The 120,105-nt window shown below is 34.7% G+C and overlaps 14 protein-coding genes and 1 pseudogene across 22 annotated transcripts; 7 read left to right on the forward strand and 8 right to left on the reverse strand.

The window, feature by feature from the left end:
* The first annotated feature begins 8,939 nt into the window (after positions 1–8,939).
* LOC118344708 (disease resistance protein RPV1-like) lies at positions 8,940–9,470 on the forward strand. Its single transcript, XM_035685828.1, has one exon. The coding sequence runs from the start codon at positions 8,940–8,942 to the stop codon at positions 9,468–9,470; it is 531 nt and encodes a 176-aa protein (XP_035541721.1).
* Positions 9,471–9,882: 412 nt separating this feature from the next.
* Positions 9,883–13,414, forward strand: LOC118344709 (TMV resistance protein N-like). The gene is made up of 4 exons (XM_035685829.1): positions 9,883–10,893; positions 11,492–11,767; positions 11,850–12,737; positions 12,833–13,414. The coding sequence occupies exons 1-4, from the start codon at positions 9,883–9,885 to the stop codon at positions 13,412–13,414; spliced, it is 2,757 nt and encodes a 918-aa protein (XP_035541722.1).
* A 591-nt stretch (positions 13,415–14,005) lies between these two features.
* On the forward strand, positions 14,006–15,874 carry LOC108993141 (signal recognition particle receptor subunit alpha homolog). Of its 2 annotated transcripts, none has more exons than XM_018967921.2 (5): positions 14,006–14,104; positions 14,849–14,933; positions 15,043–15,138; positions 15,258–15,413; positions 15,665–15,874. In XM_018967921.2, the coding sequence occupies exons 1-5, from the start codon at positions 14,094–14,096 to the stop codon at positions 15,842–15,844; spliced, it is 528 nt and encodes a 175-aa protein (XP_018823466.1). In that variant the 5' UTR covers positions 14,006–14,093; the 3' UTR covers positions 15,845–15,874. The 2 variants fall into 2 exon arrangements, with proteins under 2 accessions (XP_018823466.1, XP_035541630.1); XM_035685737.1 differs by having other exon boundaries at positions 15,043–15,131; positions 15,251–15,413.
* A 392-nt stretch (positions 15,875–16,266) lies between these two features.
* Positions 16,267–17,164, reverse strand: LOC108993091 (early nodulin-like protein 1). Its single transcript, XM_018967854.2, has 2 exons — positions 16,917–17,164; positions 16,267–16,787 (listed from the first exon to the last, which is right to left on the reverse strand). The coding sequence occupies exons 1-2, from the start codon at positions 17,095–17,097 to the stop codon at positions 16,441–16,443; spliced, it is 528 nt and encodes a 175-aa protein (XP_018823399.1). The 5' UTR covers positions 17,098–17,164; the 3' UTR covers positions 16,267–16,440.
* Positions 17,165–18,756: 1,592 nt separating this feature from the next.
* On the forward strand, positions 18,757–23,896 carry LOC108993221 (APO protein 2, chloroplastic). The gene is made up of 3 exons (XM_018968055.2): positions 18,757–19,114; positions 19,655–20,007; positions 22,859–23,896. The coding sequence occupies exons 1-3, from the start codon at positions 18,935–18,937 to the stop codon at positions 23,688–23,690; spliced, it is 1,365 nt and encodes a 454-aa protein (XP_018823600.1). The 5' UTR covers positions 18,757–18,934; the 3' UTR covers positions 23,691–23,896.
* Positions 23,897–25,745: 1,849 nt separating this feature from the next.
* On the forward strand, positions 25,746–29,713 carry LOC108993239 (1-acyl-sn-glycerol-3-phosphate acyltransferase BAT2, chloroplastic-like). 2 transcript variants are annotated; one of them, XM_018968085.2, is made up of 8 exons: positions 25,746–25,912; positions 25,995–26,038; positions 26,485–26,557; positions 27,133–27,318; positions 27,412–27,815; positions 27,991–28,092; positions 28,550–28,850; positions 29,382–29,713. In XM_018968085.2, the coding sequence occupies exons 1-7, from the start codon at positions 25,867–25,869 to the stop codon at positions 28,760–28,762; spliced, it is 1,068 nt and encodes a 355-aa protein (XP_018823630.1). In that variant the 5' UTR covers positions 25,746–25,866; the 3' UTR covers positions 28,763–28,850; positions 29,382–29,713. The 2 variants fall into 2 exon arrangements, with proteins under 2 accessions (XP_018823630.1, XP_018823631.1); XM_018968086.2 differs by having other exon boundaries at positions 25,747–25,912; positions 29,398–29,713.
* A 1,243-nt stretch (positions 29,714–30,956) lies between these two features.
* LOC108993172 (probable cyclic nucleotide-gated ion channel 5) lies at positions 30,957–45,748 on the forward strand. The gene is made up of 8 exons (XM_035685735.1): positions 30,957–31,175; positions 36,782–36,864; positions 37,838–38,420; positions 39,538–39,750; positions 41,982–42,259; positions 43,566–43,677; positions 44,147–44,383; positions 44,826–45,748. The coding sequence occupies exons 2-8, from the start codon at positions 36,809–36,811 to the stop codon at positions 45,525–45,527; spliced, it is 2,181 nt and encodes a 726-aa protein (XP_035541628.1). The 5' UTR covers positions 30,957–31,175; positions 36,782–36,808; the 3' UTR covers positions 45,528–45,748.
* A 780-nt stretch (positions 45,749–46,528) lies between these two features.
* LOC108993212 (transmembrane 9 superfamily member 8-like) lies at positions 46,529–50,535 on the reverse strand. Its single transcript, XM_018968043.2, has 7 exons — positions 50,299–50,535; positions 49,053–49,217; positions 48,847–48,956; positions 48,629–48,737; positions 48,413–48,525; positions 48,119–48,272; positions 46,529–48,022 (listed from the first exon to the last, which is right to left on the reverse strand). Exons 1-7 carry the CDS (start codon positions 50,410–50,412, stop codon positions 46,865–46,867), a joined length of 1,923 nt encoding a protein of 640 aa, XP_018823588.1. The 5' UTR covers positions 50,413–50,535; the 3' UTR covers positions 46,529–46,864.
* A 3,718-nt stretch (positions 50,536–54,253) lies between these two features.
* LOC108993171 lies at positions 54,254–57,919 on the reverse strand. Its single transcript, XM_018967966.2, has 7 exons — positions 57,564–57,919; positions 57,191–57,232; positions 56,245–56,327; positions 56,049–56,150; positions 55,729–55,943; positions 54,885–54,979; positions 54,254–54,812 (listed from the first exon to the last, which is right to left on the reverse strand). The coding sequence occupies exons 1-7, from the start codon at positions 57,703–57,705 to the stop codon at positions 54,559–54,561; spliced, it is 933 nt and encodes a 310-aa protein (XP_018823511.1). The 5' UTR covers positions 57,706–57,919; the 3' UTR covers positions 54,254–54,558.
* A 979-nt stretch (positions 57,920–58,898) lies between these two features.
* Positions 58,899–63,653, reverse strand: LOC108993170 (leucine aminopeptidase 1-like). The gene is made up of 10 exons (XM_018967964.2): positions 63,343–63,653; positions 62,459–62,873; positions 62,159–62,353; positions 61,716–61,941; positions 61,468–61,594; positions 61,266–61,361; positions 60,672–60,749; positions 60,228–60,288; positions 59,694–59,881; positions 58,899–59,371 (listed from the first exon to the last, which is right to left on the reverse strand). The coding sequence occupies exons 1-10, from the start codon at positions 63,559–63,561 to the stop codon at positions 59,243–59,245; spliced, it is 1,734 nt and encodes a 577-aa protein (XP_018823509.1). The 5' UTR covers positions 63,562–63,653; the 3' UTR covers positions 58,899–59,242.
* A 4,133-nt stretch (positions 63,654–67,786) lies between these two features.
* LOC118344733 lies at positions 67,787–71,342 on the reverse strand. 5 transcript variants are annotated; one of them, XM_035686069.1, is made up of 5 exons: positions 71,259–71,342; positions 70,836–71,136; positions 70,592–70,714; positions 70,219–70,260; positions 67,787–68,178 (listed from the first exon to the last, which is right to left on the reverse strand). In XM_035686069.1, exons 2-5 carry the CDS (start codon positions 70,837–70,839, stop codon positions 68,054–68,056), a joined length of 294 nt encoding a protein of 97 aa, XP_035541962.1. In that variant the 5' UTR covers positions 70,840–71,136; positions 71,259–71,342; the 3' UTR covers positions 67,787–68,053. The 5 variants fall into 5 exon arrangements, 4 of the variants coding, with proteins under 4 accessions (XP_035541962.1, XP_035541963.1, XP_035541961.1 ...); XM_035686070.1 differs by having other exon boundaries at positions 70,831–71,136; XM_035686068.1 differs by having other exon boundaries at positions 70,592–71,136.
* Positions 71,343–71,975: 633 nt separating this feature from the next.
* Positions 71,976–76,631, reverse strand: LOC108993225 (annotated as a pseudogene). The gene is made up of 10 exons (XR_001996478.2): positions 76,399–76,631; positions 75,526–75,940; positions 75,227–75,421; positions 74,784–75,009; positions 74,548–74,674; positions 74,346–74,441; positions 73,760–73,837; positions 73,316–73,376; positions 72,772–72,959; positions 71,976–72,448 (listed from the first exon to the last, which is right to left on the reverse strand). The product of XR_001996478.2 is annotated as a leucine aminopeptidase 1-like (transcript).
* Positions 76,632–81,881: 5,250 nt separating this feature from the next.
* LOC108993216 (probable GMP synthase [glutamine-hydrolyzing]) lies at positions 81,882–86,378 on the forward strand. The gene is made up of 5 exons (XM_018968050.2): positions 81,882–83,368; positions 84,512–84,569; positions 84,686–84,769; positions 84,925–85,066; positions 85,717–86,378. The coding sequence occupies exons 1-5, from the start codon at positions 82,876–82,878 to the stop codon at positions 86,083–86,085; spliced, it is 1,146 nt and encodes a 381-aa protein (XP_018823595.1). The 5' UTR covers positions 81,882–82,875; the 3' UTR covers positions 86,086–86,378.
* A 2,639-nt stretch (positions 86,379–89,017) lies between these two features.
* Positions 89,018–95,636, reverse strand: LOC108993215 (probable WRKY transcription factor 32). Of its 2 annotated transcripts, none has more exons than XM_018968049.2 (5): positions 95,241–95,636; positions 95,057–95,106; positions 90,583–91,280; positions 90,330–90,488; positions 89,018–89,667 (listed from the first exon to the last, which is right to left on the reverse strand). In XM_018968049.2, exons 1-5 carry the CDS (start codon positions 95,524–95,526, stop codon positions 89,310–89,312), a joined length of 1,551 nt encoding a protein of 516 aa, XP_018823594.1. In that variant the 5' UTR covers positions 95,527–95,636; the 3' UTR covers positions 89,018–89,309. The 2 variants fall into 2 exon arrangements, with proteins under 2 accessions (XP_018823594.1, XP_018823593.1); XM_018968048.2 differs by having other exon boundaries at positions 95,235–95,636.
* A 4,520-nt stretch (positions 95,637–100,156) lies between these two features.
* Positions 100,157–110,548, reverse strand: LOC108993107 (disease resistance protein RPV1-like). The gene is made up of 13 exons (XM_018967870.2): positions 110,000–110,548; positions 106,449–107,562; positions 105,397–105,684; positions 104,316–105,293; positions 103,640–104,200; positions 103,049–103,096; positions 101,920–102,151; positions 101,785–101,832; positions 101,243–101,643; positions 101,093–101,150; positions 100,817–100,936; positions 100,542–100,713; positions 100,157–100,379 (listed from the first exon to the last, which is right to left on the reverse strand). Exons 1-5 carry the CDS (start codon positions 110,491–110,493, stop codon positions 103,721–103,723), a joined length of 3,354 nt encoding a protein of 1,117 aa, XP_018823415.1. The 5' UTR covers positions 110,494–110,548; the 3' UTR covers positions 100,157–100,379; positions 100,542–100,713; positions 100,817–100,936; positions 101,093–101,150; positions 101,243–101,643; positions 101,785–101,832; positions 101,920–102,151; positions 103,049–103,096; positions 103,640–103,720.
* Between the last annotated feature and the right edge of the window lie 9,557 nt (positions 110,549–120,105).

A 120,105-nucleotide genomic window follows, 5' to 3' on the forward strand; every position in this document is an offset into this window, starting at 1 on the left:
GTACACATAGTAATCATCATAAATAGCAGGCTTCCTTATTCTAGAGGATCTTCTTAATTCTACAGTTTCATCCATATTATGTGGATGTTGAACCATAGATTCAAAGTTGGTATGTTCCTCATAAGGTGGTAGTGGTTCTTGAATTGATTGAGTTTCAAAGGTATCAGATTGATTTCCTTGAATGACAATCATGTCATTTTCATTCACGGATGTAATATCTGAATTCCGTGTTTCCTCCCACTCTATCTTTCGAGGAACATTACTCCCACTTATTCCAAAACCCTCAATAAATTTTACATTTATGGATTCTACAATTCTGGGTGTATGTGAAGGACAATAAAACCTGTAGCCCTTATAATTTTTTGCATAGCCAATGAAATAACCACTGACTGTCCTCGGATCCAATTTCTTTAGTTGTGGATTATAGACCCTAACTTCAACTTGACAACACCATATGCACATATACCTGAAACTAGGTTTCCATCCTTTCTATAATTCAAATGGTGTTTTGGAAACAACCTTAGATGGAACTCTATTTAAGATATACATTGCAGTTTTTAAAGCCTCACTCCACAAAGATAAAGGAAGATTACAATTATTGAGCATACTTCATACCATATCCATAAGGGTACGGTTTCGCCTTTCAGTAACAACATTTTGGTGAGGTGAACCTGGCATTGTATACTGAGCAATAATGCCTTCTTCCTTGAGAAGATTTGAAAATGGATCCGGTCGTTGCCCTAGCTCCTATATCTACCATAATATTCTCCACTCCTGTCAAATCTTACGATCTTTATTTTTATTTCTAATTGTTTTTCTACTTCCTTTTTATATATTCTGAAAGCATCTAGTTTTTCAGATTTATAAAAAAGGAGATAAAGATACATAAATCATGAATAATCATCGATAAATGAGATAAAATATCTCTGGGTACTAAATGGTCCACAAATGTCAATGTATATGATTCCAAGAATTTCCTCACTCTTCTTGGCACCTTTATTGGTTTTGTTGGTTTGTTTACTCTTTATGCAATCCACACAAATACCAAAATAAGAAAAATCTAAAGTTTTTAAAACTCCATTATTAACTAATCTTTTAATTCTCTCTATGGAGATATGTCCCAATCTCCTATGCCATAATATAGAGGATGACTTATCAATAATATTATGTTTAGTGCCAACTTTATCATGCATAGTTAATAGACTATTTTCTAAACAGAATCTAAATTTAATTTATACAAACCATTAATCAAGGTCCTAGAGCCTACAAATGTGGAGTTTTTAAATACAGAAACATTTGAATTCACAAAATTAAATTCAAATTCCAAAGGTACTAATCTAGATATAGAGACCAAGTTTCTAGAAAATGAAGATACATAAAATTTGTTTTCAAGATCCAAAATATAACCATTATTTAAAATAAGTCTAAAAGTTCCTACAGCCTCGACATGCGAACGCATCCCATTTCCTGAGTAGATGTCTTGTTCACTTCCAATTGGTTTTCATAGGTTGAGAAACCCTTGTATGATATTGACAATATGAATTGAGGTACCTGAATCAATTCACCATGTATTATGATGAGAGTCTACAAAATTGGACTCATAGCACACAAGAGAATTGAGATTACCTTTCTTCTCAAGCCATGATTTATACTTTATGCAACCTTTTTTTTTTTTTTTTGTGCCCTTTTTTCTTGCAAAAGAAGCATGTATCATTGTCTCCATAGCGTTTAAATGGTGCTTTTCCATCATTCTTCCACTTATTAATACTGACACTTTTGCCTTTCTTCCATTGTCCCTTCCTTTGAGTAACAAAATGAGCACTCTCAATATTTTCATGTTTTAATCTCTCTTCTTCTTGTACACACATGGTTAAAATTTCATTAACGGACCATTTTTCCTTACGTGTTGTAAGAAATCTTAAATGGTTCATATTCTGTAGGAAGAGAGTTGAGTATGAAATGGACAATGAATGAATCTAAGATCTCAATATCTAAAGACTTTAGTTGGGTTGCAATATCCCTCATTTCCATTATGTGCTCACTCACGCTTCTGGATTTGCCATGCTTCATAACTGATAATTTGTTCATTAGGGTGCTAGCCAAGGCCTTATCAGAACTAACAAATTGCTCTTCAATAGCCTTTATGTAGTCCTTGACTTTATCACACTCTGGGATTGAACCTCTAATACTCTTACTCACATGTGACTTAATGAGCATTAGACTTAATCAGTTAGACCGCTCCCACCTTTCATAGGTATTCTTATCTACCAATGAACTTGATTCACTAGTGGGTATAGGTGGTTCATCCACATGAAGTGCCAAGTCCAAGTTCATGCACCCTAATGTTAAAAGAACCTTTTCTTTCCGGTCCAAAAAATTATCTCTATTCAGAATTGGAATATTAGAAGATTCAGTATTTAAAAAAGAAGTCATAGTAGCTACAATAACATAACCAAGAACATATATCACTCCTTTGAATCAAACAATAACTATAGTTTGAATCATCCAATGTCTAATTCAAAAAACAAATCTAAATCTCCATGTGGGTAAAGATTGCAATATGCATAAAATTTGCTTGTATTTTTCTTTATAATAAGACTAGTGTTGTACAAATATTTAAGAAAAAGAGATCCCACACCTATGGGTATAGGAAATCTCCTTTACCTAATATCATTTTCACTATCTTATTCCAATTAAATCAACATTTTTTCTTAATAATTACCTCCTATAGGGCCAAGTAATTACCATAATGATTTAGTTGCAATATAAAATGCCATTATAACAACATAAAATCAAATATATTAAAATATTATTGTATCTTAAGATGCTATGGCTATTCTTAATATACAATAATATTTATACTCTAATATGGCATTTTTATTTAATTAATAAATTCACTATAACGTATTTATTTATGATGATATTACAGAAACTAATAATCAAACATCAAGATAATTCAAAATATATATTACTAGTTTCTGTACACAAATCTAATTATGAGTCTTTGATTTGTGTAAAGTAACCAAACAAATTAATAACCATAATTTTGCTGACCTAATGGTTAGACAAACATATATATTAATTAATACAATTAAATAGGACGTTTTATGCATTGTCCTTTTCACCAAATGTTTTATTATTTTATACAAACAAAAAATCAAATCACCTTTTCACTAACTGAGACTCAATCATCCAGTGGTCAAGCATCCATACGTACGTGTCATTTGGTTTAAGGGATTCAATCGAATCAAATCCCTACCCCACAGCCACAGGACCAAAAGATGCAAGCCAGAAAAATCATATCTTTTCAATTAAAAACCACTGTAAATGCCTCAAGAGGCGTGATTTGAAAAGGCACTAAAATGGTTTAAGGCACCGCTTCATGCAACCGCCGTGAGTCGGCATGCAAGCAGATGAAAAATTCATCCCTAACCTTCATCCAGAAACGAAAAAATTCTCGTTTTCTTGCAGGAAAAAAAAATTCCGTGAAAAATCTAACAAAATAACATATAAGATGTTGAACGTAAATCTCGTTTCATCAACAATTTCACATGGATTTTTTATTTACAAAGTCAAAAACATTTCAGATCTCTCTGAAAATAAAAATAAATTGATATAAATAATGATGAATAAAACATGTCCGGGTAAAAAAAAATGATAAACTGTAACAAATAACAACAACCCACATATTGATATCAACACAGATCATGTCCAGACATGTGTTTCAACAAACAATCCATGTAACAATCGAAATCTATACTAAACAACGTGGCACAAGAGTTGGCTCTGATACCACTATTGTAAGATTTGAAAGAAAATCTAATAATAAAGAATCGTTAGAATACTAACCTTTGGCCATCGTTAATCAAGTATTTGTAAGAGCCGATTGTTTCTGAATTGTGAACCTTCACAGATTTCCATATGAAGAGTATTGGGTAGAGATTTTCAGCTTATCTTTCTTTATGTTAATAAAAAATTGTGACGGATAGAGAATCACAAGCCTTTATATATAGATAGGCCAAGACCCTTATCCACGATTTTCTAAGTGTTGCTTCCTTCCATCGAAGAATGTAACTGTTGGTTTTATTAAATGAGTAGTATCTTTATTTTTAATTACTCATAATTTTTAATATAAATATAAAACTAATAAAATAAATAAATATATATAATATATTTGAAATGGTGTGGTATGGTAAGACACCTTTAAGTCTCCCACGAGGAGACTTGTTCTTTCAGATTAAGCTCGTGCTAAAGATTTGAAAATGATGAAGAGGTAAAGGAAATAGAGCAGGTTTTTAAAAGACAGAAGGAAAGAATTGCTCGTATGTAGTATGTCATACTGCAAGGCATTGTTTCACTAATCTGATTGGTAGTTATAGTAACTATCTTTGCACAAAAAATTAGAATTAGAACAAATGCAATCTGCCATACCAGACATCATGAACACAATTCAGCAAATTGATGGGACCTATAAGTGAATCACATGTCATCTATAAGTCATAGAGATTAGAGTATTTGTTGTTTGTTTGATTTTGTTAGAAATCACATGTCATCTATAAGTGAAGTTCTATACAACATAATGGTAAGGACTGAAATTTATCAACTGGACAAGTGCCTGAGGACTTCTAGAGGGCTTTGGTTTGAGTGCCAGACACAGCATTGAGAAAGTAACTCAAAGGCAAAGTCAGAGCAAGTTTGGACAAATATAATATTTGACCATGTCATGAGTACTATATATCATTTTGTAATTCTCTCTCTTTCCCTTCTTCCGAGGTGGGTTTTGGAGAAAATTGAATATTTGACCATGTCATGAGTACTATATATCATTTTGTTTCTCTTTAAAAATGACTTTTGACTCTCGAAGTCATGAATATTTGACCACTTAGTTTGAGACATTCTAAAACTAAAAATCAACATTGATCTCTTTAGACTTTCTTTTCTTTAGAAAGAAAAAAACTTAGCGCAAAATGTATAAACAAAATTATGATTCTAGAAAGAAGTAAAATATGAAGCACTTTATGCTCTGATTTTGTTGGCGTATTATGCATTGTCTTACTAGGGAACAAACGAAATTCAAGGCATATTTGTAGAGTTGCCGGAACAAGACTTGATAAATTTGAATCCTAAAGCCTTTTTGAAGATGACAAACCTCAAGATATTTATAAATCGTAATGCACGTTTTTCAAGAAAGCTTAATTATCTCTCAAATGAGTTACGAGTATTTGACCGGCACGCCTATCCTAGTCCATCTTTCCGGCGAAACTTTCATGGAAAGAAACTCATTGTTTTAAAAATGAGTGAAAGCTTGCTCAAAGAATTGGGAGACGGAGTGAAGATACAGTTATTTCTTTCTACAAACTCTCTATGTATATATGTTGTAAACTTTCTACAAGCTAACATATTTTTCTTTCTTTTGTTTTTTTTTATACAGAGTTTTCAGAATTTGAAAGCTGTGAGATTCTCTGAATGTAAATTCCTAACGAAAATTCCCGATGTGTCGGGGCTCCAGAGTTTAGAGAGATTGGAAATTTTTTCTTGCGCAAACTTGGTTGAGGTACATCAATCTATTGGGTTCCTTGATAAACTCGTTGGACTGACAATTGCCTTTTCCCGAAATTTTACTATTTTGCCAAGATCCTCAAGTTGAGATCTCTAAAAACGCTTAGTTTTTCTTATTGCAAAAGGCTATAAAAATTCCTTGAAATTGAGAGTGAGATGAAATGTTTAAGATCTGTTCAAATTAATGGCACTGCTATAAAAGAACTGTCTCTATCTATTGGGAATCTCACTGGACTTGAATATTTAGATTTATGTGAGTGCTACAAATTAAGGCATATCCCTAATAGCATTCTTCAGCTGCAACATCTCAGATATCTCAATCTAGGTTTTATTCAGACAAAAGAAAAAATCGCTTACCCTTAGGGGTGTAAATTCAAATCGAAAAATCGGAAAACTGGACCGGACCGAACTGGACCGGTTTTACCGGTTTTGAACCGGTCCGGTCCGGAACCGGTTTTTAAAATGTAAAAACCGGCCGGTTCCGGTCCAGTTCCGGTATTTTTTGGACCGGACCGGACCGGTTGATTAAAAAAAATATATTTTTATATATAATTTTTATACAAAATATTTTATATATAATGTATAATTATAAATTTTTATGTGAAATTTTTATATATAATATATATAATTATATATATTCATATATGAAATAATTTCTTATTATAATTTATAAATTATTATATAAAATGTTAATATTAAATCACTAAAAGTTTATAACTAATACTAATATATAACTTATAACTATACTAATAGCCTAATATTAATACTATTACATAGTCTAATATATTAATAAAACTATAAAACAATTTTTTTTAAATCAAAATTTTTTTTTATAAACAAATTTTTAATGACAAATTGTGAAACTTACATTTTTAAAAAACTGAAAAACTGGACCGGACAGGACCGGAAACTGGTAAAACCGAAAGTACCGGTTTAAGAAGGTAATCGGTGCATAATCGGTTTTGAAAAATACAAAACCGGCACATACCGGTTCGGTCCTAGATTTTATCCAAAACCGGACCGGACCAGACCGGTTACACCCCTACTTACCCTCCTCCCTTGCAGAATTGATCTCGTCACCTCCTCCAATGAATTCAGTGTTTCAAAAATTGCAAAAGTTGAATCTTCACCGAATATCTCTATCAAAAATAGATTTGGTTCTGTTAATTGCCTGCTATTATGTGTTGGAAAATTTAGATACATCAGTAATCAATGTCGTTATACTTGCTGAGTGGATCAGAGGATTTGTTCAATTACGGGATCTTACTTTGAATTATTACAAGCAACTTAAAGAAATCTCAAAACTTCCTCCAAATATAGAAGAGGTAGACGCTAGTACTGGATGCATGTCATTGGAGAGTTTTCCTGAAGTATCAAAGAAATTTGAATCCAAAACAAGTAGTTTACGTAGGTTAAACTCGATTTGAGGTCTCTCATTCTGTCTACCTTTGTCTACTAAAAATCATGATGCTTGTTCAACAGGAAAATCCAGAGACCCATCCATGCTGTACCCTTATATTTATGGGAAGCTAAAGACTCCAAAAGGTTATGTAAGTGTGATAAATGTTGATTTGCTCTATTCAAATGAGATTAAAGGAATGATTAATTGTAATGATTAATTTAAAAAAACTGTAATGATGAGCTTGAAAATATTTGTATGTAAGTAATGTTTAGGAAGGAAATGAGATGAGATGAGATATAATTATTAAAGGAATCGAGTGCTACGCGCATGTTGTTGAGCTCAAACCCTCCCAAGGGCAATCTAGTAAAATTCTTATCAGGATCTGCTATAATGGTGTATATCAATATTGATCTATGTATACGTAAGGTATTTCAATGGGCTCAGGTAATGTATTGTTGAATTACCACGAACAAACAAATTAATATGCTAATTAATTATATATACCTCTGATTATTTACGCACAAGGTAGACATTATTTAACATATTGTATGCTTAGTCAATTAGAAATTAACACCAAGCAATAATGGTTAATTATTAAAACAGTACTCTGCGTGCACACATACGTACATACACATATATACGTATGTATACACGTACATACGTTATCCAAATATCAACAAGATCCATCTAATTTAACATATACATATGTAATTCCATTAGTGATTAATCGATCTATAGTAATATTTTGGTTGAGGTTTTTGTGTTTTGGCATTGAGTTGCTAAATTCGGTATCATCATGTCCAGCTTGTACCCATACATGATAGGGGAGTTTGATCTGGGACCGTTCATCGGTTTGCCTTGTGAAAATTCTCTCTCTCTTTCCCGTCTCCCGTGGTGGAATTTTGGAGAAAGTTGAATATTTGACCATGTCATCATGAGTAGTATATATAATTTTATTTCTCTCTTTGAAAATGACTTTTGAAGATGTATTTGACTCTACAAGTCACGATGGAGGCTTTTTTGGGAAGAAAGGAGAGGGTGGCCGGTTGTACGTGGGAAACAGCAAAGAATATGAATATTATGAACAAGATTATAACAGAGTTGTATTTTATTTTATAGATCAGTAAAAGTAATGGAAGGATACAATCTCGAAGGATTTGCAATATTATATAGAGCTGATCAAGCTCGTGCTGAAGATTTGAAAATGATGAAGAGGTAAAGGAAATCGAGCAGGTTTTGAAAAGAAAGAAGGAAAGATCAATTGCTCGTATGTAGTATGTCATAGTACTGCAAGGCATTGTTTCTCTAATCTGATTGGTAGTTATAGTAACTATCTTTGCACAAAAAATTAGAATTAGAACAAACGCAATCTGCCATACCAGACATCATGAACACAATTCAGCAAATTGATGGGACCTATAAGTGAATCACATGTCATCTATAAGTCATAGAGATTAGAGTATTTGTTGTTTGTTTGATTTTGTTATAAATCACATGTCATCTATAAGTGAAGTTCTACACCACATTATGGTAAGGACTGAAATTTATCAACTGGACAAGTGCCTGAAGACTTCTAGAGGGATTTGAGTTTGAGTGCTAGACACAGCATTGAGAAAGTAAGTCAAAGGCAGAGCAAGTTGAATATTTGACCATGTCATGATGAGTACTATATATCATTTTGTTTCTCTTTAAAAATAACTTTTGACTCTCAAAGTCATGAATATTTGACCATGTCATCTATGGGTGTTATTTATATATGTTCCTTCGAAGCTGCCAAAAGCTAAGGATCATTTGTGTTATTTATTATTTGTCTCCATCAAATGTTCCTCAAAGAAGATGCCAAGAAACCCCTCATATCTCAATGGGCGTTTAATATTCAACTTTTACGTAATATATTAAATGATGCAACGCGGCTTCTAACTCAATTTAAGCAGAGTTGTTTTATGATAATCAGTCATAGATAAACAGTACTTCTCTGATGGCCTTTCAAGGTGCTTCTACCTCTTCCCTTTCTTCCTTCACTCGTTGGTGGACTTATGATGTATTCTTGAGTTTTAGGGGTGAAGATACTCGTCAAAATTTCACTGCCCATCTCCTTCAAGCATTGGATCGAAAGAAAATAAACACATACATAGATTACAAGCTTCGAAGAGGGGAGGAAATCTCAGAAGAACTTCTCAAAGCTATTGAGAGCTCAAGGATCTCAATTGTCGTCCTCTCAAAAAACTATGCATCATCCACATGGTGTTTGGATGAGTTGATGAAGATCCTAGAGTGTAGAAAAACGAAGCAACAAAAAGTACTACCGGTGTTTTACGGTGTAAATCCAATAGAAGTGCGACATCAGAGAGAGAGTTTCGGAAAAGCATTGGCTAAACTTAAAGAGAGGTTCAAGGATGAGTCAAAGGTGGAGAGGTGGAAAGCAACCCTAACAGAAGTGGCCGGTTTGTCTGGATTCACTTTAGGAGATAGGTATACTACTTCTACTCCCTTGTATGCCTTCATTTAAAAACAAAAATATGATCATAATACATCTTTATAACACAAGTGTATGTATGTGTGTATATCAAAATTTAGGAACTCAACATTAAATTAGAAGCTCCCTGCTTCTTAACAAGGCAAACCGAATTCGAGAATGGAAGCAAAAAAGTTCATTAAATAGATCATTGCCATTTGCTACGTATAGGATATCAAAATTTAGGAACTCATCATTAAATCATAACTCATTTTATTTTGTTTCTTTATTGTGAAAGCTCAAGATGATCAGAGCTTTTCTTTTCTTTCTTTTTTTTTTTTTCTTTTTTATTTTTTATTTTTGCATTTGTAGGACCGAACCAGAATTTATTCAAGAAATTGTTCAAGACGTTTCTAAAGTAGTAAAGCCTAAATATTTATATGACGTTGCCAAGCATCCAGTCGGAATGGAGTCTAGAGTACGTGACATCCATGATATACTTCTACGTGTGGGAGTGAATGATACACGCATTCTAGGGATCTATGGAACTGGAGGAATTGGTAAGACAAATCTGTCTAAAGAAATCTACAACACATTTACTGACCAGTTTGAAAATTGTTGCTTTCTTGCAAACGTGAGAGAAACTTCAAAGAGTGAGTATGGTTTAATTCAATTGCAATTTACACTTCTTTGCGAGATCCTCGGTGACTGGAGTTTGAAGGTTAGAAATGAAGATGAAGGAATGGGTCTCATAAAAAAAATGCTTTGGAGTAAAAGGGTTCTTTTAGTTCTTGACGACTTGGATCAATCAGTCAAAGTTGAAACCCTACTTGGAGGATGTGATTGGTTTGGTTTAGGAAGTTTAATCATTATAACAACTAGGGATGAAAATTTATTAACTAGTAATAATGTTCATTTACGATATAAGGTGGAGGAATTGGATCGTGACGAAGCTCTTCAACTTTTTTGTTGGAATGCCTTCAAAAATAAAAATCCTAGCCATGATTTTGTAGAAATCACAAAAAATGTACTCCATTACGTTGGGGGCCTTCCGTTGGCCTTAACGGTGCTAGGCTCGGATCTATATAGTAGGGACATTCATTATTGGATAAGTGCTTTAGAAAAGTACAAAAAAATTCCTCCCAAAGATATTCTTAAAAAGCTTAGAATAAGTTATGATGGCTTGGATGAAAGTGAGAAGAGTATTTTCTTGGATATTGCATGTTTCTTTACAGGTGAGGAAGAAGAATATGTTACTAAAGTACTTGATGGTTGTGGTTTCTTTCCTAATTGTGGTATGAAAGTTCTTGTGGATAAGTCTCTCATTACCATTAGTGAGTGGGGCAGATTAATCATGCATGACTTACTCAAAGATATGGGTAGAGAAATTGTTCGTCAAGAATCACCCGAAGAACCTGAGAAACGTAGTAGGTTGTGGTTTCATGAAGACGTTCGTCATGTACTTGAAGAAACTAAGGTAAGAGTTGCATAAAAAAAACACATTTCATCTTTTGATTGTAAAATTGGATTGAGATTACATATGCATGCACCCATTTATCTGTATTAGTACATCTACCACGTATTAATCTCATAATAGGTATTTTGTTTATGAATAGAATGCCTTAAATGAGGAGGGAAAAAAAAACTTTTGGTTACATTGAGACAATTTTTTTTTTTTTAGCATCCTGCTTTTTTCTTATATAAAAGATAAAATTGGTAGGTAAAAGTGAAAGCAAACAAGGACATTTTGTGTTGAATCACTTAGGCTCAACTTGTTTTCGTTTTCTAATATTATTTTTGTTTTGAGATTTGAATAAATTAAATTGTTTATTTTATTTTGTGTATGAATTTGAAAAAATTATAATGATGAGATGAGATAAGATGAAAAGTTTTGTGAAAGTGATCAAGGCCTTAGTTTGAGACAATCTAAAAATAAAAATCAAACATTAAGTTTAAAAAAAAATAGAAAAGGAAAGTACAAGCGCAATGTATATATATAAACAAAATTATGATTTTAGCAAGTGGTAAAATATGAAGAATGTTATGTTCTGATTTTGTTTGCATTGTCTTACTAGGGAACAAACAAGATTCAAGGCATATTGATAGAGTTTCCAAAACAAGACTGGATAGATTTGAATCCTGAGACTTTCTCGGCGATGAAAAGGCTCAGGATATTTATAAATCGCAATGCACGTTTTTCAAGAGAGCCTAATTATCTCTCCAACGAATTAAGAATACTTGATTGGCGTAGTTATCCTGGTTATTCTTTCCCGCAAAACTTTAATGGAGAGAAACTCGTCGTTTTAAAAATGTATGAAAGCTTGTTCAAAGAATTGGGAGACGGATTGAAGGTATAATTATTTCTTTCTTTTATATCCTGTAAGGTTCTACAAGTTAAGCTATTTTCCTTTGTTTTGTTTTATTTCTTTGCAGAGTTTCCAGAATTTGAAAATTATGAGATTCTCTAAATGTAAATTCCTAACAAAGATTCCTGATATGTCAGGACTCCATACTCTAGAGGATTTGAACATTGAGTATTGCAATAACTTAGTTGAGGTACATCAATCTATTGGCTTCCTTGATAAACTCGTCAACTTGTCAATTGTCAATTGCCATAGCCTTACTAGATTTCCAAAATCACTCAAGTTGAGATCTCTAAAACACCTTCGTCTTTCTTGTTGCGGAAGGCTGGAGAAGTTTCCTGAAATTGACAGTGAAATGAAACGTTTGACATTTGTTTCACTAGAGGACATGACTGCTATAGAAGAATTGCCTTCATCTATTGGGAATCTTACTAGCCTTGAGTATTTAGTTATAAACGGATGCTACAAATTAAGCTGGCATCTCCTTAACAGCATTTCTCAGTTGCAACATCTATGTGGGCTTAGTTTCAGTTGCTGGTCACATGAAACGCAAAGTCCCTTTATACCCTCCTCAATATATATAGCGTTTCCGGACCTGGAATCTTTGTCTCTTTCCACACGGACACTATCAAAAATAGATCATTTTAGTCTGTCAATTGGTCGCTATTCCACATTGAAAACTTTAAATATATGTGAAAGCAATAATGTTATCCTTCCTAAGTGGCTCAAAAGATTTGTTGGATTACGGGAGCTTGAGTTGTCATATTGCGAACAACTTAAGGAAATCTCAGAACTTCCTCCAAATATAGAAATCCTAGACGCTCGTGGATGCAGGTCATTGGAGATTTTTCCTGAGGTATCAAAGAAGTTTGAATTCAATACAAGCAGCTTACGTAACCTACGTTTGGTTAACTTGAGTGGATGCCATAACATGGTTGTAAATCCAATACGGTTTGAGGTATCTCTCTCTCTCTCTCTCCCCCTCTCTCCCTCGTAGTACTGTGTACCTTAATTGTCTACTACAAATTATGATGCTGCTAGCTTGTTCAACAGGAAAATCTAGAGGACCAGGATGCAGATTGTAGCCTTACATTTTCGGGAAATAAGATTCCAGATTGGGACTACCATTGCAAGCTAGAGATTCCAAATAGTTATGTATGTGATGGGATAAATGTTAATTTGGTGTATTCAGATGAGATTAAAGGATTCATCGCATGTGCTGCTGTTCAGTCCGATCCCTCCCAAGGGTTTTCCATCACTAATCCTATGCATGTCAAGATATACTATAATGGTGTATATCAGTATGACAAGTATATAACATGTTTTACATGGGACTCTGATGATTTATTGTTGTATTACCACAAACTAGATCATGTAGAGCATTTCAAATCAGTGGGAGGAATTCTGCAACTTAAGTTTCAAATCAGAGGTAGAGTTCTAATTAGAAGTTTTGGAATTCGTGTGGTACGCAAGCAGAAGGAGACCAATACATTGCAAGATGTTACAAGTTGGAGTCCCTGTGTTAACATCCAGCCTTCTTCAGAAACAAGAATTATTGAATTATATCCAGAAAGCAACGAGGAGAATCCAAATGTAGTTTTGGAACTTGGGGCTCCGTTTAGTAGAGAAGCATGAAGAGAATGCAAGAGTGCTCCGTTGGGCGTCGTGCTGACGATTTTGATGAAACTTTTAGGCAACTTAAAAAGGAAGATGAAGCTCGTGCTGAAGATTTGAAGAGATCATTAAAGAAGGTAGTGGGCAAGCCTCTGAATAATAGTAAGAAGCAAGGGCAGATGCAAAATGCTAGATTTGAAGGAGTAAGTAACAAAAAGAGTGAAAGTACTTCCCCCAATGATGGTGGGGATGGTGATAATACGAAAGGCCACAACTTGGAGAATGGGCACTCCAATGGTAACTATGTTCATAATGAAGATTCTAAGGTGAATGGTGGTGTTAACGGTATAGGAAATGGGAGCTCCGACGCTGGGGCTTTTGATGTAAATAAGCTTCAGAAGCTTAGAGCTAAAGGTGGGAAGAAAGCCGAAACCCTTGTTAGCAAGGGCTCTAAGGCAGAGCCAAAGAAAAAGATAACAAAGAAGAATAGAGTTTGGGAAGATTCACCTCCTCAGGCAAAATCGGATTTCACAGATGATGTGGGTGAGAATGGGAACAATATAGAGGTTGTTGCAGCAGATCATGGTGAAAGTATGATGGACAAGGAAGATATTTTTAGCAGTGAAATCGAGGCTGAAGAAGATGAGGATGTGGGGAAGGACAGCAAGCCTGAAACTAAGAAGTAGGGGTGGTTTCGACAATGTTCCTAAGGTTAGTTTATTAATTTCAATCCTTTGGTTATTGTGTGTGCATGTATGACTTAATTTAAAGCATACGCGTAATTTTATTTTTATGACTTTCATTCACTATCTGCAATCTTAGTAGTTTTAGGTATAGTTAGTTGAAGGATATTGCTTGAGTTTTTCAACATTGTCTTTCTTGAAAAGAATATTTTTCTTTTATAAGTACCATTCTTGAAAAAAATTTGATACTGAGTTCTTGATCTCAATCCCGGTGATTGTTGTTTCAACAATTCAATATAATGTTTTGGGCCATAATTTAGTTTTTACATCGTTACTTCCTTTAAAATCTACTTATTTTTCAATTTAGACAATGCCATTAAACGGTAAATGAAGTTTAAGTGCCTAAGTTTCCCTTGAGCAGTTCAACCTTCCCCCCTTCCTTCTTACAATTATGTTATAAAAGAAATAAATAAATAAATTATCTAATGGAATTATTAATTAATGGGAGAAATCATTGTTTTCTTTTTAGTGATTTATTTATCTATTTTTCAAAAGCCCGGCTTGTACAAGTAGGCTTCCTTGAAGTTTATCTTGTTGATGGCTGAAATTTCATATTTGTTTTTGTATTTTGGAAGAACCCATGAATCAACTGTAAACTTCAGGCTTTTAGCATTAAAATGGGCTGTCGCCTTACCATTTCATTTTTTGGTTGAAATCTGTCTTGACATTATCAGATACTTGCTTCATTAATTATTCACTTTTGTATGTTCAGTATTGCGGGCAAAGCAAATCTGGAGAAGTCGGACCTGGAACCAGCTTTGAAAGCTCTCAAGGATAGGCTTATGAAGAAGAATGTGGTATGTTTGCCTTTTCACTTCAGTGATCTACTATGTTTCATATTTGCTTTATCTGTAATCTCAAATAGACTCAGCCTGCTACTTAGAGCTCCTTGTTATTACATCACAGGCCGAGGAGATAACTGAGAAACTCTCTGAATCAGTGGCAGCGAGTCTTGAAGGGAAAAAGTTGGCTTCGTTTACAAGGATATCTTCAACCGTGCAGGTTTGTGAATCCATCTCCCCCCCCCCCTTTCTATTTGTTTTTTATCTCAACTGCTTCGTTTCTCATCATTTGATTCTTTGAGATAAGACTAAGACCCTGGCACGAAACAATGACTGCAGATAGCAATGGAAGAAGCTCTTGTTCATATTTTAACTCCTAGGCGCTCTATTGACATATTGAGGGATGTGCATGCTACCAGGGAACAAAAGGAAGCCTTATATGTTGTTGTTTTTATCAGTGTTGATGGAGTTGGGAAATCTACTAATCTAGCCAAGGTATGCCATCTCTTTTTTATTTTTCTACTTTTTTTTTAACATAAATGGAACAGTGAGACTTCCCCAAATAACATTAAAAAAATATTTAATGTTAAGATTTAATAATATTAAAAAGATTTAATATAGCTAGCCCCTACTTCTGTATCGTAGAGGATGCATGCGCGTGTGTATTTGCATACATTGGTCCTGTGTGCACACTTAATATATTCTATGAATTGAGTGTAGAGTTTCCTTAAAAAATCACTTTGCAGGTTGCCTACTGGCTTCTGCAGCACGAGATCAATGTCATGATGGCTGCTTGTGACACATTCCGATCTGGAGCGGTTGAGCAACTGCGGACTCATGCGCGAAGGCTCCAGGTAGAACATTTGATTTTACAGCCTATTACCAGGCTATCTGGCTTCTTTACTCAGAGAGGGTTTGTTTGTTGAATAAAATATGTAAGTAATACAAGCTGGACCCATTTCTCTGAATTGTCACCTTTTTCTCTTGTAAGATGATGGGACTCTTCTAGATCTAGAGTCCCATCATCTAACTAGTTTTAAATTGCACACGTTTTTTACAAGCAAAATACTTTTAATCACAAATAGATTACATAAAAGTAAACTCATAAACTGATGTGATTTTAATGCGGTACATCATATTGTAAAGTTATTTTTATTATAAAGTAGATATAAAGAATTTCATAAAGTCACATTAGTTTATGAATTTACTTTGTATAATTGTTTTTTTATATGTAACAGTTCTGTTTTTACAAAAAAATAAACAAATCTTTGACTCACGTGAAAAAATATATTTTTTAATAGTAGATTCTATTTTTATTTTTTTTATAAAGTAGGGCATAAAGATGATCTTACCACATCATTAAAATCTCAATTTATTATTGTAACCTCAAAAGAATATTACAAAAATCATAGAAATAACAAAACAAATGGTTCCTTCTGTAAATCACTTTACTTCCAACGAATTGAATCAATCCCACTGATTACCATAACTACTACTACAAACATATATCCTCATTTCCTCCTCAGAACAACACCAACATTCCCACAACCCCCAAAACCACCAAACCACCCCTCAGCCTCATACCATCACTTGTTGGAGCCACCGCAGGGCCTTCCGATTCCACCGGAGAAGGTGCTGGTGATACATCGGAGAATCGACGCCGCACTGACAACACTACGGTGGCCAATTTTTGGCCCTTCTCGCAGTGGCCTTCAACTCCACTGATAAAATAGAATGGCCCTGATCTATCAAGCTTCACCTTGGAGCTCCCATCTTTGTATATTGCTATAGGACTCGAAGTACTGCAACTCTCGTAGTCTTTTTCGCTCACCTGAAGCACAGAGTCCTTGCTTGGATCATAGTTCCAAACTGTAAAGCAAAATAAGCAACACAAAACCCTGATGAGAATAAAATTTCATGAAACGAATTAACCAGAGCAGACCCGGATGAAGGAAATATGAGAAAATGGAGATTTCAAGCAAAGGGATAGAGTAGTACCCAGTGAGTCTCCGATTTGAAAACGTGAGCCTTCGGCCCATTTGTTAAGGGATTCTGAGTCTGAGGCTGGGATTATCCAAGCATTGGTCTTGCCTCCAACCAAGAATTCTCTAGCTTCTGTGAAGGAGAGGAAGAGAGATATGAGCAGCAGTGAATATAGCAGAGCTCTGTTTGAAGCCATGGCAGACACCGTTACAATTCTCAGAGAGAGAGAGAGGTGAGGAAATGGAGGCCTTTGTGGGCTGTTTATAGTGGCAGTGGGGAGAAAACTAGCCGTTATGGGAGGTTCTGAAACTGAAAGTAAGTGCAAAGATTGGTTTCGACTTGGAATCCCTGCCTACCTTTTTCTGAGCCTACCTATCATTTTTAACGTTCCAGTTCTGGCGTGGGCCTATTTTCTGACCCCCAAGATTTATCTCTCCTTCATTACCTCAAACAGGAGGGAAAAATATTTGTGCATCTTATTGATGTTTCTGAAATTTGAAACATAGAGTGGTGTGTTCGAGAAATAATATTTGTAATTATAACGTTTGCATTTAAAAAAAAAAAATAGTAAATATGATATACATTTGTAAAAATTAACTTTTTAACGGTAAAAGCGGCGGCACTTACACAATCTATAAATGTATTTAGTATTATTCTGTCTTCAAACTTCAATTGTCTTTGTGTAAATCAATACTATTGCGGTCTTATTATAAAAAGAGAAATACTTTAACTATAAATGAATTATAAAAAAAATCTACAAACTTGACTTATTGCAATATTTCAATTTGGTTTTTCAATCAAATCATGGTGAATGTGCTCTTTATGTTGAATAAATTCTGCGGGAAACCACATGACTATTTCAGTTTGGTTTCGAAAAATGAAAACTTGTTCGATTTCTTTATTCATTCCCTAAGAGGAATTGGATGAAGTGAATAGTGATGCAAAGCTTGCCAAAAGCACCAATATCTAACAATCTATAATTTCCATATGGTTTCTTGTACTTTGTTTCACCTCCAAAAGCCATTGGCTACTTAAAATTAATTACTGTTATTGAAGACACACTTAAGTTTTTATGGCATTTTACTGCTCATCCCACTCCCGCACGGCCACATACTTACTTTAAGAAGATAAGTATCGTAGTTATAAAGATATTTTATAAAAATAAATATGTAAACTAACATGACTTTATATAATACGTTAAATTTATTTTATAATAAAAATAATTTTATAATTTAATAGATCACATTAAGCTAAATCAGTTTATTATTAAAGTATTTATCCTTTTAATAACCTAGAGCAATCCCAAAAGCAATATGTGAGAGCAAACTTTCAATAATTAATTTTAAAATAATTATAAATATATTATTATTTTTAATCAAACTTATTTATTGGGAGTGGTATCGCCTCTTTTGGGCCCAAGCAAAAGATAGGGCTGTCCAGACTCCAGACTCAAGGCTGTTTAGAAATGAGTTCGACGAAGTGGCTCAAGGCTGATCATTACCAGGCTCAATAGGATGTGTGGATTTTATAAAATCGAAAATATATATCAAATTATTTATTTTTAATTACATATTATTCTCTTAATTGTTATTATTTAACCATTCTTTATGTGATATGAAATCATTAAATGATGAATAATAAGTAATAAATTATTTTTTAATTATTTAATATCATATTGGAGGAGAATGGATGATAAAATGATAATAAAAAATTTATAAAAAAATTTAAAATATATATTGATGTTAATCCAATAAAAAAAAAAAATCTGAACTGTCTTAGAAAGAATAAATAAATAAATCAACTAATATTAAATATTTAATAAATATTTACTTTATCTATCCATCCATCCGAGCCCACGTTATCCCGTCTCAGCCTGTTCTCTCGTCCTAATTTTTGAGTATTTTTCTCCAAATCAGTTTTCCCAAATTCGTTGATCATTTTCAGCACATAATTCAATTACTACTCTTCCAAGGTGTTGTTCTACTCTGAAGAGTTTCTTTGAGCGGCATAGAGCTTTTCTTCTGGTTTGAGGGATGATGGACTGTGCTTCTTCTAATCCCTTTTCGCATGGTCCCATCGCATTTTGGCGAGGTAAAGGAATCCTTCCAACACCCAGAGTAGACCCATTTAAGGTTTCCTTCCAGAGGAATCATCCCGAACTCCTGAAGCATGACCGACACTCAGACGGTCTCGCTTCACTCCATTCTTTCCAGGTATGCCCCCTCTCTGAAATCCCACAGCTCAAGTTTGTTGGGTATGCATTTGAGCGGAAATATGGGAAATATGTTTGAGTTTCATGAAATTAAGATAGTGTATTGATATATTGTTATTGGTGAGACTGCTTGTATCTTGGAATAAATTCTATTGAGTGAATAACAATGTGGGTGTTTGGCAAACCGCATAACTAGTTCAGTTAGATTTTTGAACCAATCGAAAAATGCAAACTTGTTCAATTTCGAATTTGTAGGCTGACACTGGGCTTCTATTTGAATCAATCGAAGGAAAGTTCCTGATATATTCAGGGTCTACAATAACAATGACTGATTTTCTGTTGAAAGCTTGTAACAAAAATTTTTTGATTATTGGTGTGTTTCTTGAGTAACCAGAATCAAACGTTGAAGTGTCTCCAATTAATGTAACTCAGCTTGAAAATCTAGCCCGTGTGAAACTCTCTTTGATTCTAATAAATGTAGTTCTGAGGAACTTCCTATCTAGTGTTTATTCTTCATCTCTCCACTTTCATTCTTTTGCAGCGTAGTAGCAGTAAAATCATAGTACCATTAAATTCTACAAATCCAGCACTGAGGTTGCACCAATCATATGCATTGGTCATCACAAGTGAACTTCCTCAAAATGCTGATTTTCCTCGCTACTATTCAAGGAAGGAGAAAAAGCCTTTTCCAACACCCGTATTGGAGCTGAGGCGGGCTGCCAGGGAGAGATTTAAAAACAGTAAAGGCCGGCCTAAAAAACCAGTCCCACCTCCAAAGAATGGGCTAGTTGTGAAGAGCCTTGTACCACTTGCTTATGACGTGTTCAATGCAAGGATAACATTGATTAACAATCTCAAGAAACTCTTAAAGGTTGTGCGTGTGCATGCTTGCAGGTAATCCATTCATTGATTCCTCCTGATTATCCTTTGCTAATAACAAAATTCGAGTCATGGGAGCTTATGGAAAAAAAAAAGTGAGATCAATATTTGTTAAAGCAGGGAAAGTCAAATTCATGGGGCGCTGCATATCATTTGTAATTTTGTCAAACTAACCTGTTGCATGCATACATAATTAATATCTATCCTGCATGATAATTGTGTACATGGTGATGCAACAACATATTGATAAAAGTCCCTCTTAGCTATGTGAGACAAACTTAGGTATCTTTGCTTGGTTTTTAAATTGACTGTCATTGCATGAGATTACTTGATATGAGCAATTCTTCTAATTGTTGTTTACCGGGGAACATATTACTCTACGTGAGCAACAATTATACTGTTATCTAAGCAACCTAGCAAAAGTATTGTTTGTCAGAGCATTGGTGGAACTCAAACTTATTGTTTAAAGGCTAGAATACATTTTGATTCCTGTGAGTTTGAATTTGTTGTCAATTTGGTCCATGAAGTTTTAACTTTCATGGTATCATTGATGAAAGTTTGGCTTATTATTGATGTAGTCCTTCCATCCATCCTCGTTAATCATAGTTGTTAGTTGTCAAATGATTTTACTAATGAGCATAACGATATTCTTTTGTTGAGCCTTTTTTTTTCAAGAGATAATTTCATTGAAGAAAAAGAAAACAAATCAAGGTAGTTGACAATAAGGACAGGGATATGCCAGAGATATTTTCTTTAAGGCTCAGCAGATTTGGATTGAGCTTTGATTACTTGCCTTTATGAGGACTACAGAGGCAAAAGTATGGCCCCGCAAGATAAAAACTATTGGTTATAGAGTATGAATTGGTATTGCACCTGTAGAAAATTTGGTATATGTGGGCATTGTGTTGTTTCTAATTTGTGTGATTTTGATGTGGGGATGTTCAAACTTTAGAATTTTTTTTTTTGATAAATAAGAAACTTTATTGATCAAATGAAACTAGGCGAAACCCATGTACAAGGAAGTATACAAAAGAGACCTAATTACATTCTAGAAAGCTGAAAAGAAAACAAAAACTCATGAACATTCCCTACCTTTAGTACAATAGCAGAAAACTACTGAACCAAAGTAGACGCAAAAAAATTCCAGATTTCCTCCACAACTCACTCCTTGTTGTTGAAGCACCTCTCATTCTTTTCCATCCATAAACACCACATTAAGCACAAAGGAATCATCCTCCATGCCGCTGCCAGTTGAGAACTATTATGATGTCTATTCCAACATGCTAGAAGCTCCACCACACTCTTTGGCATGACCCAACTCAACCCAGCTCTACTAAAAATGCCAACCCATAACTCCCTGGTCACCTCACAATGTGAAGTAGATGATCAATCGATTCACCGTTTTTCTTACTCATGAAACACCACTCTATTACAATCATCCCACGTTTCCTTAAATTATCAACCGTCAAAATCTTCCCTAGAGCAGCTGTCCAAGTAAAAAAAAAAACTTTAGTCGGCACAGAAAGCCTCCAAATACTCTTCCAGGGAAACGAGATATGTTGTTAATCTGTCAACACCTTATAAAATGATTTAACAGAAAACTTGTTGCTCCCCGTATGTTTCCACAGCATTCGATCCCTTCCATTTCCTCCTATTTTCAGGGAATATAAAAAGCTGAAAAAACCTGCTATCTCATCAATTTCCAAATCTTGTGCATTTCTGGTAAAAATCACATTCCAATGCACAGTCCCATTAGCACGATACAACACCTCTGAGACAGCAGCCTGCTGATTTCCAACCAAGCTGAAGACATCTGGAAAAACAGTATGAAGAGCTCTCTCACCACACCATTCATCAAACCAGAAACGTATTCTTGCACCCTCTCCAATCTCGAACTTAAGATGTTTTTAAAAAAATGTTCCACCCCTTACCAATAAATTTCCAAAGGCTCACACCATAAGTCCCCCTACCCTCCTTGGAACACCAACCCCCCCAATCACTTCCATACTTTCGATCAACAACCTCTCTCCATAACGAATCCCCTTCCAATTGATATCTCCACAACCACTGCTCACCCTTTGCAACTCAAACTTTAGAAATTGAATCCCTTTACCCAATATCCACAGTATCCACCATGACTGGGAAACATTGCATTCTACACAATCAAATCTGGCTTGCATTTCTAGTGGAACACACTATTCACTCGTCAACAAGGTGCAGTTTTAGATAAGCAGCAACTTCACTACTATGGAATGGAATCCAATCCCAACTTTTATCTCTTGGTCATTCGTCATGATCAGAACCTCTGCTTTTGTGAACCTCACATGAGGGGCTAGTAATTTCCTCTCTTCAAGGATGTTTGAACCATGGCGGGACTTTTATTGAACAAGTTACAAACTGCAGAAATATCTGTCTGGTGGTATAGTATTTTATTATTCTAGTTGGATGAAATGGGGCATAATAGTTGGGTCTTTTTGATCAAAGCATGCAACTGCTTGGTTCTTGAGTTGGATTTTTGTAAATCTTTTAGAGTTCCAAGTGAAGAAAATGGAATTGAAATAACATTTAACACTAGGTTGATGACTCTGATCTTGATGGAGTACACAAATCGATCAAGTGGCTTACTACTAATGTTGATCCTTGCCAGAGTCTTTTGGTTGCGGTGTTGGTGACTCCACTGGGAACATTTGGCCTGAAACAAGCTCTTTCTCTGTGTTTTTGTTTTTTTTCTTTTTTTTGGGGGGGGGGGGGATAAATGGAAGTATCAAATTAACAGACTAAAACTAAAAACAAGCCAAAATTTATATGGACCTAAATCTGTCTTGGTGAATAAATTTTGTGACTTCTGTCTTGAATGCTTTTGCAGCTGCTGCAATGAAATTCATGTGGGACACGTTGGGCATCCATTCAGATCTTGTAGGGGGCAAAATGCTAACGTCCGCAAGGGCCTTCATGCATGGACAAATGCAACTGTGGACGACATAGTCTTATCATTGGAAGCCTACCACCTCTATGATCGCCTAGGAAAGCGTATTCCTCATGAGGAGAGATTCTCAATTCCTCGAATTCCAGCAGTAGTTGAACTCTGCATCCAAGCTGGTGTCAATCTTCATGAGTTTCCAACAAAACGGAGAAGAAAGCCTGTCATTCGCATTGGGAAAAAGGAATTTGTTGATGCAGATGAAAGTGAACTACCGGATCCTGTTCCAGAAGTTCCTGAGGAACCATTATTAACCGAAATACCAGATTCAGAGATAGTAGCCCCATCTGATGAAGATGATGTAGCTTGGCTTGGAGAGGAAACACTAAAAGCTTGGGAAAAGATGAGGAGAGGTGCGAAGAGGCTCATGAAGATGTACCCTGTAAGGGTTTGTGGATATTGCCCGGAGGTGCATGTGGGTGCTAGTGGACACAAGGCACAGAACTGTGGGTCACACAAGCACCAGCAGCGGAATGGGCAGCATGGTTGGCAGTCGGCAGTGCTAGATGATTTGATACCACCTAGATATGTGTGGCATGTTCCTGATGTAAATGGACTGCCATTGCAACGGGAGCTCAGGAACTTCTATGGTCAAGCACCTGCGGTAGTCGAGATATGCATACAGGCCGGTGCTGTTGTGCCGGATGAGTACAAATCAACAATGAGGCTGGATGTAGGGATCCCCTCGAATGTTAAAGAAGCAGAAATGGTCATTTAACGTGATTGTATTTCTTACTTCTTCTCCCCCCGTTTCCTCTAAATCATTTTTTTCAAACGCAATGTAAAGTATTTGTAGAATAGTCGAGTTGAATACAGTACGAAAATGCGGAAACTTCCGTCTGATTTTGATCAGTAATAAGGGTTGTATGAAATTGTCGTTTCATCTCGATTAGGAGATTCTAAAATTATGGAGGCTTAGCTCAATCATCACATATCTTTTGAAGTTCATCATAGTTGGATAATGATATAAGCTTGGAACTAAATGGTTGTTGGTGATCCATCTCAATATTCAATCTTGAACCCGGTTGGCCCAATCGGTGAAGATCTTGGTCTTGGGATATCACTCCCTTCAAGGTTTAAGGTTCAACATTTTATGAGTGCAAACAATTTTTTGGGGCCACACCCCCTAGTGAAAAGCCAATGATTTAACCAGTTTTGTACAGAGAAACTTTTAAGGGTGCGATGCACGAGATCAAGATTTATCCTACAAGGGTAGGTCCAAAGGGCCTTGCCTTGGTGAGGTTTCTGACATTAAAAAAAAAAAAAATTCAATCTTGCCTTTGTTTGTAATCCAAGTTTTTACCATCCTTAAAATGTGTGAGGTGCTAATGAGAACAATACTGGATAGAAAATATATATATTTTTTAGAGTAATGATATACACACAACACATTTTCACAATACATTTCACAATAATGTTATAAAATGATGGTATTTTTATAAAATGATATTAATTTTATAAGATGTTTTACAAAAATATCATTTATATAAAATATAATTGTGTAAAGTGTTATGAAAAATATTGTGCGTAAATCATTTTCCATTTTTTTTATTATCAAGAAAGGGTATCTTGTTTCTTCTATCTCTGTGGGTTCTTTATCAAAGTTTGGAATCACAGCATCAATCAATGATAATGAAAATCTTGGTACAAAAAATTATTCTCACACATATTGCAGATGGATAGGCTATCATTTTCCATCTTATGATAAATATGTGAATGTTTTATACCAGAACAAAGCAAACTTAGTGAATGTCGTCACTTTTTCCTGCCTTGAAAACGTGGTTCCGAGGAAATCAAGTCATGCTGCAGAGCGATTCTATCGCCATATGGAAAGTAATACAAAACAATTGACACCACTTCACTCGTATTCATTACACTTCAAAATCAAGGGAATTTCACTGTAGCTACCATAATCATAGATGTCTCGAATCAAAATCTTTTGTTGAATCGCAACCATGTCGATACAGTACAGTAGTGCGTGAAACGTGAAATGATATTTGTAGTTTAAGGTTTGGATTTAGAGATAAGTTGAGATGGGTTGAGATGATTTGTAAATAATAGAATAAAAGTTAAATTATTTATTATATTTTGTGTGAAAATTTAAAAAAGTTGTTTTGAGATTTGAAAAAGTTGAATTGTATATTATATTTTGTGTAAGAATTTGAGAAAATTATAATGATGAATTGAGGTGGGTTAAGATGGATTACGAATACAAACGAAGCCGCCTGCGTTTGAATGTTGAGCTCAGATAAATTGGATTGAATTTTTTATGAATAATAGTAAGTTAAGTAGTTGTAAGAATAATGTGGAGCCTATCTAAACTGAGTTTGAAATGTATTTGAATGTTAAGATGAGTTTAATACTTTTTATAAAAAATTAAAAAAGGTTATAAATCTCACATATAAAAATGTTTTAAGTTGAAAAAGGTTGTAGATTTCATATTTAAAAAAATTTTAAATTATGAAGAGTTTAATAATTTAAAAGTTAAATATTTAAATATTAAATTCAATTTAAAATTATATTAAACTCGGATAAGCTCAGCTAGCTAAATTTAACAACCAAATTCATTAAGACGTGCAAAATTCACGTCATTTTTTTTTTTTTTTTAAACATGCGACCGTTGTACTGGGGGAGTTTTTCGAGCATGAATGGTAAATGGAAGTTCAATTTTCTGACTTTAAATAATTCTATAATTTGGATTTCCAGATATAGACATACGAAATGTCGAAGCTACGGACAAGTGGGTATTTTCGTGCTACCGTTTATGTAAACGGTGTATGAACAGCACCTTGGAATTTGCAGTCCCAATTCACCGTTAACACCACACCCGTCCCGTCACCTTCGTTCGTACTACCTTATTTGTTAAGCGGGCCACAGAGAGAGGGATTTCATCGATGGAAGTCGCTTCCGACCCACCACGCACCATACTCCATCATTTTGGTCTGTTCGCTTTTTCTTTATCCGAACTATGCGTTTGTCTTTTTCAGTTTCTGAATTGCTCGCTCTTCATACAAATTTTCAGGTTTTAAGGAATCGAGATCTTTCGCGGCATCGTCATTTTTTCCAGTAATTACTTATCTATTCACTGTGTATTTTATTTATTTTCCCCGTGTTTGTTTCCTGAGAAAACGAACTTGGGGTAGTCTTACCTGGTTTGACTGTTTCTTATCAACCAAGCAAAATACTGCATGTTTTTTTAATAGGAGAACACTTTCGATTCTTATAGGTTTTGGTTGAGAACGTTGTTCTAGAATAAATATCAGGAAAATGATTTTTCCCCATAAAATATCGTTTTAGGATCGTAAAATTAGATCAATATCCTAGTCCTATCACTTAGCTGACCTAAATCATTATTCCTGCATTTTGCGATTCCAATTTGAATGATCTTCCTACGCAGCATATGTTATCCTGAATTTCATGTTCATAAATGTTTATTTTGTGTTTAGCGATATTGAGAAAAGCAATTTTTTTTATACTGGTTCTATTTACATAAATTTGGTTCCATGATTCAGTCATGCAGTTATAAAGGACTTTACACCGTATGCCCTCCACATAAACATGCAATTTCGATAAATTCTACGAACTGTAAGTAAATCTATCTCTAGCATTTAATCATACCATAGAACGTAGATAGTCTTCATGCCCAAATAAATGAGCAATGACATGCTGCATTTCCAGTTGATATTCGTTTAACAATAATTTGTTTTAGCCTTTCTCCGTTTCTGGCGTAAAAGGACCTACCTTCTTCTCATTTTTTTTATTTGCTTGATCACAGACAGTATCATTTATTTCATAGGGATGAGTTTTTAGACTTCCTAATCGTTCCCCTTGCAAGCTATGCTTTATCATCACAGCAGAGTAAAATGTACATTTTGATGCTTATCTTCTTGTGTTGATTCCCTGCTTGCTGCAATTTATGGGTGGTGGAGAGAAGCTGTTATGTTCTGACCTTTGTAACAAATTCTTGAAAAACAGAGTCCCCTTTGTTTTTTGGCTTAAGTATGAACCGCACAAAGTCTTTTCTGAGACTATAGATATAATCTTCATTGTTTTGTGGAACATGTATTGTGATATTCAGTATTTCCTTCTATGAAGTCTGATGTCATTTAGGGAAACATAATTTTTCCAATCTTTTTGATTGTGAGCCTTCTCTTTTGCAGCTGCTCAAAGTAGCTATTTATCTGTTCCAAGGAAGTATGTCAGTTTGTCGCGGCACTATTTTAAGCCAAAGGAGGATTTAAATAGACCGTATTATGATAATAGATTGCATAACGGAAATAGATACGTAGTTGTGAGATCTGAACTTGCTGGAACTGGGAACTATGATGCCGAGTACCCATTATCAGGTTTCTCCTTAAATCATTTTCTGATATTAACCATGTTTATATATTTAAGCTTATGAGCCTAATCTTTTCCCTTTTAACATCTTCAAAGTGCAGAACATAAGTTGGGCTCAAAAATTAGAGGAATATGCTTTTATGCTGTCACTGCTTTCAATGCCATCTTTCTGTTTGTGCTGATGCTGGTGGCACATCCATTTGTTCTCTTGTTTGATCGATACCGAAGAAGATTTCATCATTTCATTGCCAAAACTTGGGCAACTTTCACTGTCACTCCATTTCTTAAAATCGAGTATGAGGGATTGGAGAATCTGCCTCCTGATATTCCTGCTATATATATATCCAACCACCAGAGCTTTCTAGACATCTATACTCTTTTCACTCTGGGCAGAAGCTTCAAGTTCATCAGCAAGACTTCAATATTCCTCTATCCCATTATTGGTTGGGCCATGTTTCTGATGGGTACCATTCCTTTGAAGCGCATGGACAGCAGAAGCCAGTTGGTAATTCCTTTTCTCTCATAAATTGTTTCTTATTGCAGTTGTCATTTAGTATTTCTAGGTTAGATGGAACACAACTATGCAATGGTAAAATCTTATTTCTATCTTTCCTGGTGAATTGTTATTGTCTTACTCCCAAACTATGATTATGGAACTCTGTTGGCTTTTTCTCTTGTAGAACTGTCTTAAGCGATGCATGTATCTTATAGAGAAGGGGGCCTCTGTCTTCTTCTTCCCAGAAGGAACACGGAGTAAAGATGGAAAATTAGGTGCTTTCAAGGTGAGTTCGTATCAGTGTTCTTTATCATCTGTGTGGACTGATTTGACCTTTTCCTTTAGGGAAATCAGAAATTGAAATTCACATGCTTTGTTTGGCTGCTGAGGATCATGTCAAAAAGGAAATACACATAGTACTTTCCTTTTCTCTACGAGCAAATGGATCATTAAGTTATAGTCCTATCATATTTCCAACTCACGTGCTTTTTGATGTGCTTTGGTACTTTTTATTGCTGCATGCAGAGTGGTTACATCTGTGGCCAGTGTGAGTACCACACAAGGATCTATGCAATTTCAGAACATGTTTAGTTATTATTTCCAATTTGGCTCCCATCTGTTCATTCTCTCTCAATTTACATTACCTTCTAATTTTTATGACAAGGATGCCCCAATTTGGAAGGACTGTTGGAACTCTCATATTTCCTCTGAAATTTCCTGTTTTATCTTTCTGGTGTATGTAGAAAGGTGCATTCAGTGTTTCAGTAAAAACCAAAGTGCCAGTGGTACCTATTACCCTCAAGGGAACTGGGAAAATCATGCCTGCAGGAATGGAGGGTATCTTGAATTTTGGTTCCGTGAAAGTTGTTATCCATAAGCCTATGAAAGGAAGTGATGTAGACGTGCTATGCAATGAGGCTAGAAACATAATTGAAGATGAGCTCAATCGCCGATGACAAGATATCTGATGCAGGAACTTCTCTTTTTATTGCAAGGGCTTAATACCGAATCCTTAATGTGGAATCAAGAAAAAGAAATCGGAAGGTATAAATCAATTAAGTTTTTTGTCTGGTTTAACCATAACCAATAACCATGTCACGTGAAAAGTAAGGATCTTTATTTCCAATCAATATGACTCGTATGTAATCTTGTATGTAGGCTTATGGCTATATCACAAATGATGGAAGTATTGTATGCAATCTTTTTTGCTTTCTTTTTTCTTTTTTCCTTTTTTTTTTTAAAAAAAAAATAAGGGAAATAGAATATTATATGATCACGGAGGAGTCTACCTGAATTCAGTATTTCTATTTTTGGAACCTGAAACAATGTTGAACTTTCAAAGTTGGTTGAATCACGAATGTTGCCCAATAAAGGATGGTTTGACTGGACTGATTGCACTTTATATAGAAAGTATCAAATGAAACTATATCAATACTCATTTTATTGAATGTTGCCCATCTTGTTTTGTGAAATTTACTTCTATATCAATACTCATTTTTTCCCTTTTCAATCAAGATGCTAGCGTCGCTGCTTTGAGATAAACATACGGGTGCTTGTATCTCTCTTTTTATGTAGGCTGTGTGTATTGCAGAAGCAGGTCATCGGCTCAAGTTCGAATTTCTTGTGGCTCTAATAGCTCTTAGTTTCGCCTGTCAATGAAGGCATTTAGAGCTCTCTGATACATTTATTGATTTCATAAGAGGGGGGCTTTCTTCAGCAAAGGTTGAGGCATTTTGAGGTGGTTTTCAGAGATATTGCATACATTTGCTTAGCTTATAAACAGTGATCTCTCTGACTCTCTGCACTATGAATGGTGACAGACCAGCAATTGGCTCAATTGTTTATGTAATTCTGTTTTTAAACACTGCATCCAAAAGATATGCAGTATTTACTGGCCATCTATGCTACTTTTGATAGTCCATTTCGTGGCCTATTGCAGATAAAAAATAACGATATTGAAATCTAGGAAATTATACATACGGTATATGGTAAAGTTGAATAAATAGGTATGTTCCTAATCAACATGAAACCGGATTCAACGCAACTCTTTGATAAATTCAACCAACTTAGCTTCCTGGAATGTTCAAATAACAAGTTGTGAGTGGCATGAATTTACCCATGAATAAAAGAAAAAGAGTTTTGCTATTCACAAGCCGGTATTTTAACACTACTTATAACGGTTCTATTAGAACCTAAAAAAAATAAAATAAAAACATTAATTATTTTTTAACATATACTTTCCACATCAGTGATTGTTGGGTGTACAAAAAATAAGACTTTTAAATAAATTTTTTTTAAGAAAAGAAATGTGCACATCAATTATGAGTTTTTATTCAAAATTTATTTATTTATTTATTTATTTTGTCGAGAGAGATAAGAATATAAAATGGAATGCTATAGCATTTTATTAGATATTTAATGCTATTTGAAAAAAAAATTCCTATTATTATTTAAGGCTACAAGTCGTGACAAAAAAAAATTAAGAAATCTCTAATTTTAAAGAATTACTTACATTTTCCAAAAAAATAAAAGAAAAGAAAATCTGCCGGCTAAACAAAGTTGAAGGAGTTACATATCCGATGCAGCTGTTGATAAAATCAACAACATTATTCTTTGAAGGATATTACCAAATTATTGCCAAATTATTTCCTTGTTCGATTCAAACTTCCTTGGTCATCCTTGATCGAGTTTGACCAATACTTTTTCTTTTTCTGTCTTTCCCATAAAATATATCAACAACTATTTTTTTTTTTTTTTTTTTTGAATTTGATATTTTTAAGCGTAAAGTAAATAAGCGCTGCGTAATTCCTTTGATAAAAATTAGTAAATACAGAACCTATATATATAAAAAAATATTTTTAATATTAAACCTCACTTTTTATGAAAAGGATCGCATAAACTTAGATATTTTACAACTGTGTCTAACATTACTGATTTATTTTATCAATATTTTTATATTTAACATAAATTTTAAAAATTTTATACATTTTAATATTTAACACGTCACCGCGTAGGATTACGTCAATAAAATTGCAAAGTTAGCATTTTTCCTACATGGTTTCACATATTACATCTGACTACGCGGCGCCGGCTACTGAATGGTCAAATTGGAATTTAACTGCGAGAACAAATAACAGGAACCGTAAAAACCAGACCCTGAGACATTGCCAGTTAGCACCAACCATACTACCCCGGAAACAACGGATATAGAGGCCGATGCAGTAATTTCTCACTTGGATTGAAAATCCTTGACTCCACTACTTTCCTTTTCCTCCATTTTTTTCTCGGGAAAATATCTCTCTCTCTCTCTCGATCGAACTATTTCTTACCAGCTCAGACGATGAAGTAATTTAGCTCAACAGATACACTGTATGTCTTTTTCTATCCAATCACAGTTGCTACCGTATATAGATATGTGTGTTTTTGCTTACATATGTAGTTTTTCTGAAAATAGAATTTTGCATCGGATTTCGAGTTTTGAACGTTGCGTATTGGGTGAGCGTTATTTTGTTGTAGATTTTGGAGCTGTTTTGGGAATCTGGAGGTTTGGAACAACATATTCTTAATCCTATGTTTTGAGTTTTTTGGTCATAATCACTCATGTTGATGCCTTCTCCTTTTCCTTCTAGATACAATTCATGAAATCCGACCGTCAACGCTAGAGCCAATACTGGCTTATGCTTTTAGGAATTGGGAAGCTAAGAAATCGGATTTGTCAGCATACGATTGATATTTATTGTATTGAAGTGGCTGTTTTGTGTGCTGCAGTGTTAGCATGGATAGATTTTTGGTACCAAAAAGATAAAAAGTGGCGGAATCAAGTTAATTTGAGTTTCTTGGAAATTATCTTGTAAAAGTTTCGGCTTTTTAGTTGATAAGATCACTGAAGAGGATGAAATCTGATGCGGTTTGGTAGCTTAGTTGGCAGCAAAATGGGTGTTAATAAAAATAGTTTTGGCTTCTAGATAAGTGCGCTGCTACTAATATTAAAGCCATCTGAGGGTCTAAGAGGGAGTGTAAAAAATTGGAGTTATTTTTTATGATGAGTTGCACCAGCAAGTGCTATAAGTTTGGAAATAACCAAACTAGAAGGATATCAATCATAATGATTTGATCAAATGATGGGTGCTTAGGCGATTGATTTGAGTGATTGGTATACGATTGTGGAAGAAGGGTTTCTCAAGAAGTGAGATTGTCCTTGGCCAATTGAGATGTAGTAGACGATTCATGATTGCTTGTTCTCATTGGTGTTGCAGCTTATTAGCCTACTTTTTACTTTACCTGTCATTGGCAAGGAACTTTCTTGTTAAGTTTTGATAGTTATGCTTCTTATTGCTCTAATGCTAGTTTTGAAAAGAGCCTAAATGCCACCTTTTTAGCCCTCATTCCTAAAAAGGTGGGATCTAGGGATGTGAGGGACTATCGCCCCATTAGCCTCGTGAACGGGATGTACAAGATTCTTTCCAAAGTGTTAGCAAATAGACTAAGCTCGGTGGTGGAAAAATTAATCTCGAAGCCGCAAAATGCGTTTGTCAAAGGTAGACAAATCCTTGACTCGGTTCTTATTGCAAATGAAGTTTTGGATGGTCGGCTTAAGTCTAGAGAGCCTGGGCTACTTTGCAAGCTAGACATGGAGAAAGCTTATGATCATGTCAACTGGAAGTTCATTCTTTATTTACTTGAAAGATGTGGTTTTGGGGGGAAATGGCAGAAATGGATAGAATTTTGTATCACTTCAGCTCGTTTCTCCATCTTGGTAAATGGCTCTCCGGTGGGTTTCTTCAACTCCTCTCGAGGCCTGAGACAGGGAGATCCGCTCTCCCCTCTACTTTTTTTATTTGTCATGGAAGCTCTCAGTAAGATGATTGAGGGGATGGTGGATGGTGGGTTACTCCAAGGTTTTTCGGTAGGGAATGGTGTTCTTAACATTTCTCATTTGTTATTTGCTGATGACACACTTATTTTTTGTGGTGCACACCTCGGTCAAGTCCTAGACTTGAGGGCGTTACTCCTTTGCTTTGCGGTAGTGTCAGGATTGAGCATTAACCTCGCTAAGTCGGAAATAGTGCCAGTGGGGGTCGTCCCCGATGTGGAAAGTTTTGCTTCTACCTTGGGTTGTAAGATATCTTCTCTTCCTATGAAGTATCTTGGTTTACCGTTGGGTGCCTCTTTTAAATCTGAAAGGATTTGGAATGATGTAGTCGAAAGGGTAGAGCATAGATTGGCTGCTTGGAAGAGGCTTTACTTGTCGAAAGGTGGTAGGTTGACTTTGATTAAAAGCACTCTCTCTAACTTACCCACCTATTTCTTGTCTCTGTTCCCGCTTCCTACAAAGGTGGCTAATAGAATTGATAAGTTACAAAGGGATTTTTTATGGAGCGGTTTGGGGGAAGAGTTCAAATTCCACCTGGTTAATTGGTCTACAGTTTGTACCCCAATTTCTGGGGGAGGTTTGGGGATTCGCCACTTGCTGAAATTCAATCAAGCCCTCTTGGGTAAGTGGTTGTGGAGGTTCCAAAATGAAAGAGAGGCTTATTGGAGGGAGGTCATAGTTTCTCAGTTTGGGGAAGCTTGGGGAGGATGGTATTCGAATGAGGTTCGAGGCACTTATGGAGTGGGTTTATGGAAAAACATTAGGAGTTTTTGGGGGACATTCCGTGAACAGGAACTTTTTGTTGTAGGCGATGGTTCGCGTATCCGTTTTTGGTTTGATATATGGTGTGGTAACCATTGTCTACGAGATACTTTTCCTACCATCTTTGCACTTGCAAGAGATAAGGAGGCATCGCTTGCCCTTCTTTATTCTTCAGCAAATGGCACCCCTCAATGGAATATTGACTTCATTAGGGCAGCCCATGACTCGGAATTGGAGTCTTTTACGGAGTTTTTTGCGGCTTTATATTCTGTAAGTATTCCAGGAGGCTCCGGTGATAAGTTGTATTGGAATCTTTCTAAGAAAGGTATCTTCTCGGTCAGTTCCTTTTATCAAAAGCTTACGAACCCCGGTTTGTCTATATTTCCGTGGAAGAGTATATGGAAGACGAAAGCTCCTTCAAAAGCAGCCTTCTTTGTCTGGTCAGCGTCTTTGGACAAGATTCTTACCATTGATAATTTGAGGAAACGACGGGTCATTATTCTAGATTGGTGTTGTATGTGTAAGAAGCAAGGGGAGTCTGTCGATCATTTGCTTTTACACTGTGAGGTGGCTAAGGCTGTATGGGATGATGTTTTCTTAAGAGTCGGACTGTCTTGGGTTATGCCTTGGAGATTGGTGGATTTCCTCGCTAGCTGGACAGGACTACACGGAGATTTTCAGGTAGCGGCAATTTGGAGATTGGTACCAATATGCCTGTGTTGGTGCATTTGGAGGGAGAGAAATGCTAGATGTTTTGATGATCAAGAGAGAACTAGGGACGAGCTTAAAGTTTTCTTTTTTAAGACATTGTTCCTATGGGCGGGGGCTATAGTTTGTAACGGACGTAGTGTCCATGATCTCCTTCTTTCTATTGTTTCTTCTAGTTAGGTGTGTTTTCATGTATACTTCCTGTGTACCTGGGCTATGCCTATTTTTATGAATATATTATCTTTGATTACCGATCAAAAAAAAAAGTTATGCTTCTTATTGCAATTGGAGAATCTGGATCTGCAAGTGGCCAGGGATGAAATGTGGTGTTGCAATATCGCAGTTTGGTGCTTATAAAGATATGGTCATTTATCCAGGTCATTGTTTCCCAAATCCTAGCATGTTATATTGTGTCCTTGCTGATGGACTAGGTGCATGAGCACATAGGTGGTCATTTAAACTAGATCTTGTGCAATTGCTTTACCCAATTCATGCGTTGTCCACACTATCTAGTCTGTGGACAAAGAATAATTGAGGGCCATCTGGCTTGAAGATAGAGGTAGAAGTACAAATTTTGTTATCCTGCACATAAAAGAGCTAACTTTATTGGAAATGGAAACTACCGTTTTCTTAGATGAGAAGAATTATGTAAAGGAAGGGATATACAATATTATGAGACTCTTTATACATTTTCAGTTTTGCGGAGACCTTGTGTGGATTTGCTGATAAATGAGAATAGTGAGTTGTTAGACAATGGGTTATTTAGACATCTCATAGGAGAATCTTTATACATTTTCGGTTTTGTGGAGACCTTATGTTCATTTACTTCCTTTTTAGCTAATAGATGAGGAGAGTGTGTCATTGGACGATGGGATAATTAGACATTTTTTAGATAGGCTGCTGGTGAAGAATGGAATCATGTAGTAGTTTTCTGGGAAAATTTTGAATGCTGCTTTTCATTCTTCTGTTGAACAAAGTGGTGGCTTGAGCAGAGAATACCATAGGCCTATTAGCTTGGTGGAATGTTTTTGAACTTTTGGCTTAGGCGCTGGCTAGTTGGTTGAGAGAATGACGGTAACCTGGTGTCTCAAAAAATTCCTTTGTTGAGGGACAAAAGTTGGATTTTGTTCCTAGAAAAAGTACATTCTAAGTGATTATTTTCTCGTAATTATTGGGAATGAGTTTAAGTAGCACAATATGATCGGTGACTGTAGGGATAAATTGTAAATTGGATAGAAAGCATGTGAAAATGTTAATTAGGACTATCTAGTGTGAATGCTAAATGAGTTTGACTTTGCATAAAAGGGAGAAAGTAAATTTTGGCTTTTACTGGTTGGCTAGCTAACTTCATTTGATTTTGACACTTGTAACGTATGAGAACTAAAGCCATATTTCTCATTTGGTAACTGGATGCTCTCTGTTGATGCGGTAATCTATCAAACAAATAGGTTGTGTGGACTTCTGAAACATTATTTGGGAGAGATAAGATTCTTAGAAAAGTTTTCGTTTCCATTTTCAGTCTCTCTTATTTCTCCAGGTATATGTATGTGGTACTTGCATCAACTCAATACTGTAATTAGCTTGGAATTCTTAGGTCATCACTAGATACAGAAGTTGAGAGTATGCCTGTATGGCTGGCTGCTTGGTAATAACTTTATCATATAGTCCAAGCATCTTTTTTTTTTTTTTTTTTTTGATAAGTAATAATTTTATTCAAAGAAATAGGCATAAGCCCAAGTACACAGGACGTATACGAAGGAAACACCTACAACTTCCAAAAACAAAAAGAAACTGACACCAGAAAACTAAAACAGATGCAGAAAATAATCCACCATTACAAAAGCTTTAGCTCAAGAACTCAATGTACTCAAGAAAAAATCCCTAAGATCTCCCAAAGGGCGTTCTTTATCTTCGAAGCATCTCCCATTTCTTTCAAGCCAAATGCACCACATAAGACAAAGAGGAATCATCTTCCAAACCCTCACCGCCTTCTTGCCGCCCTTCAAACCCTTCCACCCTACCAATAAATCCACCACTTCTCTAGGCATTACCCAATGTAATCCTGTCCAACTCAAAACCTCATTCTACAAGAATCTTGTCACTTCACAGTGAAGAAAAAGGTGATTTACAGATTCTCCATCCCTTTTACACATGACACACCAATCAGCAATAAACATACCTCTTCTTCTAAGATTATCAGTAGCCAATACTTTGCCCAAAGAAGCCACCCAACAGAAAAAAGCAACCTTAGAGGGAACTTTCACTTTCCATATACTTTTCCAAGGAAAAACACAACTACTTTGGCTTGATAAAATTCTGTAATAAGTAGAAACTGAAAATATAGCATTTCCAGCAGGAATCCACACCATTCTATCCTCTCTTTCTAGCACCAACTTTGAGCTGTAGAGTTTAACCAGCAGAGCCTTAACTTCATCCACTTCCCAATCATTAACGTCCCTTTTAAAAATGATATTCCATTCAACCTTGTTGCTGATCCCTTTTAAAGTCCAAGCATCTGCGCTGATCCGATTGATTTGTTGCTGATTGGTTTGCATTTTAATTTTTTTTTTTTTGGATTGGATAAGTAATAAGAAATTTTGCATTTTAATATGAGTTATTTTGTTGGTTGCAGATGGTTTTATGTATTCAATTGTGAAGAATGGATCGCGATTACAAAACACAATACATGGGTGGCCAACGCGAGAAGTTTGTCAGGTATGAAATATAGTTCTTCGCACTATTATGATAGTAAAATTGTGGAGGAGAAGAAAGTTAAGCTGTCTATACGTTTATGTTTACTAGGTTTTTGCAAGTTTTATGTTATGACATTGCTGGGTGCGCCCTCCCCCTCCCCAAATTTTTTTTCCCAGTTATTTCTGTAGTTGGCCAAAGATTATGCACGAATCATGATGGTAGAGATAATCTTTTCTAGCTCTGTTGTTTTTTCAATTTCTAGTAAAATTCATTGCTTTCTTTCACATATATTATTCAAATTTGAAGTTGAGGAAGATGTCACATTTGCTCTGATTATTACTTTAATTGTTTTAAAGAATCAAATGAGTCCCTTATTTTTAGAATGTAACTGCTTCAATTTAATGATGTCTTGCGATTTATTGCATGTTATCTGTCATTTTATTTGATGAACTATGTTCAGGTTTATCCAAAATTTCACAACTCATAGGATGTGTGCAAGGCTTTATGTTTCAATGAAATTTGAAACTTCAAAATTTCTTTTCAATTCAATAGTTTTCTACCGTTTATGGCTTTAACATTATACAACTTTTGTTACTCTTTTTCTCCCGAGTATATATGTTTTGATCTTGTTTTCACTGAATTAGATACAATTCTAGTAACAAAAAAATTCTTGTATGTTGCTTCAATCACACAAAGGATTGTAATTGATTTCAAGAAGCAGGGTTATTGTCCCCTACTCTGATGCTAGCTTTATTTCCCCTCTATTTAATGCGATGAAAACTTAAGGCTGATGTCTGGGCATTTCGATTCAATCAGATCACATCTCAACTGGGTATATATATTTTTAGGTTGTATCCATACAGGATTCTTGGTCCTAACAGGGAAAGGAGAGAAACGGATAGTATATGAGCTGTATGAGCTACATTTTTTTAGCCGCTACACTATAGAAAGTATCTTATTTTCTGCATGAAGGCCCTGTATTTTTATTTTTCAGGTTGGATGACTTGGACTCTACATTATCATCGTCTTCTGATACTGGGGTGAATAGATGTGGATTTGATGTTGAGGGCTTTCGCCGTACTGCTCATGCAAGAGATGGAACATCTAGATCATTTAAGAGAGGAATGAGAAAGGGATCTGAAGGACTTAAATTGATTGGTCGATCACTTAGATTTGGGGTTTCTCGGGGAGTGTTCCCAGAAGATCTTAAAGTTTCAGAGAAGAAGATATTTGATCCGCAAGACAAATTCCTCCTTTTTTGGAATAGACTCTCTGTAATATCATGTATTTTGGCTGTATCAGTGGATCCCCTTTTTTATTATCTTCCTGTTGTTAATCAATCATCAGATTGCATGGGTATAGACAGAAAGTTGGCGATCACAGTGACTACATTGCGGACAATTGTTGACGCTTTCCATCTTATTCGCATGGCTCTCCAATTCCGAACAGCTTACATTGCCCCATCCTCTCGGGTTTTTGGACGGGGTGAACTTGTGATTGATCCTGCACAAATAGCCCGACGATACCTGCGGCAGTACTTTATTGTTGATTTTCTTTCTGTGCTACCCCTACCACAGGTTTAAATGTTCACACTACTCAGATACCATTTATTTATGCACTAGGCTGCATGGTTCCACCTCATTCATATACTTCTGGCTCTTAAATTTGGGCACATTTTTCATCTTTGTTTATATGTTATGGACATGTTACAAATGTAGTGCCAAATGTATCAAAATTAGTTAAGCTGACTGTTGTTCTTTATGATTTCCATGTCAACTATACTTACGAAAAAGTTATTTCCATCTCAAATATGTAGTGTATCATCATTACTCAACGGTGTTCCTTTTATTTTCTATTGCAGTCATACCAAAATGATTTGCATTTTCAGTTTTCTAATGAAGTGTTTTATGAATTGTTAAGTAATTATTATTTTTCCCATGTATTTTTGCATGTTAATAATGGCATCATCTCCCTACTCTATTCTATAAATAGAATAGAGAGGTATTCTAGAGTGTAAGAGATCCTCATAAAAAAAGAGTGTAAGAGATTACCAGAGGGGTGAACTGTTGGAAACTTAATAAATATTATTTGAAAATATTTGCTTTTGCTGATTAACATCTTGTCTATTTCTTTTGTTAAGAGAAGTATAACAGTGGTTGAGTTTTGTTTGACTGCAGTTGCTAGACCTGTTGTTCTGTGTTTCAGCTGATCCTGTTTGTCTGTGCTGCTGTTTCTATTGGGCCTCCGGCGTGAGAGGGTGTTAGAAAAGTCACATATTTGAGAGTCATAATTGATTTATATGCCTGTTAGGCTTCTGCATTCAATGGGTTAAGCTTTTGAGATGGATGTTTAAGACATGACACTCCAAAAATATGCAGTTTCTCACATTTTAAACACCCAAAATTAAATGGTATATAGTCCCTTTTGCAGGCCTAGATGCACATATGATCTCATCACCAGAGTTCTCAGCCAAGATGTGGCTGGAATTGTTGGCCCCGATTTCATGATTGGTTGTTCACATCCAGCGAATTTGATGTCCATATTAGATGCTTTTTATTCCTGTTTTTAGATGCACAAGAGTAGATTTCAATAGAGTCCTGAAAAGTCTGTTGGAATTATAATGCCCTACTTAAAGATTTCCAGGTGTTAGCCATCTAGAATAAATCTTTTTTCTTATTTCTCAAAACTGTGCAGATTGTGGTTTGGAGATTTCTTCAGAGGTCAGATGGTTCAGATGTAATGGCTACAAAACAGGCCCTGTTTTTCATTGTCTTGCTTCAATATGTTCCCAGATTTCTTCGAATATTACCTTTAACTTCAGAACTCAAAAGGACAGCAGGTGTCTTTGTTGAAACTGCTTGGGCAGGTGCTGCATATTACTTGCTATTGTACATGCTCGCTAGTCATGTAAGTTCCTTTTTTGGTTCGGTATTGTTTTAGCTTAGTTGAAGTCCACCTCTATGTGGACAAAATGTAGATGATACCTTACTTGCTATTATAGGTTTCTTGTGCATGAACTATTCCTGAAACCCGGTTTTAGCCTTATTTATATAAATTTATTTACGGGAAAATAGCTCTAGTAACAAGTTTTTTTTCTTGGCTTATACCATGGTAACAAGCATGTGTCGAATCCCTTTCATTCAATTTTTTCAAACATTTAATATCAGCTAAAACCAATAAAGTTGGTAAAATGACAAAAGCTCATTCTTTTCAACCAGGTAAATATTCATGATATGGGAAACATCAACAGTTGATTTCTTGCTTTAAATTTATGAAGTATTTCGATCAATTGTAATTTGAAATATGTAGAACAGAGTCAACAGTATTCATGAAACTATGAAGGTTAAAGCAAAAGCCGGGAATGAGGCTTAAAGCTGTCATGGTTTGTCAAATAAAGAAGGCAAAAGAAAGGGGATTGATTCACATCCAATGTAGCAAAGAGATGGTTCTCGAATGGATAGCCAAGGAGATTTGCCAAGAACTATTAGAGACATTTATGTTAGTTGAGAACATATTAGTCTCTAAATAAAGATTAAACAGCCCATGTCAAGATAACAACCCCGTAGTTTGCATCCTTCTCCAAAAGATTTGGTTTTGTGGTGTATCAACCCTTCCAAATCTTAAATTTGTGGAGTGTTGATTTCTTCGTTAAACAAACTACAGATTGAACATTGTTTCAAAAAGTTTGGTCATTATACTCCCATGTATCAATCTGTTGCAATTATAAGCAAGACAATTTTATTAATGATCAAAAGGCACTACCAAGTACAAAGGAGGTATAGAAGCATCTAGGTAGAAAGACTAAGAAGTTTTGGAAAAAAAATAAAAAACTCCAAGAAGATGAAGCCAGAAAATTGAAGATGTTGCCATTCAATGTTAAAGAGATTTGGTCCTCTTAGTTAGGCATTTCTTTTGCAACCCCTAGGGGTTGGCTCAAGTAGTAAGGCCCTTGGTCTTAGGGGTATGCTCCCTCTAGGTCTAAGGTTTCGAACCCTTAGGTGCAAACAATTTCTAGGGACCACATCCCATTGGTAAAAAGCCAATGATTTACCTGATCCGTGTGATGGGGACACGTTACACAAGTCCAGGGTTGAAAAACATATTGCGTTCGCACAGTCTCCGGAATTCCTTGTCATTAAAAAGCTAGGCGTTTCTTATAGATTTCTTGTTTACTTGAGTTGCTCATTTGTGCTTATTAATAAAGAATAATTACTTACATAAAAAATCAAAAAGAGGTTTGAAGAAAGATTCCTGTAGCTACTCCATATTCTTCTTGCAATTCTCGAAACTAAGAGCATTCCTCTCCCTTCAAATGCACCAAAATAAACAAATTGGGATCAAAGCCCACATAGTTTCACTGAAAAGGCTACAAAACAAACTGTTCCTCCAAAGAAGAAGGCCCATTACCAGTTATTGTATCACCCAACTCAACCCAAAAAGGTTGAAAACTCTTTCCATAGAGTACTAGCTACTGCACAATGTATTAAGGGATAAATCGTTTCCTCATCCTCTTACAAATGCAGCACCAGTTTATCACTGTAAATTGGTGTTTCCTTATGTTATCCAATTAGGATTTTCCCTAAAATTGCCTCCCAAGCAAAGATGGTCGCTTACCAAATGCTTTTCCATGGGAAATGAGGCCGCTATGTGGATACAATGCTCGGTAAAACAGCGGGTACAGGTTGCAGATCGGCTGCAATTTGTTGCAAGTCCCCTTAATTTCATTTTCTTTCAGCTTAAACTACAAATAGTTCAATGTAGTGGATTGATATTGCACATGTAAACTCCAAATATGACTGGATCGTAGCCTTTGGTGGTTTCTTCTTCCTTTCTATAGTTGCCAACTTGCTGAGTTCAGATTGTGCATTTGTTGGAATATTTTGTACCCTTCTTATGTGCCCAAATGGTTTTCTTCTTCTTTTTTCTATTTTTTCTCGTTTCTTTCAATGAGATCTTATCAAAGAAGGAAAATAATCTCATTTCATCTGAAATTTAGCTTTAATAACTTCATGTGTACCTAATTACTTTTTTGTTAAATGATTTCATTTCAAAAAAGCATCTTCAATCCTATTTAATTTCTCACATTTATGTTCTCACGTTTCTATGACACATTTTCTATCTATTTTTAATCTTTGCAGATAGTTGGGGCATTCTGGTACCTGTTAGCTATAGAACGCATTGATGCATGCTGGCAGGACGCTTGTTCCGGTGATGAAACTTGTAAGGGATCCTTGTATTGCAGCAAGCAAACCTTGGGACAGAGTTTATGGCATTCTCAGCTTAATTCAAGTTGCTTCGTCGGTGATGACTCACAATTTGATTATGGAATCTTTGAAAATGCATATAAGGTTGTCTCATCCATGAAGTTTGTCTCTAAATACTGTTACTGTTTATGGTGGGGGCTACAGAATTTAAGGTATGTTAATTTTTCAATTTTCCATCTACAAGTTGTATAAACAGGAGACTTTGTTTATTTTGCCTGGTGCAGGTTAGTTTCAGTTTGGATTTCACTTGTTGGAAATTTGCTTGTGTCCTTTCAGATTATTAATGCCAATTCTATACCGAAGTGACTTAAAATCACATATTAGTAATGGTGTTCTGCCACTGCTCATATTTCTCTAGTCATGTATATTCTTTTTTTGATAGTTACCAGTCATGTATATTCATTGATCCCCCATAAATCTTATACTGGGAAAAATTGGATTATAAGCACTTGAGGTTGCACACTTCCTTTTACATTTATACATCCAAATGGCATTTTTTCCCACACTCTTGCCATCTGGGCGCTATAGATCTCTTGTTTTAGTTATTTGCTAGGTACCACTGCATATCCACTAGAAGAGGCCAAAGTGAGTTCATATGGGATATATTCCATCGTCTGGATGAGAGTCCATCTGAGAGGTTTACAAATTTATATGGTTGTTAGTAGTCAATGTTTTTGTATACATAATACTAGCTGGTAAGTTTTAAATAGTAGATGATATAGTGATGGCATAGAAGATTACTCCGTTTATTTTAGATCTTTTAGTATGCAACTGTTCAGGCTATATGCCATTGTAGTAGTGCACTGTGATGGGTTCCCAGCCTTTCGGTTTATTTCAGTTAATTCCTTTTAGTTGAAATTAGTTGATGGAATGGCCATGATTATCTGTTTGGGCTTTTGGAAAAATATAGAAAGGACCGTAATCTCCCTCTTATAAAATCAGTTACTTTCCAACATTCTGTATGACAGAAGTTTCTCATCAATTTGTGAGGTAATTTATTTATTTTTTATTTTTTTTATGAGTAAATTTGTGAGTTAATTTATAGCTCTAGCTCCTTTAATTATTTATAATAACTTTCTTTCTTGCATCTCTCTTTGTGCATTTCTATATATCTGTGTGTCACATTTTTTTTTCAGTTTCTAACCAAACATACAGAGTTAAGGTTATCCATTCGGCATAATGCAATCTATTCAACGAGGCAACATTTTCGAACTTGAGTTGAATTGCTTGTGTGAATGTTTATTTTGCCATAGATATGTCAGTTAATCACTTGTACTTAAGGTTCCCAGCCTATTTATATACCTAAACTTCAATAGTTAGTAAAAAATGCAACCTTAATTCCTCATCCACTGATTTTGATTATAACTGAAACTATAACTATAATTAAGCTTTTCGTTGTAAGAAATCCTGATAATTGATTTCCACACTTTGAATATATTTTCCTTGGTTTTCCTATAGTACACTTGGCCAGGGACTTCAAACCAGCACCTATCCTGGGGAGGTTATATTTTCCATAGCACTAGCCATACTTGGACTCATCCTCTTTGCGCTTCTGATTGGCAACATGCAGGTAAACTTGGAAACATTTATTTTTTAAAAAGGGTACAAATTGATAAAATCATATCTTGGTTTTCTTGGTTTCAGAGTATATTGAAGTTTTTGGTAGTTATGCATTTTCATATATAGGCATCCTTGATTTGTTCAATGAAATCCATTCTTTGAGAGATGAACAGAAGATATGAACTTTACAACAAGAGCTGAATGTGAAAGATAATTGCATGGCTAACCTCATGTAGTAGTTATAATCTTCGTTGACCAAGCTCTGCTATCTAGTGCATTTGCTCCCTGTTTTTTTCCCTTGGATTTTTATTTTAGAGAGAGAAAGGGGGGGAGGAGTGAAGTTTTTTTATATTGTGGACACAAGTTTCCTTTATATTCTCTCTAAATGCATGCTTGGTTGAAATCTTACCTCTGTGGTAAAGGAGACTATGGCATGACAAGCAGAATTTGAAATTCTGGACTTTGTGCTATTATGGCAGACCTATCTTCAGTCGCTTACTATTAGGCTAGAGGAGATGAGGGTTAAAAGGCGTGACTCAGAACAGTGGATGCATCATCGCTTGCTCCCACAGGAACTTAGGGAGCGGGTTAGACGTTATGATCAGTACAAGTGGTTGGAAACACGCGGGGTGGATGAAGAGACTTTGGTTCAGAGTCTACCAAAAGATCTTAGAAGAGATATCAAGCGACATCTCTGTCTTGCTTTAGTGAGGAGGGTAAATTTCTCAACCTTTTTTATTCATGTATCTATCCTTTTTATTGTGAGGGTATTTATTTATATGTATACCTTATAACCAAACATTTCGATAATTTTATCCTTACTAAAACTGAAAAAACAAGGATCATATACTTTTTTGCAAAGCATATGAAACCCAAAATTTATAGCACAACACTTTTTGCTTGCATCACAAAGATCCAGAAGCTGATAATTTCTCAATTAATTCATGACCTTAGGTAATTTTATAAGGGCTTTCTTTAGTTGACCTGTATCTTTTACTGTTTCCCGACTCATATAAGGGCATTATGTTCTTGAAAACTTGGTATCTGTCTGTCATCTCTCCATAGGATCTGTACTTGTTGCGGTTTCCAATGGCTTCTGTTATTGGTGCTGCGGCATCTGGTTTTGTAAATGTCTAATTGTTTTGCTGGTAATTTTAGGTTCCTCTATTTGAGAACATGGATGAGAGGTTGCTCGATGCCATTTGTGAGCGACTTAAACCATGTTTATTCACAGAGAGTACTTACATTGTCCGGGAAGGAGATCCAGTTGATGAGATGCTTTTTATCATACGTGGTCGCCTTGAGAGTGTAACCACTGATGGTGGTAGGAGTGGGTTTTTCAACCGCAGTTTTCTGAAGGAAGGTGATTTCTGTGGGGAGGAGCTTCTGACCTGGGCACTGGATCCCAAATCAGGATCTAACCTCCCATCTTCTACTCGGACAGTGAAAGCTATAACAGAGGTTGAGGCTTTCGCCCTAATTGCTGAAGAGTTAAAATTTGTGGCAAGTCAATTTAGGCGCCTTCACAGTAGACAGGTACAGCACACCTTCCGTTTCTATTCACAGCAGTGGAGAACTTGGGCTGCATGCTTTGTCCAAGCGGCATGGCGTCGATATTCCAAGAGGAAGAATATGGAACTTCAGCGCAAGGAAGAAGAAGAAAAGGCAGAAAAGTTGGCAGGAACTGGCAACATTGTTGGTGGAGGTTCGTATAGTCTTGGTGCCACTTTCTTAGCATCCAGGTTTGCAGCAAACGCACTGCGTGGCGTTCATCGAAATCGGAATGCAAAGACTGCTAGGGAGTTGATGAAACTGCAGAAGCCTCCAGAGCCTGATTTTGCTGTTGATGATACTGAGTGACTTGGGATGCGTTAATTGTGATGTAAGATAACTCGTTTGTTATGCTTATGGCTGAATGTTTTTTCCTACTTGGCTTAAAGGGACCGAGTACAATGTATTATAATGCAAGCATTCAATATTTGAATAGCCCTCGTCTTGATGAGATGGGAAGAAAACTGTATATGCCTGAGTTGCTTCCTCGTTTTCCATCAAAATCTAGGAGGCAAGAGACTATTGAACTTTGAACTTCAGGCCTGCCAGACATGGTGAAGCCTGTTGCGAAGCCTTTGTGGTTGGTTACATATTCCAGATATTGTTGCAGAAATAACTGTCACCAAGTTTTCCTTTTTCCATATCCCATGATTAAAATGAATTAGCGGCATGCAAAGATAAAGTTGAATGAAATATTTTGATTGAACATGGAAGGGTGGCAAGTGGTAATAAGCTAAGAAACTTTTGAGGAAGAGTAATGCTACTTATCATCCTAATTCTCGTCATCTCATAATGTGGCATTTGATGATTGAAAATTATTTATTATATTTCACTTGTGAACCTATCATCTAATGCCACATCATGGGATGATGAGAAAATTCATGGTAAATAAATTTACTCTTCAAGAAAAACGTTGTTGGTTGCACAGAGTAGCGAGCCTTTCAATCTCAATAATTGATCTTTATACATGCGAAAACCCTGAGCGCTCATGAATCCATGATTTGTTTAAAAGATTCCTTCATTTTTGCACAAACAGAGTCTGTGTGCAAATGATGGAGATCCTACTCATGTCACGAATAAGGATTGTGAATTGTGATCAATCCGCCAATTCCATGGTTATTACACGTGCTCCAGCACCAAGGCTTGTGAGGTTGAACTGAATACACTTCTAACTACTTTGCAGTTATATCATTTGGCTCCAAAGTAAAGCAGATACTAAAAAACGTGTTGATGCCAGTATAAATACGGACCACAATATTGTGAAGAATCCAGAGGGAAGGGATGGCAGAACAAGGAAACAACCAGCAGCATTGACACAAAATAATTCCTTCTTCATTCGAAAATAAGCATTTTGGACGGGGGATTGCTTAACACCACCCTCAAATGTCTAATACAGAACAATAAGAATGAGAACAAAAAAAAAAAAAACAAAGACGTGGGGTTTGGGGAGAAGGGTGAGAACTAGAACTGCCAAAGAACCTGTATAGGGAAGACTACCAATAATAACAATTTCTGTGATTTAAAATTCAAAACTGAACCCAACTGGTAAGTTCAGAAGGATTCCCCACGATTTTACATCCCAAGTGAAACTCTGTGCTTCCTCAGGCCAGTACCGAACGGCCACTCGATCATCACTTGAAAAACAATTAATCAATCTTCACTGATGAGTAGATGAGCCTTGTGAACCAGAAGCAAGCATAGAAACCAATTGTACCAGTCAGCACGAAGAATGCATATGAGACAATTAGCATGTAGCCAAAGTACAGGATCCCAGACACTGGCTTTGTGATCTCAAGCTTTGTAAAGAAGTAGAAGGCAGCATAGAGGAAAAGGTACAGTGCTGAGGAACCTGAAGTCAAATACGACCTCCACCACCAAAGGTAGTCCTCGCTGCACAGCTGGAAGTAGCATAGTACAATTGTAATCTCGGCACAAGTGACAATAAGGATGACAAAGACAATGAAGAGGAAACCAAATATGTAATAAAACTGTTGCAGCCAAATTGAAGTGAGGATGAAAAAGAGTTCAATAAATACGGCACCAAAGGGGAGTATGCCTCCAATTAGGATAGAGAATGCTGGGTTCATGTACCAAGCCTGTTCTGGGATCTGCCTAGGGATCTTATTGGTTTTCACAGGATCCTCAACTGCGGGCTTCCTAAAACCCACATAACTACCCACAAAAATAAGGGGAACTGAGATGCCAAACCACAAGAAAACCAGCGCAAACATGGTTCCAAATGGCACTGCCCCAGAAGACTTCTGGCCCCAAATTATAGCATTCAAGATGAAGAAAACGGTAAAGACAGTTGCAGGAAACGTGACAGCTGTTTTGAGAGTGATTTTCTTCCATTCTGTTCCCTTGAACATCTTATAAAGACGGGAGGAAGAGTATCCAGCAAATATTCCCATAAAGACCCAGAGTACGAGCATGGCTGTCATCAAACCACCTCGGTTTGAGGGGGAGAGGAATCCAAGGACAGCAAAGATCATAGTCACAAGAATCATCCCAAAAAACTGGACTCCTGTCCCGACATAAATGCAGAGCAAGTCTGAGTTTGAAGGAGGCCTGAAAACATCCCCGTGCACCAGTTTCCATCCTGTCTCTTCTTGTGCTTCTTCTTGGGTCTCTAATTGATTGTACTTTGAGATATCACGGTAAAGTGTCCGCAACATGATCATAGCCACCATGCCCGAGAGGAAAAGAACAATCATCAGAGAATTAACAATTGAGAACCAGTGAATCTGATCATCGGCCATCAGAAGATAGGTATCCCACCGAGATGCCCATTTCACGTCACTCTCCTGCAACATTAAACAAGGAGCAAGATACAGAGAAGATCATAATAAAGCCAATGGACAGCAGAAAAAATAATTTCTTCATGAGGTATGATAACTGACCTGAAACTCAACATCATATGTAAATATTATTTCCTTCTTATCTTCAACCTCTTGAGGGGATTCGGAGTTGATAACTGTACGTTTTGCTTGGGGATCACAGGTTTTTAAATGGGTGCTTTTCTCATTCCATTGACCATCATATTCATGCTTGACACTGTATTTATCAAAATAATAGAATATCTTTATACAGGCATAAACTACCTCAAAGGGAGAATTATCAGAAATGATTAGAAATTTTTTTTGATAAGTAAGAAATTATTAGAAATAACATTGAAAGGAATCAAATACTCCAACCTAAATGGTTTGACCTCAAATCCAACAATCCTTGATAATTCTGTCACTGGATCTTTGTGAAACTTTACAGTAAATGCCAAGTGATTGTGGATAAAATGCTTTTCTTCCTTGCTCTGCAAATAATTAAATTTCGAAAAAGTCAAAATTGCTTATAGAACCACATTAGTAAAATTTTTGGCTTGATTGTAAAAGAATGGTAATTGCACAAGCACTTACCCCTACATATTGTCCTCTGAGACCCACACGGAAGCCATGCTGATAGACTATTGAATTCTCCTGATCAGGCCTTCTTAAAGGTACAACCAGGGGAAGATTATCCAAAATCCTGAAAAACAGGACAAAGACAATCAAAAAAATTATGCCATATAGTTAGCAAATTGCCGTCTACATACGATTATAATTCACATTCAAACTCCAATACTCTACTTCCTTACATATTCACTCGATACTCATCATCTATCTTTTCCTTGAACTCTTTTGCAGTTTTTGCATTAAGAGTTTGACGACATACAATATTGCACACCTGCGGTTCTCTCATTTGAAACTGAAACAAAAAAAAAAAAATTGTTTAGCAGCTTACCAAGCAAACACAAGAGGCTAAATGAGAGGACAAATAAATTTCCCAAAAGATCTAACTTACCACATATGGAGAGTTTTCAATGCGATCACCCCGAAGAACTTCCCCAAGATTCTCGGCACTGTCAACTATTTTCTCCGGAAGACAATAAGGAAGAGAATAGTAGGAATATGGAAGCTGAGTTTTAGTAGAGGTCAATTTGTTCACTTTCACCTTCAAGTCATTCCCCTGCAACCAATTTGACATTAAAAAAAATAAGTAATTTGACATAAATTTCTTTTTACAAGTAATTTGTCAAAATATTTAAAACTACACCAGGAGAACTAATTACACCAAATAGAGAACACATGCTGCGCACAAGATAAACCTATGGGAGGATTTATTGATCCTCATAAACGCTATTAAACATTTACCAATGTGGGAGTAGAACAGGCAAGCACAGTGAAAGTGAGCATCCAGTTTCATATGACACAAAAGTGCCTCAAAAACGGCCTTTTGGGCATCCATTATAGACTTTTCTTATCAAATATATGTAAACATACATGAGTATTCACGCTTCTTGAAGTATATCTGAGCTTCACTCTCATTAATATAATTGGGTTTCAAGGTGAGCATGCTTTATCTACACTTATGGAACCCCCTTTCGCTAAACCTTGGGAGTTGATAAGGGCACCTATAGGAGGCACCATAAATCCCAGGAGTCAAGATACAAACTGTACCTAAGCTGATTAAATCTACACAGATAGAGGAATTGGAAAACTCCAAAGAGGATGTCCCAAGAAAAAGGATCTTATAGATCCCTATTTCGAGAAATGAAGCAACTTTATGTTGAGTGTCAAGTTCGAGATTCAAATTTTGATCTTTTTATCTAAATACACTTGATGTGAATTCCTGTTTTTAATTCTAATCCATTTTTTATTTCATTTTTCTCCATGGACTGCCAAATCGTATCATTCTCGAATACAATTTAAATTTTCCGTCTTCACTTGCTCTAACTTACTCAAGAAGCAGCATTGCATGAGGAAAGAAAATCAAAGAAATGAAAGCAATAACAATCTACATACCAATTGAACATCCATTAACATGAATGTAGCTAAGTTGACAACAAAGGCAAACACCAAATATTCATACAAATCAAATAAAAAATAATCAATTACAGAAGCATATATTTTCACCAGATACTCTTTAAAAAAAATAACTCAAGCAACTTGCAGTCTACACAGATCCAAAAATAAGGTATCCAAGATCGAACCCTATATTCAAGCACAAGCACACATATACATACACACGAACATATATAAACACATACATTTTGAAAGTCTTGGGGAGCGACACCAGGGAGATAGAAGCAGTGAGCAGCATGGACGAAAAGCATTAGACTCAGACAGATCCACCGGTGAAGAGCGAGATGTCCTCTCGCCATGGCTTCCGAAGAGATCTAGATCCACCTAATTCCCTAGCTTTCTCTCTCTAGAACTCTGTCTCTGCCTCTATCTCTGTCTCTCTATTTCTCTCACTCACTGGCATTTGTGGAAGTTTTAGATCTCTGTTTGTTTAATATTCTATAAGTTAAGGGACGAGAAGAACGAGAAAATGTGGGGATATTACGACACGTTCATCTGAGCATCTGGATTTCCACCCTTCCTGCCGTCCGATCTTTTCAAACTTCGTGATGTACGGTCCAGATTAGATGAACAAATATTCATGATGTCGGTTGTAAGATGCTTCATGATTTATCTGGTCAACGTTTTACTTTTTTTTATTTTAAGAATGCTTTGTACTTTTTAACTTAATTTTAAAATATTATGATTCGGTAGAATGAAAATGATTTTAAATAAAAGTTTAAAATTAAAAAATTATTATTAGAATATTATTTTTTAATATTATTATTATTTTGAGGTTTGAAAAAATTAAATTTTTTATTATATTTTATATTAAAATTTGAGAAAATTTTAATAATAAAATAAAATAAAATAAAATGAATTAAGAGTATTTTTTAATCCAAACGGCTCCTGATTTTATTTTATGTGTTAGTCTCCAATCAATTAATATTTTTTTAATTAATTGTGTTTAATACGTTGAAGTCTAGTTCATTTACTTCTAAAAATGTTTATAATTCAATATTTTTAAGTGAGTTTCTTCAAGAACATTAATGCACATAAAAATGAGTCCTCTAAATTAAAGTAACATCTCTTAGAGCATTGGTAATGGTCTAGCCATTGTTAAGTCTAAAATTTGGTTAGAATCTTAATTTTTGGCTATAATATTAATTTTTGACTAGGTGAGTTCACATTGGACTAACCATTATAAAGTTAAAATAATAATATTATATTTTTTTTTTTTTTTGCAAATACAATTTATATATTTTTTAGATATTCATGGTTTGTAGAAATAATGTGTCTACTCTATCAATCAATAGAAATAACGTGCTTGCCATGCATATTTTACCATTCAAAGAGAGAGGGAAGTGATTAAATAATTAAATATTACTTTCCATTGTGAATAGTAGCTAGCCATATTTGAAGATGACTTAAGATTTACTATTCATCAAGTCTTAAGTTTTGGACCATTGGCTAGTCCAATGTGGAGACTTTTTCTCACATCTAGCAAAAGTTTGGACTTGCATTGACATTTAGTTAGTCCATTGTCAATGCTCTTAGAATCAATGTTTTGAATACCGTACCGGACGTCGTACCGGTCAAGGCACTGGAACGAAATATTTCGGTACCAGTACCGTTTCGAGATAGCGTTTCGGGATAACGTTTCGGGATAGTCGATATATAAATAAATTATATATATAAATTGTATTTCAAAATAATAGTCTATATATAAATAAATTATATATAAATATATATATATAAATTATAAATAGTCTAGTCTAAATTAGGGGTTAAAAAATAAGTTTGTAATTTGAAAAAATGAAAAAAAAAAAAAAAACATACAGGCCGAAATATTGGCCGGTACTGGCCGGTACAAGTCGAAATTTAGTCCGAAATAGTTGGTACGGCCGGTATTTTAACCGGTACGGAACAGATATAATACCTGTACCAGCCGGACGGCAGAAACGAAAAATTTCAGCCATACCGATCGGTACGGTACGAAATTTAAAACACTGCTTAGAATTCTTTTCATATTCTAAGATAGTAGAAGAGAGAACAGTAAAGTTTTAGTTATTATTAACTAGGTCTTATTTTTTGGCCAACAAACTGTGTTGGTCTCTTTCTTCGAACATTTCAGACCAACAAACTGCATTGCCACCACCTCTAACCACCGTCTCTAACGATAGTACCCTAGTTCGTATAGCAGACTATAGAAAAATCGTTATTTAGACAGCACTTTCTTTACAAAGAATCGGTAGGGATCATTTTTTATCTCAAATCTCGATTTATTTTCCTTTTTTGTATTGTAATTATTGTAATGGAGTGTTCAATAGGAAGCCTCACTCCCTCCACAAGTATCTTGATCCTTTTATGCTAATGAAATGCTTGCTTTAGGAAAAAAAAAGCTTTATTTAGATCTACAAAGATTGGTGCATGTTTACAAGAAACTTAAATGAATAATACACCAACTATAATATGGGGGTGGTACCCTAATGACTAGGGTGTATCATTTGTGCCCTAAATTAATGAAATATGACCATAATTAACCAATCTTAACCTTCAATTTCATCATGTGTAAAGCGTCCGTACAGTTAGGGATATTTTGTTGCATTTATACTATAAACTAGATTTCAGCAAGAGCCTAAGCTCCCTATTGTATGGATGCATTAAAAATAGAGGGAATTTAAAAAAAAAAAATTAAAAAATAAATCCAAATTCTATTTCGTTTGAATGTGTCCTATTTATGTCACTTTGAGTAAGACTCTAAAAGCATATAAACAAATAAAAATAAAGGAAGATGCACCGGTTAGGATGTACTTTTTTTTTAATGAAATGATAATGCAGATCTATCTTTGCATTAAAGGACAAAAGTACATAAAAACCAAGGAACATAAAGTTGGGATGGGTTTGGATACATAAAATTATCTAATATCATCTTATTTATTTTATTATTATAATTTTTTCAAATTTTTGTATGAAAATATAATAAATAATTTAACTTTTTCAAGTCTTAAAATAAAAATAATACTAAAAAATTATATTTAATAATATTTTATTTAACTTTCAACAAAACATCTCATCGGAACTCCTTATTTCTATTTCTACTTCTAAATAAATTAGGATATCTTGTCTTATGTTCTTTTCCGGCAGAAACATTTAGTAAGTGAGATGATATGAAAGTTGAAATTTGAATAATATATTGTTAGAATATACTTTTTTAATATAATTTTTATTTTGATATTTAAAAATGTTGGATTCTTTATTATATTTTATTTAAAAATTTGAGAAAATTGTAATAATTAAATGAGATGAGTTGAAATGGTTTCTGAAGCAGCTGCGAACCTTTTGAAAGTGGAAATCCATACTGATATTAATTGCAGTAATCTAATATCTACAGTGAATTATGAAGTCATTGTAATGTTCCTTTTAGAATTTGAGATTTTGCAATCAACATAATTTCAAATTAAGTTGTAGTATTCCTCCTCATACACTCCAAATAAGTACTAAAACTAACATAATATTGGATAAATTGAATGGTGGGGTTGATGATACGCCAAACAATGTGATGCTAAGCAAGAGAGTGATAATCTACCAGAAAGAAAACAAATTGCAAGGTGAGAGAAGAGGACACCAGAATTTTGCCACTGCAACCAACAACTACAGCTACAAACCACCAATAAAAAATTGTGGTTTGTTTCCAGTTTGGCTTTCTTTCTTCTTCTTTTTTTCTGGTACACTGCATGAAGTTTATTTACACTTATTAACTGTGAATTATATCAGTTGCTAAGAGGCAACCTTGATCTAATCTTGCTTAACACAAACCATGTCTGAAGGAACCACATGATGCTAATTAGCCTAAAAATCAGTGGCCATGTCAAAATTATACAACTAGGAATGAAAAGTTCAAGAACTGAATGAAAAAAGGAAGACAGTTTTCTTCCAAAGAGTCAATCTATTAATATGTCTCTAAACCAGCAAGAGACATTTCTTTCGGCAATTGTCTAAATTGTATGTTATCTTTATTTCAGGGTGGGACGAGTTTTCTTATGGGGAAATTATTGAAAAAGTAAGTTCAACATCGTCATGAATCATGAAACCTCTCACTTTCATCCACCAACCCTATACATGAGTGACCTTGCTCAACTACTTCACTGAAGATAAAAGGGCTAAGAAGGGTTTTTGCTTTAGACGTGCTACAAACAGGATTCAAAGTCTTAAACTTCAACCCTGACTGCCACACAGAACAAAAAAAGAAAGAAAAAGAAACTTGATCTACAAGTGTACCAAATTTCCCTTTTAAGACATTCACATGAAATTATATCCATACATGATTTCCAGAGCGCCCCAAAAATAAGTTAAAAGATATTTACATGGGTACACAACCACACCAAATGTGGTCAAAATAGCTATCTGACCTTTGCAAGCATCATTGTGCCATTAGCGCTCTAAGTAGGAGAATTGGATAGCATTTAGTTTTCCTCTTGAGTAGGTGGTTCAAGCATTCTCACACTACGAGGAAGCATGAACTCGGAAAATATGGGATAGTGCGAGGATGGATAGTACCCATCAATGTTATCATTCACCACTTCACAAGAAACAGGAATTAGAGATCTACCCCTGAAGAGAATCCAATCTACGTGTAGATCCTGAGTTTGGCGATCCCAGCAAAGGCAAAGAGCTCTAAAAATCAGTTTGAGGTATTCAACAGCTCCTTGTTTGTTACCTGAAAGCACAAATACTATCAAATGGGACCATGGCCATAATATGTCCAAGTACAAATAGAGCAATGCGATACCTTTGAATCCATGGTAAGTGCGTATGAGAGAAACATTTTTTCTCACACGGGCATTGGGCCATACATCCCTCATATCCCCCATTACACCATGCTCTCTGCAGGGAAGAGAAAAGTCGAAAGAAATATTGTTTATTCCTTCACAGGAAAAGACTAACACAATCATTTTGCAATCAAATGATAACCAGGGAAGGATTAATGCTAGGGTGTTCTTTTCACTAATTTCTAATTCTTATTTTTAAAGAGTATGAAAATTACCAACTTATCATGAAAGAAATCCTTTAATAGTCTATCATAAATGGGACAGCAAACAAAGAGAACTTCCGTCCTTATGTGACACCTTCATCAATAGCAGAACAAGGTTGTTGTAGCTTAGCCGTTAAAGAACCAAGACTCCCCTATCTATTAGCAGAAAACCAAATTGGAAAGAAGAGTAATGTTAATGATCCCAAATGATGTGTCATGAATAGGATTGGTTGTATTCATCTGATCATACTTCCTTCTGCTTAAAAAGAGGTAACCATATTCATGTCATGGTATTGTTATTCAAGTAAAATGACTGCCCAGATGAAAATAAAAGGTTATGGTCCTTCCAGGAAAAAGTTAAACTGTTTGAAGCATTTGCATTCCAAACATGGAAGTAATGAGAAAATTGAATCTTTTCGTCAATTTTGTTTTCCACAAATCCCACTTTCTACTTATTTTATCAATATTCATAGTTTAATTTGCAACACAGAAGATCCAAAACTCAAAATATGGTGATGAGCATAGCATGTAGGTAATGTGAAAAAAAACATGAAACAGGACAGGACCATAAAACATCAGGACATTATATGTCAATGGCTACCTTGATCTCCCAAGTAGAAAACGCCCTGTAGTCGATTCCTTTTGTGTGTTGAACCCTCCGCAGTATACAACCGGTAAGCTAGGAGGTAGGGATGCGATGTGCTGCCATGTGAGTAAAGCACTTCGTCTACGGGCACGAGGGCTGTTCTCATCTATATTTGTATTGACTATCTGGAAGGAAAAGCCTGGTGGCTCGACTCCTTTCAGTTGGAATGTGTGGGCATCATGTCAAAGAAGCAAAGAAACAATACTCTTGTATATAAAAATAATACATTAAGTTAAAGACAATTCAATTAAGATAAAGTAAACTTATAAGGATATCACCCATGTTGCAATACATGGAACAACAGAACCCCATGACATGCTTCCGGGGACAGAAGGCGACTCTGACAACCAGAAAGTTCCACCTTCTACCAGCTCTACCTTCATTAATAAAAGAGTGAAGTAACACCTAACTTTTCTGAAAAATAAGAGTTAAAAAGTTCTGTGATACAGGAAAAAGGAATCAATCTTGTACCTTCTCCTTATCATAGAAGATGGTGCAGTGTTCATCTGAAGTGTCTTGTGATCCTTTCCTAGATATTCCAAAATGATCATAACCTAGTAGATAACATGAAAGCAAGAAGAGGAAAAAAATTCTAATTACAAGCTGACTTTCCGATATAGGATGATAGCAGTAAGGAAAGATCAGATATTACATGAACATAATATTGGTACGTTTCTTTTATTGTACCCAAGTTAATAAGTAAACAAAATAGGAAGAAGCACAAAGGAAAGAATCAGCAGTTACTGCAATATTTTCTATTGAACCACAGAGAAGAATGACGTTAAGGCCTCAATAAGTCATTTATTATAAGAAACCTCTCTTGAATCACATAAACCACTCACTAAACTTGTTGAATCTATTGCTGGGTGCATGAAATATCTATGGTCCGGCATATACAGTTCGTCTATTGGGTTTCACGATGTGACATAGCCAGAAATCTATAAATTTATTTATATGTATGTAAATAAAAAGGTACATATGCATGCACATGCATGTCTATACTTGTGTATGTATATGGCAGGTATTGAATGCACTTCACATGAACACCCTAGATCCATATTTAGCCTTGATTAATAATCTTTCTGTCAGAATCAACAAACATATAGACCTAGCTGGAAATGATATAGGATCTGTCTCCAGCTGAAGTTATATGCAAAGGCATGGCATATGTAAGATCAATGCAATCAGATCATCTCAGATGTTAGCTGGTCGGGCACCACATTGAAATGCTTTATATTCGATACAAGTAACAAAATATACAAGATCCACCGGCACATAAATGTACCAAATTAATACAAGTTCAAAAGCTGTTCTTATTTTATATTATTACAAAGTTTCAAAGCCAGCCTCTTTGATTTTCAAGCTAAGTTCATAAGTTTTTTAGTAATTAATCCCTGAAAAAGAAAATAAAAGTTACCTGGCAAGCCCTGCTGAAGATAATCCAACTGGGATTTCACTCCTGAACCAAGACAGAAAATCAAAAAAAAAAATGTCATAGAAGGAAGAAAAGCCAAACCCTAAGAAATAATTTTACTTAAATCTAATCCAACTAATCCATGCTTCAAAGAAGTATGACAACTAAAGTAAGAAGAACACAATAGGAATCCTTCAACCTAAAGCATCAATTTCAAAAGTAAAACCCAACTACACGCTAAAGAAGCAAAAACCCATATCCAAACCGCCAATCAATGAAGAGCCAGACCAACCATTTCAACCAATAAGACCCACGGACATGCACGCAGAGACACAGACATACATGTACAGGCGCGAGTATGGAGAGGAAGGGAGACCTTGTTGGGTACAGAGGATCACTGGGGAGTAACTGGTGATGACGCTGATACACAAATCCCTCCTCTTTGCCCATGAATTAGGACTGTCTGGTGGCTGATCTTCATGGAGGTTGAAGGTCATCACTGTTAAAGAAACACTCATGCTTTTTACTAATCTCTTTCTCTATCTTTCTCTCTATCCTTTCTTTTTCCTACATGATCTTCATTCAAATAATGTTGCACAGAGGAAAGTGAACAAATTTACGCATATTCGTTTCTTGTGGACTCGAACGGGAGATTCACTGATGCACAGTACGATTTTGAAGTGAGAGCCGAGAGAGACGTTCAATCCTCAATCATGCCTGAACTGAAACAACTCATCTACTTGTTGGGTTTTGACTTTGTACGTGCGAGGTCAAATTGTGGACCCCTAGAAGCACGTGTCAAGACGATGCTCATAAGTCATAACTAGTATTGCTCTGTTTTACCGTTTCAGAGAAAATTCCGACTTGGATTTTCTTTAGACTGTTGGTGTTAGTTTTTCTTTCAAAGAAGTTCATGGAACTGCAAAACCTACAGTACGAGATCATGGTGCTAAAGAGTATCAAATGGTTTTGCTTATAAGATCATGATCGTTAACATACATCATTGGCAAAACAATATCGTATAAAATGCAGGTCATGACATCAAATCACCTGTATTAGTCTAGACAACTGACAGTCTGAGACATGTCTGATATTGCCTGATTTTTAAGTCATCCCTCTGGTCATATCTCCTTTTTTCTGCCTAATTCGTTTGAAAAACGAATATGATTGAAAATTATTATTATTTCTTTTGGAATTAGGATTTGCTTTTTTTGTTTTACTATCAATATACAAGAAACAACTAAGTAGATTGTCGAATGATAAGTTTCCAAAAATATAATTGATTGCTGACCATTGTAACAACTAAGTAGGTAGATTAACTAAAGATAAGTTTCAAAAAACATGATTGATTGCTGACTATTATCATTGAATGCGATTTTGAGATTAATGAAATTTTGTACATTTACATCCTTGGTGAGGATTGGAAAAGGTCAACCTCAATGGGAAAATACAAACACATGAGGATTACTATGTTCTTATTGCCACCCTCCACTTCGTTTAGAGAACTTCCAACTTGGAGTGACTTGTTATCTCAGGAAAATTTTCTGTTTTAGAAAACAAAAATATTTAGGTGCCCTACTTGAAAGATTTTTTTTTTTTTTGTCCACCAGCTTTGCAAATTTTTAAAAGTGCAACCACAAGATTGTAAATATAATTTTTCTTTATTGTCTACCAGAGCCTCAAGCACTTCTTGTTTTTCAATGAACAAGAATGAAGGCAAATGGACTTAAGTGTATACTTCATGTGTTAGCAAGACCTATTTAGGCTCCCCTAATACACAGAAAAACACCACCAGAGTGACGGAAAGAAAATCAAGAAATAACTATAAAGACCGATAGACATTCAAAGAGACTGTTCGAGTTGAAAATCAAATACTTTTAATTTACCCAAACAAACCCAAACAAGACCATGCCCTCGGCTCATCACTTCTCAAATCTCCAACATGTTTTATTCACTCAACTCGTTGGAAAACCAACCAAGATGTATCTGTTTCCTCCCTCATGCTTGGCTGATGTGAAAGAGATCCCAACAGCATGCTTCGAACCAACTCCGTATCTAAGAAGAGTTCTTCAACACCCACTCTACCAGAGTAGAAATGCCAAAGCCTGTAGCAGTACGTTTCTTCTCGTTCCAAGCTGGGCCAGCGATGTCTATGTGCATCCACTTAACCTTTTCATCAACAAACTGCAAAAGCACAACACAAGTTTTAGAAACCTAAAGCAGATGCTATTGAAAAGAACTTTGCTTAAAATTCAGTCGAAGTAAAGACGGAAACTAGCATGGGACCGTCAAAAGATCCAACTCTAACACCCCCTCCCCCTTTTTTGTCAAAGGGAAAAATAAAAATCAGAGGATAAAAACACCAAAAATTATCAAAAGACTAAAAAAAGAGCATATGGAGAAGGGAACCCCCCCGCCCCATGATTGCTATCATAACAAGTCTCTGAACATGTATCAAGCAGAAAACATTTAATAATTTATAATGAAAAATGACCAAATTGTTTACCTGCTTCAAGAAGAGAGCAGCAGTGATAGCACCACCTTGACGACCACCAGTGTTGACCATATCAGCTACTCCTGATTTCATCGACTCCCAATAACTTTCCTCCATTGGCATTCTCCAAAGTTTCTCCCCACTGACCTCTGAAGCTGCGAATACCTCCTTGGCCAAGTCATCACTGGGCGTAAAGACACCTATAAAAGAAAAGGTTTGCCATATCAGTAATTAACCAGTATTCAAGTTGTAAGAACTCAGCAGATACATGAAAGAATGGGAATGCAGCTAGTAAAACGCCACCATTTTAATAGTGTTATACAAATTACAAACATAACCCAAGGTGTTTCAACAGAATTCCATGACATTATTCAGAACTGCCAATATATCACTATTTCTGACAAGCAACAGTCAAGTAAATTTTCAAAACCAGTGTGCTCTTCCCCCCTTCCTATTTGTTTACTATAAAATAGAGTGGTTCTCAGACCTCAAATCCCAGCAGTACATAAAACTCAGATACATTTGTTTACGAGAATATGTAGATACCTGCAATTGAAGGGCCAAGAGCGACTATGCAAGCCCCAGTTAAGGTTGCCAGGTCAACTATCTGCAGAACAAATAATGGTAGTGTGAGCACTAAACCCAAAATAAACATCTTAACAAGATTGGAACTCTTTGAGAACAAAGCTAGAAGAACAATGTGAGGGGCGTCCTGTATTTCTGGACACAGCTCCACTATGGCATGTACACCTCAGTAAGAATTTTAACAGGTTATAGATATAACACAATCACTCAAGACCCCATAAACAATGAAACATGTTGTGAATCAGATCCTTTACACAGTGAACCAGGATGAGAGCATCACTATCAAACATCAAACAACTAGAAGTTCAGAAATTTTGTGCCAAGTTACATCATTTTGAATAATGCTAATAATATGTTAGATGTATCACGATTCTTATGAGTACCAACGGCAGATGTAAGTATTACCTTGTCAACACCTTGGTCACAAGCATATAGCAAAGCATCTGCCAGGGTAAGCCTGCCCTCAGCATCTGTGTTGTTAACCTGCATTAGAGATTGAAGTCAACTAGAAAATATCAGTTTATAGATATGGATGCAAAAACATATCATATGAAAATCAAATCATCTCCACAACAAGGACTATTTAGAGAATTATGGCAGCCATCACAAGTTCAGTTTTCTGGAAAACTTTGAAAATGCTATGAAGAAACCAATGGGGCCAACGAAAATTACACGGAATATACAAAAACAGCCTGGATAATTTTTCATCATTTTAATGAGTTCTAGGTAGTAGATACTTCCATTATGAACCCAATTAAGTTTGACCCAGGTCTACTACTCATTTATTACCCAATAGGACCTGATACAATAATGAATAAAGAACTTCAAGATGAAGTTTTTCTTTCAATCTGTGAAATGCTCCACTCCTTGAATGAAAACAATTTTAAAATTTGATGCAATCCGATGAGAATGAACCTCTCATTATTTTGTCAGTATAAGAATGAAACCTCTCACAAGTTGGTTACTGCATGTTCTCTTCACAAACCAGAGAACCTATACCTCAATGGTCTTTCCATTTGATGCGGTAACAATGTCTCCAGGCCTCATACCCGTTCCACTTATCATATTCTCACAAGCTGCCACAATGAAATGAACCTGCATAGACAAGGCATTTACTCTAATATTAGGCTACTAGATTATACTGATCAAAGTCTCAAAAACAGAACAAAAATTAAAAGAGATAAAAAATCAAATTTCTGACCTCTACACCAGGAGGTTTAATTTGACCAATAGCTTTTGCCGCACCTAGAACCGCTGCTGAACCCCCCATATCAAATTTCATGAGCTCAATGGAACAGCCAGGTCCTGTTTTTATGTTGTAGCCACCACTAGAAACATACAAGGATAAAAAATCAAACAGCTCCTATGAACCGAGAGCCAGAAAAATTAAAACAAAATAACATATAAGATATAGTCTGACAACTTCTCCTTTGAAACTCATATATTTACCTGTCAAAGGTCAAGCCTTTTCCAACTAAGGCCAACTTGACTTTGGAAGGTCCACTTGGAGGTTTGTAACATAAATGTATAAAGTGAGGGGGATTTGCAGAGGCTGCAGCTACAGCCAGATATGACCCCATCTTCAATTCTTTGCATTGCTCAGCATTTAAAATTGTAGCAGAAAGAACATCACTGTACAAGGAAGCAATCTTTGAAGCCTCTTCTGCTAGTGCCGCTGAAGTATAAAAGTCATGGAATACAATTAATACCAAGGATCAAATCATTTTCTAACAAACACAGACAGATGAAACAAAATGCTAGCAGACAAAGAAAATGTTTTCTAACTTCATACTCATTAATGCATTACATGAATAAGACAATCAAGAACTATCTAACAAATTACTGCAGGGTATTGCAATGAGATATCATTCAGAAGTGAAAGTGATACGAACCAGGGGTGAGGACATTGGCTGGTGAATTCACAAGTTCCCGCCCAAAAATTACTGCAGAAGAAACATCTTCCGCATACTTGAGCTTCTTTTCCAGTTCAGGTCCAGTTCCAAGGCCAAGGATATCCACGGACTTGAGAGTCGGTTTCTTTGACTCTGATTTATATCTATTATCTTCATATAACCCAAGCACAGTTCCTATGACAATTCAAACCATTCCATCAAGTACGGAAAAATATTACCACAAATATACATAGCCTAGGGCATTGTGAATTGTCAATCACTACATCATAAAATTAGTACCAGATGCAATTGCCGAAGCTGTGCCAAGTTTTGATTCAGCAGACAGCCCCTCGGAAGAGGCCAGCACGATAGCAACATCACTTGCTCGAGCAGCCTTGGCTGCAGCTGCAACAGCCTCACCAAGACCCCGAAAAGCAGCCGTAGTTGAAGCAGACTGTCCGAGACCAATCAATCCGACCCTCTTTGAGCCAAGACCCGGAAGCCTAAGAACTGTTGACTGGCCAGCCTTTCCTGTAAAATCCTCCTCGGAAGAGGCTTCAGCCAACAAACCACCCAACTGAGAATCGAGCTTCTTCAAAATTGAATTCTCAAACTTCGAGTTATCATCCTTCACCATGTCTTTCTCTGTCACACCCACTGCAAGTATGTCTCCCTTCCATTCCGTCACATCAATCTCTTTCGCAGCAAACGAGACCTGCGCTAGGAATTTTCACAGAATCAAGTCCCTAATATCCAACCAAATTATATGTGTCTGAAACGAGCTTATCACAAATATAAACAAATGAAAAGCCCATTCTAAGAAACCAATCATTCACTGATTTCAGATCATCAAATTTTTTTTTTTTTTTTAAACTAAGATTCCATCACACACGCTTTAAAGAAAAAATGTGGATTCAAAGAGACAGACGGAACCCCGAAAGCAAAGATCGGACCCTTTTTAGCCTATATAGTCTATAAAGATTCTTGAACCTATGGAGTGAGCACATACAGTGCAAATCCCACTGGTTTCAGACTCAGAAACACATCAACAATAACTCAATTATCCACACATGTTAGCCAAAAACGATCAATCAAAAGGCAAAACTACTAAATACAGTGGAAAAAACACAGGGCGTTCAGAGTGTGGGTAAGCGAGTAAGAGAGAGAGAGAGAGAGAGAGAGACCTTAGGGGCGTCGATGTTAGCGGGCAAAGTGAGACCAAGAGTGGCCCGGGCGAGAGTGTGAGCCATGAGGCTGCCTCTGCGAGAGCAAAAGGGTGAGACCGCGAAAGAAACTCGAAGTGAAGCGGAAGACTGAAGCTTTCTGAAAACCAAGGACGGAGAAGAGCGAGAAGACGAAGCAAAAAGAAGTGTGGAGGCCAAAGAAACAATAATGGCGGCCATTTTAAGGTGGGTGAGCCTCTATCTATTTATAGTGAAACCTCGAAGAGACTTTGAGCTGCTCGAGGGACCGAAGATGATGGGGGCGTGTGCGTTAGCATCACCAAGCCACAAGCGGATAGAATGTAACACTAAACACCTGCCAATGGCGCGTGTCGTCCTGCTTTCTTGAAAATCTTATGCCAAAGCAGAAATTCCTCGTTTGATATATGTCTCAATTTTCTCTGTGCACAATAAGTTCAAAGAGAGCCGTTTATTAGGATCATCAATAAAAAGAAATTCTTTAATCACAAAAAATTGCGCGATACTAATTTAGTGATAAGTTTAAGGTTGTGTTTGGATGTTAAAGTGAGTTGAGTTGAGTTGAGATGATAAAATATTGTTAGAATATTATTTTTTAATATTATTATTATTTTAAGATTTGTAAAAGTTGAATTATTTATTATATTTTATATTAGAATTTGAAAAAGTTATAATGATGAATTGAGATGAGTTGAGAGATGTTTATCGTCCAAACGAAGCCTAAAGAGTTGAATGTATTTTGGAAGAAAGAGAATTTTGAAATTAAAATTTGGATGCATTAATTTACAATTAAGACACGAGGTCTAATTATAGATGCAAAGGGTATTGCTTATGAAAAGTTGTATTTTTCTTTTTTTTTGTAAAGGAAAATGCTTCTTTTATCGAGAGAAGCTACCGATTTTATGTTTTATTTATTTACTAGGTCAAAACAACGTGCAAAACACGTTTACTTAGTTAGATCAAATAGTTATTTTATAAAAATAATATATTTTTTTATAAAATTTGTAAAAATAGTTTATAGTATATATAACTTAGAAGACATTGCTTCAACTTTTATACAAGTAATTTTAATTAATAGAATATTATAAAAGAATTTTAACAAATAAATTAACTACTATAATCAGTATTTTAACAAAATAATTGAGTTTGCACCATCAAGATAATGGTATTTAATGGCGTGTTTTGGACCAAATGAGATTTATTTTCCTTATTTTCCTATATATTTTGCTGGATAACTGTATAATCTCATTGAGAATATTTCACTATTGTGGTTCTGTTTATAAAATTTTGGTACTTAGGATTACTAAGTTGTGAAATTTATTTTCTTATTTTAATGTATTTTTTTTTATTGGACCATTCTTTTTCAGAATGGACTTGTTTTAGTGTGTTTTATTCTCTTTTGGGCCCAACCCATTCGGATTTGAAGCCAAGCCCGTAGTGTGCAGCCCAGTCCTCCATTTCTCTCTAAACGGCACCGTTTTGGCCATAGCCCTAAGGGCTTTATTTATTTTCCTCCTGCGCGCTGTCCACTTCTTCTTCTTCTTCGGTTTCATCTTTCTCCTCATATAAAAATGGTGTCTTTCCTCTATGTGTGTAAACCCAGCTAACAATTCCTCCTCCGTTGCTTCCTCTTCTTCTTCTTCTTTGGTTTCAAACCCAGCTAGCAATTCCGTCCGCTGTTGCTGCTTCTTCTTCTTCTTCTTGTGCGTGAACCCAGCTAGTAATTCCGTCCTCTGCTGCTGTTGCTTCTTCTTCTTCTTCTTCTTCTTCTTCTTCTTCTTCTTCTTCTTCCATTTTTTTGGTTTCATTTCTTTATTTTAATATGGTTTATCTCGGTGTGTTCGTGGTTCTCTACGTGGTGCGGTGGTGGAGTAGTTTTGCCGATCTCTAGGTATTTTTGTTTTGTTTTGGTTCTTTTAATCTAGCATAACCCGATCTCTGTGAATGCTCTGATTTTCGTTTTGTGATTTTTTTTGGTTCTGTGAATCTAGCATTTTTCCCCCAAAGCTGTGGTACTGGCTTTGTTGGGGAAATGACATTGAACCAAGCTTTGAGATTTGTGGCTTCACTAGAGACAGATTCCAAGCTTGTTAAAAGATATATTGATCATTCATTTGTGTTGAGATTGCTTGAGTTGTTTGATTTTGAGATTCCGAACTTTCATTTTCTTGAAACACAGCTAGTGTGTGTGTGCGAGCTCGAGAGAGAGACTACAAAACCCGATGATGCAAACCCGAGACTAAAGTTTTGGAATTGAGGCGATGGTTCGTGATGGGAGACGATGATACAGTGTTAACTTGTCGTTAACTTTAACTGGGAAAAAGAAAAAAAACGTTAAAACAAGGTTTTCCGTCTCATAGACGCTTTATATATGTAGATAGATTTAATAATTAAGAAAGTATTTTTTTAATAATTTTTTTTTTTTTCAAAATATTTAGAAGGATTTAAAAAATATTTGAAAAAAATGTGCAATTTACACGGGATAAAAATGGTCCGTGGGATTTGTCGGTGGTCCTAGCTAGCAGTTTCGTTTTGTAAAAGGGTGGCTTTATAGCCACCGGAAGCTCTTGCTAGTTCATTTTATATATTTTTTTATATGTATTTTTTTAATATTTTTTTTTTTTAAAAAAATCATAATATTATTAAAAAATACTTACTTAATCCTTAAGTAAAAGAAAACATAAAACCCAGAAGTAGACCAGCGTGAAGAGCAGCATTTTCCTTTGTAAAAACATAATGGAACAGCTTATAAGTCACACCTGTTACCAAAAAAGACGATTCTTTAAACTTGGTCTAACCGTTACAATCAGCACTTCATGGGCTTTGAATTCTGATGCCACACAAATTTTTTGTTTCCATATGAACAATTTTTTGTTTAGGGTTTGATATATATTGCTAGAGAGGGGCCGTACATGCATGGTAGCTAAGCTGAGGTTAAAGATACGTAGCTTTTGATATTAGAGTACTGGATGCATGGGTTTTCTCTATACGGATGGAACTCACGTAAGATTTCATTGCATGAAGATTGATTTCTCATGCATGGGTTTATGCATGAAAACGTTAACGCGCTATAAAAAAAACGGATATTTGTAATATTTTTTTGCGATAAAAATTATTATTTACGATAAAAATAAATTTATTTTAATTAGAAATAGTCATTTCGTTAGAAATAACTATTAGTAACTAAACAGTTTTTTTATAACGACGTTTTATATATAAATGATGCAAACCCTAGCTAGGAGAATGATCGAGGCTGCAGCATGCATGGTTAGGGCTTCTAATATTTCTCATAGATGATCTGATCCTTAATTATTACCTATGATCAGATTTCGTGCTTCCCTTTTAGTTTAGGCTTCTCTGTAAAGTCCTATAGATCGATGCCAGCTAAACAAACTTTCAAAACTAATATTCCCTAGCTAAACCAAATCAATCGTATAACCTAAAGGAAAGTTTTCAGATCATGCACAAACATGAGTAAATATTAATATTTTGAATACCGTACTGAACGTCGTACTTGTCAAGGGCCTAAACATACAAGTTTTACATCCAAATTAATAGTTTTACATATCTACTCAAAAATAGAAACTCCACATATCTACTCAAAAATAGAAAAACTCCAAGTTTCAGGCCCTGTGATAATGCATCTCTAAGTAAATTGCAAAAAATAAAAAATAAAAATCTGGAGGATCTTTAATTTCTCCAATGCCTTGGAAAAATGTGATCTTCAATGTTTAATTATAAACCACCCAGATTTGTAGGTATGCCCTGTTTGAATTCCTGTACTACTCTCATGATCACTAGGAATTAAGCTAGCTGTTTTGCTAATTTTCCTGCTGATTGGGTTAGTCCTCACTGTAGGGTTAATTTGTTTTCCTCCATTTGTTAGTCTTCAAAGTTTGTGTTTTATTCTTCAATCTGCTATCCTATAAAAGGGTAAGTTTTGTGGTGCAAAAAGAACAATAACGGTCCCGAGAAACCATTTCAACTCATTATTACAACTTTATTAAATTCACACACAAAATATAACAAATAATTCAATTTTTTCAAATCTCAAAATAATAATAATATTTTAACAATATTTTATTCAACTTTTAATTTTTATCTAAAATCATCTCATCTCATCTCACTATATATCCAAACGGGGCTTAAAGATTTTGAAATATATTTGTGGTGGGAGACATTTTCTATCTGCATTTTGTAGCATTATAATTTATAACCAGTTTTCTTTTTTCCCCAAAGCAAATTAGGATGAACTTGAAAGTTCACAAGTCTCATTAATTCTTCTCTCCTTCTCTTTTTGTAATTACTTTAGTGAAAGATCATTACCATAAGATTTTTCTTTTGCATGGGGAGATTATCCCCAGATTTTGATCACAGTGAAATCAATTTGCACCAAGAAAAGATACAAGATACCAAGAGTGAAAACTTGATCTTAATGATCTTCAATATCTACCAACTTTGACTCATTGAGAGATAACAAAAAAGTAGGTGAACAAATACATAAGATAAAAAAATTCTCAAAAGCGGAGGATAAAGCAAAAACAACAGTGATTAGCTCCAGAATTTGATACTTTTTCCAGTACAGCCTCTCCCTTAGTGGCTAGTCCAATAGTTCAACGACAACTCATGCTTACGACAAAAGATATACCTTTCTTTCACTGCAATGCCTTTTCTTTTTCTTCACTTTTGTGATTTACCAAACTGAGGAATAGTCAATCAGATCAGATTTCTCAGACTGAGTCAGCATCTTCATGTCCAAGGCTCCAAAATCTTGATGTGAAACCTCAAGAAACTTGGGGTTGAATCTGTCTAAGTTTTCTGGAGTAAAGCATGCATGATATAAAGAATAATGATAATATGAAAAGCTGTGATTACGTATACAAACTTATATACTAATTGATAATGACTTCGAATTAAGGAAGAATACTTAACAATGGTCACAACTAGATCAATGGCTTCTGGTATCCATGTTGGGGGAACATATCCTTTGGGATTTCCATTTTGAGACCGACAGTAAATGGCTTTTCTCATGTTTTTTTTCTTTTTTAAAGTAAGTGGTCTTTGCTTTGTAACTTGTGTATATTTGAAACTGCAATCAGTTCATTTCTGCATTAGATGTTCTTGAACATAATTACAGCACAAAATTTTTGTTCTAAGTTTTTAATAGTTCTGTTCTAAAGCCTAGTCCCGTTTGAATTTAGAAAGTGTTTCATCTCATCTCATTTCATTATTACAACTTTCTTAAATTCTCACACAAAATATAATTATAAACAATTCAACTTTTTCAAATCTCAATTCAACTTTTTCAAATCACAAAACAATAATAATATTAAAAATAATATTTTTTTAACTTTCATATAAAATCATATCATCTCATCTCTAAATCCAAACCAGCCCTAAATAAAACTAGACTTGCATTAGGAATTATTTTACTTAGAGCATGCAACAATTGATGATTCCAAGGTACATATAAGTATTGGGATTTTGCACCAATTGAAGTCATTTAATTATCACAGTACATGAGATGCATCGGTATATATAGTTTGATCATACACCGTAGATAATCATCATTCTCTGTTTTCTTAAATCCCATGTTGAAGTGGGTACGTACGATTGTAACCTCATTGCAGTCATAGTCCTGGAAAGCCAAAAGATTCTACGGTTTTGCTACAAAATCACCATTTATCATTCTTTAATTGACTTATAATTTCGTATAAACAATACATTTACCAAGTAGTACTGCAAAAATGTGAAAAAACTATACTGTAATCGAGAGAGCTTTAATGGATGGTTTAATACAGATTGAGAGATAGACACATCATTAAACATTAAATATTAATATTTTAGACTAATAAAAAACTTTACACAGACAACATTAATAAATACTATAGAACTCAGTATTTTGCTATACATAGATCATGATAGGATGGAAATCATCTCCTAAAGTCGTCTCCAAAATTTAGCTAAAAGTACTTGTTTTGCATAAAATAAAAAATATTCAAGATATAACCCCACATTGGATTACCCAAAATAATATTAATATAACATTATTTATTTATTTATTTTTTATTTTTTCATAATTTCCAATTATACTAACCATATGTTAATTAATAATTTAACTTTTAATTATCTTATTGTTTCCCAACTATTTTTTTTTTTCAATCTAATTGTCCAACATAGACCACATCTACAATTCTTGTGAGGAATGTTTTTGTCTTCTAATAGCAATTCATACACGTTCATCATGTCCAATAAAACTCAGTGTAAATATGAAAAATCTATATCATGATAATTTGGAAAAATCTGTAAAAAATAATTTGAAAAAATCTATATCATAATAATATGAAAAAATCTTTTTTTTTTTTCCCAATTTCCTTTTGCAGGAGAAATGCAAGCATAAACCCTATAATACAGCAAAATTCAACCACGTATTCCTAAGTTTCTAGAGCCAAATCATCACAAATTAATAAGAAATTAGCCTCTATATATATATATATAATCAAATACGGGAGAGGAAGGTTGAAGAGAGAGAGGAGAGGGTTAGAGCAGAAAATACTTTAGTAGAATAAAAAATTGTAACTCAATAAACTTGGAGAAAGGTTTAGAGTTACTGTAACTCAAAACTAGATTTGAAGAGTTTTGACTACTCGAGCATATACAGTTCATCTATTGGGTTTCACGATGTGACATAGCCAGAAATCTATAAATTTATTTATGTGTAAATAAAAAGGTACATATGCATGCACATGCGTGTCTATACTTGATAGACCTGGCTGGAAATGATATAGGATCTGTCTCCAGCTGAAGTTATATGCAAAGGCATGGCATATGTAAGATCAATGCAATCAGATAAGTTACCTGGCAAGCCCTGCTGAAGATAATCCAACTGGGATTTCACTCCTGAACAAAGACAGAAAATCAAAAAAGAAATGACATAGAAGGAAGAAAAGCCAAACCCTAAGAAATAATTTTACTTAAATCTAATCCAACTAATCCATGCTTCAAAAGCAGTATGACAACTAAAGTAAGAAGAACACAATAGGAATCCTTCAACCTAAAGCATCAATTTCAAAAGTAAAACCCAACTACACGCTAAAGAGGCAAAAACCCATATCCAAACCGCCAATCAATGTAGAGCCAGACCAACCATTTCAGGCAATAAGACCCACGGACATGCTCGCAGAGACACAGACATACATGTACAGGCGCGAGTATGGAGAGGAAGGGAGACCTTGTTGGGTACAGAGGATCACTGGGGAGTAGCTGGTGATGACGCTGATACACAAATCCCTCCTCTTTTCCCATGAATTAGGACTGTCTGGTGGCTGATCTTCATGGAGGTTGAAGGTCATCACTGTTAAAGAAACACTCATGCTTATTACTAATCTCTTTCTCTATCTTTCTCTCTATCCTTTCTTTTTCCTACATGATCTTCATTCAAATAATGTTGCACAGAGGAAAGTGAACAACCTTACGCATATTCGTTTCTTGTGGACTCGAACGGGAGATTCACTGATGCACAGTACGATTTTTAAGTGAGAGCCGAGAGAGACGTTCAAACCTCAATCATGTCTGAACTGAAACAACTCATCTACTTGTTGGGTTTTGACTGTGTACGTGCGAGGTCAAATTGGGGACCCCTAGAAGCACGCGTCAAGACAATGCTCATAACTAGTATTGCTCTGTTTTACCGTTACAGAGAAAATTCCGACTTGGATTTTCTTTAGACTGTTGGTGTTAGTTTTTCTTTCAAAGAAGTTCATGGAACTGCAAAACCTACAGTACGAGATCATGGTGTTAAAGAGTATCAAATGGTTTTGCTTATAAGATCATGATCGTTAACATACATTATTGGCAAAACAATATCGTATAAAATGCAGGTCATGACATCAAATCACCTGTATTAGTCTAGACAGTGCAACTGAGAGTCTGAGACGTCTGATTTTGTAAGTCATCCCTCTGGTCATATCTCCCTTTTTCTGCCTAATTCGGTTGAAAAACGAATATAATTGAAAATTACTATTATTTCTTTTGGAATTAGGATTTGCTTTCCCACCCCTTCTAATCAAGCATATTATAGGATAATCAAAAGTAACTACAAAAGTTTAAAATGGATCTGTTTTACTATCATATACAAGAAACAACTAAGTAGATTATCTAATGATAAGTTTCCAAAAATATAATTGATTGCTGACCATTGTAACAACTAAGTAGGTAGATTAACTAAAGATAAGTTTCAAAAAACATGATTGATTGCTGACTATTATCATTGAATGCGATTTTGAGATTAATGAAATTTTGTACATTTACATCCTTGGTGAGGATTGGAAAAGGTCAACCTCAATGGGAAAATACAAACACATGAGGATTACTATGTTCTTATTGCCACCCTCCACTTCGTTTAGAGAACTTCCAACTTGGAGTGACTTGTTATCTCAGGAAAATTTTCTGTTTTAGAAAACAAAAATATTTAGGTGCCCTACTTGAAAGATTTTTTTTTTTTTTGTCCACCAGCTTTGCAAATTTTTAAAAGTGCAACCACAAGATTGTAAATATAATTTTTCTTTATTGTCTACCAGAGCCTCAAGCACTTCTTGTTTTTCAATGAACAAGAATGAAGGCAAATGGACTTAAGTGTATACTTCATGTGTTAGCAAGACCTATTTAGGCTCCCCTAATACACAGAAAAACACCACCAGAGTGACGGAAAGAAAATCAAGAAATAACTATAAAGACCGATAGACATTCAAAGAGACTGTTCGAGTTGAAAATCAAATACTTTTAATTTACCCAAACAAACCCAAACAAGACCATGCCCTCGGCTCATCACTTCTCAAATCTCCAACATGTTTTATTCACTCAACTCGTTGGAAAACCAACCAAGATGTATCTGTTTCCTCCCTCATGCTTGGCTGATGTGAAAGAGATCCCAACAGCATGCTTCGAACCAACTCCGTATCTAAGAAGAGTTCTTCAACACCCACTCTACCAGAGTAGAAATGCCAAAGCCTGTTGCAGTACGTTTCTTCAAATTCCAAGCTGGGCCAGCGATGTCTATGTGCATCCACTTAACCTTTTCATCAACAAACTGCAAAAGCACAACACAAGTTTTAGAAACCCAAAGCAGATGCCTTTGAAAAGAACTTTGCTTAAAATTCAGTCAAAGTAAAGTCGGAAAATAGCATGGGGCCGTCAAAAGATCCAACTCTAACACCCCCCTCCCCCTTTTTTCTCAAAGGGAAAAATAAAAATCAGAGGATAAAAACACCACAAATTATCAAAACATTAAAAAAAGAGCATATGGAGAAGAGAACCCGCCCGCCCCATGATTGCTATCATAACAAGTCTCTGAACATGTATCAAGCAGAAAACATTTATTAATTTATAATGAAAAACGACCAAATTGTTTACCTGCTTCAAGAAGAGAGCAGCAGTGATAGCACCACCTTGACGATCACCAGTGTTGACCATATCAGCTACTCCTGATTTCATCGACTCCCAATAACTTTCCTCCATTGGCATTCTCCAAAGTTTCTCCCCACTGACCTCTGAAGCTGCAAATACCTCCTTCGCCAAGTCATCACTGGGCGTAAAGACACCTATAAAAGAAAACGTTTGCCATATCAGTAATTAACTGGTATTCAAGTTGTAAGAATTCAGCAGATACATGAAAGAATGAGAATGCAGCAAGTAAAAAGCCACCATTTTAATAGTGTTATACAAATTACAAACATAACCCGAGGTTTTTCAACAGAATTCCATGACATTATTCAGAACTGCCAATATATCACTATTTCTGACAAGCAACAGTTGAGTAAATTTTCAAAACCAGTGTGCTCTTCCCCCCTTCCTATTTGTTTACTATAAAATAGAGTGGTTCTCAGACCTCAACTCCCAGCAGTACAAAAAACTCTGATACATTTTACTTGTCATGATTACAAGAATATGTAGATACCTGCAATTGAAGGGCCAAGAGCGACTCTGCAAGCCCCAGTTAAGGTTGCCAGGTCAACTATCTGCAGAACAATTAATGGTAATGTGAGCACTAAACCCAAAATAAACATCTTAACAAGATTGGAACTCTTTGAGAACAAAGCTAGAAGAACAAGGTGAGGGACATCCTGTATTTCTGGACACAGCTCCACTATGGCATGTACACCTCAATAAGAATTTAGCAGGTTATAGATATAACACAATCACTCAAGACCCCATAAACAATGGAACATGTTGTGAATCAGATCCTTTACGCAGTGAACCGGGATGAGAGCATCACTATCAAACATCAAATAACTAGAAGTTCAAAACATTTTGTGCCAAGTTACATCATTTTGAATAATGCTAATAATATGTTAGATATATCACGATTCTTAGGAGTGCCAATGGCAGATGTAAGTATTACCTTGTCAACACCTTGGTCACAAGCATATAGCAAAGCATCTGCCAGGGTAAGCCTGCCCTCAGCATCTGTGTTATTAACCTGCATTAGAGATTGAAGTCAACTAGAGAATATCAGTTTATAGATATGGATGCAAAAACATATCATATGAAAATCAAATCATCACCACAACTAGGACTATTTAGAAAATTATGGCAGCCATCACAAGTTCAGTTTTCTTGAAGACTTTGAAAATGCTATGAAGAAACCAATGGGGCCAACAAAACTTACACGGAATATACAAACACAGCCTGGATAATTTTTCATCATTTTAATGAGTTCTAGATACTTCCATTATGAACCCAATTGAGTTTGACCCAGGTCTACTACTCATTCATTACCCAATAGGAGCCGATACAATAATGAATAAAGAACTTCAAGATGAAGTCTTTGTTTCAATCTGTGAAATGCTTGACTCCTTGAATAAAAACAATTTTAAAATTTGATGCAATCCAATGAGAATGAACCTCTCATTATTTTGCAGTATAAGAATGAAACCTCTCATAAGTTGGTTACTGCATGTTCTCTTCACAAACCAGAGAACCTATACCTCAATGGTCTTTCCATTTGATGCGGTAACAATGTCTCCAGGCCTCATACCCGTTCCACTTATCATATTCTCACAAGCTGCCACAATGAAATGAACCTGCATAGACAAGGCATTTACTCTAATATTAGGCTACTAGATTCTACTGATCAAAGTCTCAAAAACAGAACAAAAATTAAGAGAGATAAAAAATCAAATTTCTGACCTCTACACCAGGAGGTTTAATTTGACCAATAGCTTTTGCCGCACCTAGAACTGCTGCTGAACCCCCCATATCAAATTTCATGAGCTCAATGAAACAGCCAGGTCCTGTTTTTATGTTGTAGCCACCACTAGAAACATATATTCAAACAGCTCATGAACCGAGAGCCAGAAAAATTAAAACAAAATAACATATAAGATATAGTCTGACAACTTCTCCTTCGAAACTCATATATTCACCTGTCAAAGGTCAAGCCTTTTCCAACTAAGGCCAACTTGACTTTGGAAGGTCCACTTGGAGGTTTGTAACATAAATGTATAAAGTGAGGAGGATTTGCAGAGGCTGCAGCTACAGCCAGATATGACCCCATCTTCAATTCTTTGCATTGCTCAGCATTTAAAATTGTAGCAGAAAGAACATCACTGTACAAGGAAGCAATCTTTGAAGCTTCTTCTGCTAGTACCGCTGAAGTATAAAAGTCATGGAATACAATTAATACCAAGGATCAAATCATTTTCTAATAAACACAGACAGATGAAACTAAATGCTAGCAGACAAAGAAAATGTTTTCTAACTTCATACTCATTAATGCATTACATGAATAAGACAATCAAGAACTATCTAACAAATTACTGCAGGGTATTGCAATGAGATATCATTCAGAAGTGAGTGTGATACGAACCAGGGGTGAGGACATTGGCTGGTGAATTCCCAAGTTGCCGCCCAAAAATTACTGCAGAAGAAACATCTTCCGCATACTTGAGCTTCTTTTCCAGTTCAGGTCCAGTTCCAAAGCCAAGGATATCCACGGACTTGAGAGTCGGTTTCTTTGACTCTGATTTATATCTATTATCTTCATATAACCCAAGCACAGTTCCTATGACAATTCAAACCATTCCATCAAGTACAGAAAAATATTACCACAAATATACATAGCCTAGGGCATTGTGAATGTCAATCACTACATCACAAAATTAGTACCAGATGCAATTGCCGAAGCTGTGCCAAGTTTCGATTCAGCAGAGAGCCCCTCGGAAGAGGCCAGCACAATAGCAATGTCACTTGCTCGAGCAGCCTTGGCTGCAGCTGCAACAGCCTCACCAAGACCCCGAAAAGCAGCCGTAGTTGAAGCAGACTGTCCGAGACCAATCAATCCGACCCTCTTTGAGCCAAGACCCGGAAGCCTAAGAACTGTTGACTGGCCAGCCTTTCCTGTAAAATCCTCCTCGGAAGAGGCTTCAGCCAACAAACCACCCAACTGAGAATCGAGCTTCTTCAAAATTGAATTCTCAAACTTCGAGTTATCATCCTTCACCATGTCTTTCTCTGTCACACCCACTGCAAGTATGTCTCCCTTCCATTCCGTCACATCAATCTCTTTCGCAGCAAACGAGACCTGCGCTAGGAATTTTCACAGAATCAAGTCCCTAATATCCAACCAAATTATGTGTCTAAAACGAGTTTATCACAAATATAAACAAATGAAAAGCCCATTCTAAGAAACCAATCATTCACTGATTTCAGATCATCAATTTTTTTTTTTAAAAAAAAAAACTGTGATTCTATCACACGCTTTAAAGAAAAAAATGTGGATTCAAAGAGACAGACGGAACCCCGAAAACAAAGATCGGACCCTTTTTAGCCTATATAGTCTATAAAGATTATTGAACTTATGGAGCGAGCACATACAGTGCAAATCCCACTGGTTTCAGACTCAGCAACACATCAACAATAACTCAATTATCCACACATGTTAGCCAAAAACGATCAATCAAAAGGCAAAACTACTAAATACAGTGGAAAAAACACAGGGCGTTCAGAGTGTGGGTAAGAGATTAAGAGAGAGAGAGAGACCTTGGGGGCTTCTATGTTAGCGGGCAAAGTGAGACCAAGGGTGGCCCGGGCGAGAGTGTGAGCCATGAGGCTGCCTCTGCGAGAGCAAAAGGGTGAGACCGCGAAAGAAACTCGAAGTGAAGCGGAAGACTGTAGCTTTCTGAATACCAAGGACGGAGAAGAGCGAGAAGACGAAGAAAAAGAAGTGTGGAGGCCAAAGAAACAATAATGGCGGCCATTTTGAGGTAGGTGAGCCTCTATCTATTTATAGTGAAACCTCGAAGAGACTTTGAGTTGCGCGAGGGACCGAAGATGATGGGGCGTGTGCGTTAGCATCACCAAGCCACAAGCGTATAGAATGTAACACTAACACCTACTAATGGCGCGTGTCCTCCTGCTTTCTTGAAAATCTTATGCCAAAGCAGAAATTCCTCGTTTGATATATGTCTCAATTTTCTCTCTGCACAATAAGTTCAAAGAGAGCCGTTAAATAGGATAATTTATAAAAAAAAAATATCACAAAAAGATTACGCGATACTAATTTAGTGATAAGTTTTAAAGATCAGTTGAATGTATTTTGGAAGAAAGAGAATTTTGGGCTTTGAATTCTAATGCTACACAAAATTTTTGTTTCCATATGAACAATTTTTTGTTTAGGGATTGATATTGCTAGAGAGGGGCTGTTCATGCATGGTAGCTAGGCTGGGGTTAAAGGTACGTAGCTTTTGATATTAGAATACTGAATGCATGGGTTTTCTCTATACGGATGGAACTCACGTAAGATTTCATTCTGATGTCGTGCTTCGCCCCCTCTTTCTAAAGGATCTCTGAAGATTGATTTCCCATGCATACCTCCCATCTCCCATCTCGCTGCATAAACGTTAACGTTTTCTATATAAATGATGCAAACCCTAGCTAGGAGAATGATCGAGGCTGCAGCATGCATGGTATAAGATGGGAGTACTTCTGAGTCAGCTTCTAGCTAGTTAGGGCTTCTAATATTTCTCATAGATCATCTGATCCTTAATTATTACCTATGATCAGATTTCGTGCTTCCCTTTTAGTTTAGGCTTCTCTGTAAAGTCCTATAGATCGATGCCAGCTAAACAAACTTTCGAAACTAATATTCCCTAGCTAAACCAAATCAATCGTATAACCTAAAGGAAAGTTTTCAGATCATGCACAAACATGCAGTGAACATACCAGTTTTACATCCAAATTAATAGTTTTACATATCTACTCAAAAATAGAAACTCCACATATCTACTCAAAAATAGAAAAACTCCAAGTTTCAGGCCGTGTGATAATGCATCTCTTAGTAAATTGCAAAAAAATAAAAATAAATAAATAAATAATCTGGAGGATCTTTAATTTCTCCAATGCCTTGGAAAAAATGTGATCTTCAATGTTTAATTATAAACCACCCAGATTTGTAGGTATGCCCTGTTTGAATTCCTGAGTTTCCAGTAGTACTACTTTCATGATCATTAGGAAGCAAGCTAGCTGTTTTGCTAATTTTCCTGCTGATTGGGTTCCTGATCAATGCAGGGTTAATTTGTTTTCCTCCATTTGTTAGTCTTCAAATTAAGTTTTTGTTTTTTTCTTCAATATGCTATCCTATAAAAGGGTAAGTTTTGTGGCGCAAAAAGAACAATAACAGCCCGTTTGGATTGAGAAACCATTTCAACTCATCTTATTTCATCATTACAATTTTTTTAAATTCACACATAAATACAATAAACAATTCAACTTTTTCAAATTTTAAAATAATAATAATATTAAAAAATAATATTCTAATAATATTTTATTTAATTTTTAATTTTTATCTAAAATCATCTCATCTCATTATCCAAACGGGACTTAAAGATTTTGAAATATATTTCTGGTGGAGACATTTTCTATCTGCATTTTGTAGCATTATAACCAGTTTTCTTTTTTCTCCAAAGCAAATTAGGATGAAGTACTTGAAAGTTCCCAAGTCTCATTAATTCTTCTCTCCTTTTCTTTTTGTAATAATTACTTTAGTGAAAGATTAGCATAAGATTTTTCTTTTGTATGGAGAGATTATCACCAGATTTTGATCACAGTGAAATCAATTTGCACCAAGAAAAGATACCAAGAGTGAAAAACTGATCTTAATGATCTTCAATATCTACCAACTTTGACTCAATGAGAGGTAACAAAAAAGTAGGTGAACAAATACATAAGATATAAAAAACTTCTCAAAAGGGGAGGATAAAGCAAAAACAACAGTGATTAGCTCCAGAATTTTATACTTTTTCCAGTACAGCCTCTTCCTTAGGAGCTAGTCCAATAGTTCAACGACAACTCATGCTTACGACAAAAGATATACCTTTCTTTCACTGCAATGCCTTTTCTTTTTCTTCACTTTTGTGATTTACCAAACTGAGGATTAGTCAATCAGATCAGATTTCTCAGACTGAGTCAGCATCTTCATGTCCAAGGCTCCAAAATCTTGATGTGAAACCTCAAGAAACTTGGGGTTGAATCTGTCTAAGTTTTCTGGAGTAAAGCATGCATGATATAAAGAATAATGATAATATGAAAAGCTGTGATTACGTATACAAACTTATATACTAATTGATAATGACTTCGAATTAAGGAAGAATACTTAACAATGGTCACAACTAGATCAATGGCTTCTGGTATCCATGTTGGGGGAACATATCCTTTGGGATTTCCATTTTGAGACCGACAGTAAATGGCTTTTCTCATGTTTTTTTTTTCTTTTTTTTTTTAAAGTAAGTGGTCTTTGCTTTGTAACTTGTGTATATTTGAAACTGCAATCAGTTCATTTCTGCATTAGATGTTCTTGAACATAATTACAGCAAAATTTTTGTTCTAAGTTTTTACTAGTTCTGTTCTAAAGCCAGTCTCATTTAGATTCAGAAAGTGTTTCATCTCATCTCATTTCATTATTACAACTTTCTTAAATTCTCATACAAAATATAATTATAAGCAATTCAATTTTTTCAAATCTCAATTCAACTTTTTCAAATCATAAAATAATAATAATATTAAAAAATAATATCTCATCTCATCTCTGAATCCATACTAGTCCTATTTAATTTAGGCCTATAAAGTCAAAAAACTAGACTTGCATTAGGAATGAATTTATGAAATCTCCCCCACGTATTGTACTTAGAGCATGCAAAAATTGATGATCGGAAATGTTTTGGGTTGCGAATTTGGGTTTTGAATTTGTGTCCCAAATGGTTTTTTGTTTTTTTTTTACTTAATAATTAAAGAAATCATTAAAAGGATTTTGCACCAATTGAAGTCATTTAATTATGACAGTACATGAGATCCATCGGTATATATAGTTTGATCATACACCGTAGAAAATCATCATTCTCTGTTTTCTTAAATCCCATGTTGAATTGGGTACGTACGATTGTAAACCTCAATATTGCAGTCATAGTCCCTGAAAGCCAACAGATTCTACGGTTTTGCTACAAAATCACCATTTATCATTCTTTAATTGATTTATAATTTCGTATAAACAATACATTTACCAAGTAGTACTGCAAAAATGTGAAAAAACTATACTGTAATCGAGAGAGCTTTAATGGATGGTTTAATACAGATCGAGAGATAGACACATCATTAAACATTAAATATTAATATTTTAGACTAATAAAAAACTTTACACAGACAACATTAATAAATACTATAGAACTCAGTATTTTGCTATAGATCTTGATAGGATGTAGGTGATCATCTCCTAAAGTCTTCTCTAAAATTTAGCTAAAAATACTTGTTTTGTATAAAATAAAAAATATTCAAGATATAACCTCACATTGGATTATTTAAAATAATATTAATATAACATTATTTTTTATTTTTATTTTTTCATATTTTCTAATTATACTAATCATACGTTAATTAATAATTTAACTTTTAATAATCTTATTATTTCCCAATTATTTGCTCTTTCTTTTCAACCTAATTATCCAACACAGACCACATCTACAATTCTTGTAAAGAATATCTCTATCTTCTAATAGCAATTCATACACGTTCATCATGTCCAATAAAACTCAGTGCAAATATAAAACATCTATATCATAATAATTTGGAAAGATCTATAAAAAAAATAATTTGAAAAAATCTATATTATAATAACCTGAAAAAATCTTTTTTTTACTTCGATTTCCTCTTGCTGGAGAAATGCAAGTATAAAACCTATAATACAATAAAATTTAACCACGTATTCCTAAGTTTCTAGAGCCAAACCATTACAAATTAATAAGAAATTAGTCTATATATATATATATATATATATATATATATAATCAAATACGGGAGGTGAAGGTTGAAAGAGAGAGAGAGAGGGGAGAGGGTTAGAGCAGAAAATACTTTAGTAGAATAAAAAAATTCTTTTTTGTTATGAACAGTAACTCAATAAACTTGGAGAAGAGTTTAAAGTTACTGTGACTCAAAAGTAGATTTAAAGAGTTTTGACTACTTTAATTAGAACATTCTCAATGGATTAATTAAAAATTGAAGCTATTGAGTATTTAGTTATTAGAATACAAAAAGTGATCACAATAGATTAATCAAATTCTAAATACATACATCAAATAATTAGAATTTGACTACAGTTACTTTCAAAAGAATTTTTAAATTTGAAAGTTACTATACATATATCAAATACATATTTTATCAATTATTTCTTTTTTCCTTTCTTTTATTACACATTTTATCACAATGGTTGGGTTCATGTGCACAGGTTCAAGTGTTGGGGGCTGGGTTCATGCATTGATATATTAGTTTGAGTTAGTGATATATTAATTTAATTAGAATATGATTATTAATTAATATATAATAGGTAGATTAGTAAAATATGATAAAATAAAATAAATTAATAATTAAAAAAATTAAATATTTTTGAAATTATTAATTATTCTTTACTATATAATGAATATATAGATAATCTAATATGAAGACTTAATGTGAATAGTCAAAACTAAATTTATTTTATATTATTTTATTGTCATATAATAAAAAAATAGTTATTCCAATGTAGATATTTATGTGAATGAAATAGTCAAAAGTTTAATTTTCTCATATTTATAAAAAATGTCTTATAATTTTGACAAATCTATTGAGAATGTTCTAAATACAAACAATTTCAATCATAATTAGATAAAATTTGAAGATACATTAATGTCGGTACTCTAATATGATTTCCTCACCTAACGTATGAATGTTGCATCGATCCAACTTCATCTTAAGTCTTAACGACCTAATTAGATTAGTTTATTCTTATTAGTTGATGTCATCAAATGCATCACATCAATTATCAGCTTGATTAATTAAATATGAGGAAGGAAGGCATTGCCAATTGCCATGTTTCTTATGCTTAAAAATAGCAAAAAAAGTCGGGCAAGAAAATCTACTCCCCAGTTACTCCGGTAATCGGACATAGCCAGTCAAACACTGTTCAAAACCAGCTCTGCCGGTCGCACTCCAATAAACAAAGCCAACTTCAAACAGAGAAAGTTTACACACTCTCTCTCTATCTCTCTCACCCATTCGTTCTTCAATTCTCCCTCTCTCCGAGAAAAAAAAAGGAATTGTGAGTTTCTGTCTCAGATCGAACTCCCATTAAGCTCTTTGCCAATTCCCATCAATTCGCTCGGCCACATCAAATCCCAAATTTCCTGCATTTTTCTATCCGACTTTCCCCTCTATTTTATCTGGAAAAAAGGGGTGTACAAGACCTGCACGTACACATTGCACAGAGAAACCTTGTCAGCTTTTTTATCTGTGTGAGGAGCGGATGATAAACGACGCAGTTTCAACTTTTTCTGAGCTTCTCGTTTCTCACAATGCGCAACGGAATCTCCGTCTTTCGAGGCTCGTCGAAGCTCATTTTGAATATACAATAAAAAAAGAGTGCTCTTTTTAAGTCTGTATGTAAACCCTAGCTTTGGCAAAGAAAAAGGTGCACCCATTTTGCTTATTTTGATGAAGTTCATGTTTGTGTCTGAAAAACCACTAGTGGGTCGTGTTTTCTAGGGTTTTGGGCTGATTTGAAATCTGGGTTTCAGTTAAAATGGGGTTTTGGGGTTGTGGGATTTGGATGGTTTGGGGTTCTATAGCTTTGGCCGAGTGGTTTTGAATGAAAACTAGGGCAGGACTGAAATTTGTGGTTCAGGCGGAAAAGTGAGATCCGTGCCGGGAGCTTCAGGGTCCAGGTCAATGAAGGTACCTGGAGGAAGTGAATTGCTTTTTTCTTATGGATTTTGGTTTCTAGAATTTTTGGAGTGATTTGAGCTTCAAAGATAAGAAAACAAATGTTAGTCTCTGTGGGTTTTGTTGGTGGGTTTTGGATGATTTGAATGGACTGTTGCGTGATTTTGAGAATTTGAAAGAAACCCACGAGGTGGCCGGCACAATTGGGTAACTTGGGTGGACTTTTGAGCTCAAACTGTTCAGATCTTTGTATTGAACCCAAGGAGATTTTTATCAATGTCGGGAGCTCCAAGAGTGAGGTCTATAAATGTAGCTGATTCAGAGGCAAGGCCGGTGCTCTGTCCTGCCGGGAATGGAAACAAGACAGGTTCAATGATTGCACGAAAACCTGGTGGGAAGCCACTGAGAAAGGTGGAGAAATCAACCGGGGAGGCTCCGTTGGCCGAAGATAAGAAAGCCTGTAAATCGCCCACGGTTGCTACTTCCTCTCCCCAGCTGCATTCTGTCAATGCACATTCAGTTCTTCGCCGGCACGAGCAGTTGTTGCATTCCAATTTGTCGTTAAACGCCTCATGTTCATCCGATGCTTCTACGGATTCGTTTCATAGTCGAGCGTCTACTGGCAGGTTGATACGGTCGAATAGCGTGGGGAGTAGGAGGAAACCTTCTTCTTCAAAGCCGAGAAGTGTTGCTTCTGATGGTGGTTTGGAATCTCTACCTGATGGATTTATGACCAAGAAGAGGTGTGCGTGGTTGACTCCGAATTCCGGTTAGTTCTTACTCCCTCGGATTTAGAGGATTTCTGAAATTTTCTTCTCTGGATTGATTTAAAAGTCATTTTTATTTTGTGATAATGGACAAGTGAGATGGGACTAACTTGGTTAATTTGCAGTTTAGTAGTACGTAGTTGTTATTTATAACGTATCCTTTTTATTTGAGGATTTTGGTTCTTTGATTAAGCCGTCAAATTTTATTACTATTGTACGGACATCTATAAATAGAAAGTCTCCATGTGGAAGTATGTGATTGCTTGGAATGCCTAATTTTGATTGGTTTAGTTCAGCGTCAATTCAATTCAAGTGACTAGGGTTGCATTGTGATTCTTTATGAACCAAAAATCTGAACCAACATTTTTTAAATATGATGAGGGATTGATTAATGGGGGGTATGGCCCTCGATAGAGTTTGGTACAAAGTATTTGTGGCTCACTGAAGTAATCAGATTTAAGGCATTGTTAAATTTACTTTACTCTACTATGGATTTGACAATTTGTATCTAGGTTCTTCCAAAAAGTAGCTAAACTGACTACTCAGTCAATGGAAACCCCCTATTTCTACTTGGCTCACAGTTTCCTTAAATCAGATAAATATCATTTATTCATTGCGTTTTGTATTTTGCAATAACTACCTAAGAGGCACCACCTTACAAGAAGTTGAGAAATGTGCATATCTCTGCAGTTTATCTGATGTTGGAGGCATACTTTCGAAAGAACTTGGCATCCAGCTGTTTGATTTTCATTGGTTTTGGCGTTTTATGACTATGATTACTTTGAATGGACTAAAACACAATGCTGCGTGCTAGTTTATTGAGTTTTTGTTGCTTCACAGAGTATATTTGCTCTTCTTTGGTGCAAAAGTGGGAGAAATAACACTCTGAGACCGTCCACAAAAAGATGTGGTTCCTCCCCCGCACCCCCCTCACCCACCCCCAACCTCAACCCCAAAACCACCACCACACAAATTAAATTACTAAATTCCAGGTATCAGTAAGTTGTATTCTAAGTAAAAGATAGATTTGGATATAGGACTCTCAGGCATTGGCAGGCCATGTGGTTGGGAAAGCCATTGCTCCTGAATGTTGCCTAGCGGTCTTTTAAATTTCATATTCTGACAGTTTCATTTGTTGAAACCAGACCCATGTTATGCTGCTTTCCATGATGAAGAATGGGGAGTTCCAGTACACGATGACAAGTATGGGATCTCAACATTGCTTGCTTTCATATTGATTAAAGGGGTGTCCATTTTGGATACATAGTTCTATTTATCAGCTGTTTTCGCTTTTTGTTGATATCCCCAATCTCATCCAGGAAACTGTTTGAGCTGCTTGTTCTTTCTGGTGCTTTGGCTGAACTTACATGGCCTGCCATTTTAAGCAAAAGGCATATCTTTAGGTATTCTTCCTGAAAATTCAATCTTATTTCATCTATTAACAGGTTCATGCCCGAACTATTGGTTGTAAGATAATTTATTTCCTTGGAATCATGGCCCCTACATTCCTACTTGGCCTTTTTACTGGATATTTTTCCCAACAATCTTCCTTTTGCAGGGAAGTATTTGCAGATTTTGATCCTGTTGCTGTCTCTAAGTTGAATGAAAAGAAGATAATAGCACCAGGAAGCACTGCAAATTCTCTTTTATCTGAACTAAAGCTTCGTGCTATCTTTGAGAATGCACGTCAAATATTTAAGGTAGATTCTCATTTTCTTATGGCACTTCTCAGAATTGAGCTGTATAAGATACATGTACAAGGGGCACTCTGAATTATTGCTTGCATATTTAAAGATGCTTAGAGCGTGACATGTGTGAAGTTTTCAAAGTAAACTGGATGTCTAAAAATCCTTAGAATCTTGTGATGCTAGCACTCTAGTACAATTGGGATTAGTTTATTCATTTATATCTCCCAAAAATTGGCTTGACTTGGTTTAGTTTACCTGTATAATTTGGATGCTTGCAGTTTTCTCTCTTCTTTGTACACTGACTAAATAGAAAATAGTGAGTGCGTAGTGATCGTTTGGTCATGCCAGTTAGGTGAACGAAGTAGTTGAACTGTGGTCCTGAAATGTATACAATATGTGTGACCCATTCAGAACAAACCTATATATTACCATCTATGCAGCCTGACATTATTATACATTATTTCAAAGTTACTCACGCACCTAATCATTTCTTGTTTTCAACATGCCAGCTTTCTTAGTTGGCAAGGCCCAAGTCTTTTATCAGGCTTGATAATTTCCAGCCACTAACCACTAACCATTTTACGGAGGTGCAATAATTGGACATTCCTCAGTTGCTGTAATTATCATCACAACTAACTTTTTGCAGGTTTTGCTGATGCCAGGTCATAGATGAATTTGGGTCATTTGACAAATATATCTGGAGCTTTGTGAACCACAAGCCAATAGTTAGCAGATTCCGATATCCTCGCCAAGTTCCAGCGAAAACTCCAAAAGCTGATGTGATAAGCAAGGACCTGGTGAGACGGGGATTCCGGAGTGTGGGCCCCACCGTCATCTACTCATTTATGCAGGCTGCGGGAATAACAAATGATCATCTCATTAGTTGCTTCAGATTCCAGGAGTGTATAGCTGCTGCAGAAGGGAAGGAAGAGAATGGCATCAAGGATAAGGTCGAAGAGACGAAGCCTGATAACATGATGGAGTCGGAACTATCTGTTGCTATCGATGAATTGAGTTTCTCTTCGACATGATGAACCCGATGTCGTGTTTGGGTGGAAGGTGGAGCTCCAGCAGGCTCAATCATCAGTTTACCTTGTTGACATGTTCACGGTTCTATTACATCAGGTAGTAATGGAGGTGCAGTTGTGTAAATTTCCTGAATTCCTCATCATCATGGATTCCTAGATTGTAGATTACTAAATTGAATCAATTTAACTGGTGAATGTGCTGTCAATGGGGCTTCTCAAGAGAGCCATGAGAATTTAATGTACAATTTTATGTTTTGTACAGTTTAGAAGATTAGTAATTAGAATTTTCTTCTCAATCCATTCTGGCATCAGAAGACTGGAAATGAAATTCCTGTTCATTCTGTCACCATCTGATCCTTGACTTAACAGTTAATGGGTGGGACTAGCTGATGCCTCAGTGCCTACCTTATAATGTGCTTTACAGCCAGAACTTAAAAATTGACAAGTCAGTTTTGCTTTTAATGAGTGACAATTATATAGTTGTAGCACAATGTTCCCCTGTCCCCTTTGGACTAGGGATGGCTCCCTTTAGATGAACATGTTTTGTACTGTTGCTCTTAATGTGGGGTATTCCTGTTTCAGAATTGATTTTAGATAGAGGGCACGGTTTGATCATTGTAGGGATTCATCTGAGATTCCAGAATTCTGAACCTTTTTTCTTTTCTATCTTTCAAGCTACCTTGCTTTTAACTCTTGGAATTCCACTGGCCACCAGTTTGGTCCTCTCATTCTTTTTGGTCAATTAATTTATATTATTGATATTTATTACAGCTCTGGAAAATTAAGGTTTCGTTTGGATTCGAAAAGTGTTTAATCTCATCTCATCACTACAATTTTATTAAATTTTCATACAAAATATAATAAACAATTTAACTTTTTCAAATCTCTAAACAATAATAATATTAAAAAATAAAATTTTAACAATATTTTTATCAACTTTTATATAAAATCATTTTATCTCATTTGAGAATCCATACCAGCCCTAAAAACACTTTGTACCAGACTAATTCCATTTTTTTTTCTTTAAAGAAATACTCATTCAAGAGGCTTCATTTTGTCAAGGATGTTCCACTACACAGATCAGCCAAAAAACACAAAGCGAAGTTAAAAGAATCAGACTCAGAGGCGGATCCAATCTATTCCTTAGTAATTCCAATTCCAAGCAAATAATTCATATTTTATTTGCCAATTTGCTTGAAGCCTCCAACAACCATCCACAAGTGAGAAGATAGTCAACAGCCAAACAGCTTCTCGACAGAAAATTGGATTGGACCTAAAATTAAAGAGATCCCAAGCTCTTTGCTGACCAGAAGAAAGGAGCCAAATAAACACCCTTGAGAAAATCATTTAAGAGGAACGTTGAAATGAGGTGGATGCCATCTCACAATTATAGATTCAAAACCAGAAAACCATGTCCACTCTTTAGTTATGGCATGCTCCTGACTTGTAGCATCCAATGCAGTCTTGCTGCAATTCAAAAAAGCCATGCATCTCTTTGCGGATTAAGACCTTGCAAGTCTTAAGTGATAGAGAGATAGACACATGATCTCAACCCTACATCATTTAATATTGTCCGTGTGAGTTTTTCAGATAATATCAAATGCTCAATAAATGTTTCAAAATAATTTTCCGATATCTATTTCTTTCCCATTACTAAGTTTAAATAAGATATCGAGGGATATTTATTTGTTTCAAATGTGGAGGACTTGAGAATAATGATAGGAAATTCATTCACATAGACATCAATTTATAAACTAAGTCGCATGCAATCTTGGAAAGATCCTGGATTTTTTTATTTATATGAATTTACAACCATATAATTCCATAACTGTCGAGCTCTATAGAAAGAAGAATAATAAAAAAAAAAAAGAAAATATATTAAGTTGAAGGAAGTTTACAGCATAGTTTAAAGAAAAAAAATATTAAGAATAATGATGGTACCTAATCATCTCAATTCCTTATAGTCCATTCTTAAAAAAAATGAGGTTCTCTCGCTAGAAGTTGGATGAGAAAGATTGTCGATCAATCACTATGACACTATTAACTCATTGGAGAGATTACTATGTTTTAACGAGTAATTCTACAAATACAATTTTGAAATACGTAAACGTCGCGTAATTACTTTGAAAAAAAATAGAATCCACTATTAAAAAATTATTATTATTATTATTTTACGTGGATTTCATGTTTTATTTAATTTTTTCAAAATGATTACGCGGTGGTTGCAATTCACAATTGCAAATATCTTTTCTCATATACTAATAATTGCCATATTTAAGACTCGTTTGATTACACAGTTCAAATGAGATTAGATGACATATTTTGTTGAAAATTGAATAAAATATTATTATAATATTATTTTTATTTTAAAATTTAAAAAAATTGAATTGTTTATTAAATTTTGTGTGAAAGTATAAAAAAATTATAATAATTATGTGCAATGAGATGAGATAATTTAGTTTTGTGTAAACAAACCAGCCCAATTTATTATGTGATTAGTAAGTTGTGATTGCAAATTCTTTATAAAACCCCAAGAAAGTAAAGCATCCTTTTCCTCGTTTCTTCCAATTTTGTTTGCAATTCAATATGCCAAAAATTAGAATATATAATCTTAGACTACAATTGATAAAAAAGCTCAAAAACACTGAATAATAGAAGATTGGTTTCCGTTCAAGTTGGTGTTATGTTTGCCCTCCAATGAACTAAACTGCATCATCTGATAAGTTGATAACCTTGTAATCCTATAATGCTCAGATTGAGGGTCTGAGTGTTCTTCTCTTTACCTCACGTACGGCAACACGAAGAAGGGTCAAAAAATAAAAAATGCACTGTTTATGAACAATTCCCTCCTCCCCTCTCCGTGCAAGTAGGACCAATCAAATGCAGTATTCTCTTTATATGGGGTCAAAACTGAAATGGAGATTAAATGGAGAAAGCCAATCTCAACCTACAAAATCCATTTTTTTAAAGGCCAATTCTATACTGTTACACTACTATTAACCCTACTCCAAACAAGAGGGCGTACCATATTAAATATACACAACTGTTGCTGAAAAACTATGGCAAAAGTGGGTGGAAAAACATTAGAATAAGGAAAGACGAGCAAACCAAACCTGCCAATTTAATAACTTACATAGATACAGCTGCATGATCTTCTAAAAGAGAGGTCGGTCAAGCTTTTTTTTTTTTTTCAAATTATTCGGATGGGCTTTCCAGCAAAGGAGCCTTCAACAGGGCTTGATTTCAAATCCAATGCTGAGAAGAGTGCGAGCTGATTCCATTGCTTTCTCACCTCCAAGTTCCATGGCTTCCCCAGTCAGTTCTCCTTCTGTGTCCACCGACCATTGGGTTGAAGACGATTGGTTATGAAGCTTATCGGTTTTCTTCAATTGCAAATTACTCATTGAAGCAGGAGCAGCAGCAGCTACAAGAGGAGCACTTGGTGGGCCATGTCGCTTCTTAGGTACAGGCATGTCATGGTCATGTACCCCCTTGTATGTTATGATCACTGCACTTGCATTATCGACGGCTGTCTCGATGTGCTTACGGACGGGACATCCAGCAGAAGTGCATCTATAATAGTTTCTGAAAATTTGTTTGAGAGACTACTTAGAAGAAAAAAGGAAGAGAAAGCACAGAATAATTTAAACCGGACGGGAACAACCCAAGTGAAAAATTGGACCTGGCAACCACACAGCATCATTTGGATACTTTGAAGTGCCAATGGAAGGAATGGGAACATGGTTAAACTTGCTAAAGAAAGAGCCATTGATAAAGCAATGGAAACATCTTCCTTTCCTCTCCCTCGAAGTATTGTAGACCTAAATGGGTCCTTATTACCTTTGTGCAATTTCGGCTGAAGACAGGTACAAAAATCATTTCAGTTCTTCCAAATGCATCTTTCATAATGTTACCACATTATGGAAGGTTTGAAGGAAAGAGAACAGATTGTGGAAGGCACTACCAACTATGGGACATCACATTTTTTTTTTGGATAGTTCAGAAGCTATGAGACCTACACGCTAGCCAACTGTGCCACCACCCCATTGGTGACTATGGGACATCACAATCTTTGATCGCATGGAACACCGAATAACAAAGCGTTTAAAACTTAACTACACGATGAATCACCAAAAAGCTACATATATGCAGCAATATGAAATTAGCAGCTAGCAATATCAAGTGCAGGCACTGATTATAAAATGAAGATTGCATTACGAAGATTTAAAAATGAAATAGGCATGCACCTGGGGTGAGGATTTCCCTTCACCATTTTCTGTCCATACTTGCGCCACCTGTATCCATCACCTGAAATCCCCACATCTCCGGCTGCATGCACAACAAATTTCGGTTTCTTGCCAGGTTTTATGACAGAGCCTGAATGTGCCAAGTCACCTTTCTTCACTCTGGTTTTCAAAAGGGAGGAAAGATTATTCAAACCAGATACTAGCAATCACATATAAGACAATATGAGAGGAAACCAATTCATGGAACACTTGCCTTCTTTTTGGTTCTGGTTCATTAGCGTGCTCCTCCTTGACCTTAATTTCACAATTCCCATTGGAGTCACTTGAGTTCTGTCGTTTTCTCTCAGGATTTGGGGATGTTTCTTGTATAGTTTCTTCTGAAACTTTGAGTGGCTCTGATTCATTAGGCATTTGGATGGGACGCTCTGCAAAACTATTTCCCATAACGGGCTTGGCAGATGATGCAAGCTTATTTTCCTTCGTGCAACTAAATTTCCGTGGTGGATCATGGCCATGTTGGCTTTTATAAATAATATCAATTATATGACCTGAATGATCAGAGCATTCAATTTTCTTAGCACAACACTCAGAAAAAGTGCACCTGTAATAGCTTCGAGAACCCTTGGGACTTTTCACTTGCTTCTGACCATATTTGCGCCAGTTATAACCATCAGAAGATGGTGTCTTCGTAACAGGAACAAGAGATAAAGATTTAAGGTCAGAAGAACTTTGTTGATCTGTTTTTGGCATGCATTCAGTATTTCCCTTTGCTTGTGAAAGTCTTTGTTCTCGTAGAGTGGGGCTTGAAAGAGGTAATATTGATTGTGTAACAGAAGTTGGTGATAGTTCCGATGAAGTTGGACATAAAGACACCTGAGACTTATGTTGTGTCAGAGCATCGGCAGGCTGGGCTGTTAAAGTTGCCACAACTTCCTGCTGGGGTAATTGATCCTGAGAAATACAAAAGAAAGAAACTTATATTACGAGAAAAAAAAAAAAACTTGACATGATCTTGTACAAGATGTATCTAGGTCAGCATTTAGATATGTAAATTATAAGGAGCTGTTTCTTTATTTTTTATTTTTGCAATGCAGAGCATAAGCAACTAATGGTTCGAATAACATAATCCACTGTCCAGATTAGTAGGAGCATGTACCAACCACACATATCAAAAGACAGTTCTCCCCACATATAACAGCTGCCTAGGCTTTTCAAATGATTTAAAAGCCAAAACCCCCAAGCTTTCTCTTTGTATATGGTATTCCTCCTTCGTAAGCAAAGTTAAATTAATAAAACTCGAGGTATCACCCTCTTTAAAAGTACAAATAAAGAATTGACAGGACTGATTTCAATTTTCAAGAACCTTTCAAAAGGAGGAAGCATTACTTTACAGGAGGTTTCGGCCTATTACCAAACTTATGCCTTTAAGGAACTTGGCCAATATATGACTTTTATTTCAAAGTTCAAGATTAAGCATTCAAATTATGACACTCCATAAAACTTTTCAAACCATGAAGATGAGAATTAATAAGTAAAGTTATTATCTCTTCCTTTTGAGGGGACTCTCTTGAAATACGTGTCTGAGTATATGAATGTTTCACATAAGTCATGCTCATGATCATTTTTTTTTTTTTTTTTTTTTGCAAATAGATCCATTCTGGGTGTTAGCAATCATGAGAGCTCTATAGGATGGATTTTTACAGTGAGAACACAGATAGAAGGCATCTATTCATCACTAACTGGAACCAAAGGTGAAAGAAAAACAACCTAAGCTTTGATCATCATGTAATTAGTGGAGGCATATGTCTTCTTCCCCTCCACACACACACACCCCCATGGAAAAAGTGTGCAGGGAAAAGAGAGATAAAGTTTAATCCCTTGGTTTTACATTGTTTAGTAGCTAGAGAGTTATGATCTCCTGTACTATCTTTGTAATGTCTCACTTGGGCTACAACAAGATCTGCCATAAAGCAGCAAGGAAAGGAAAAGCCAAACAACAAGACAAGCACTGTTCATGTCCTGCTCTTGGCCCACACATGTACGGGGCTTGGTTCCATGCCAATGCCATTCCCTGATTTTGCTTTTTTCAGCCCACAGCATCATCCTCACCGACGCATTATAGGCACTTTGAAGGGCAATTAGAAGTCTGGTAAGCGCAACACCAGCTCACTTTTAAGTAGCTTTTAAATCTTTCTACCCTGAAGTAGTTCTTAATTTCTTTTCCTGAAGGTCAGTTTTACTTACTTTTAACCAATTATTCCAACTTCCTTTGGATGTCCAGTCGTAATTTCTAAACAATGATTTAAGCCTGTTAACCAGATATTTATTTTTAGAAAGAGCTATTATGCTCCTTTCCGAGCATGCATTCAATATTTTCAATTTCTTGGAGAAACCCAAAACAAACAGGACCAAACACTTCCATCCCACCCAATAGCCTAGATCTTTCAGGCAAAACTCAGTCTACCCCAACTTTAAACCACAGGTGTAGTTACCGTTCTAGTCTATATGCGTTTGAACATTTTGGGCTTATTGTATTTTTCTTGACATCCACATTGATTAGTAATGAATTCCTTCTTAAGTTTCAAGGACATCCTTTGGTATCTTAAGGTATAGGAGCCTAGACTGGACCTTGGGCTAATTTAATATTGCATATACACATGCCAAGCCCCCATCCTATCTCATCTTGTACTTGTACAGGAATTAGGATTCCTTTTTACCCTAGCCACTTATTTTTCTTCGTTTTCCACTTGGCTTCTTCCTTTCTCCAACTATGTTGGACTTAGATGGACGAGCTGTTCATTACCATTATTGTTTGGACAGTTGCTACCTATGCGTTCATCACAAAATATTTCTAGATCCCAATACACCCAATGCCAAAAAGCACAAGCCAGAAAAAACAATAGGTGCACGAGCCACACCTTCGTAACTCCAAATACATATTACATGGAATTCGTTATAGTCCCTCGTGATATACTCCAACTGCCCCATGAATTGGTTATTCCTAAACAAGTCGTGAAGGGTATAACAAACATTTTTTTGATAAGTAAGAAGATATTTTATTGATATAAAGATAGGCATAGCCCAAATACACAGGAGGTATACATGTGATTACACCTATTTAGGAACTAGAAACGGTTACAAGGAAATCATGGAAACTGACACCATTTAAATCTATAGCAATGGCCCACATAAATAAAGTCTTCCAGAAAAAGCACTTAAACTCTTCCAGGGAGCACTCATGATCCTTGAAATTTCTATCATTTCTTTCACTCTAGATGCACCAAAATATACAAATGGGAGCCATCTTCCACACAACTGCAATCTGTGGTGTCCCCATGATCCCTCTCCAACTAGCTGGTAGTTCAACCACCCTCTCCGGCATAACCTATGTTAATCCCACTTTGCTAAAAAATAATTCCATATGGCCCTTACAAACTCACAATGTAGAAGTAAATGATATACTGTTTCACCACTATTTCTGCACATACAGCACCAGTCGATGATAAGCGCACGTTTTCTTAAATTATCAATGGTCAGAATCTTCCCTAAAGTTGCTGTCCAAGCAAAAAAAGCAGCCTTAGAGGTGCTTTACTCCGCCAAATGTTCTTCCAAGGAAAATGATTCCTACCTTGGGCAGTAAGAGTCTCATAGAAAGAGCATACAGAAAATTTTCCTTTGTTGGAAGGCCTCCACTCCAATTTATCTGCCGCTGTAACAGCAGGGCTAGTTGTGTATAGCAAGTTAAAGAACTCCACCAGGACACCTACTTCCCAATCATGGGCCTCCCTAATGAAGCTAACATTCCATTGCTGCGAACCATTAGTAATTGGTATAACAAACATACCTTAGTAATTGCTGTGAAGGGTATAACAAACATACCTTAGTGCTGTTGTTTCAGACTATTCGACTTGGTCAGTCCAACCCATTTATAAAGGAAAAAGCTTTCTGATCTATATACAGAAACTTTCCTACACTCACGCAAAAGCAAGCTTCCCTCTGGCAAGGAGTGATCCTAGAGGGTTATTTTGCTTGGTCCTTTGACTCCTTTGTATATTGAAGTACATTCTTATAGAGAAGACACAAAAGTATAATCCTGGGGGTTTTCCTATGAATAAAACTTATTGATGACCTATTAAAAAAAAAAAAGACTAATCTCGGGGGTTTTATGAGTCAAGACTCAAGATACTCATTCACACCAAGTCAGAACTCCAGGGTTCAAAATGGACCTTTAACAAAAAAAAATTTGATGATTCTATAGCTTGTATGATCCTTGCTCTCGATTAATTTCATAGCTTGAAACATTTGGTAACAATAGAGTATTGATGATTTTTTTCTCCAATTTTCAGGTTAAATTATGTTTGTTAGTGACAAGAAGTTTAGCACTATCGAAGTATTTTCCAACAATCAAATATGGGGTAAGACCTAATCCTTAGTCATAATCACCTTCAGGAAAAATCTCAAGAAACAGTGCATGAACAGAAAAAAAATGTTCCCTTACAGCACTCTTGCGCGCAAAAAGGCACCCAATTTCACATGCTCAAACTAAAGTGTCCGAATTGATGGTCAAACTAAGCAAATAACACACAAAGGCACGCTAATAATTCGCAAATTCATGATCAAAGATCAGAAAACACAGGTAGCGAGCAAACATATGAATGCAAAGGGACTCACTGTTCAGTCTCGAAATGCATAAACAGAAACGAAAAATAGGAACTCCAAATTCTAACCTCGGATTCCGCTCCTCCAGCCGCTCGCGAAGTCGAATTCTCCCGCAAGCCTGTCAGATCAATGACAAAAATCACATTTTCATCACAATTAAACCAAAACAAAGAAACAAACAGATGTTTTCCAAAAACACAAATAAAATAAAGAGGAGAAATAAATAACAAAGAAAAAAAAGCCCACCCGCACCCTGATCGTCCTGGGACAATTGAAGCGAAGAAGGAGCTGCTAGGGTTTCCAAACGAGACTCTTGCAACTCAGCTTCACCATGCCGTACGGAGCCCCGTAAGTTGCTGAGTTGCGACTCACCAAGTCGGGCTTCATCTTCTCTTTCTTCCTCAACATCCTCCGAATCATCAGACTCCTCTTCTTCCGCTTCTTCTTCTACTTCTTCTTCATTATCATCTTCTTCTTCTTCTTCGTGTGGCTTCGGGTTCTCTACGTGGAGAGCTTCTGAGCTCCCGTTCTCAGCCATGGCCGATTCTTTCGCACGAGCGAGGTAGAGAGAGAGTAAAGTTTCCGAACAGTTGCTGAGCTTATTTATAGTGTCCGAAACCGTGACCGAAATCCCGAATCGCGTTTCGGAATCAGTGTAGCAGCAAAGATTAGTGAAAGAGTTGTGGGGAGGGTATATATGTCTTTGACCGGAATTGACTCAGGTGGTTTCAGTGTGGGAGTGGAGGGGGCTAACGACCGCCGTTGATTTCTCCGTTACTTCAGGTGACCGTTGCTTCTGTTGACTAGACGGTTTCTTTAACGGCGCTGTGGCAGCATTGTAATTTGAATTTGTAACAAGTCTTTGACTGGATGTACTTGGCAACAGGATTTTCATATTTGTATAAATTAAAATCATTGTTTTTAATTTTCATAAAATTTATATTTAAACTTAAAAAATTTCTAATTTAATTACTTTCGTTAATTTCCTATTAAAAAATTAAGAGTATGACATATGCCCAATCTTCGATTAGCTGACACATAACATTAGTATGTTACAACCCTCCCATTAGAAACCTAAGGGCTAAGGTCCTGTTTGATTTTATATGTAGTCTCAACTCATCTCATCCTATCTAATTTTATTTCATTTATCTCAACATCTTAACTCAATTTAAATACAAACATTTTTTAAATTTCAAATTTTCAATTTTTTCATTTAATCATTACAACTTTTTCAAACTTTCAAACAAAACACAAAAAATAATTCAACTTTTTAAATTTCCAAAACAAAGATAATATTAAAAAATAATATTCTAATAATATTTTAACTTTATAATATTTTTATTCAACTTTTTTTCTCTTCTTTACCAAAATCTAATAAAATATTTTAATTCGAATCATTTCATTACTATTTACAAACTATCTCACTATTATTCATAGATTTCTTATAACATCTCATCTATATAACCAAACGAGGCTAATAGAGAAGGATAGAGATATCATTTTTTTTAAGTTTAGATATTAATGTTGAGAGAGTTAAAATTGTGGTCTCCATTTGTTAAGCATGAAAATTGAGATATTTATTTTGCAAAGTGTAACGATATATTTATAATTTTTTTACAACTATTTTACAATCAATTTTTAATTAACCAATACAATCATGCCATTTCATTAAAAATAAGTTTCAATATTATAAAAGAATAATTTTATTTGAAATGTTATATATCACATACCATCCACGTGGTATAATTTGAATTAGAAGATAAATTTTAAAATTTAAATCTTACAAATCAAATTATGTTATATAAATGATGTGTGGTATAAAAAAAGCCTTCAAATAGCACTAAAGTTACCGTTCATTTTATGTAGAGTTATTAAGTAGTTTTACATTTTCCTTTTGCAATTACTCTAAAGTTCAAATGTTTCTTAGAGTCTCTTTAGTCTCTCTTAGAAATCCTCCAAATCGCTGGAGGAGGAAAGGAAGAAAGGGCGCTTCCTCCCCCTTCTCATTTCTCCTCTCATTCCCTCCTCTGTCTTCCTTTTTCCCTCTCTTTCCCTCCTATCTTCATCCCTCATTCCCTCATCTTTTCCCTATCTTTCCTTCATTTCTCTTATTTTCTTAATTTATTTTGTTATCTTTAAGATTTAAAAGACGGATCTACAATTCTTCGGCACCTTCTAGTATTGAGGCACGAGTAACACAAGATGCTTCCTAAGTCGATCGTTAGGAAGATAGTGACGGATCACCAGATCAGATTGTTCAGATTTGACTTTTATGGTTAATTTCGAACTCTACCGAAGTAGATCTAAACTGTAATTCATCATTTTTGCATCTATCTTTCTGCTTTCATTATTGTTTCCTTTTGTTTAGTTTAAAAACAAAAAAGAGATCATCTCTTAGACGTTTTGTCCGTAGAGGTTAAGTCCTCTCCTCTTATGAAAGGTAGGGTATGATTATCTATTTTAGGTAGAGTGCTATCTCTTAAAATGTTTGTCTATAGAGAGTTATAATAATAGTGAAGACCATACTAATCACAAAAAAATGTGTGTATTGTGGAGCTCCAAATGCAATAGTTGGCTTGTGATCTGGGAATTTTCCTGTTTGTATTCGATCATAGATGTAACTTTTCTCTAATGAATGAATGAATGAAGTCAATTTTCCATAACAAAAAAAAAAAAAAAAAGTTTCTTAGTGGGTTTTGAGTTTAAGTGTGTTTTCAATTAATGCTCGGATGTCTACATAATAAATTTATACAAAAATATCGAAGATGTTTTATTTTGCTTTTCTTTCTTTTATCGTATCAGTAGATATATGATGTTTTAGGTTTTTCACACAAAACTGTGTCAATTGTGATAGAAGTCTTAATAATCATACATTTGTTTTTTAAAAATATCCGATATTATTTATCTTGACTAATTCTTTAGACATGTATGACCTGACCTCCCATCTTACACATTGGGCTATTCAGATGTTTAAAGGCTGCAATACGCCTTTAGTATAATTTTTAGGCAAATTTTATTTACAATCTTTAAATAGAGATTGCATGTGTAAATCCTTCATTAAATAGAAAAAAAAATACTATTTTGATAAAGATATTATTATAATTTTGAAAAAATTTAAAAATAAAATTAACTAAACTTGCAATACAGTTTCCATTTGAAAACTGTACGTAACATTGCTCTAATTTTTAATAGTAATTGAACATATTTTTTTAATTAATATTAGTGTGCCAAGTGGCAAACATGTGCAACTTGCAAGACACGTACTTAATAACTTGGAGCAATAATTGGTTGAATTTCATATGCTAACAATGGTAAAAGAACTTGAAGGAAAATCTCTTGAAATTTTATGAGTCTAGCCTCCTGCTTAATAGGTATTGCTCGAATAAATTTTTTTGAAATGCTCTAGATGTGCTTAGATATTCTGTTTTTTGTTAGCAAATGGGTATATTACACTGTTGGAGGCATAAATTGGAGAGTAGACTCATTTTAAGGTTAAAAATTCTATTCAGCAGTCTTACATCACATACCGTTTTTTATTTTTTATTTTCTTACTCTCAACAAGTAGGACTGTTCATTCAGATTTCGACCTGGAAACCCGGGTATACTCGGATTGGAACTCGAGTTTCAAATACAGATCGGAATCCAAATGTCTTTTTTTTCATCATGCTTGAGTGCAGCATGCTTCAAACTTCACTTTACTTGCAATACATACTGTAAAAATAAAAAATGTACGAGTGATTTGCCTTATGTGCAAGTTTATGGTTGAAAGCGGCTTGAATTCTGCCAACACGAGACGCTCTAGATGAAGGCCAAGGGTCAAACGTATTGATAATACACCCAAGGCCCTTAGCCCCTATATATTTGGGAGCCATTTTAATGGGTTTTTTCATTTTAATATATCGGGTGATTCAATAAATTGAATCGGATGATTTATGTCAATTTTGAACCGATTATTTCAATGTTAATAAAATGTATTAAAAATCAAATATAATGAAATTCAAGCATTTAATATCATGTATAAAAGAGTAAAAATATACATTTATTGACTAATTTCAATAAAATAATATATGAATATAAATAGTTTCAATAAATATGTAATTTATGTATTTAATTTCATAGACATTTTTTGCCTCATATGCCAAGAAGATAAAGAACATTCAATTATAAGCACATGGCGAGTGTAGTATTTTATACACAATCACAAACCTAATACAAAATACTCATTCATCTCCTAATTTCTTTGTTCAACTAAAGAAAATAAAGAACTGCATGTTTTACATTTTAATTTTTCTGCAATTCTTATTGAATATAATAATGAAAAATTTAATATATGTTTAATTTTATCATATTTTTTTACAAGAAATTAAAAAAGAAAAAACTCAATTTTTAGACAACTTAAAAATAAATATAATTTTGAGTCAGTTCAAATTGATTTAAAATTAACTAGAATCGGCTTAAATCGGTTGATTGAAGCGGTTTAATGAACCATTCAAAAAGTTCATTGAAATCAATTCGGCTTCGGACCGATTCAAATTTGAATCGACTGCATCGAACCTTTTTTCTAGCCTTGCTCAAAAGCAAGTCCTTAAGAAGAATTTAAAAAGATGGAAGGATACCAAGTTAGCACTGTTCACTCAACCCAACCCGACCCAACTCAAAAAACATAATTCTGAACAAGTAGTTCCAAACTGAATATGTAAGCCCGAATTTCCGGCCCAAATCCAAATCCCAAAAATAATTTGTTGACCCGACCCAACCCGATCTTGTATTTGTTTTGTTGTTTTTAAAAAAGATAAATTGTTTATATGCTAGAAAAATTTGATTTCCATTCTTTGCAAAAAGAATGTAAAATGAGAATCCAATCTCTGGTTCAATCTTTTAGCCATAGAAAAAAGTATAAAAACTGAGGCCTTGTTTGCTTCAATGAGTGGAGAAATTCTTGGACAGGATATTTATTGCATGGAGTACAGAAAAAAGGTATAAACATTGAAGAAGATTTTATCAAATTATTTTTTGCATGGCTTGTCATGTTGCAATTCCAAACATATCTTCAAGCGGCTATGCTTTTAAGAAGAATGTTTCTTATGGGAAGAACTTTCGTTGCAAACCTAATATTTTCATACCACTAAAAATAAATGCTAAAAATAAATGATTCCACTAAAATGCTATTTTAGTTAAGACGCATTATGAACAATCATAATGTATTCAATATATCCAAAAACAGAATTCTTGAAAGAAATTTAAGAAAATCCAAAAACAAATAAGCAAAGATCTTTAATAAACCAAACCCGACAAATTTGTTCTAATATATACACAAAAGGAAAACAACCAAAATGTTGTTTCTACAAAACTTCTGACATGACTTGATACATGATCTGGTCATTCTTCCTCCTGCAAAACATGATAAACAAGCCAAAGTAACCATTTAGCCCATTAATAAAATTACCAAAACAATTTTAGTTTCTGCAAGAGGCAGTGACACACCACCAAATATGCAAGCAAAAAAAAAAAAAAACACTTATTTTCCAATTTAATTCTTGAAAATAAACTCACAGTATGCAGATGAGGTCCAGTAACATCAACTCAAATGCAAATTTCATTTCTTGGTTTGCAACAAATGAAACTTCACTTGAAAGCGGTGATTGCTCATGAGGGTGAGTGAGTGCTATGACAACCTTGATTCTTGACCAGTATGGTAGCGATGCAGTCGCAGTTGTGAACTGACCTTGTTGAAAGAAAGCAAACACCAAGACAATGCATTAGCCATTCTTAAAAGAAGATGATAGAGAGTGCAACATCATCACCTTAAACTCAGACCTAACAAATACCTGTGATTGCCTCTGTATCGGCAGCAGTTCCTGCTCCACAACAATATATGTTTGGTGCCATATATTGAATATTTTCACAGTTCTTATCAATTATTATGGGTCCTTCAATGGTTCTTGTATCTGCTCCAAGAATGATACCGTCAAGAATATATGTTGAAAAAGAGTAAAACATTAATCAAATACATAATATGGATGTGATAAAAGGAAACTACTTCAATTGCAGTTTCTTCAGGCTGAAATTGATGAATAAAAATAACTATGTATGCTTCAAAATACCTGGATTATCAATCCAAGGAGTCTTCCATTTCCCTGTATAATTGGGGTTCTTAATTTTCTGTCAAGTCAAAAAGAGCAATTTTATCATAAACTGCAAAGAAGAATAAAGCTTCAAGCTTTTTATGTAGCAATTAAGCTTAATTGTCATACCATGTGCTTCCATGGTCCTTTATATGTGGATTAGGTACCTTGGAGGGTTTCCATATTCCATCCTCTTCTTCATCCCAATGATCAGGCTTATAATGGAAAAGAATTGTGAGATGTTTTCATCTTCTTTAATATTAGTTTTAATGCTTTTCAAAGGTATCATGTCACAAAATAGCAAAAGTCAACAAAAAAAAAGAAAAAGAAATGGAAACAAGGAGAATAAATTAAAATAAAGCAACCTTTTGGATTGCAAACTAAGATCCAAAAGGTGCCCAGTTTTGTCAACATTATTAAAGCCAAGCAGCAATTCATACACATGGCCTTGCTTATGCTATGGCTTCTTAAGCTAAACTAACCCTTTTGGCTTTTGGGTTAGGAACCTCTGCTGGAATTGAATCATATCCCTGCAACAACCAAGTTAAACATTTTTTTTTTTTTTTATAAGTAACCAAGTTAAACATATTTTCAACACATAAAATGAAAACTGCTAGAATTTCAATATATATCATGAATACAAACCCCAATTGATCAAGAATTTACAATACCTCGTATTCTTCAACCGTCCATATTCAAAACATTATTCAAAGTTATCCCTACATGAAGGAAAAAAAAAACTATTTTAAAAATATAATTATTAAAAAACCACAGGAAAATATATGATATTTCAAAAGGAATCTTACCATTTTCCAGCTTATAGCTTTCGGCATCTTCCATTAAGTCTTGGGAGTCATGATTAATGGAGGGAGCTTTCAACCAATTTTGTGTGCAAATAAGAGTTTCAACTGTTTTTGGGGCCTAGGAGCTTCCAAATGAATCTAACACTAACACACGACCCCTTAATGTTGAATGCCAACTCAGAAGCAACAGTAGAGAGGGGAAATTGTTGCATCTTCAACAATTGAAACTGATGCACTGGTTGATCCCAAACAAGGGTTTAGCAGAATAGAACAAGGTTATAACAGTAAGTAAAGTTCAATTCATTGGTTTCTATCAGTGCACAGTAGACAACAAAATTAAAGCTGTCTCCCTATATCTCATCAGCATAAAAATCAATCTGCCTCATAAACATGCTGAAAGAAAAAAAAAACCTGCTAGCATGACATAATTAGGTTATTCCTGTGTTGTGATCATCCATGGGCTTCATACTAAATTAGAAAAACTTAAATTAAAAGAAACCAGAGTCTATTTTTTTTCTCTTTTTGGTAGTATTATTTAAAGCTTATAAATACTCGACAATATGTTAACATCTCTTGGGACCAAGAAAAAGTAGTTAATTTCAAAAATATAGTTATTGTTAAATTATATATTTATGAATTGAATAAGATGGGTGCACCAGAATCATTACAAACAGAAGAAAACATTTTCTATATATGATATTTCTGGAGTATAGAAATTCATGAGTACTGTTCAAATATTACTATAAGTGTACAGGAAGCATTTTGAAAGAAAATGCAGGTGTGACGATTTGGAATGGATGGTGAAGTACGTGAATCTAACTTTTAAAAACAGATCATTCTCTAACCAAGACCGACCCTAAGCCAGGAATTATGATATTTAGTCACCCCATCTCGATCCCTATCTAATCAAGAAAACGCCCACAATTTTTCCCTTCCTATCGCATTGGTGCAAATCACAAAAACACAGAGAAAATCACAAAACACAGCAAATCAAAAAATTGTGCGAGATGATTAAAGCATAAAACCAGCTGCAAATGCCCAGCCCCCACAACAAACAACTCAGCAAACCACAGATATATAAAATAGAGAGAGAGAGAGAGGGGGGGGGAGGGGGGAGTCGATAATTGCTCACCTGCAAGAGGAGTTGATGCAACGGCGCCGAGAACCCGATACAGACAATCTGAGATGGAGAGTGAGAGAGAGTGAGAATGTGAGATCGATATAGAGGTAGAGAGGCTGATGGCTTGTTTGGTGCGGGACGAAACGGAAATATAACATGAATTCCGACCCTTATGTTCTGGAAGGGTTACGGAATCGAATGTCCCCCAATTCCAACCCATTCTCGGTTCGGTTGATTCTGGTCGGATTGGTTTTGAATATTCGGGCCGGGTACAAGTGATTTTATTCATCTTTTAGGTCTCGATTATTTTTATAGATAAGATAAGATAAGATAAGATGAGTTGATATAAAATTAAAATAAAATATTATTATAATTTATTTTTTAATATTATTTTTATTTTAAAATTTAGAAAAATTAAATTATTTATTTTATTTTATATGAAAATTTGAGAAAATTATTTAGAATACCTAGTATTCTTCAACCATCTATATTCAAAACATTATTATCCAAAGTTGTCTCTACACAAAGAAAAGATACTATTTTAAAAATATAAATATTAAAAAAACCACAGGAAAATATATGCTATTTCAAAACGAATCTTACCATTTTTCAGGTTATAGCTTTCGGCATCTTCCATTGAATCTTGAGAGTCATGATTAATGGAGTGAGCTTTACAAGCTTCAACTAGTAAGGATGGGAAACTGAAGCATCTTCAACACTTGAAAAACTGTTAGGCAAATGGATCCCAACCCTTCTAAAGACCAGGAGCTCTGACTCACATTCAAATCTAAACCTTGAAATGACTTGTTTATTGGGTCTGTTGTAACTCGTCCAGCACATCAATACATGATCTGAGACCGTTAAAGAATATTCGATATATTCTTTACGAAAAAATACGTTCTCTGGATCCAAGCCATAAATGATTTTAAGCGTAAAAGAACCCCTCTTCGGTTCTGGGTTAGTGATCCCAACTCTAAGTCCGAAAACAACATAGAAAACTATGTGATTCCAATGATGTGGTGGATCAACATCTATTGTACACAGATTACCATCATGGGCCTCCTTGCGATAGATGAACCAGCTTGGAATCCTCTTTCCTGGAAATATAATGCAAATATATCTATCTTTAAAGTGGTGTGCCCAATTTTGTTCCTTAGAATGTATCTGTTATATGAATAAAAAATAAAAAAAAACTTTCAGCAATGCAAGTTATAAACCAAAGTAGGTCACACACAAATCACATGTTGAAAAAGAAAGAGAGGAAAAGAGACGTACATACCTGATCTTCCCATGAAGGAATCGGCCACATATTCTCAACCAGTTTATGGCATCTGAACAATTCAATACTTAGGGAGTACTTGGAAAAATTAGTTCCATTGTTTTTAATAAGTATTTCAGATGGTAGTGCAAAACTTTTCAATGACGTGCATTCACTAGCGTTAACCCATTGTATACTCAATGGAAGAGGTAAAACTTCTTCAAGTTTTTTGCAATAGTCCAAATAAAGGTATTCCAACCGATCAAATCTGACGCTTTTAGGTGGAAAGATAACAATATCACTCCCACTTAGATCTAACTCTTCCAAAGCGGGAAAGTAATTGTTACCATTTGTGAAGAAATTTGATTCTGACAGGCAACAGGAATAAAGAAGTAATTTAACTAGCGATTTCCAAATTATCGTGCTTGAGGAGGAACCAGCATCATTAAAAATGATTGAATTTGTCGGAGTCAATTCTGCAATTTCACATTCTTCGCTTGTAGACACAATAGATGGCGTGGAGTGTGTACCATCCTCTTCCACCTGTCTAATGTGTATTGGTACTTGTGAATAACCGTCGACTTTGACAATACACGGTAGACTTTGCAACTGATCAAAGCAGCCTCCTAGAATTAACACTTCAAGTCCTTTGAGGTTCTCAATTGATGAAGGTAGTTCTTTTATGCTAGTGCCACGAAGATTTAACAATAGTGAAGATTCCATTCCACACTCAATCTCTGGAAAGTCTTCAAGACTAGAGCAATCTCTAAGAAGAAATGAACGTAGAGATCTCAACTTGAATCTTTTCGGCAAAATCCTAAGCTTGAAGCATCCGTCAACAGAAAAACTCCAAAGCTTATCAAGGAATCCAACGGAATCATGAACCTCAACTAAGTTCTCACAACCATCAAGATCCAAGATCTCTAAATTTGGGCTACTTGAAAGATCAGGAATTTTTGTTAAGAACATACAAAGCGTTAAATCCATAACTGTCAAGTTCTGTCCAAATAAAATAAAATAAAATAAATGTATTAGCTTCAATGAAATTCTAGTTGTTTCATAGTAATTTGAAAGAAAGAAATATTGAAAATAATAGTGGTACCTTGGATTTTAGGCCGCCTAACTCCTTGATGAGGCTGTTATGCATTTGAAATTCAACGAGCTTATTTCCATGAAAATTAGAAGGCAAAACTGACCAAGGATATTGAGACCAATTAAGCACTCTTATCTCATTAGAGAGATAATTCGGTGGTCCTCCAGAAAATTGTGCATTCCGGTTTATAAACATTAAAAGATTCTTCATCTTCTTAAATGCCTTGGAATTCAAGCGTATCATGTGATCATGGCCTTCAGGAATATCTAACAAAATCGCTTCAATGCTGTCTGTTCCCTACAAAGACATACAAATTAGGCATAAGTATCCCAACAAAATCAAATCATAAAGATGTTCTTCTTTTATTACCACTTGCTAATAAAAATCATGGAAACACAGAGAAACCAAAACAAATTAAGCTTAAATTATTGAAATGAAAAATTTTAATAAATTAATTTTCAAAAAATCAAATCAATTAACATTATAAACTAAAAAATAGGAAAATGAAAACTTAATATTATAAAATTTCATTATTTAAGTCTTTTTGTTTCTATTTTTCTATTTTATTTATATAAATTAAATTTAATGCTAAACTACAGAAAGTTTCAATAAAACAAAAAAATATAATTTTTTGAGGAGAGAAATATTGGATTTTCTTTTAAGAAAAGTAAATTGTTAACTTTAACGGGAGCATATATATTATATAGAAATGGTCATGATATACATACAAACTCTTTTATAATCCATTTTGCAATCAACTAAAGCTAACACGTACGCTATTTCAATAAAAATAAAATTTAACTTTACAAAACTGTTCTTAAGAGGTTGCAAGAGTTGTAGGTTAACCATTTTCCATATAGAAAACTACCAAAACTTAACAACTCATGAGTTCCATTGGTCATAGTTACGAATAGAAAATAAAATATAATCATATATAATATATAAACACACATGCAACAACGAGTTACTTCACCATTTTTAACTTCAACATTTTTTTGGGAGTTTCACTTGTGAATAGAAAGCGAATATAAATTCAAAGGTTTTTATTAGTGTGATCTTACCGTATTTTCTTCAAATACATGGCGAACATCTTCATGAAACCACAATCTACTACGCTTGCCAGCTTCTTTAGGCGATTCTTGTCGAACAATTTCTTTACCCATTTCTTGTAATAAGTCATGCATCTCCACATGTTGAGAACGATTAATATTGATGAGACACTTCTCTTTAAGCCTTGCAATGAAAATAGATGATGAAAAATGACAATGATCTAGCATTCTCGTGACATCTTCAACATATTTCCCCTTGAAGAAACATGCAATGTCAAGAAAAATAACCTTTTCTTCACCATCCAGCCCGTCATAACTTATTTTAAGAATTTCATAAATATCCTTGTGAGGACTTCTTTCATACTTTTCCAATGCACTTTTCCATTCTTGTATACTTCTATTACGCAAATCTGAACCAAGCACTCTAAGAGCTAGTGGAAGGCCCTTAGCATAACTTATTATAGCTTTTGTGAGTTCTACATAACTTTCATTTGGATTGTGTCTTTCAAATGCATGCCAACTAAATAGCTGAATAGCTTGGTTGTTGTCCAATCCCTGCACTTCGTACGTTGAATCAACTTTATGAGAAGTTAATGGACGTTCATCTCTTGTTGTTACTACTATTCTACTTCCTGGACCGAACCAATTATGATTTCCAGCTAGTTCTTTTAATTGGCGCACCTCATTCACATCATCAAGAATTATAAGTACCCTTTTAGAGGAAAGCCTATGCTTTATAACATTAGTACCTCCAACATGACGGCCAATATTAAAACTTCCAAAGTTTCCTAAGAGATCATAAAGAAGTTTCTCTTGCAATTTGACCAGACCCTCCTCTCGACTTGAAATCTCTCTAACATTTGCTAGAAAACATCTAGCTTCAAATTGATGTCCAATTGAGTTAAAGACTGCTTTGGCGAGAGTTGTTTTACCAATTCCACCAGTTCCGTAAATCCCTATCATGAGAGTAATGTCATTCCTTCCAATTTCTAACTTAGTATTCAAGTCATTTAGAGGAGAATCTAGTCCAATTGGATACTCAGCAATGTCTAATTGGGATACAGTTTTAATATCTATTGTCGAGTCCACCCATTGAATGATTTTATGCATAAATTCATATTCATTCCTGTCAATACAAGGAAAAAGAACATTCAATGAGTCACATTTTTCACATAAAAAGATATGGAGTTTCATTATTTATAAGTTGGCTTGTCAACACATCAACTATAGTATCACCCATTACAATTACGAAAAAAAATTTTAAAAAAACAGATAATGACTAATATATAAATTTTTATACTAGCTCATGTAGAAGATCTTCCACAAGGTCTACTTACAAGGTTTTTTTTTTTTTTCTTTTAGATTTGCTTACTAAATACCAATAAATTAGTATGAAACCAATAAAAATGAAACAAAAAGATCACACTATTGGGCCACTAGGGAAAAACAAGTTTCGCTACAATTTGCAACTCTAAGGCTATGTTTGAGTAATGGAGTGATCTCATATTTTATCAATATTTGTTTTACTAATTTTTATTACTATTAACTACTATTTAATATTGTACATTATTCTTTCACTACTTTTAATTATTATTTAATATTTTATCATTATTTTTTCAGTATTATTTATAGATAATCTGAGATCACCTCATTGTCCAAACATAACTTAAATTACAATGGCCACGACTACCACAAAATTAAAGAACTATAAAAACAAATACAGTTGTTCATAGCAGCACAAGAAATCTTGCTGAAAAAGATCAACACAATGCACAGATGCACAAGCCATAACCAATGTAGCACAAGAAATGTAGAGATACAAAATCTACCCAAAGCATGAATCAAACCAATGCAAAGACAACAAACAAGGAAGGCCGGTTGATTCATGGAGAGTCTATGGCCTTTGGTGGCTGATGGATAATTGTGATTTTCTTTTATAGTACTCTACTTAATTAATTAGATAGGAAACACTACATTGAAGATTGGGGATTTATGTATGTTCTTGTTTGTTTGTAGGTAATTTTTACATTAAAAGCATTTTTTCAGATCATTTATTACTTCAAGTGTGATAAAGTTTCAGTTAGCTAATTGGTATGCTTCTCCAGCATATGGATGCCTAGAAAATAATGGATTTGGAACTTGCTATTCGAGAAAAGAAAAAGCTTACATTATAATATTTGATCTGTTATGAGCCTACCATATGGCATGCACTTATGCAATTAGACAATCTGTTATAACTTGTAAGAATTTAGGGATCACGACCATACTTGGCACCAGAAATTATCCTTAAAAAAAAAATGGAGGGAAACTCGAGAGAACTTACAGCAAGTAGGCAAGAGTGATTCAAAATTTTTAAAATCTATAGTGACATATATAAATGTGCAAGTTCAATGTTAAATCCTTCGATTAAAGAGCTTAAGGACTTGTTTGGATGTAAGGTGATTTCGTGTAGAGTGTAAGAGTGTTTGTGAAATTGTTGTAAAACTTAAAAACTTTTTAAGACTATAGGTAGATATAGTTTTTAAAGAGTGGTGAGATCTATCATAAAAGTATATTTAGATATGAAAAATATGTTGAAGGAGTCTTGAGAGATGATGTAATAAATAAAATTTGTATTAGTTAAATACTTTTTCGAAAGAGAGAACCATGCTCATACTATTGTATAGCCTTCGGCCCAACGGTGGTTGCACCACTGGTGGCCAAAAAACTCAGTTTGATGTGGTGTCTAGCCACCCTATGGGATGGTTTTCTTGTGAATATGTGAAAATAGTTTCGTGAGTTTTTAATGCTTTAGAAAATATTTAATTTTCTTTTTAATTTTTTTATATAATGATTAAGGAAGTGAATTTTAGTATAATAGTGTATTTTTTTTATTTTTTAAAAATATTTAAAGATGTTTAAAAACTTAAAAAAGAAAAAAAAATTAAAATGTAAAATTTACACTAGTAGAGAGTCAGAGACGCCTTTTTCTTTTTAAGTCATAACCTTTTATCTTTGATCCGGGGGAATTGATTGCTAGTACAAATATATTGGTGTACGGTGTGCAAGGCCCAGTAAAGTCCAGCGTTAATATTAAACGACGAAGACAATATCGAAACTAAGAATAAATGTATGCATCCATTGGGTTTTTCTCGAGTCTTTCTTCAAATTGAATCGGAGGAAAATTCGTCCGATAGATCTATAAAAATGACAAGCGTTATATTGAGCATGTGACAGCACATATTTTTTTAAAAGGCCAAGTTAAAAAATTGACATGTTATTTCAAAATTATATCTTTATCACATACTCAAAAAACACATTATAATTTTTTAAATAAATAATTTCGTTTAAAGAAAAATTCTATTATCAATTAATATAAGAGAAATGCTACATACATAAACAAAATACACAAATATAAACTCATAAATTCATGTGACTTCATGTGATTCGTTAGATCTACTTTACAAGAAAAATAACTTTATAATTTGATGTACTATATCAAACCAAATCAGTTTGTGAGTTAACTTTTGTATAATCGATTTATGACTAAAGTAGTTCTCTTAATATAATAGTTAAAGAAGTACCCGTGTTCCAAATGTTCTCCAGCCAAACTGGCAACCTCTTGCAGGCTTTCCTTCCACCTCTGTACTTTCGGGTCCTCCTTGAACCTCTCCTGATGTTTAGCCAATGCTTCTCCAAAACCTCCTCTCAAATTTCGTATATCTGATGGATCCACATGGTAAAATATTGGTAAAATAATTTGTTGTTTTGTTTTCTTACACTCAAGGATCTTGGCTAGCTCCTCCAAACACCATGCAGATGATGCATAATTTGGAGATAATACAATGATAGAAATTATTGACTCCTCAATAGCTTGGAGAAGTGTAGGTGAAATTGTCTCTCCTCTTTCAAGATCTTTATCATCTATGTAGGTTTTGATTCCCCTATCTTGTAGAGCAGGATATAGAAAGGCAGTAAAAGTATTGCGAGTATCTATTCCTCTAAAACTCAGAAATACATCGTAAGAGTATTTAAGAGGGGAAGAAGAAGAGGCGGACGAGGAAGAGGGTAATGCCATTAAAGAACAAGTGTATGCAATTCAATTCTGATACAGAAAAGACGTTCACTAGTCTTAAGTAGAGAAGCAGATGCAGCTTTGCACAATTATTGAAAAAGGAAGGAAAAGAAAAGGAGGAGCAACTTCTTGATCTCCCTTTGAAATGCCTTTCGGTGGGATTTGTCCTTAGCGTGGACCAGAAGTCCACGAAAACGCGTGGCTGAATTAAATAATATTAATATCAGAACCATCGAAGAAAAAACACGTTTACAGAGCCCCCACACACGTGATGCTCACTCAAAATATTAATATCAAAGCCTCATTTGTTTTTGTATTAAATAATATTAATATCAAAGTCCCACTACTTGCGTTAATTCACATATATGTATAAGAATAATATTAACATATCTTTCTCATTTTATCTTTTCATTTTAACGGTTTATATATTTAATTTTTTTTATTTATTGATTAAGAAAGTGACTATTAGATGAGATTTAAATCTTGAGATAAAGATGAGATAATTTTAAATAAAAGTTGAAAGTTGAATAAAATATTATTAAAATATTATTATTATTTTAAAATTTAAAAAAGTTGAATTATTTATTATATTTTCTATGAAAGTTTATGAAAATTATAATGATAAGATGGATTGAAATAGTTTTATTATCCAAACTCAGCTTGATAAAAAATAAAAAATAAAAAAATGTGAAAATAAAAAATAAAAAATAAAGATAACATTTGCCTAGCGGCACGTCACTGTTGGCATCACTCTGTACAAAAACGAGTAATGTTAGATACAGTCGTAGAATGCCTAAATGTCGTACAGTCACTTTGAAAAAGAATAGGGTCTATAATTAAAAAATTAATTTATTTTCATGTGAATCTCATATTTATTCATTTTTTTTAAAGTAACTGCACGACGCTTGTATACTCACGACTACAAATATCATTTCTCGTGCAGAAACATAATATTTTACTTACTTTTTTTTTTAAATAAATAAATAAAGTAGTGTATTGATAAAGAAAAGAACAGCAACTTCTTGGCAATTTGGGTTGGATTCGTGGAAATCTCAGTTCAATTTTCTTCTTGCACATGGACAGGACGCTTCTCGAAAGGTAGACGTCCACACTCATTGAATACAGAAGCAGATGCAGCTTTGCATCATCATAAGAAAATATGACGGCAAAAAAAAAAAAAAAAAGGACTTGGAGGCTACAGGGGAGGGAGTGTTCAGACTTCAGACTTTAGAGCCAACTATAAATTAAAGCAATGATTGCCAAAAGATCAAAATTAATCTGAAGGGAGAGAGGGGATAAATGTAATAATTTCATTTAAGCCCGTTTGAAAAAAGTTGAATTTTTTTAATCTTAAAATAATAATAATAATATTAAAAAATATTATTTTAATAATATTTTATTTAAATTTTAACTTTTATTTTAAATCATCTCATTATTTAAATAGGGACTTAATACTTACCGGATCAATAAAATTCTATTTTTACATTGAGTTTGTAATTAAGTGATCGATATTAACCTAAAAAGAAGGCTAGCTATTGTCTAACCGTACTCCTTAAACATAAGAGAGAGAACAAAAAAATCTTCAAATTATTGCTCAATTTACAATCATATCCTAAAGATTGAAATGTATCCCATTTTTCTATTAAAAAGAAAACATTCTTTCGAAATTTTCTCAAAAAGTACAATATACCCCTAGTAAATTACTGAAATTAAATTTTAAAAGAAAAATTATTTTGAAGATCGTGCTTGAAAAATTGAACAATATATATGGTTGAAAGAAATTTAAAATAATAGACAACTATTTTCAAGAGTGTTTATTTCAGATATTTTATGGAGGCTAGGGGGTGCATTCAAATATTATGGTACTTAAGAGGCAAATATATCGATAGTTTAGAGGGTAATTGCAAATTGGCTAATAGTTTGAGCTTTGAGGACGGTTGGTATAATTTTACCCATAGAAAATAATATATAGATGGATAATTTGCTTATCTAATCTATTATTATTTCATTATCGAATTAAAAATGTTGAAAGAAATTAACTATAATTTTATTACAATGACAATAAGATATGTTGTGCAGAAAGATAAAACAAAAAAACCACCAAACCAACAAATGAGATCAGACTTGATACTAAAATCATTTCAACTCATCTCATATTATCATTATAATTTTTATAAATTTCTCTATAAAATATAATAAATAATTTAATTTTTTTTAATTTTAAAAATAATAATATTAAAAAAATATTTTATTTAATTTTTAATTTTTATCTAAAATTATATTATCTCTTCCTATTATCCAAACTCTACCAAACTCTAACAATTAGACCCGGACTCATGTTTATTGGCTGAACTAAGGTGGGGGACAGTTGAAGAAGAGTTTTGCATATAGTCCAATCGGAGAAGTCGCCTAAGGAGCTTTGGGTGGCATTTATCGTTAGCGTGGACCATAAGGCATTGTACGTCTCTGTTCAAACTTATTGAAAAGTGGAAATCTCAGGCCACCGAACGCTTAATTCCAAAAACGCGTCTCTCGTGAATTCAATAAATTAATATTAATACAGAACAACCAATAAAGAAAAAACACGTGTAAATCTGTTGAAATTGCTTTCAAGTAAATATAAGTTTTCAAACTATCTCATTACTCTCTAACATAAGCAGTAAAAAAAATCTCACACAGTAAAAAGAATTTATTTTTGATTAATTTTATTATTAATTATTGATTATTATTTACTATTTTATTATTTTTATTATTATTTACAAATCATCCAAAAGAGTCATTTTAGATTGTGTTTGGATATTAAAGTGAGTTGAGTTGAGATAATAAAATATTGTTAGAATATTATTTTTTAATATTATTATTATTTTAAGATTTGAAAAAGTTGAATTATTTATTATATTTTGTATTGAGATTTGAAAAAATTGTAATGATGAGTTGAGATGAGTTTGGTATCCAAAAGAGTCACGCTAACTCGCTTACTTTGTCTGATAGGCATATTTTGTATTTTTATTTTTTTCTCATTTTTTTTTATATTTTTTTAACATATTTAAATATTTTTAAAAAATAAAAAAAAATACATCAATATACTAAAAATTATTTTCTTAATAATTGAGTAAAAAATAATAATAAAAAAAATTAAATATACAAACAGCTAAATTAAATATAACCACTGTGACTTTACTGGGCCGTGCCCACCTTGTATCAATTATTTAGGCACTAATTTGGATAATAAAGTATTTTGAGAATATTTTATTATTATTATTTATTTATTTTTTATTACGTTTTACTACTATTAAATATTTTATTATTATTTCTCATTATTATTCTCAAAATATCTAAAATCACCTCGTAGGCCTTCGGTCGCAATATTTATTATTTTGTATTCTCAATACCTAAACGCGCGCAACCTTAATATAGCAATCAATTCCTACCACGTCAAAGATGAGGGCACCGACTTAAAAGAAAAATATAAAAATAATTATATAAATTTATGTGAGATATCAAATTTTAAAATTATCTTTATTGTAATATAAATTTAATTTTTCACATCAATATAACTAAACTCATTTATACACGAGTTTATGAATTCATTTCATCTCATCTTATTATATTATTATAATTTTTTTAAAGAGTAGTTCTACGTATAATTATGAAGTACGTAAATGCTGCGTAATTATTTTGAAAAAAATTAAGGTCTATTATTAAAAAATTAATTTTTTTATATAAATCTTATATTTTATTCACTTTTTTTAAAATGATTATGCGACGGTTATACAATTCATGGTTATAAATATATTTTATTTTTTCTAAATTTTTACATAAAATATAATAAATAATTTAATTTTTTTAAATTACAATTCAAATTTTTAAAATTTTAAAATAATAATAATATTAAAAATTAAAAATTTAATAATATTTTATTCATTTCTCATCTCATATCATCGTCTAAACTGCTTCGGCAGTATTAATATAATTTAAAACAGAAGGGCATTTTCGTAAAAAAGCCATAGTGGCATGAGATTTCCACGAATCCAGCTGAAAGTTGCTACGAAGTTTCACTCTCTTCTTTATTTCCAGGACAACGATGTAATACCAACTACTCTGGAATTTGTTGGAGATAAAATGAAATGAAATGAGATCAGATTAGATAAGTTCAGTTGAGATAAAAATTAAAAGTTAAATAAAATATATTTTTAATATTATTTTTATTTTAAAGTTTAAAAAAATTGTTAGATTTAATAGTATGATGAAGTTGCTACAACACCACCAAAAGTGGCCTTTTTTAATTTAAGTTTTTTTTTGTTTCTATTTTTCTATTTCATTGATCTAAATTTAGTTTAATAGTAAACTACATAGAGTTTCACAAAAACATAAAAATATTTTTTTTTAGGAGAGATCAATATATAGTCATGACGTTCTTTTAAATAAGTAAATTATTACCTTTTGCAACCAACTAAAGCAAACACGGCGCTTCAATAAAAATAAAATTTAATTTTACAAAACTGTTCTTAATCTAATATGGAATTGTAAATGAGTTGTCTGTTAATTATTTTCCATATAGAAAACTACAGAAACTTTAAACAACAATCTGAGTTGCACTAAGTCATAGTTAAAGATTAAAAAGAAATATAATCATATATATACACACACGTACATACACCAATGAATTAGTTTACTATTTTTAGGCCTTATTTGTTTTCAGAAAACAAATGAGATAATATGAGATGAGATAAAAGTTAAAAACTGTATAAAATATTATTAGAATATATTTTTTTAATATTATTTTTACTTTAAGATTTTAAAAAATTAAATTTTTTATTTTATTTTGTATGAAAATTTAAAAAAATTGTAATGATTAGATGAGATGAGTTGAGAGTACTTATGAGAACAAGTAAGGCCTTAACTTCACCATTTTTCTAGGAGGTTTAAATTGTAAAAAGAACCAAATGTAAAGTCAAAGATTATTTTTAGGGTCATCTTACCGTATTTTCTTCTAATACATGACGAACATCTTCATGAAATCATAATCTACTACGTTTGCCAGCTTCTTTAAGGAATTTTTGTTGAACAATTTCCTTACCCATTTCTTGCGATAAGTCATGCATCTCAAACTATTTGTCAATATTTATGAGACACTTATCTCTAAGCCTTGCGATGCTGATAGTTGATGAAAAATCACAACAATCTAGTATTTCTATGACATATTTAACATTCTTCCCCTCGAACAAACATGCAATGACAAGGTAAATATCTTTTTTATTATCATCCAACCCATCATAGCTTATTCTAAGCATTTCATAAATACGCTTTTTAGGATTTCTTTCATACTTTTCAAATGCACTTTTCCATTCTTGTACATTTCTACCACGCTACTTTGAACCAAACACTGTGAGGGCTAGTGGTATGCCCTTAGCATAACCTATTATACATTTTGTAAGTTTCACATAACTTTCAACTGACTTGTCTCTTTTAAATGCATGCCAACTAAATAGTTGAATAGCTTAGTTGTCGTCCAATCCTTGCACTTCATACATTGAATCAACCTTATGATAAGTTAATAGATGTTAATCTCTTGTTGTTATTATTATTCTGCTTCCTGAACCAAACCAATTATGATCTCCAGCAACTCATTCACATCATCAAGAATTAGAAGTAACATTTTAAAGCAAAGCCGACACTTTATAACACTATATCTCGAGCACTACCAACATGAAAACTTCTAGAGTTTCCTAAGAGCTCATCAAGAAATCTCTCTTGCAGTTTAACTAGGCCATCCTCTCAACTTGAAATTTTTCTAACATTTGCCAAAAAACATCTAGCTTCAAATTGATGTGCAATGGAGTTATAGACTGCTTTGACAATAGTTGTTTGACCAATTCCAAATATCCCTATCATGAGAGTAGTCTCATTCCTTCCAATTTCTAAAATAGCATTCAAGTCTTTTACACGAGACTCTAATTCAATTGGATACTCAACAATATTTAGGTATGTATATCTAACTATTTTTGAATCCATCCATTAAATGATTTTATAGATAAATTCAAATTCATTCCTGCGATTACAATGAATAAGAATATTTAATGAGTCACATATTTCACATAAAAAGATACTGAATTTCTCTACTTACAAATAATCATGAAAAAAGTTACTAATCTAATATAATATAATTTATATACATTTTTATACTAGGTGATGTAAAAGATCACTTCCAGTTGCCATATGGTCTAGTTACAAGATTTTCTTTCTAGTTAATTTCCTTAATACCAATTAAATTTCTATGAAACCAACAAAAATGAAAACAAAAAGACACCATTGGGCAATAAAAAAAAAAAAAAGGTTTCGCCACCAATTTGGAAAATTACATTGGTCATGAGTACCACAAAATTAAAGAACTATAAAAGCAAATACAGCTGTACATAGCAGTACAAGAAATCTTGCACAAACCTGCATAACGAATCTTGCGCACAAGAATGTATAGAGATACATAGCCTACCCAAAGCATGAATCAAACCATTGTAGAGAGACATAAAAACGATATTACCAAGCTGATCAAAGACAAGGACAACAAATAAGGAAGGCCAGTTGATTCACGGAAAGAGTATGGTGCCTGTGGAAAATGATGTAATAATTGTGCTTTCATTTATAATCTACTTAATTAATTAGCTAGGAAACACATTTAATTAATCTGCATGTGGATGCCTAGAAAATAATGGATTTGGAACTTCTTAATCGTGAAACGAAAAGCTTATTTAAGTTGTAATATATGATCTGTTAAGAGCATGCAATTATGAAATTTAACAATCTACTAAAATTTGTAAGAAAGCAAGGACCACAACCTTAGTTAGCACCCGAAATTATCCATAAAAAGAGTTAAAAGATAGAGGGAATCTAAAATCTATAGTGACATATATAAATGTGCTAGTAAAAAATTGATATGCTATTCAAAAACCACATGCTTCCTACATGCTAAAAAACACATGGTAATTTTTTAAATAAGTAACTATGTTTGGAGAAAAACTCTATTCTCTATGAGCACAAGAGTTAAGAAGTAGTACCCGTCTTCCAAATGATCTCCAGCCAAATGGGCGACCTCTTGTAGGGTTTCCATCCACCTATGCACCTTTGTATCCTCCTTGAACCTCTCTTGATGTTTAGCTAATGCTTTTTCAAAACTTTCTCTATGATTTTGTACTTCTGATGGATTTACATGGTAAAATACTGGTAAAAAAATTTGTTGTTTTGTTTCCTTACACTCGAGGATCTTTGTTAGCTCTTCCAAGCACCATGTGAATGATGCATAATATGGAGATAATATAATGATGGAAATCATCGGCTCCTCAATGAATTTGAGAAGTGTAGGTGAAATTGACTCTCCTCTTTCAAGGTCATTGTCATCTATGTAGGTTTTGATTCCCCTTTGACAGCATAGTATAGATGGGCAATAAAAGTATTTGCGAGCGTATCTATTTCTCTAAAACTCAAAAATACATCGTGAGACCATTTAGAGGTAGAAGAAGAAGAAGAAAAAGACGACAATGATCAAGAAGAAGGCAAACTGATGAATGCCATTGAAGAAGAAGTGATTGAAATTCTGATACAGATACGATATCCACTCTCGTTAAGTAGAGGAGCAGATGCAACTTTGCACAATTATTGGGAAAGAAAAAACAAATACAAAAAGAAAGAAAACGAGGACCAACTTCTTGGCCGGCAAGGCTAATAATTTGGAGCTTTCAGTGGGACACTGGGAATCTATTTAGCTCGCCATTAATTGTCGTTAGTGTTAGAGATAATAGCATATTGATTTGATTTTTATAATTATTAAAAACAATTTGATATCATATTATCTTGATTTGATTTTTATAATAATTTTCATATGCTAAGATTTATGCCTCGTATGTATTTAATAACAATTAAAAATAAGAAAGATGTAACCTTCAAATTGTATCTCTTTAATAACAATTAGACGGTGAACCTCTCTCTCTCTCTCTCTAAAAACCAGACCGTCTCTCTCTAAAAACTCTCTCATCCGAATCTAGTTGGAGGGAAGGGGAGCTTCGGCTCCTTCTTCCTCTTCCTCTCCTCCCTCTCTACTGCCGGCCCTTCTTCTCCGGAGGGTTTTGTTTGTTTTGTTTTGTTTTTTTTTTTTTTAAGTTTTCGGCCGAATAAGGGAGGGTAGCTGTTTCGAGCTTCTCCAGTGACCATCGTCCTACATGCGCACCACCGGGAAAAGCCTCACCCGCCGATCTTGCAGTCAACCGGATTGGGCACCATTCGGAGCGGTGAGTTGCTCCGACACGCAGTTTAAAGGAAATGCGTGGGGCACTCAAATCACCGCGATTCATCTTCTGTCAATGTCATGCGCGGCAGCTCAGGGTTCAGTGACTCCGGCAACATCTTGACTGACCGAAAGGCTCCTTCCCAGTGTGGTGCATGCCATGCACGCACCACCGATGCTTTCCCTTTTGTTTTTCCCGATTATGTTTGTTGGTGTTGTTTGGTGGTTTCTGGTTTCACGCACTGTTCATGTTAGTTTTTACTGTTTATTTACTGTTCATTTAATTGAATGTTTACAAAACTTAAAAGAAAAAATATTATATTTGGATAGCCCAAACTACTATATGATACAACTCCAGATGAGATGTTTTCGTCTGAACTGACTATCCAAACTCACCTTAATTTTGAGAAAGCGGATGAAAATCATATAATTTCTTTACCTACAATCTATATATTGGCTTGATGGATAGAAACACCCTCAATTTGTAATTTTCTTTTTTCAACAAACTTGCATTGAATTAAAATAGAGAATACAATACGAGTGGGTAGAGAATATTGATAAAAACTCATGCACAAAAATTGCAGTGCAAATAGTAAAAAATAAAAATAAATGGATAATGGAACCTAATAAATTGGATTTGAACCCTTGTTACTTGGCCAAGCCAAGGATGGAACCGCTGCAATAGCGGTTATAAAATCCAGCTTGTGGATTTGTCGATTATAGTTGTGATTTGCATGCGTGAAAGAAACACTGCAACCATCTTTCTAGAGCCGTTGATAAAGATCTTCACGTCCTTTTCCTCTAGATTCTCAGTTAGGAAAAGTTGAAACATAGTCGAATAGTTAGAATTGGACAATTCGGGTCGTTGGCTGCATTTAGGAATGTGCAGCGACGACAGGTTCTATTCTACACATGTCAAATCAAACGGAGTAGAAGGAACGAGATCCGAAAAACAAAGGCACTGGGGTTAAAAACAAAGGCAGTCAGTCCTAGTTTCTTATAGAGAGACTCATCATTCTCTTTAAAAACCCCCCAGATTAGTAACGGCGCAGAGGGAGGAGCTGTTAGACCCCCACGTCGAGTTTCCTCTAGAAATGCCGCACATGCCCTAGTCATGGTGGGAACATACACCTTGGCTAGCCCACAACCATGCCTTGGCTCGTGGGAGGTCACGCACGGGGCGCCCAGCATGCATGCATGCCTTGGCCCGCACGATGGCATTCACGGGGCGCCCAGCATGCAGGCTAGCGAGGCTATAGAGGACCTGCCCAGGCGCACAGCCAAGCACCGCATGCCCATGCGTGCGGCAATGCGCACAGCCAGGCACGCAGCACATC

The sequence above is a fragment of the Juglans regia genome, chromosome 15, assembly GCF_001411555.2.
Source record: "Juglans regia cultivar Chandler chromosome 15, Walnut 2.0, whole genome shotgun sequence".
NCBI classification, from domain to species: Eukaryota; Viridiplantae; Streptophyta; class Magnoliopsida; order Fagales; family Juglandaceae; genus Juglans; species Juglans regia.

What these genes read in the sequence shown, in the direction of transcription:
- LOC118344708 (XM_035685828.1), top strand. Translation starts at nt 8,940, where the DNA reads ATGGCCTTTCAAGGTGCTTCTACCTCTTCCCTTTCTTCCTTCACTCGT.
- LOC118344709 (XM_035685829.1), top strand. Translation starts at nt 9,883, where the DNA reads ATGGAGTCTAGAGTACGTGACATCCATGATATACTTCTACGTGTGGGA. An exon ending in ATGTACTTGAAGAAACTAAG is followed by an intron (nt 10,894 to 11,491) that starts GTAAGAGTTGCA and finishes TTGTCTTACTAG; the next exon opens with GGAACAAACAAGATTCAAGG. An exon ending in AATTGGGAGACGGATTGAAG is followed by an intron (nt 11,768 to 11,849) that starts GTATAATTATTT and finishes ATTTCTTTGCAG; the next exon opens with AGTTTCCAGAATTTGAAAAT.
- LOC108993141 (XM_018967921.2), top strand. An exon ending in GGCTTATGAAGAAGAATGTG is followed by an intron (nt 14,934 to 15,042) that starts GTATGTTTGCCT and finishes ATTACATCACAG; the next exon opens with GCCGAGGAGATAACTGAGAA. An exon ending in AATCTACTAATCTAGCCAAG is followed by an intron (nt 15,414 to 15,664) that starts GTATGCCATCTC and finishes ATCACTTTGCAG; the next exon opens with GTTGCCTACTGGCTTCTGCA.
- LOC108993091 (XM_018967854.2), bottom strand. Translation starts at nt 17,097, where the DNA reads ATGGCTTCAAACAGAGCTCTGCTATATTCACTGCTGCTCATATCTCTC. An exon ending in TCAAATCGGAGACTCACTGG is followed by an intron (nt 16,788 to 16,916) that starts GTACTACTCTAT and finishes TTTGCTTTACAG; the next exon opens with TTTGGAACTATGATCCAAGC.
- LOC108993221 (XM_018968055.2), top strand. Translation starts at nt 18,935, where the DNA reads ATGATGGACTGTGCTTCTTCTAATCCCTTTTCGCATGGTCCCATCGCA. An exon ending in CTTCACTCCATTCTTTCCAG is followed by an intron (nt 19,115 to 19,654) that starts GTATGCCCCCTC and finishes ATTCTTTTGCAG; the next exon opens with CGTAGTAGCAGTAAAATCAT. An exon ending in GTGCGTGTGCATGCTTGCAG is followed by an intron (nt 20,008 to 22,858) that starts GTAATCCATTCA and finishes ATGCTTTTGCAG; the next exon opens with CTGCTGCAATGAAATTCATG.
- LOC108993239 (XM_018968085.2), top strand. Translation starts at nt 25,867, where the DNA reads ATGGAAGTCGCTTCCGACCCACCACGCACCATACTCCATCATTTTG. An exon ending in TTCGATAAATTCTACGAACT is followed by an intron (nt 26,558 to 27,132) that starts GTAAGTAAATCT and finishes TCTCTTTTGCAG; the next exon opens with CTGCTCAAAGTAGCTATTTA. An exon ending in GAAAATTAGGTGCTTTCAAG is followed by an intron (nt 28,093 to 28,549) that starts GTGAGTTCGTAT and finishes TGGTGTATGTAG; the next exon opens with AAAGGTGCATTCAGTGTTTC.
- LOC108993172 (XM_035685735.1), top strand. Translation starts at nt 36,809, where the DNA reads ATGGATCGCGATTACAAAACACAATACATGGGTGGCCAACGCGAGAAG. An exon ending in TGGGGGCTACAGAATTTAAG is followed by an intron (nt 42,260 to 43,565) that starts GTATGTTAATTT and finishes GTTTTCCTATAG; the next exon opens with TACACTTGGCCAGGGACTTC. An exon ending in GTCTTGCTTTAGTGAGGAGG is followed by an intron (nt 44,384 to 44,825) that starts GTAAATTTCTCA and finishes TGGTAATTTTAG; the next exon opens with GTTCCTCTATTTGAGAACAT.
- LOC108993212 (XM_018968043.2), bottom strand. Translation starts at nt 50,412, where the DNA reads ATGGCGAGAGGACATCTCGCTCTTCACCGGTGGATCTGTCTGAGTCTA. An exon ending in GATGAGTATCGAGTGAATAT is followed by an intron (nt 48,738 to 48,846) that starts GTAAGGAAGTAG and finishes CCTGTTTTTCAG; the next exon opens with GATTTTGGATAATCTTCCCC. An exon ending in TTTGAGGTCAAACCATTTAG is followed by an intron (nt 48,273 to 48,412) that starts GTTGGAGTATTT and finishes TGATAAATACAG; the next exon opens with TGTCAAGCATGAATATGATG.
- LOC108993171 (XM_018967966.2), bottom strand. Translation starts at nt 57,705, where the DNA reads ATGAGTGTTTCTTTAACAGTGATGACCTTCAACCTCCATGAAGATCAG. An exon ending in TCTTCTATGATAAGGAGAAG is followed by an intron (nt 56,151 to 56,244) that starts GTACAAGATTGA and finishes TTATTAATGAAG; the next exon opens with GTAGAGCTGGTAGAAGGTGG. An exon ending in TTTCTACTTGGGAGATCAAG is followed by an intron (nt 54,980 to 55,728) that starts GTAGCCATTGAC and finishes TCTTCCCTGCAG; the next exon opens with AGAGCATGGTGTAATGGGGG.
- LOC108993170 (XM_018967964.2), bottom strand. Translation starts at nt 63,561, where the DNA reads ATGGCCGCCATTATTGTTTCTTTGGCCTCCACACTTCTTTTTGCTTCG. An exon ending in AAAGGCTTGACCTTTGACAG is followed by an intron (nt 61,595 to 61,715) that starts GTAAATATATGA and finishes GTATGTTTCTAG; the next exon opens with TGGTGGCTACAACATAAAAA. An exon ending in CTGCTCTCTTCTTGAAGCAG is followed by an intron (nt 59,372 to 59,693) that starts GTAAACAATTTG and finishes GTGCTTTTGCAG; the next exon opens with TTTGTTGATGAAAAGGTTAA.
- LOC118344733 (XM_035686068.1), bottom strand. Translation starts at nt 70,733, where the DNA reads ATGAGTGTTTCTTTAACAGTGATGACCTTCAACCTCCATGAAGATCAG. An exon ending in GATCCTCTGTACCCAACAAG is followed by an intron (nt 70,261 to 70,591) that starts GTCTCCCTTCCT and finishes GTCTTTGTTCAG; the next exon opens with GAGTGAAATCCCAGTTGGAT. An exon ending in TCTTCAGCAGGGCTTGCCAG is followed by an intron (nt 68,179 to 70,218) that starts GTAACTTATCTG and finishes GCTTTACTCCAG; the next exon opens with AAAACTTAGACAGATTCAAC.
- LOC108993216 (XM_018968050.2), top strand. Translation starts at nt 82,876, where the DNA reads ATGTCGGGAGCTCCAAGAGTGAGGTCTATAAATGTAGCTGATTCAGAG. An exon ending in GTTCCAGTACACGATGACAA is followed by an intron (nt 84,570 to 84,685) that starts GTATGGGATCTC and finishes AATCTCATCCAG; the next exon opens with GAAACTGTTTGAGCTGCTTG. An exon ending in ATGCACGTCAAATATTTAAG is followed by an intron (nt 85,067 to 85,716) that starts GTAGATTCTCAT and finishes TGCTGATGCCAG; the next exon opens with GTCATAGATGAATTTGGGTC.
- LOC108993215 (XM_018968048.2), bottom strand. Translation starts at nt 95,526, where the DNA reads ATGGCTGAGAACGGGAGCTCAGAAGCTCTCCACGTAGAGAACCCGAAG. An exon ending in CTGGAGGAGCGGAATCCGAG is followed by an intron (nt 91,281 to 95,056) that starts GTTAGAATTTGG and finishes TGTATTTCTCAG; the next exon opens with GATCAATTACCCCAGCAGGA. An exon ending in AAGGGAAATCCTCACCCCAG is followed by an intron (nt 89,668 to 90,329) that starts GTGCATGCCTAT and finishes ACAAATTTTCAG; the next exon opens with AAACTATTATAGATGCACTT.
- LOC108993107 (XM_018967870.2), bottom strand. Translation starts at nt 110,493, where the DNA reads ATGGCATTACCCTCTTCCTCGTCCGCCTCTTCTTCTTCCCCTCTTAAA. An exon ending in GGAGAACATTTGGAACACGG is followed by an intron (nt 107,563 to 109,999) that starts GTACTTCTTTAA and finishes TTGTATTGACAG; the next exon opens with GAATGAATATGAATTTATGC. An exon ending in TTCCTTCATGGGAAGATCAG is followed by an intron (nt 104,201 to 104,315) that starts GTATGTACGTCT and finishes TTCATATAACAG; the next exon opens with ATACATTCTAAGGAACAAAA.